General features: G+C 40.1%; 2 protein-coding genes across 6 annotated transcripts in view; both read right to left on the reverse strand.

Moving 5' to 3' along the window:
- Positions 1-1,713: 1,713 nt before the first annotated feature.
- Positions 1,714-87,320, reverse strand: Mau2 (Mau2 sister chromatid cohesion factor). 4 transcript variants are annotated; one of them, XM_067129941.1, is made up of 12 exons: positions 86,928-87,320; positions 79,399-79,578; positions 63,269-63,391; positions 47,366-47,476; positions 30,459-30,579; positions 25,436-25,600; positions 22,436-22,587; positions 10,538-10,633; positions 9,976-10,181; positions 2,768-2,970; positions 2,418-2,594; positions 1,714-2,291 (listed from the first exon to the last, which is right to left on the reverse strand). In XM_067129941.1, exons 1-11 carry the CDS (start codon positions 87,150-87,152, stop codon positions 2,422-2,424), a joined length of 1,755 nt encoding a protein of 584 aa, XP_066986042.1. In that variant the 5' UTR covers positions 87,153-87,320; the 3' UTR covers positions 1,714-2,291; positions 2,418-2,421. The 4 variants fall into 4 exon arrangements, with proteins under 4 accessions (XP_066986042.1, XP_066986044.1, XP_066986041.1 ...); XM_067129943.1 differs by having other exon boundaries at positions 63,269-63,388; positions 86,928-87,292; XM_067129940.1 differs by having other exon boundaries at positions 1,714-2,594.
- A 15,671-nt stretch (positions 87,321-102,991) lies between these two features.
- LOC136853997 (uncharacterized) overlaps positions 102,992-144,179 on the reverse strand; it is a 79,768-nt gene continuing 38,580 nt past the window's right edge. The window contains exons 9-11 of one of the 2 annotated variants that reach the window (XM_067129944.1): positions 128,539-129,582; positions 108,193-108,342; positions 102,992-106,520 (exon numbers count right to left, since the gene is read on the reverse strand). In XM_067129944.1, coding sequence (XP_066986045.1) covers positions 106,480-106,520; positions 108,193-108,342; positions 128,539-129,582 — 1,235 coding nt within the window. In that variant the 3' untranslated portion in view covers positions 102,992-106,479. The remainder of the gene's footprint in view (positions 106,521-108,192; positions 108,343-128,538; positions 129,583-144,179) is intronic. The other variant, XM_067129945.1, reaches the window with a different exon arrangement.

Consider the following 144,179-nt stretch of genomic DNA (forward strand, 5'->3'; position numbering starts at 1 on the left):
ATAAACCACCTCTGTTACGCCAATGATATGGTTCTGATTTCCCCATCAGTGCAAGGTCTCCAGCAACTCATCGACACCTGCAGCCAATATGCAGAGGAATTTGATATCCTATACAATGAAACCAAGACCCAGTGTATGTCGCTGCTCCCAAGATCGCTCAAGCATATTGCAGAACCACAAATTTTCCTTGGAAATCATCATATGGAATTCGTGCATGAATTTCCTTATTTGGGCCACATTATCACGGACAACCTAAAAGATACAGCAGACATAGAATAGAGGCATCGTAAACTATGTGCAACTGGCACCATGACTGCAAGGAGGTTTGCCTTCTGTCACTGAGACACAAAACTGCTGCTCTTCCGCTCATACTGCTTCAGTATATATGGGTGTTCCCTTTGGACGAACTATACCCGAGAGACCATGAGACGTATCACTGTTGTTCACAATGACATTCCGAGACTACTGACAAACACTCCTCGCTATCATTCCACCACGCAGATGTTCATAGAAAACCGCCTGGATAATTTGAAAATCATTGTGAGGCGAAACAGTGTCCAGTCAGATCATCCGACTGAGAAACAGCTGCAGTTCGCTCATACAAAGCATCCTAAGCAGTGAGGCAAGAAGATCTAAATTGTGGGAAAGGTGGGATAATGAGGCATCTGTTCCTTAAATGACTTACTCTCTATTTTTGCAATTGTGAAGCGTCATCTCCAGACTCTGTCATTATTATTATTATTATTATTATTATTATGTTTCTACGTTTCTTGTTATTATTGGTATTCGTCCTTTTTTATTACTGCTGTGAATAATGTCATTGTAGAGTTTTGCGATTTTCAATTCTCATATTTAGCCTTCGGGACCTGACTTATGTAACCACCTAAAGTCCCTAGCTGGAAATTAATTGTCTGCAGTCTGTATTTTTAATTGTTATAATTTTTTATATTTTTTTACCATTTTTCTCCATATAATTACTGTCATTACCATTATTATGAATTCTGTTTTTTCTACTTCTTCAGCAACTATGCGATTACTGCCGATTATTATTTTTATCATGTTATCTTACTTATCTAGATTGTGTGTATTGTATTTATATATTCCACGTATATGGCCCTGAGCTGCAATAAAGAATATTATTATTATTATTACTATTATTATTATTATTATTATTATTATTATTATTATTATTATTACTATTAATACATTTTTGAGTGACTGGACTTACGAGGGATATCTGGGAAGTACAAAAACGTTATCCGACAGTAAGCCACAGCTCTCTTGTTTGTGCCTCAGAGAGTGAATGCAGACAACACACTCATGTTGACTGGTGTTTTCCTGGCAGTGCCTGTGAGAGTGGATGGTACACAAACACTTGCGCACACGCACACACAACCAACAATTTCCTCTTTGTTTTTCATGTAAGGAAACAATATATACCTACTGTCACCATTCTTTCTCTCTCTCTCTTGTGCATCGTTTTTATTGACATTACTTAATGCAGTACTGTATTGTACATTACTGTAGTGTATGTGTGCATGTGTACAGGGTATATGCACATATATGCATCATATCAGTTTAAACTATGAACTCACAATGCGTTGCCTCTCTCTCTTCTCTCTCTCTCTCTCTCTCTCTCTCTCTCTCTCTCTCTCTCTCTCTCTATTTTTGTTATGAAGAATTTAGGGTAATTATATTTATAAAGAAACAACGTTTATGTTTTACTTATATTGTATGGGATTTGTATACAGTACTTTACACTTCTTAAAAGCATAAGTAGGTACTGATGCATACCTGTATTGTTAGAAGCAATACATTACAGTATCTCTTGAATTTGAATGATAAGTAATTGATGCTAATTACATAGTACCGGTTAGGATAGGCTTTTAGAAACTTCATATGAAACTGCGCTATACTACCGACTATGATGGTTAGCGCCAGGGTAGCCTGCCCCATTGTGTAGGTCAAATGCCAGTATTTTTTACTTAGCGGATTTCATTACTTAAAGGAAGAGGTAAATCCCCAAGCTCTTCGTTAAGTTGATGTGACACAGTATGAATCAATAGTTAACAAAGCAATATTACTTAAAAACCTTAATTAATGGTTCACATATGGCCAATGTGACAGAGATTAAATGAAATAAAGTCTTATCCTGACACTGAACACAATGGGAATCAGTCAACCTAATCTTATCCTGACACTAAACACACTACGACTAGCAGCGTGTATCTGTGCAGCATGGCAAGATTCAAAATAAGACAATGTGTCCCATGATCCAAGAGGTGTTTACACTGCCAAAAGAATAACCAATTGCTATAATTAGTTTGTTACATAAAATAGAAACTTATATTAATTCAAAAATGTTATATACAGAATTATTTTTAAACAATATTTTACATTAACTGTTAGAGCCTTACATTTTTATATTTTGTCCGCCACTGGTAAAGGGAATGGCCCATCTGTCCACATTATAAGTCGATGTTCTGGTAAATGTGAGGCCATGAGGTGATCAGAGAGCAGAGTTTGGGAAAAATTTTTATGGTTCTGATTACTTTCCTGTTCATGAGGTACATCACCAAATTGACGATAGAGATCTGAAATGTTACAACAACAGATGTAAATAAATTTACGCTCCTATATGTTAAAAATTCTCAAATGACCGTTATTATAACATGACACAGTACAGTATATATAAAGAGAACACCCCTAATAAACTTTAAGAAACATATTCACTATAAGATATATACGAGCAACAATAAGTTCTCACCTTTTAATATAGCAGAGGACCAAAGTTGTAAATGAAGATCTGGTATCTTGGATGCTAACTGCATTGCTGGAGTAACCATATTATGCGCCTCTCTTGGATTGCCAAGAGCAAGGAAAATATGCCCAAGCAACACAAGGGAACATGATGTTAAGCGATTCAAATCCTCAGCGTTTGCCATCTTCAGAGATTCACGTAAAAATCTCCTTTAAAAAAGGAAAATTTTTTAAAAATAATTTCATACAAACTAATTACTTATAACTAGCTCAGATTTGTGTTCTCTACAAATCCTAGACATTTCATTCCCGATTCAAAAGAAGGTTCTCTGCTGGCCAGCAGCAATACAGAAGTGCCTTCCTGATCCAGAGGTCCTGGGCTGAAGAAGAGCCTCCTTTTTTGGTATAGTCTGGTCGAATAGTTAACAGGAAAATTGTGGGGTGGGAGGCAGAATTTCTGAATTAATTAAAGGGTCTGAATAAAGAAATCTGCCAGAGAGTTCCTGAGAGTGAATTATGCAATGTGAACCTATGCTCTAAGGAAACAGGGCGTCATATCCATAAAGACATGATGTTTGTCACTAAAAATTCACAGGGCTTCTCTTGGAAAAATAAATACTAAAAGACTTCATGCAACATAATGAGCAAAAGATTCCAATTACTTTATGCCCATCATATACAGTAAAACCCCCGTATTCGCGGTCTCACGATTCACAGATTTCTCTATGGAACATATATATACACATTATTCGTTGAAAATTTGCCCATTCACGCTATTTTTCACTGAGAAACATTCACTAATTACTATATTTTCATCTCATTTTCATGATGAAATGTACTTTTTGTGATAAAACCATTAAAATACTCAGGCAGTGCTCAAGTTATGATAATTCGCCTTACGAAAATTTGATTTTGGGGTAAGCAGTTAACACCAATACGACAATATTTATAAAATATTTTTAAATTTTGCGCAGGCAGCAGCGTACAATCAGGCAGCGAGAGAGACCAAATTACAGTAGACCAACTTCTTTTCGTCCATCTCTTTATCCCATCTTCCAGTTATAAAAGTAACAGAGAATGATAAAAGTATTGTTAGTAATGTTATACTCTTGTGTAAATGCGTACAGCCATAAACAACCGACCGAGAAACTGTTGTTTTACTTGTCACCGAATCGGATAACAACAGCCGTTTTCCTTGTATTTCAATCATCGTACGGTAATACACAGTTACCGTAGGTTATAGTACAAATGACATTAAGTAGAGTAGGACTGGTATATTTTTACATTATACCCTTATTCAGTATGGATAAAAGATCAGCAAGGAAATATACTGCTAAATTTAAGCTGCAAGTTGTAGCTGAAGCTGAGAAAACAATGTTCAAGCTGCTAATGACTATAAATTATCGTGCATCAGCAACAATGATGAAACTCGACCGTAATTAAAATTGGAGAGAAAGTATTTTAATCAAAACTACTGGGCATGAAAGAACACATTACTGCTATTTTTACGCCGATAAACAATAAATACATAAAGCTCCTATTATGATGAAATCAAATGAAAATAGTGAACGGAATCTTGATTTTTATTTACACAAAACAAACACCCTCAAACGGCCAACGTCATCTCTTAACGAAAAAAATAGCTAAATTAATTTCGTAACGAGACGTATTTAAGTTATATTTCGACTTAAAAGCATTTCGTACAGTATAACGAAAAATATCCTTGCCCCATGTAAATAAAGTACTGTATCTAGAGATTCATTTACGTTAACTAGAAGGAAGAAAAGTGCTCTGAACTGAGTTGAACACGGTGAAATAAACACCGTGTAAACAATTTCCAAACCAAAACATTGATCGCTATGATCGCAATTTATAATACAAAAACAATATAAGAATACATACAGTATTATTGGATATAGTGAAAATTAAGGCATAACATTTTAAAAGATCCATGGAAAAGATTCATATTCGTTATGTTGATGTTTGTATAATACGATATGTGAATACAGAGTACTGTACAGTATAATGTAGGCTACGCTGCCATATATGTATACAATATACCATAGTGTACGCAAAGCTAATTCTTGTTTTGTTATTCTATTTCTCTTTGTATTGAGTTATCATATGTCACTCTGCATGAACCTCCAGAATTAGCTGATATTAATAATTACTATATCGTGCATGTATAGAGTATACTTTATAGTGTAGGCTAGGCTACCATATATGTATAGATGGTACTGAATACCCTAGTGTAAGCTAGGCTATATTCGAGATACATTTTTCCCAACAAACATGGGGTTTTTTTGGAACCTAACCCCATCGTAAGTAGGATAATACCTGTGTAAGCATTTTTAGTTTTTATTTTGTGTGTTTGAACTATCAAAATAGGCAGTTCTAATTTTTTTTAGAAGGGTTCTAAGTATTCACGGGTTTTAGCTATTCGCGGGGGGGAGGAGTGGTATGCATCCCCCGCGAATACGGGGTTTACTGTAATGACACACTAATGTTTCTCAGGACATCTAGATTTTTTAATAACATCATAAAACTTGTCACCTGAATCACAGAAATTGCTTTTGACAACCGGTATATGTTTCAATGTATCTACTTTGAATTGTGATTTATCTGGTGTCCACATGTTGTTAATGAGAGAAAAGGCTCTTCCAGTGGGAACATTTAAAGCAAAACCCCCGTATTCATGGGGGATGCATACCACACCCAACCGCGAATAGCTGAAACCCGTGAATACTTAGAACCCTTCTAAAAACACTTAAGAGCTGCCTATTTTGAATGTTCAAACACAAAAAAAAAATAAAAAATGCTTATACAGGTATTATCTTACTTACGATGGGGTTAGGTTCCAAAAAATCCATCGTTTGTTGGAAGAAATGAATCTCAAATATAGCCTAGCCTAAACCAAGGTATTCTGTACCATCTATACTTATATGGTAGCCTAGTCTGCACTATAAAGTATACTCTACACATTCATGGTATAGTAATTATTAATAACAGCTAATTCTGGAGGTTCATGCAGAGTGACTTATGATAATTCAATACAAAGAGAAATTGAATAACAAAACAAGAATTAGCTTTGCCTACACTATAGTATGTATATCTTATGCATATACGGTAGCGTAGCCTACATTATACTGTACAGTACTCTATATTCACATATCATATTATACAGACATCAACATAACGAACATGCATCTTTTCCATGGATCTTTTAAAATGTTATGCCTTAATTCACTGTATCCAATAATACTGTATATATTCTTGTGTCTTTTGTATTATAAATTGCGATCATAGCGATCAGTGTTTTGGTTTGGAAATCGTTTACGCAGCGTTTCTTTCGCCATGTTTAACTCAGTTCAGTTCTTTTCTTCCTTCTAATTAGCGTAAATGAATCTCTAGATACTTTATTTACATGGGGCAAGGCTATTTTTCGTTAAACTGTACAAAGTGTTTTCAAGTCAAAATATAACTTAAATACATCTCGTTATGAAATTAATTTTGCTATTTTTTTCGTTAGGAGATGACGTTGGCCGTTTGGGGGCATTTGTTTTGGGTAAAAAAAAATAACATTCTGTTCACTATTTTCACTTGATTTCATCATAATAGGAGCTTTATGTATCTATCGTTTATCAGCGTAAATATAGCAGTACTGTAATGTGCTCTTTCATGCCCAGTAGTTTTGATTAAAATACTTTCTCTCCAATTTTAATTATGGTCGAGTTTCATCCATGTTGCCGATGCACGATAATTTATAGTCATTAGCAGCATGACCATTGTTTTCTCAGCTTCAGCTACAACTTGCTGCTTAAATTTAGCAATATATTTCCTTGCCAATCTTTTATCCATACTGATTAAGGGTATAATGTAAAAATATATCAGTCCTATTCTAATTAAGGTCATTTGTACTATAACCTATGATAATTGTGTATTACCGTACGATGGTTGAGATACAAGCAAAAGGTCTGTGGTTATCCAATTCAGTGATAAACAAAACAACAGTTTCTCGGTCGGTTGTTTATGGCTGTATGCATTTAAGCAAGAGTATAACGTTACTAACAATGCTTTTATCATTCTCTGTTACTTTTATAACAAGAAGATGGGATAAAGAGTTGGAGGAAAAGAAGCTGGTCTTTTGTAATTTGGTCTCTCTCGCTGCCTGTATGCTGCTGCCTGTGCCCAGACGAAATTTTAAAATATTTTATATTGTCGTATCGGTATTAATTGCTTACCCCATTGCAAAATCAAATTATTGTAAGGTGAAATCTCGTAACTCGAGCACTACCCGAGTATTTTAATAATTTTATCACAAAAAGTGCATTTAGTCATAAAAAAGAGATGAAAATACAGCAATTAAAGAATATTTCTCAGTGAAAAATACCGTAAATGGGTGGATTTTCAACGAATAATGAGTATATACGTTCCATAGAGAAATCTGCGAATCGTGAGACCGCAAATACTGGGGTTTACTGTATTATGAAATTATAACTACAAGTCACTTGTTGATCTTCATATTTCTGACATGCATCGGTTGTGCCAATTTTTTATTTTTCAACAATATGCCAATTGTTAGTAGTTAATTACTCACTGACAGGCTGTTTTTCCTTTTAAGAACCCTGAAAAGGTGACATGTTCAATCTCAGACTCAGAAGTTATTTATAAATTGCTCACAAAACACTTCTGGTACTTTTCTACTTTCACCTGTGATTCCTGGTTAACACAACATAAGGTTTCGGTACGTCCATAACATACAGTATACTGTACTATATAATGTACACTAACGGATTTGTTCTTTGCTCTTCAGGCTTCCCTCCCAAAACCCCCGGGTCCCAGGTTACCACCAGAAAAATCTGGTCACCGTAGAAACGTCAGCAGTTAGCCTATAAGGGATGCTCACATCATCTCACTGTACCTCCTCCCCAAGCATACATAACCCACACCTGATATGTCTTGCATTGTATATGGACTGTTTTACCTTTAGGAAACATTTACTTATTCTCTAAATAAAAAAAAACATTCATCTGCCTGTCAGCCATTTGCAATGAGTGGATGTAAACAAAATCATAGAACCATTCTGGTGGCCTGTCATGATAACACATATATAAATAATTATACAGCAAACCTGAGAGGAGGTAAGAGTTTGGGTACGGTTTCCCAGAAAGTAACATTGTTTAGTTATGGTAAATTTCATACAGAGTCCAAACCCATGGCTGAAAAACAAAAAAGGCACTGTTATAACATCAAATTTAAACTAGAATTATACATTTTTCCCTATAAAATCACTTTAAAATATCTTTCAATAAATGTATGATGAAACATACTAAAATTGGTTTTTTTTTTTCCCACAACATATCGTTGTAAAATAGGCATGCATCTTATGCGAGGGTGCTTCTTATACACCAGCAAACACAGTATTTTTCTCTCTCTCTCTCTCTCTCTCTCTCTCTCTCTCTCTCTCTCTCTCTCGTGAATTACCGATGTTTCTTCTGTAAAAGAAAACAGTATGTCTTGAATACTGTATGAAAGAAAATGTGTGTGCCTGAATATATGGGTAACTTGATTAGTTTTCACACACCTGTAAGCCATATATTTTTTAGGGTAATGTTGTAAGATGACTTTGAAATGATATTAAAGTGTTTTAGGATGATAGTTTAAGGTATATTTGGTGTTTGAACTATTAAAACAGGGAGTTATAAGCATTTTTAGAGGGGGTCTTTGGTGTTTAAACTATTAAAATAGGCAGTTATAAGCATTTTTATCACAGAATTTTGCTTATCACAGGTGGTTGTGGTCCCTATCACCCACCATTACTGGAGGTCAACTGTATATAAAAACAAACAAGAATTATAGCAAAATATTTCAAACAGCAGTTGGGCAGAGAAGCGCAAAGACATCTTCACACGACGGCCGCCGAAAGCAAAATGAACTGCAGAATGACTAGTGGGTGGGACTTCCCCCTTACCATCAGTAGTTAATGGCTTTGTCTGAAGGTTAATCAGCTGTTCCAGCTCACATTCACAAGCTAAATCCTATGTAAAGAATGAAGGTTTGTATTTGTGTAGGAACAAATACTGATACTGATTAAATTTTAAAGATGGGTTCCATGACCTCAAGTATTAACGAAATAAATGTCCTTTCAGTTAAAAGTTATTTCTTTAATGTTACTCAAGACATAACCTACAAAAGAAATGCTCTCTCTGGTCATGTTACCATAGTCACAGGGCAGTAAGGAAATAATATGACACTCATAAAAGCTCCCTTAGATCTTCCAAGGTCATTCTGTCATTAAATTTTGACAAAATCAGTAACCAAAGTTGTATTCAAGCCCTTCATAACTTGTATTAATGAATACTGCACCAAACTGTGCATGAGCTGAAGAGCTTGAGAACATAAAATAACATAATTTCCCACCATATTCCCCATTCTTAAATTTGATATAAAATTATCTTCTTGTAAGTAAATAAACCAAAAAAAACAACTGAATGGAATAGTCAAAAGAGTTCATTTTTTATCTGCACATGAAAATGGTATGAAGTTGAGGATATATGAAAATCACCTCTTTCGACAAGCACCAAGGGCAATAATCTCCATTACTGAAGGAGCTTTATGTTCTGTAAATTACAGCAATGTATAAAATTATGAGGAAGTGTTCTGCAATTTAAAATATCTGGGACTGATTATAACTACTGTTTTCATTTACCATAATTCTTAGAATTGTTTTGGGCTTAATTAGTAGTTACTCAATAGGCTACTGTATACATACAATACTTGACTGCTCAACTCTTTCTGTTGTATGTTATACTTGTGTGATGTAAAGTGTACTCCAATGTAATACTTTCTTCCTCCTTTTATTTTTTCATTTAAATTCCCATATTTTCCTGTTATATTTATCGTATTTGATTTTACTAATGTATATGTAAGCAAAACTGTTACCTTCATTTGTCAAAAAATATGCATGACTGTTCAGTCTTTCAAGAACAATATCAATTCAAACTGTTTCGTCATTTGTCTTATTAATATTTAATTTGTGAACATTCAGAAGAATATCAACTACTGTCAATCACTAGTAGTACTTTCCTTTATTTTTTATGGAATGTTCAAACAGTTATGTGGTTAAGGTGTAGCTCATTAAATAGCACTTGATATCAAAGACACTAAGTGACAAAGGAAAACCTATATTCAACACAGATGCTCATATATTCTTACTTCCCATCATTATGACGATGTGTGAAGAAAGCATGGAGACCTTGCACATAAAATGATGCTGCCCTCAAGCTTTGAGACTGTGTGGGTAGTGTATCAGGATTTATTCTGTCCATGATTGCAACAAAATCTCTCTCACGATGACAACGCAAATAGACCACAGCCAAATTTAAATTTGCAAATATCCAAAGATCCCTGTTCTTTGAGGTCTGCAAAAAATGGTAAGTAAAGTAAAATCATGTTAGTATTATACCAAAGTATGATTCATAGTTTGAGTTCTACCTTTACTTCTTGAAAATGCATGCAGAAAATTCCACAATAACCTATGAAAAAGATTGCAATTCATTATAGCAAAGTTCAAATGTAGAGAATTTTATTCCTGATAACACCTGAACAATTATCAGAACACAAGCCTTGAAGAGAATGTGAATTTATGACAATATGGAAAAAGTTGTGAAAACATTATATAAGCTTCAATGTAAAGATTCAAGAGACTAAGTAGTGAAAATACTATGATTTAACTTGACTGAAAACACTAGACATGTTGTGTACATAACAACCATACCCTCAGAGCAGCATTAAACTGGAGTTCTGCAGCTTCTGAATTATTCATGCTCATGGAATACACGGCCAGCAACGTGTGCAGCTGTGCACGATGAGCCTGCAAGGAAGATGGAAGCAAAAGCATGTTACTGCAGAACCATTAAATTGAGAATGTAAAGAGAGCAACTACAAAGTTCAACAATGGAAAGGCATCATGAATTAATGTCACTACAAGTGAAAGAGTGGTCGTGGGCCAGGGCATGTAAGGAACTGCAGTGTTATATGCCTGGCTGAGAAAGGTTCCAAAGGAATGAGTGACAGGAATATTTTTCTTTACACAAGGGTTACAGTAACAGAGGTGACTATGAACTGCAATGATGTAACATGACTTGAAATACGAAGAATGGTTTTTAGTGGGATTTTGACTGAGAAAGTAAGACATGACAGGATTGAAGGGACAGCTGCACTAATTACTTAATAACTAAGGCAACAAGGGTTTAGGATATTTTTATTATTTACTTTTTACATTTTATCAATTAAATCACAGCTCCTTATGAAAATTAAAACTGGTATTACTGAAAACGTAGATTCAGACAAAATTTCCGTCACTGATCTACTTCCAAAATTTGATAATCGCCGCAGGTTATATTTTAGACATTCACACAATGCATGCTTGACTGTTATCAACACTTTGCACTTTGGGCATTCAGGAGGAGGGCCATGAGGACTGTTCATTAAGTGTCCATATGTCAAACGAGTATGGCCTACTCAAAGACGAGTCTGATATGATGAGCTCCATTTTCCAACTCTGGATTTTATCTGTTTTAATTTATTATTTTCAGGTTCTTCATTCCATATATTTTGCCATTTACTTACAATGATTGTTTTTATATATCTTATATAGTTACTAATAAGGATGTTTACATTAGTTCTTGTCATGTGGACTGCTTCTTTAGATACTTTATCAGCCTCTTCATTTACTTTAATCCCTACATGGACAGGGATCCAATATATTTCAATATTTTTTCCATTATTAAATAATTTATGGAGTGAAAACTTAATTTGGTGTACAATATTATTTTTTGGATTGTAACTTTGAATGGCTTCTAGAGCACTTCTGGAGTCGCTGTAAATCACTAAATTATTAAATGTTTTTTTTTTTATTATTTTTTATGCCTGATGCTATTGCACATAACTCAGCTGTAAATACTGAGGCATTATCAGGTAGAGAGAAGTGATACGTTTTGTCTTGGGACACTGCAGCATATCCCACTCCATATTGAGACTTAGATCCATCAGTGTATGTTGAGTAATGTGGACCTTTTTGGATTATATGTTCTACTGTATGTTGTCTATGGTGTTCTGGGGTATATGAGTAACTTTTGATAAATATTTAAAGTGTGTGCAAATTTTCATTTTATTCATATTCTAAGGAGGAGGCAATTGTACTATTGAAGGTAGCTGTATATTTAAATTCAGTGACTCGAACAATCTTCTAGATCTAATTGGAAAAAGTGGTAAATGATTGTTAATAAATACATCTCTTAATTCAAATCAACTTGTAAAGATGACTTTGGTGATGATCTAAAGGCTCCTGAACATATTCGAAGGCCTTCATTATGAACTGGGTCTAACGTTTTAAGCGTTGCGTCTGATGTCGAGCCATATATTTCACTTCCATAATCAATGATAGACAGCACTGTTGCTTTACACAATACAGTAAGGGTATGTCTATCGGCTCCCCAAGTAGCGTTCGATAGTTTTTTAATTAGATTTAATGCTCTTTTACATTTTGATTTCATGTATGTTATGTGGGCTTTCCAGTTCAAGTGAGTGTCAAATATTGGTATGGGATGATTTCTAATTTATAAATCTATTTCTTCACCTTTTTCCCACTTTTTATTTTTATAAAACATTACTGCTTGAGTCTTTTGTATGGATAACTTAAACCCTACAGTTGAGGCCCATTCATCTATTTTTATTATGGTAGTTTTATTAATGATTTGCTCTGCATGTTTTATGTAAGATGCTGAATAATATATGGCGAAACAATCCATATACAAGTTACTTTTAATTCCAATAAGCAGGTTATTTACTACTGATGTCATTTATTGCTAAACAGTGTGCCACTAAGGACGTTCCCTTGTGGAACACCATTTTCAAGTAAAAATGTACTTGACAATACGTCGTCAATTCTCATTTGAAAAGTGCAATTTGTCAGAAAGTTTTGGACAATCCTGGGTAAGTGTCCACGGCTGTTTTTATGTAATGTTTTTAATATTGCATATCTCTATGTAGTATCATAAGCCTTTTTAATCTCAAAAAAAGACGGTTATAGTAATTTATTTTCCTTCAAATCCTCTTCATATATGGTGTTCTATGTTAGATAGAGAATCCAATGTAGATCTGCCACATTGTGACCCAAAATGAGTGGGAGTCAAAATTTTATTTTCTTGAATGTGCCATGTTAGTTGAGCATTTACCATTTTCTCTAGTAATTTGCATGAACAACTTGTTAAACAAATTGGTCTGTAACTGTTTACATTACTGGGATCCTTTCCAAGTTTAGGGATAGGAATAATTATAGCTTTATGCCATTCATCAGGAAATAAATTTCAGAGCCATAAGTGATTATAAAACTGTAATTTCTGAGCTCGGCCCCGTGTCACCCGGTGAAATTCCATTCTTACACAAATTTCTAGGTATAAATATTGCTAAATATACCAGAGAAAAAAGCTTACAGGAATGCTGGAGTTACTACCCCCAGATCGAGCACCTTCGATGAAGATGTCGGTATAACCAAGGGTGAGTGAAGGAATCACAACCACAGAGCCACACTCTATAGACATCCCTATGTCAATATCCCCGAGAAGAGTGAGGGGCCGTACCAGCGCCCCACGCCCCCCAGCCACGCCACGGCGACTCCAGCGCCATCTGAACTCATTCCATTTCTAGCACTCGTTTTGATCGCAGATTTGTTTGTGGCTTGTGTTTTTTGGCGTGATTTGCCTTTATTTCACCATGTCGTCAAGCACCTTTACTGTTTCCAAGTTAAGTACCATATTCTTGTGGGGTTTTTATGATAAGTTTGGCTGTTTTACATCGTATTTAGATATTATACGTGAATCTTGTTGGGACGCTGCGGCGTCCCCTTGTCAGCCATGTCGACCACGAGGTTCGCTCGTTCAGCTTGTTCTGTTCGGGCTTCTCTTGGTCGGTTACATTATTTATCATTCCCCCCATAGGATTCATCCTGGTGGTCTTGCCTGGGTTGGGTCTTTGGGATACCCTCTAAAGTTAATTTCGTAGAACTTCCCATCATAGGAGTTCTTACATTTAGGGTTCCCGTAGTATTTTCCGCCTAGGTATCTCCCCAGGATGTTTTCCCTATTAATTATGGTCATTATAGATTTCTATTATGTTTGTGCTTGATGTCATGTTTTATTATATTTAAATCTTATCATTATTACCGCGAGCGTCATGTACAGTCCTATCTGTTTACTTCCTGTCGCTTTGTTGGTTAGGCTACGTGCCAAGCACAAGCCGATATCAATGTCTAGTGTATATATTTAGTAATGGTGGTTATTTATTTATTATTTATTTATTATTTCTGGTTAACATCCCTGTCCTAGCCCTGCCTAGTGCAAGGTTAGGCTTTCCTGGTAGCCTATTTGGCCTCCCTCTCTCCCTTGTATCCTGGAGTAGGTTAGGTGAGAGGAGGGGATCAGCAGATGGAGGGAGTTTCTGTTGTTGTTCCGTCCACCGACCGTTGTTTGGGTGGTGGAGTGAGACCCCATTGTCCTCCCCCTTCTTTTCGGAGGGGTAGAGGTTTTTCCCTTGGGTGTGTCTCCTCCACGCTATTTTAGCATTCCCTTACCTTACGGTTCTGGCTGGCCTTCGACACAGGTTTTTCTCTCCCTGTTGGTTCTACATCCCTCCCTTTCATTCTCCCCTTCGTATTTTATAGACTGTGTCTATTACAAGGTGTCAGAGTGGGGGTCGTAGGCTACTTCCTTTTCCCTTCCTGTTAGGGCAGGACTAGAGCTCTCCCTACTTGGGTATCACTTTGCCTAGTACGGCCTGGGATTTCAGTTGAGATGGGTACACGTCTTCCCTAGTCTCCTGTTTTCCTCTTCTCTGGTCTAAGCCCTTCCTTACTTAGCTTTTCCCCCTTCCCTAGCCTACCCTAAGTCAATTCCTTGTCATCTCTCATGGTGTGACATCGGTCCCCGATGTTCTCCCCGAGTGCTTGGGTCCTCCCTGGTGGAGGGGTTCGCTCCCTCCCAGGGATGGTTCCTGGTGACAACCGTCTTGACTTTGTTTCGTTTACCCGCTCTCCTCGGATCAAGTGGGTCTTCGAACATTTTCAGGGTTGTCCTTCCCCCTCCCATCATCCCCGGTCCTCCCTTTGCCTCCCGCATTCGCCTTGGCGTCTGGGTCATTCTAGTCAGAATTGATTGGCGCGTACACCTGCCCATGTGGGTCCAGTTGTGTTCTGCCTCTTCCTTCTTGTGTACTCTAGCGATAGAGGCTTGGGATCTCCGGTAGTAATGGTACCGGACTTCGGGGGACTCTACCTCATAGTGGCGTTGTTAACTAGTTTCTTTACCACCCTCTATGTGTATACACTTGTTACTGGTCCCTGGCGGCTTAACCCCGCCGTCGGGTTGATATGTTTGCTTTAATCTTAGATCAGAGTCCGGTGATCCTTCCCTTGGGTTCCGCCGGTTTCATTACTGGCGGTCCTTGTGGTGAGGGTCCTGTCGATTCAACTCTCTCGTTCCGCCGGAGTATTCCGGCAGTCGGGAGGTTTTCTGTTTACCATATGTTTGTTGCTGGTCCCCGACGGCTTAACCCCGCCGTCGGGTTGATATATGAGTGTTGCTGGTCCCCGTCGGGTTGTTATATATTTGATTTCTTTAATATTATATCAGAGTCCGGTGATCCTTCCCTTGGGTTCCGCCGTTTTTATTTCTGACGTTCCTTGTGGTAAGGGTCCCGTTGATTCAACTCTCTCGTTCCGCCGGAGTATTCCAGCAGTCGGGAGATTTTTCGCTTGCCATGTGTTTGCTACTGCTCCCCGGCGGCTTAACCCTGCCGTCGGGTTGAGATTTTTACTTTAATTTTATTTTAGTCCGGTGATCCTTCCCTTAGGTTCCGCCGTTTTTATTACTGGCGTTCCTGGTGGTGAGAGTCCCGTTGATTCATCTCTCTCGTTCCGCCGGAAAATTCCGGCAGTCGGGAGGCGGTGCTTACCATATGTTTGTTACTGTCCCCCGGCGGCTTAACCCCGCCGTCGGGTTGATTTGTTTACTTTAAGTTTCTTTGCTTAGTAGGTCCGTCTCTGACAGGGTTTTTCATTCCACCGGAGTTCTCCGGTAGCATGGTATGAAAATACTTATCCCTACATAGTTTAAGTTTCTTAGAGTGGTAGATTCATGTACTTTTCACACTTACAGACTGTTCGTTGTGAGGAGCCCGGATGTGCCACCATCCTCCACCAACCCTACGGGCATGTGGTGTGTCGGACTCATGCTGGCTGTGCAGTCCGGCTTGATGACTTGTTCGTCTGGCATCCGGACGGCTGTGAGGTGTGCTTCACATCGTATGGATATCTTCAGGACGAGTCGGTAAGCTAATTACTTCCGCTTTACCACATTAGTCAGAGTTTATTATTTGGTCACATTTGGCTCTTATATAAACACGGTATTAGCCCTTCTTTGACACTCTGCCCCCTTTCAGGTTGACGAGTCCTTCAAGAAAGAGGCCTTGGGGTCTCTCCGCGCCTGGGTAGCTGGGTTTGGGAGGAATGTCCCGTTGGGGAAACCCTATATCCTCGATGAAAAGCTGAGGGACCTGCTTTATCCCAGCGCCCGGATTACTGCGGCCGTACCTTCTGAAGTGGCCGCACCTATCATCGACCAGATCCGGGCCGCAACCCAGCCCCTGCAAGGGGACCCCCTACACTCGGGGGATTACAGAGTCGTCGCTGCGCTCGACCTGGATCTCGAGCCGATGGTCACCGAGCAGGACCAGGGGGTAGGTATTGAGGTAAGTGAGGCAGTGGGGGCAGGCGCCCTCCTTAATCCCCCTCCTTCATCATCCTCTTCCTTTCAGGCCTTCACCAAACCTGCTATCTTGAGGGACAGAGTTCAGTCTACTGTCCCCAAGTTGAAGTCGTCGTTGAAGGCGAAGGGCTACAAGTCGTCGTCTTCACGAAAAGCCTCTCCTTTCCCCATCGAAGCCAAAGGGTGCTGACCCTTTGCCTTCCGGGAGCAAACTGAGTACCCCGGGCAAAGGAGCGAGTAGATGGGCGACCAAGTCCAGCCCTCCTCGCCAGCCTGCCTTTGACCCGGAGGCGTTTGCGGGGATATTATTCAAGAGGTTCTCCACGGAGGTAGACACAAAACTAGATAAGCTTACTGAGAAGCTTCAAGATCATGAGAAGCTGATCGCTGATTTGTCGCGCTCCGGTGGTGCCGGGGTGCACTATCAGTTCCCCGACACCGCTGCCCTCCCTCCTTTTGACGTAAAGAACCCATGGCGGGTTGCTCTTCGTGCTGTCCAGCATGAAGGCACCTTGACCATTGAAGGCCTAGGTACCAGGCGTCTAGAAGAACTGGAGTTCTTCCCGGCTGATCTCTTGCCCCCTACCCAGGCTTCGTTAGGCTGACGGAGGAAGCCTGGGTACGCTCAATTGAGGTCCCTACGGAGACGGTGATTTTCCCTAGGGATCAGGCGCAATCCGTTCTCCTGCGCACTTTTACCAGGTAGCAGGCGGAGGACACGGAGTTGACCCCCTTCAAGGGCAATTTCAATATGTTTTCTCTTGGTGGTAGGCTACCCACCCCCTGTCTGAACAAAGTTGCTATTGCAACCGCTCAGGCTTGCTTGGAAGGCAAACCCTTGCCTCAGCTCCGGGAATTAGACCCTACATCTCTAATCTTCCCCGGGGGTGACGAGTTCTGGAGGAACGCTCCGTCCACATTTACTGTCAGTAAATTGGACGCAGATTGCGCGTCAAACCAGTTCAGAGAGCAGCTTCCTAAGCTTACAGAAGCTCTCCTGAAGGCTGAGTTCGAAGCACGGTGTCGGTTGAGCCAGTCTTTGAACTCGCTGTGCCTGTCAGAAGCGACTGCCGTCTCCTTTTCAGAGGAACCATTGTTTCAGGTTCTGACTAAATCCCCGTTAGCAGGGTTTCAGTCAGACCTGTTCGACTTCATGGTAGCAAAGATGAACTGCCGTAAGTTCATCTTCGCTGATGCCACCATTCGTCTTGAACCTGACAGGCTCATGAGGAGTTCTTTCTGGGGAACCAACCTTTTCCCAGACGATGAAGTCTCCGGTGTCCTGAGCGAAGCAACCAGGACCAACCAGAGTCTGCGCTCCCGGTGGGGTATCTCCGCTCTTAAGCGGAAGACCTCCGAGTTTAGCGGTTCCCAGAATAGGCCTGGGAAACGTTACAGGAAGCGCACGAGACCCCAACATCAGGCGGTTATTCAGCCAGTCCCGTTCTCAACGGTGAGCCAACCATCCACCTCCAAGGCCCAACCCCAACAGTATGTGCTGGTTCAACCAGCCCAACCCCTTGCTGCACCTACGTATGTCTCCTCGCCGGCATACAACCCTACCTATGAGGGCCGTGGGGTTTTTCACGGTCTTAATAGGAGCGCAAGGGAGGGTAGAGGTCGAGCCCCCTTCAGAGGCAGGGCTGAGCCTGTCTTCCGGAGGAAAAGTGGCCACGGTAGAGGAAGCAAATCTGCTTCCTCTCACTGAGACCAGTTAGGTGGGTGAACACCTTTACTGGTTCAGAGACCAGTGGTCCTTCAGTCCCTGGACACACAGTATCGTGTCCAAAGGTCTGGGTTGGAATTGGATCAGGGGTCCCCCTCCCATGACCAGATTTTACCATCCTTCCTCCAAAAGCCCTACAGGTCTTGGTGATGGAACTACTCAATAAATGAGCTATAAAGAAAGTGAGGCACCTCAAGTTTCAAGGCAGGCTTTTCACTGTCCCCAAGAAAGTTTCCGGCCAGCAAATAGTGATTCTAGATGACCGAGTTCCTGGGGTCGTTCGGCTTTCAAATTGAACAAGGAAAAGTCCCGCCTGACTCTGGAGTCTCGGTTTCAGTGGCTGGGTATCAAGTGGGACCTAACCTCGTACAGGTTATCTCTTCCGCCGGCCAAGCGGAAGGAAATCTAATTCTACCAGAAAGTCTCTGAAAGTAACCTTCCGCAGGACTTAAGAGAGGTTTCTCAGCCCTCTTAAGTTTGCTTCAGTGACAGACCTGCTCTTAAAAGCGATTAAAGACATCAGTTTCAGAGACAGAGTCCCTCATCCCCTCAAATCCTGGAGAGTAGACCCCGCCCGTGGTCCACATCCAGGGTCTCTCGAAGCCTGTTCCACTTCTATTCCCCCTTCCGGCTCTGGTAATACACTCAGACGCTTCTTTAAGCGGCTGGGGAGGTTATTCACCACAACAAAAAGTCTAAGGGATATGGTCTACAATGTTCCAACAGTTTCATATAAACACCTTGGAAGCTGTGGCAGTGTTTCTAATTCTCAAGAAACTCCGGCCCGCCGGCCAGTTTCACATCAGGCTGGTGTTGGGCAGCGCAGTGGTGGTTCGTTGCTTCAAAAGGGGCAGCTCCAAATCAGGTCGCGTTAACCAGGTGGTGTTAGCTACCTTCTCCCTGGCAAACAAGCACGGCTGGCATTTGTCAGCCACCCATCTATCGGGGGTGCGGAACATAGTGGCGGTCTCCTGTCCAGGACTACTCCGTTGGGCGCGGGAGTGGTCTCTGGGCGGGGAATCGCTTCAATTGAATTTGCCGCCGGGTTCCAGGGCTCCAGGTGGATCTGTTCGCTGCAAAGAACAATTACAAGCTTCCCTGATACGTGGCTCCCAACCCGGACCCTCAGACCTTTGCCACAGATACGATGTCCATAGTTTGGAACTGTTGGGAGAAGGTGTACTTGTTTCCCCCAATAAACTTGTTGTTGAGAGTACTGCGCAAATTCAGGTCATTCAAGGGCCATCTAGCTCTAGTAGCCCCTTATTGGCCAAAGAGCAATTGGTTCCCTCTGCTCCAGGAACTCAAGTTGCGGTGTCATCAGATACCCAAATCCAGTCTGTCCCAAGTAGTACAAAACAAAGGCTGTGTCTGCTTTCTTAAGAATTCAGAATGCCCGGGCTTTACGGACCTTATAATGTTTGCCGCAAAAAAGGGAGCAAACATTGACCCCGTCAACACTCTGTTTCTAGAATCTGATAAGGGAGATTATACTCTCAGAAAGTATGATGCATAGCAGCAAAGAACTAACATCTTTCTTGAAGGCATCTGAAGCTCAAAACTGTGGCTACTAACTTAACGGTTACTTTCTTTAGATCATTGTTTGAAAAATGCCTCGCCCCGGCCACTATTGATGTAGTTAAATCAGCCTTATAGTAGGTATTTCTGATTAGCTTAGCTTCAGTTGCCAGAATTTCAAAGCTATCGGCTCTCGCTAGAGGTGATGATCATGTTGATTTCCTTAATATCCCATCCGGAGAAGTCCTTCTTTCCCCTGATCATACGTTCCTAGCTAAAAATAAAGACCCTCAGGACAGGTGGTGTCTCTCCCTTAGGACCAATCCTTATGTCCATTATATACATTAAAGTCTTATCTACAAAGAACTCCACAGTATAAGTCGGGTCCTCTTTTTATCAGGGAAAAGGGTGGAACTCTTTCGTTGAGTCCCAAAGGTTCACGTGCAGTGGCTACCTTAACTATCTATTTTCATAATATGAATTTTGCTTAACTTACCGTGTATATGGGATAGAAATCACCTCTAGCGTTTAAACCACTATTTAAAATCACTCGAAGCCCTAAAATTTTCTGCGGTGGCTGTGGGGAGTGTCATCTCCTCATCTTAATTATCCTTATCCTTTTCCTTTCCCCCCTGCCCGCCTGCCTCATTTATTTCTCTACCTGCCTTTCTGGATCGATCATGCCTCGCTGCCTTGCTCCTCATACTCGATATTGGTATACCTGATTATTGCTTGTCTTGTGATTTGGATTTGATATGTTGTGGATTTAGATTTAGTCAGAGGTACTGAAGCGGTTTTTATTTTGCTTCATGTACCTCATATATTTTTGTCTTTCAATTGTATCTCATTGCTTTTAGGTTTAAGTTTGTAATTACTGGTTATTCTATTGAATTGTAGGGGCCTTTTATTTTCCCCTATTGTACTATATGTTAGTGTTTCTACCTTGTTCCTAGGTTAAGTTTGCTATTTCATTGTACCCTTTTGATGTGAGGTGTATTATGTCACCAGTATTTACCTATAGTTAAGCCCAATTTTCATTGTTGAGATATTTTTATTAAATTTATTTTTCCATAGCATGTGTTTCTTTCCAGTTACCTTTTGTATTCTGTTGTAGCTTTGCAGTCTTGGCATGATTCTCTGACACTATTTCACCGGGTGACACGGGGCCGAGCTCAGAAAAGGGATTTTGACAAAGGAAAAATCTATTTCTGAGGGAGGCCCCGTGTCACCCGGTGACCCCCCCTAGAATATTTTGAGGTACAGGTTCGCACCCCCTACTGGCTCATGCCAAGCCTGGGGATGGTGCTAGTCTGGAATGAGTTCAGATGGCGCTGGAGTCGCCACGTGGCGGGCTGGGGTGCGTGGGCGCTGGTACGGCCCCTCACTCTTCTCGGGGATATTGACATAGGGATGTCTATAGAGTGTGGCTCTGTGGTTGTGATTCCTTCACTCACCCTTGGTTATACCGACATCTTCATCGAAGGTGCTCGATCTGGGGGTAGTAACTCCAGCATTCCTGTAAGCTTTTTTTCTCTGGTATATTTAGCAATATTTATACCTAGAAATTCGTGTAAGAATGGAATTTCACCGGGTGACACAGGGCCTCCCTCAGAAATAGATTTTTCCTTTGTCAAAATCCCTTAAGTATGACTGCTAGGTGCTAAGTGGCAGATCATTTCAAAACAAATATTGTCACCTCCAGGGGCAGATTTATTAGTGTTTAAGAGAGCATATCCCAATTCTTTCATATTAAATTTTCTATTATAATATATATCTTCTATGGTTTCTCAAAAAAGTTGGTATCTTACAATGTTTTTTAATTTCTCATGTTAAAACTATTATACATAAGTGTTTTAACTCTCTTCTTCCTTTTTTGGAGTACTGTTCTCTAGTATGGTCTTCAGGTGCTGGCTCTCATCTCAAACTCTCGGATAGAGTTGTGTCATCAGTTATGTTTATTTTGTTAATTCTTGATGTTGACTTGCACTCTTCTTTATCTGCCCAGGCCCTTTTTGCTCACTACACTAAGCCGGGTGCTGCTGCAAACAGTGTGTCGTTTTCTAGTATCAGGTTTCAACTGCTTAGTTTGCTTGGAGTTTTATTTGGCTACAACTAAAGTGTGGAATAGTTTGCTTAAGGCAGCTGTGGAGTCTTCTGATCTCCAAATATTTAAGCGAGGAGCAAATTTATTCCTGATTTCTGCTAATGTCTCCTCGATTCAAGTGTATCAGTTTTATTTTTATTCCTTCATATTTATTTATTATGTATCAACTTTTCCTAAAATTTGTCTCTCTCTCTACAGGGTGATTTCCCTTTACAGCCCTCTTGAGTTTATAGTCTGTTGACTCACTCTGTCCACAAGGGTATTCAAAGGAAGATTTACAGAAAGTGAGACAGAAAGAAAGACATGTCTTTCACTAGCTGGCTCAGTGGATCCTGAATTAATTACCAATAATATCATTTTGCATTCAGCTCCAGAAAAATCAACAATAATGAGATGATGAATTTTTAAATGATGATGATTCTGCAAGACAATGAGCAATCAAAACAAGATGTTTAACATAAATAAATGTCTCATCAGAAACACAGACTAAGAGTAGCCACTCACCTGTAACAATTTTGCATCTTCCTGTAAAAGCTGACATACTTTTGCTATCTCCTTGATAGCCTGAGTCTTTGATCCTATTATCAAATGGCACATAGCATTGTGTTCCAGTAACATTAATTGCAGAGCACTCAAGATTGCAGAATTATCTTCAGCTGTAATGGAAACTTAAAATTATGTAATGGAGAAACTGAAGCAAATAAAATCATTATCAGTTTATGATCACTTAAGACAAGATGTCCATATTCCCCAGCACACAACCCCTGTTTTGTACTCTAACAAAATTATGAAAACCATCCAAATTGAAGTAACTGCTATAAGATAATATTAGAGCTGATTCAAAAGACATTTACAGAGACCTATATAAAGTCACCTTTTAGAAAAATTGTTTTTAAAGAACATAAGCCAAATATCTGCTGATGGAAGGCCATTAGCACGTACAAAACTTTACATTAATTTAACAATTTAAAAGCCTAAAAAGTCTGAGCCACTCTATGCAACTTTTTTTTGGTATGTAACAAACTGCTGCACTGCCATTTATCACTGAACCTTGTGTCTTGAGCAATATTTCTCTTTTAACAGTCACTGAAAGTTAGTTTCTAAGCTTGGATACTCATTTTAGTCGTTTTAAAGCTGAATAGTTTCAATTTATTGCAGTTAGATGAAAAGAAAAAATAAATATAAAAAGTGCAAATGACAAGTTGAAGTTAGCTGAACACAAAATTTTCTTGGCTTTGCTGTACAAAATACTTGAATATAAAATGCTGAGAGATATATAAAACTTTTTCTCACCAAATACAACCATAAAACATTACTTTTTCAATTACTGGTGTATATAGTTTGATGGTATTTATGCCAACTATTATATAAGAAAAAATTTAAAAGTATTTACATTTATTTATATTATCAGAAATTACTTTCAATAATAGTACTAGGTTAACACTGGATTTTTACCTTTATGTCATCTGTGAACATTCAAAAGCACTTACGAAATGAACATATGTACTTGATGTGTATGACGGAACTGCAATATTACATACATTTTTGACATTATGTGAACACTAGTTATAGTCAAATAAATTGTGAGTTTGGGGAACACCCTTTCATGAGACTTTGGGGCATGGCATGTGGATAGCAAGCTCATCATAAAATATCATAACCTCCGACAGGGTGTTCCAGGAGCAAAACCCCATGCTGGCACAAGGTCAGCTCAATTTAGAAACCAACAATAATTAGTATTCAGAAGTTTATGGGCATTTTAGTCCTAGTTGCTAATTTTTGTAAGTGTGTTCTGTGTTAGCATATTTTGGGTAATAAGGACTTTTGTTCTTATTTCATATTTAAATGCTTATTTATCTACTCTCATTCTTTAGAAGAGGTGTCTAAAAAATTTTAGTCCCATACAACCACAATTAACAGGGCAAGCCATCGAGAATAGATATAACATAAATATAATATATATATATATATATATATATATATATATATATATATATATATATATATATATATATATATATATATATATATATATATATATATATATATATATATATATATATATATATATATATATATATATATACATACATACTATACATACAGTATATACACATATATACACATATATACATATATATATATATATGGAATTCTAATAGCCACAATGCCCTCTTAACTTCTCGAATTCTTCGCACTTTTTTGGATATGCTTGTAACTACAAAGCTGTAACATCCAAACGCAAGAAATTGAAGAGACTGTGATGGCCGGTCGTGGGAAACAAACCTGTGTCACCATAATCACAAGGAGGTCACATTGCCGACCTGACCACAAGAAGGATAAAAGTCTATTACCTCTCCTACATACATATACCTGTCATTTTCAGATATACTTATTAGAGCTGGAATAGACCCATCCTCACCATTGTAGCCAAGTGGGCAATCGTTTTTATTGCTTTTTAGGCTGAAATATATATGTAGAATCTACTGGTCACTTTTACCAGACACACATGTAATGCTAATAGTCACAATGCCCTCTTAACTTCTCGAATTCTTCACGCTTTTTTGGATATGCTTGTAACTACAAAGCTGTAGTTCATCAAGGATGAACAGTGAGTCTTTTATTATCAATCAGCATATTAAGAGAGGAAACTACAAGGGAGCACAGAAAGATAGGCACCTGAGACCCGCTATATGCAGATGACCTGCAGTTAACAGCAAAAACATAAGTCATAGTAATGATAGGAGGATGGAAGATTGGGATAAAGCAGAAGGGAGTGAAAATCAATATCTGAAATAAAAAAGTATATGGTGTCCAGAATGAAAGCAAAGGAACAAGTACTGCATGTACAATCTGGAAAATGTTCATATGCATGTTGTTGGTGAGGGGTAGGGGGAACTTAATCTATGTACAGTACTAAAGTGACAAAATGAAGTCACAAAAGAAGCTTATGACTGAAAAATATATTAGGAGTATGGAATTTTTGAAACCTGAAATGTACAAGTGCAAATAGAGGAAAAAGGGAGGGACTGAAAAATCTAGTGGTGGAAGAACAGGCAATAGAATAAATATAATATCTATTTTATCTTGGTAACACATTTGATTGTGAAGAATGTGTTGAAAGGGAGGCAATAAAAAGGGGGTAGATTGTTGTGTAGGACTATACTACTCTATGCTACAGAGATATGGGCACTAACAAAGAACCTGGAGAATATTTTGAAAATATGCAACAATTAAACATTGAAATTCTTAACTGGAAGGCTGAGAAATAAATAAGATTTCAAAACTTGAGATGGTTGGGGCATGTGATGAGAATGAGTGCAATGCAGTAAGAAAACTAGGAGGTAAGAAACTAAGATAAAAAAAATTCAAAGAACAAGAAAACCTTGGGGAAGCAAGATGGAAATGGATGGAGAACTCATTTTATGTCTAACCTTGTAAAAGGAAAATCTGATGTTAGATTGTTAATGATTATATATGTGAAGGAATAAATCATCTTTTTACCTTTGAGCTTATCTATCTGAAGGAGGGCTTTGTCCGTATACTTCTGCGCCTTCTCCATGTATCCAGCCTGCATTGAATGCATCACAGAAACTAAATACACCAAGACACAAAGCTGATCACGTGGGAGCCAGGAAAACATTTCACTCATGCTGCTAGGGTTGACTTCTGCATAAATTAAAGACAATTCATAAAATTAGAACATTAAAATAAAATGATTACCAAAAAGAACTAGGAAAAGTAATACAGTATACAGTGCATTATTAAGAAAAACCCAGAAATTTGCAATGGTCTATTTCACATTTTGAATGCTCAAGCAATACATATCTTCATAAACATATTGTTCTTTTGACCCACTGATCTTATCCACTGCATCCACTCATCCTGTGTAATGCCTAAGTCACACTGCAGCATTCAGTTTACAAGCTGTATCCATGCTTGCTTGATTTATTGCTGCACAGTACTTAGTGCTTCCTCTAAAGTTTGGTTAATGTGGCCTTAAAGTGCAATAATAATAATGACAGCAATTCTGCAAAGTCTAACAGAATTCGAGTCCCTACTCTACCTGACAAGAGTGAAATTCTTGATTTATGCATAAAAAATCAGTGTACTTCCACACTGACCTGAATGTTCAAGAAAAATGGATAATCAGTTTCAAAACTGTAGGCAAAGGAGGAAGAATAAGAAACATGTAAATATTCAAAATAAAATTTATTATTTGTATACTTACCTTCAGTCGAAGACAGTTTACAGCTCCATGCTGATACAGATGAGCTGGCACTCAACAAAAGAAGACATCAACTTATATCTAGACGATTGGCTTCTCTGCTCATCGTCGGAGGAAAATTGCGCAGAGGGACTTGAGAACTCTTCGCCTGACACAGAAGTTAGGCATTCTCATAATCAAAAAGAAATCCCTTCTGACACCAACTCAGGAGATTCCCTATTTAGGGATGATACTGAACTCTCAGACTTTTTGGGCTTTTCTGTCGCCCAAAAGAGTCGAGAACTGCCTTCAGACTGTCTGTCAGTTCCCTTCTCTTCCTTCCTGCTCGGCAGTGCAGTGGATGAGTCTTCTTGGAACCCTTGATTCAGTAGAGCAGTTTGTAAAACTAGGCAGACTGCACATGAGACCCCTTCAGTTTTTCCTCAAAGTGAACTGATGCAGAAAGACCCAACCAAACTCTTTCATCTTCCCGATTACGTCAGAAATCAAAGACGATCTCCGGTGGTGGTCGTGCGGAGAAAGACTTCAGGAAGGGAAGTCTCTTCTCCCAGTGCACCCAGACCTTCTATTTTATTCAGATGCTGCCGACCTAGGCTGGGGCGCCCTTCTGGAAGGATGGGAAGTCTCCAGAACATGGACTACAGTACAAAAGAATTCTCACATCAACATAAAGGAACTGAGAGCAATTCACCTGGACCTTCAGTCCTTCTCGGATCTGGTCGGCGGCAAGAAGATTGTAGTACACGCGGACAACACCACGGCTCTTGCTTACATTCGCAAACAGGGGACACTCATTCCTTCTCTCTGTATGAGACGGCAAGGGATCTCCTTCTGTGGGGCGGAGGAGAACCAAGTCTCTCGTCACCTGGTTCATTCAAGGGAGAATGAGCGTGACTGCAGACGAATTAAGCAGCCTCAAACAGGTCCTTCCCACTGAATGGACCTTGACCCAATAGTCTGCGACAACCTATGGAAACTATGGGTCAAACCCACAGTGGATCTTTTTACAACATCAAGAAACCACTGTCTTCCCCTCTTTTGCTCTCCGGTCCCAGATCCTCAAGCATGGAGCATGGACGCCATGCTTTTGGACTGGACAGACTTAGATGTGCATGCGTTCCCTCCCTTCGCAACGATCAGGGAAGTAATCAACATGCTGTCAACACATCAGACCACCACCATGATCCTAGTAGCCCCATTTTGGCCAAACAAAGAATGGTTTCCAGACTTGATTCGACTCCTGGTAGACTACCCAAGACTCCTTCCACACAAACGGTCTCTGCTCAGACAACCCCACTTTCTCAGATTCCACCAAGGGTTATCCGCTCTGGCCCTGACAGGCTTCAGACTGTCAAGCGCCTTGTCAGAGCAAAATGGTTTTTGAGGCAGGCTGCAGAGGCAATTGCAAGATACAGATGAGCTTCTCCTACAAAGCTCTACCAATCAAAATGGGCAGTCTTTAGAAAGTGGTGCAGCTGCCATAACGTCTCTTCTTTTGAGACATCTTAAGCCAAATAGCCGACTTTTTGATACTCCTAAAGGCTGTCAGGAAGCTATTGACCTCTACCATCAAAGGGTATACAGTAAACCCCCCATATTTGAGTTCTCACGAGTCGCGGACTTACTCATTCACGGGTTTCTCTGTGGAACATATCTACCCATTTTTTGCGGAAAATTCGCCAATTCGCTGTATTTTTCACTGAGAAATATTCACTAATTACTGTATTTTCATATAATTTTCATGAATAAATGCACTTTTTGTGATAAAACTATTAAAATACTCAGGTATAAGAATTTTTACAGGGTTTTTCTTGTTTTAAACTATCAAAATGGGCAGTTCTAAGTGTTTTTAGAGGGTTTTAAGTATTCGTGGATTTTAGCTATTCGCAGGGGGGGGGGGTGCAGTACGCATCCCCTGCGAATATGGGGCGTTCACCGGAGGTCGATGCTCAGCTCAGGTTTTAAGCACAGAGGAATGGATCTGTCTTCTAATCAAGATATCACCAACTTGATCAAATCCTTCGATACATCCAAGAAAGAATGTTCTTCCAACGTCTCTTGGAACTTAGACGTTATACTGAAGTGGCTTTCAGGTCCTCAATTTGAACCTCTTCATTCTATTTCCCTCTGGAATCTCATGAAAAAGACTCTGTTTAGTGGCTCTCGCTACTGCCAATAGACAAGAGAATAGGCTCTGCACAAGAGGACGCAGTCTGCTCTCTTTCTCTTGGTTTCCTCGCAAAGAACAAGGACCCTTCTAAACCCTGGCCTAGATCCTTTGTCATCAAGAACCTTATGGATATCTTAGGACCTGAGGAAGAAGAAAGACTCTTCTGTCCAGTGAGGTGCCTCAGGTACTATCTTCAGAGGATGGAAAAGATTAAGAGGACCTTCAAGCAACCTCTGGTGCTCTGTAAGAAACCCAGTTCGCCCGCTCTCCAAAAATGCCATATCCTTTTTTCTGAGAGAGCTAATATTAGAAGCCCACTCCCAGATCCAGGAAGAAGCCTTTCTATTACTTAAGGTTAAGGCTCACAAAATTAGGGCAGTTGCAACTCCCAGCGCTTTTAAACACAACTTGTCTCTTTCCTTGATCCTACAGTTGACGTTCTGGAGATGCAAGTCCACATTCGCCTCACACTACCTCAAGGACACAGAAACCGTGTTTGAAAATTGTAGCACTTTAGGACCTTTATCCATGGCTGGCATGGTGCTGGGAGAGGAAGCATAGGGAATCTCTCTGCTCCTTTACTATCCACTCACCCTGACTTAAGGTTTTGAGTTGATGGGAAGCCTGGGGGTACATTGTACCTGGAGTACCCACTTTGTATTTTATTATTGATAATGGTTGGGTTTTGGTTTTATTCTGTGGTGTAGGTGATAGTGGTGTCATTTTGTATTGTGGTCTTCGCCCAAGGCAAGGGCATCTTTTAAAAACTTTGTCAGCATATGGTGTACTTCCTCCCCTGCAAAGCTCCCACTAATGTAGTGGCGACCCTTGGCTACACTGCCACATCCATTACAAGTTGAGAGAAGCGCCAACCAAAGGCAGTACCTACCTGCAGCAACTCTCTCAACAGGTAAGGAAACAGCAAACATTTATTCAATGTTAGCAACCTCTCTATTTCAAATTCATTACTTACTTAATGCTTTGGAGTAGAATATGTCCATGCTGTTTCCCACCTCCTAACAATGTGGAACCAGCTGTGTGATTACTTGGTAAGTTACTTATAAAGAAATGACATTTTTATGGTAAAGTTTTATATATACTTACCAAGTAATTACATGATCGGAGCCCGCCCTCCTCCTCTTGCATGGACATTAGAGCATAAAACAAATTGAGCTCTCCGCTGGGTTGTTTCCTCGAGTCCCAGATGGTGGGCAGGACCTTGTCACCTACACACTAACGTTAACAGCGTCACCGCGTGAATTTTGAATTTTTATGCAGCCATAGGTTAGGGAACCAATAGCTATGTAATTACTTGCTAAAGTATATATAAAACTTTATTTTATCATAAAAATGTCATATTCAAAACTTATAAGGATAATAAAGTAACAGGATTGTTTCTTTATATGAACACATGACATCTTACAGCACTTTTCATAATTTTCTATTGATAAATACCCATCAGATTATTTCAAATCATATTCATTTAGGTAATATTCAGTAACTTTCATCTATTAATAAAAACCGACATCCTTCAATAAAACAGGGCCATAAGGTTTCTTGGTATCCCTAGGACATCAACTGTTAGTTTTTTTATATTTAGTTGACTGTAAAGTTGCATGATTTGGTTAATGAGAATCCACATCATCAAGGGACTGCTGAAATAACATTTGATATACAGTAAACACCCCTATTCGCGGTCTCACTATTCGTCGATTTCTCTATGGAATGTATCTACCCATTATTCCCAGAAAATTCGCCCATTCGGAGTATTTTTCACTGAGAAATATTCACTAATTACTGTATTTTCATATTTTCATGACTAAATGTACTTTTTGTGACAAAAATATTAAAATACTCAGGTATAAGCATTTTTAGAGGGTTTTTTTTTGTGTTTAAACTATCAAAATGGGCAGTTCTAAGTGTTTTTAAGAGAGGTTTTAGTATTCAAGGATTTTAGCTATTCCCGGGGGGGTTTACTGTAACCTTCAACGAAAAAATTTCTTTAAAAATAATCTGCTGTCAAAATTCCATCCTCACTCAGTGCATAAAAGAATACTCTTCAAGGCTTATTAAACTAATCTTACAGAAAAGCATACAGTGCTCTGGATTACAAGAGACAGGGTAATTACCGTTTTCTGCCAGCTGAGTTATGTTTTGTATAGACTGCTGGAGCTGTTTTAAAGCTGGTTTGACACTTTTCACTTGTCCACTGTTGAGGTTATGCACAACCAATAGTACCAAATAAAAAACCTGTGTAAAAAAAGAATATCATGAAAACGAAATATCTGGAGCACTTGTGCCTATTTACAATCATGGTATACTGACTACCAGTAAAACTATGAATTTTCTACGTCGGTCGAAAAAGGGGGTTTTAGGATAATCAATTTATCTGAAACACCTTTTTCTTAAAAAATTAATTTTAATAACAAAAACTATGGTTATCAATATCAGAAATACAGTATATTACTTAATATCAACTATGTTTACAGTATTGAAAACAGCTGATAATGTCTAAAAAAATAAATTAATTTCATTTAAGCATGCCAATACATCCTTCCATATTTCTAATGCATACAATTCCTCTTAGGAATGCTGTTTAACTTGAGCCATACATGGCACACTGACTGTGTTATACTTTTGTTCATTCCCTTTAGTGCCTTTTATATCTAGCTGTTCAACTGTAACTTTGCCTTACCTCAATTTTCACCAATCATTTAAGAGAAAAGCTTGCACGAAATCTCTTACAAAGCACAGCAATGCCCTTCAATCATATCCATAAAAGCAAATATAACAAGTAAAAAATGCGCCGAAGTTTCTTTGAAGCAATCGAGTTTTCTGTACAGCTGCTACAGAGTATACAGTAATGGAGGCCACCGAAAACAGATCTATCTTTCGGTGGTCTCGGTATAATGCTATATGAGCTGTGTCCCATGACATTTTAACCACAGCCCAGTGGTGGCCTATACTATATCATTGCCAGAAGCATGATTATGGCTAACTTTAACCTTAAATAAAATTAAAACTACTGAGGCTGCTCTTAGGCAAAATTTGGAATACCACTCGACTTGAAGACTTTGGTTAGTCTCTCCAAAAATGGATAGAGGCTAATTACCCTTCTTACTGGTGCTTGGAAGGGCTAATGTAGTGTACATGCTGTAATGGTGTATGAGATGAAGCCCAGAATTCCAAATCAAAATTAATAACTTAAACAGTACCCACTTTATAAGATGACCCTAAATTTGGAACTATCACTGAAAAGTTACCACCCCAATAGTGGAATGATAATAGCAATTACAGTAATAACAATCACCTATGATAATATACCAGTACATCAAAAATACCAAATCAGTGTAGTGTAAACATTACTGATGTAGCTTAGACACTGGTAAGAGTACAAACATATTCAGATCATTCACACCTGCCTTTGGTCTCACTGATTCAACAGTATGGATATCGTAATACTGATTAAGAAAGGCAGATGACAGGGTTTGTTCAGAGAACAACACTTTAATCTAGACAAGGGAGAGTGTTTGTAGATCAGGCAAAAACTATAAATCAGTTATGTGAGATGTTTGAAAATTGAGGGAAAAGGCTGATGTGCCATACATTTAACAAGAAAAAAATTTGAAATATGTCAACATGTGACTGTTTTGGTGTGAATGTGTCAGGGGTAAGGTATGTTAAGTCTTTTTGTTTTATACATGGATGCAAGAAAACTGAGAAAGAACATTAGGGGTACTATGTGCAAAGGTGAGGGATAAGGAAAGGAGTCATGAGAGGATTGTGGAATTGGAAATGTTTGCAACTGAAAGTTTATACTGTACAAATAATCCTTCAAACAACCTTTAAATTGACAACTTTGTGCAAAAGGGAATTATCTACATTTTTACCCCACATTTGTAACAAAATATACTACATAAATACTTTTAAAAAAAATGCAACCCCTTTTTCTCTCTCCAGTAAATGACACAGTTCAGCAGGCAGATAGCCTACCTGTGTTTACCAGCAGCCTACCATGGTTTTATGACTATTAATGTATTTTTATACAGCAACTTGCTTATTAGTTGTTCCCATATTGTATATATTACCATATACGTGAACTACAGACCTAGGCTAAGCCCAGGTGTTAAACTCTTATTTTACTTACAGAATCCATTATATTGTGATTATCATATAATTATACTAATATATCATCATCGTTATATGTATGAAAAAAACAACTGTCCCGCTGTTTGTAATGTTTACGTTCTCAGAATCAGCTGATTGAGCCTACTACCAAAATAATTTTAAAAATAATTTTCTAGTTGCTAAAAGAAGTGAATGTATTAATGGAATTATTGATTTTCTTTTTGTATATAAATGTAAAATGGGTAAACAAAGGTAAACTAACATACTTTATATTAAAGTACAATCCATCAAAATTGCCTGTCAGCTGTTTCCCCGATTCATTTGGTTATTTACTGATACCTGTGCTTCACACACACATCCTGTGCTCGAGAAAAATTGTCTTTACTTTATACAGTACCAATGGAACCATTCTGTCATCGAGTCCGTTATAAAATCGGTCCAAGCAGCCTTCTCCGATGAGGAAATTAACGTTGCATATTCATAATGCAAAGACCTGATACCAGAATTCAATTTTCAGGAGCGATTGGGAAATATATATATATATATATATATATATATATATATATATATATATATATATATATATATATATATATATATATATATATATATATATATATATATATATATATATATATATCTTCAATTTATATAGTGAAATGATAATGAGAGATCTGAGAGATATGGAAGGAATTAAGGTTGGAGGAGTCAATATTAATAATATCAGATATGCTGATGACACAGCACTTGTTGCAGACTCTCATGATAAACTTCAAGCTTTAATCAGTACTTTACACCAGTCAAGCAGAGAAAGAGGTCTGTCAATAAATATTTAGAAAACAGAAGTTATGGTTATCTCCAAAGATGAAATCACCCCAAGAACAGATATAAGAATTAATGCTGAAACAGTTAAACAAACTGATAGTTTTCATTATTTAGGATGCATTGTCACAAGTGATGGAAAATGCAAAAAAGAGATCAGGAAGAGAATATCCATGGCAAAAGATGCATTTGGTAAGATCAAGAAATTAGTCACCAACTCGAAAATATCTATGAATCTAAGGAGGTGGTTTGTGAAATGTTTTGTTTGGTCTGTACTGTTGTGTGGCTGTGAAACTTGGACCTTGAGGAAGGCAGACGAGGAGAGGTTACAGGCTGCAGAAATGTGGTTTTGGAGAAGGATGCTGAAAATATCATGGACAGAAAGGAAAACTAATGAGGAAGTATTAGAGAGAGTAGGCATTGAGAAGAGAACTTTTGGCTTCAGTGAGAGGTAGACAAATGTGGTTTGTGGGTCACATAGTGAGAAGACAAGAACTAGAACATCTCTCTCTCACTGGTAAAATCAATGGAAGGAAGCCGAGAGGAAGACCTAGACAAAAATATATGGATGGATTGGTGAGAATGACTGGGGGAAGAATGTCTGCGGCTCAGTTGCTGCAGAGAGCCGGAAATAGGGTGTTCTTGCAAGTACAAAATTGGCATGGCAACCATCTCTCTCCAGTCGAGTGGGGATGGGAGTCTTGCGGAACTGGACTGAAACCAATACCTTCAATTAATCCTCCAGCTCCAGATGAACTGTTAAACTTAGTCAGCTGTAAATGCTGCAAAGGCTGTTGCCATCAATGTGAATATAAGAGGGCTAGTTAATTGTGTTCATCCATGTGTGGCCAGTGCCGTGGAGTTGGATGTGAAAATTCACAACTATTTGAGAAAGAAGATGAATTGGATAGTTGGGATATAAAATTTATTTTGAAGCAAGCACGTACGCTCAGTTTGTGTGGTATTTACATATAATTCAAAATTTGAATTGACTCACTTTTAACTACTCTCATCAGTACCTTCATGGCATATTTATTGCCTATGCATTTAAAACAAACTATATTAGTTTAAGATTTAGATGTTGGAATAACAGAATATTTACTACATAACTGTACACAAGATATTTGTGTGCTATAGTTCATTAATACAAAAAATCTCATAATTTCGCATGCATCCTATGTGATTACGGAAAAAAAAATGCATCAGTTTCTCTTACTGTAATCTCCGAGCTCATCAGTAAGCATAATGCAACAATGTATAAAAAGACATTACTGTTCAGTAACTGAGTGGAATGCTAGCAAAGTAAGGCTATCTTTTCATTAGAAAAACAAAAGTTACTGTGTAATTCATTTGTCTGGCCATTTCCCATATTGATTTTCTATTTATTTACAGTGATAACTACTTTATTTTTCTAGATATGTACAAACTTGTATTTCTGAGTTCAGTCCCGTGTCAGCCGGTGAAATTCCATTACAGCACGAATTTCTAGGTATAACAATGCTAGATATACCAGAGAAAAAGAGCTTTCAGGAAAGCTGGGGTTACTACCCCCAGTCGATCGTCTTTAGAAGACGTCGGTATAATGAAGGGTGAGTGAAATACCACTACCACGGAAATATACTCGAAAGATCTCTCCTTATCAAAACCCCCGTAAAAGAGCGGTGAGCCGTTACAGCTCCCACACCTAACACCCGCCAGGACGGCGACACCAGCGCCACCTACTTCATTCCATTTTCTAGCACGTGATACGTTCGCTTCTTTTGTGTGCTCGTCCCTATTTTGGATTAATTTTTCTTCATCTACGATGGCTTCGAGCACCTTTTCCATCTCTAAGTTAAGTACCATCTTCTTGTGGGGTTTTTGATCTAATTATGGCTGTTTTGGTCTCGTGTTTTCATAAATATTGGGATCGTCTTATGACGCCACACGGCGTCCCCTATCAGCCATGTCGATCATGAGAGGCTTACTCCTTCTGTTCTTTCGGTCGGAGTTTTCTCCCAGTCGCTATATATATTTAGATTTTAGCCCTTGAATTCCTTCCTGGTGGTTCCGTGCGATGGCTCCCCCTCCAACTTTAGTTTTTGTTTTGCATTTTTGGCCTGTCGGCCTCTCTTAAGGAGTTGCTCCATCCTGTACCCCCCCCACCAGGTCGGGTTCTTTTTCATTTAGTCTCATAGGCTATTATGTTATTCTTGAAGATGGTGCTCTTATTTTAAGTTTAATGTTTTTAGTTTTATTTGCTTTTTATTTTTGGTTGTGTAGCTTGCCTCTGATGAACCTTATAAAATATTTTGAAACGTCCTCGACGCCAGGTTGAGGGACCTGCTTTACCCCGGCGCACGGGTGGCCGCAGCAGTACCAGAAGAACTTGCCACCCCTATTATCCAGCAGATCCGTGATGCGACCCAGCCACCTCAAGTGGACATCATGTACGCCGAGGTCTCGGAGGATGTTGCCGCCTAAATCTCGACTTGGAACCTATGAATACGGAGCAGGACCAGGTGGTAAGTGGAGAGGTAAGTGAGGATGTTGGGGCGGGCCCCTCTCTGTTTAACTCCCTGCTTCATCTGTATCATCTTTTGCAGGTTTTGTGAAGTCTTCCTCTTTGGGTGATAGAGCTCCGTCTGCTATCCCCAAGTTGAAGACTTCATGGAAGGCGAAGGGCTATAAGTCCTCGACTTCTAAGAAGGCATTGCCCTTCCCCCCGTCGAAGGCTAAGGTCCCAGGACCGGTAGCCTCCGGGAGTAAATCTAGCTCCTCCGGCAAGGGCGCAAGTAAGAGGGCGGCAAAACCAAGCCCTCCTCGCCAGCCTCTTTGACGCACAAGCCCTGGCCACTGAACTGTACAAACAATTCACGGAGGACCTAGATTCTAGATTTGAGAAGATCTCAGAAAAGTTTGCCACCTATGACAGTGTACTGGAAGGTTTGGCTCACAAACCTAAAGCAGAACCGCAGTACTCTATCCCCGACACTGCGGACCTCCCGCCGTTTGATGTCGGAAACCCTTGGCGGTTCGACTCCGGGCCATCCAACATGATGGCAAACTTACCTTAGACGGTCTGGGCACGAGACGGTTGGAGGAGTTGGAGTTCTTCCCCTGATCTCTTGCCCCCTATCCTGGCTTCGTGAGGCTTACGGAAGAAGCCTGGATTCGGTCAGACAAGGTACCTAGGGAAACTGTCATCATCCCTAGAGACCAAGCCCAGTCGGCTCTCCTGCGCACTCTGACGGAGTGGCAGGCAGTGAACACAAAATTGACCCCTTTCAAGGGCAATTTCACGATGTTCACCCTAGGTGAAGATCTTCCCACTCCTTGTATGGACAAAATTGCTCTGGCCACGACCCCCGAGCATGCCTCGATGGGAATCCCTTTCCTCAATTGAGGGAAACAGACCCTACTTCCTGGTATTCCCAGGAAGTAACGAGTTCTGGGTGGACGCCCCGTCCACTTTCACTGTAGGCAAGCTGGACCCTCTTTGCGCTTCCACGCAGTTTAGCGAGCAACTCCCTAAGCTGCCGGAATCATTGTTAAAGGCGGAGTTTGAGACCCGGACTAAGTTAGCCCGGTCCTGAGCTCCGGCTGTCTTACTGAGGCTACTGCCGCCTCCGGCTCGGACGAACCCTTTTTCCAGGTCCTAGCTAAGTCTTTCCTGGCGACCTTCCAGTTAGACTTGCATGGGTTTGTTATGGCTAGGCTGGAATGTAGAAAATTTATTTTTGCTGACGCTACAATCCGCCACGAGCCTAACAAGCTCATTAAAAGTTCAATCTGGGGACCTAACCTCTTCCCTGAAGGAGAGGTTACATCCGTCATGTCCGAAGCTACACGGGCAATCAGAGTCTTCGCGCCGTGGGGAATTCCCACTTATAAGCGCAAGACCCCAGAATCGGCCGGCCCCAGACGAGAGGAGGAAAAAGGTTCAGGAGACATAAGAGGCCTCATCAGGCGATGGTTCAAGCCATCCCGGTCTCGGCAGTGGCCCAGCCATCTACCTCTAAGTCCCAACCCCAGCAGTACGTTTTGGTCCAACCAGCGGCGCCCTCCTATGTATCCTCACCAGCATACAACCCTACATATGAAGGCCGTGGATTTTTTCACGGCCTCAATAGGGTGGCAGGGGAGGAAGGGGCAAGGCCCCTACAGAGGAAAGTCTAACACCACCCCAAGGGGGAGAGGACGTGGTAGAGGGAACAAACCCGCTCCCTCCCACTGAGAAAACGCAGGTAGGCGGTCGCCTGTATTGGTTCAGGGACCAATGGACCTTCAGCCCTTGGGCACACAGCATTGTGTCCAAGGGACTACGGTGGAGCTGGATCAAGAATCCTCCTCCAAACAGATTTTACCAGCCACCCACATCAATCCTACAGGATTATGTAAAAGAATTGCTCAACAAACGAGCAATAAAGAAAGCAAGGCACCTAAAGTTTCAAGGCAGGCTATTCACTGTTCCCAAAAAGACTCGATCAGCAAAGAGTGATCCTGGATCTGTCGCGTCTAAATCTCTACATAAAATGCGACAAGTTTCGCATGCTTACGGTAGCTCAGGTTCGGACTCTACTTCGCGTGGAGCCGTCACCACCTCTATCGATCTTTCAGACGCTTATTATCACGCCCCAGTTGCGCTGAACTTCTCTCAGTTCCTCGGTTTCAGACTCGGGAACCAAGCCTACTCCTTCAGGGTCATGCCCTTCGGTCTGAACATTGCACCCAGGATATTCACCAAGCTGGCGGATACGGTAGTACAGCAGCTCCGGTCCCAAGGAATCTCCATAGCAGCGTGCCTGGACGACTGGATAATCTGGGCTCCAACTGTTCCGGAGTGTCAGGAAGCCACGTCCATAGTCACCAATTTCCTAGAGTCATTGGGTTTTCAGCTGAACAGGGAGAAGTCCCGCCTGACTCCGGAGTCTCGGTTTCATTGGCTGGGTCTTCAGTGGGACCTGTCCTCCCACACGTTATCTCTCCCTCCTTCCAAGAGGAAAGAGATAGCATCTCTCACCAAGAGGTTTCTCAAAAATCAGTCAGCATCCCGTCGGTCCCAGGAAAGGGTCCTCGGTCTCTCCAATTTGCTTCAGTAACAGACCTGCTCTTGAAAGCCAAATTAAAGGACATAAACAGGGTGTGGCGAGTCGAGCAAACACCAAGCTCAGGGACAGGGTCTCCTCTATCCTCGGATCTTAAAGACAAGGCTGCGGCCTTGGACCACAGTCAAGGGCCTGTCCAAAACAGTTCCACTTCAGTTTCCCCCTCCGCACTAGTTATCCACACAGACGCTTCTCTAAGCGGCTGGGGGATATTCACCAAAACAGAAAGTACAGGGAACGTGGTCCACAATGTTTCAGCAGTTCCATATAAACACCCTGGAAGCCATGGCGGTCTTTCTGACGCTGAAGAAAATCCGCCCTCCCAATCGGATTCATATCAGGTTGGTGTTAGACAGCGCAGTGGTAGTTCATTGCATCAACAGGGGCGGCTCCAAATCAGGTCGAGTAAACCAAGTGATGGTAGCTATCTTCTCCCTGGCGAACAAGCACGGTTGGCACCTGTCAGCCACCCACCTAGCAGGTGTCCGAACGTGGTGGCGGATTCCCTGTCCAGGACTACCCGTTGGAGACGGAGTGGTCCCTGGATGCGAATCTTTCAATGGATTTGCCGCCGGGTTCCAGGACTCCAAGTGGATCTGTTCGCAACGGAGAGCAACTTCAAGCTCCCCTGTTACGTAGCCCCCAACCTGGACCCTCAGGCGTTAGCCACAGACGCAATGACAGTAGATTGGAACAATTGGGAGAGAATTTATCTGTTCCTCCAATAAATTTGCTGCTGAAAGTTTTACACAAACTAAGGACATTCAAAGGTCAACCAGCTCTGGTAGCCCCTATTGGCCGTGAGAGCAATTGGTTCCCTCTCCTTCAGGAACTGGGCTTGGAGTCTTGGATCCCCAAGCCCATTCTGACCCAGACAGTACAAACCAAGACTGTGTCAGCTTCCTCAAGGATTCAAGATGCCCTAGCTTTATGGACTTTATAAAGTTCGCAGCTCAAAAGGAGCAAACATTGACCCTGTCAACACTCTGTTTTTAGAATCAGATAAAAGAGATTCTACTATTAGGCAATATGACTCAGCAGTCAAAAAGTTAGCCTCCTTCCTGAAAGCATCTGAAGCCAAAATTATGACGACTAATTTAGGAGTTTCCTTCTTTAGGTCACTGTTTGAGAAAGGTCTGGCTCCCGCCACTATTACCACAGTCAAGTCGGCATTGAAGAAAGTATTTCTTTACGGCTTTAAAATCGACCTTACAGATTCTTATTTTTCATCCATCCCCAGAGCATGCGCTCGTCTGAGACCAGTATCACGTCCACATTCGGTTACTTGGTTTCTCAATGACGTCCTTAAGTTAGCGTCAGAGTTGGATAACTTACATTGCTCTTATCAAGATCTGTTAAGGAAAACCTTATTTTTACTTAGTTTGGCTTCAGGTGCTAGAATTTCAGAGCTGTCAGCTCTCACTAGAGGTGATAATTTTGTTAACTTCCTCCCATCCGGAGAAGTCCTCCTCTCCCCTGACCCTAGATTTTTAGCTAAGAACGAAGACCCACAGGACAGGTGGTCTCCTTGGAAGGTGGTGCCCCTTCCTCAAGATCAATCTTTATGTCCAGTCCATACACTTAAATCTTACCTCTCAAGAACTCCACAGAGTAAGTCGGGTCCTCTTTTTTATCAGGGAGAAAGGTGGTACTCTTTCCCTTAATGGTATAAGACAACAAATTCTGTATTTCATTAAACAAGCCAACCCAGACTCAGTTCCTAAAGTTCATGATATTCGAGCAGTGGCTACTTCTATTAATTATTTTCATAATATGGACTTTTCAGAGTTATCAAAATATTCGGGTTGGAAATCACCTCTAGTGTTTAAACGCCACTATTTAAAATCACTCGAAGCCCTGAAATATTCTACTATAGCAGTGGGAAGTGTCATCTCCCCACATTAAATAATTATATCCTTTCCTTTTCCCCCCCGCCCGCCTACCTCATTTGCTTCTCTGCTTATTCTCCTGGTCGTTTATACCTCACTGCCTAGCTCTTCATATTGATATATTTGTATTTGATGATGGAAAACTGTAATCTGATTAGCCATAATTGTTTCGTTTGCGGGGTACTGGACAGTTTTTGTTGGCTCCACGTACTCGGATAATTCGTGTGTTATTTTCATTAGTCTTGTCTCTTACATGTTTAAGCCTAAGTTTACATATATAGTTTTAAGGTTGTATTTCTTGTTCTGTGCACATTTCATGTTTCACTACTTTTAAGTAATTTTAAGATTTTTGAGGTTTTTTCCCCATCAAACCGGGGACCTCCAGTGTTTTGTAGTGTTAAGTTTATTGGTGTGCCTTAAAATTAAGTTGCCTTACTTTTAAGTATTCTTGCTTCATGGAAGAGATTCCTTAATTAAAGTTATTTTCGTTACAATTTTGCCTTTTCTTCAGGTTACCCCCCTTGTTTTCCAGTAGTAGCAGTCTTGGCATGATTCTCTATCACTATTTCACCGGCTGACACGGGACTGAACTCAGAAATGGGATTTTGACAGAGGAAAAATCTATTTCTGAGGAAGGTCCCGTGTCACCCGTGACCCTCCCTGTCTAGTCTAGTACTCCTCCCCTTCTTGCACATGCCAAGTCTGGGGTTAGTGCTAGCATGGAATGAAGTAGGTGGCGCTGGTGTCGCCGTCCTGGCGGGTGTTAGGTGTGGGAGCTGTAACGGCTCACCGCTCTTTTACGGGGGTTTTGATAAGGAGAGATCTTTCGAGTATATTTCCGTGGTAGTGGTATTTCACTCACCCTTCAGTATACCGACGTCTTCTAAAGACGATCGACTGGGGTAGTAACCCCAGCTTTCCTGAAAGCTCTTTTTCTCTGGTATATCTAGCATTGTTATACCTAGAAATTCGTGCTGTAATGGAATTTCACCGGGTGACACGGGACCTTCCTCAGAAATAGATTTTTCCTCTGTCAAAATCCCTTATATATTTGAAAAGATTTTTTTCTACAACTTTTGTTTTGAAACATTTTGTCATACAGATCACCATTCTGCAGAAATTGTTTTTGAAAATAAAATTATAGGATTAGTTTCCCTATTTTTATTCTTATTTCATATAAAAGGCCTTAATTTTGTCAAACAAACTACTCATTCCTATTAAAAAATAAGTTCTGAACATCTTTTACTCAGTGATGGTTTTCAACAAAACCATTATTTTACAAGATATTTCAATTTTAAGCAAATTCCAATTTGGTGGCCATTTTCCATTATGGCAGCTAACGCAAGAGTGGGAGGCCCTGGGACTTTTGATATGTTGTTCATGTCACGTATCTCTACATTTGTGCAAAGTTTCAGTTTTATGTAATTAATTATTTCACATCAAACCCCTAACGTTCCTGGGCTATGTGGGTAACCTCCTGAAGGTAAAACTTGGTGAATGTGGTATGGCAGGACCACACCCCCACTTGTAATACCTGTTAAACCAACAGATTCTTCTGGAATGCAAGGGCTGGGTCAATGCCCCTAACCTCGTGAGCTCTTGTCCAGATCGTACTCCTGTCTACCTCACCAGACAAAGAAAAAGCCTGCTTAACCGTCTCACAAAGCCAGAAAGAACTGTGTTCTTGGACACCTCTTTCTTGGTCAAGCCAGCACTAATGAAGAGTTGTCGACACTCAAGCCTGAGATGCTGAGTCCTCTTAAGGTAGTCTGTACTGCAGCACCCAACTGGATAAAGTAGCATCTCGTCTCGATCACCATCTACAAAGTCCTCTAGAGAAGGGATCAAAAAGGACATGAATCTGATGTCAGGGACTAACGAATTCTGGATATTCTTTATGAATTCTGGAGTAAACTTAAGTGTAACAGATCCCCATCCCATAAAGTGCTTAACATCGAAGGAAAGGGTCATGAAGCTAACCTACTCTCTTTGCCAATGCTAGGGCAAGCATGAAAACAGTCTTAAAGGTCAGATCCGTCGGATGACTCTCGCACAGGCTCATACGGTGCATGAGTCAGGAACCTTAAGACAAGAGTCACATCCCACTCTGGGGACCTGAGTTCCCTGGGTGGGCAAGACTGTTCAAAGCTTCTCAAAAGTATGGAGATCTCCCATGAGGATGAGAGATCTACCCCCTTCAACAAAAGGACTTGGGCAAGGGCAGCTCTATAGCTCTTTATGGCCGAAACTGAGAGTAGCTTCTCCCAACGAAGAAAGACAAGAAAATTCATTACCTACTGAAGAGTAGCCCCAAACAGAGAGATACCCCGTCAATGAAACCAACCAAAGAAAACGGCCCATCTCCCCTGGTACACAGCCGCTGAGGACTTATGAAGGTATCCAGACATCGCTATTGCTGTGGCAAGAAAAATCTTTCACTCACAAGAGAAGCTGGATAGTCTCCAGGAGTTAAGTGACAGCCTGGTGATCCCTCTCTACATGTGGCTGGCACAGCAGGCTGTGCCATGGAGGAATCTCTCTTGGTACCGTACAGGCAGTCCCAGCTTACCAGCAGCGTCAGTTAACAGCATTTCAGTGTTACAGCACTTGGCCAGTGATGTCGTTAACCAGATTTTTGGCGCTGGTAAACGATTTTCGGCACCAGTAAGCAGTTTATTGGCGTCGGTAAGCGTTTTATCAGCTTCAGTAAGTGGTTCATCAGAGCCGATACCTGGTTATCGGTGCTGATAACTGGTTAACAGTGCAGTTAAGAAGTTTATCAGCGCTATTATCAGTGATTTTCAGTTAGTGGTGCTTGGCTGGGAATGGAACCCCCGCCATTAACTGGGACTGCCTACCTCAGAAAGTCAGCCACTGCCAAGCACGTAGTTCCAACCGAGACAGGAACAGCTGCCTGCGTCTCTGAACCTGCTGATACGTAAGCCTGAGGGGAAGACTTGCTGCTGCGATATGTATCAGCATGCCCAGGTACTTTAACCTTTGTTTAGGTGTGAGATCGGACTTCTCGAAATTGAACACTTCTCCCACGTCATGACAAAAACCGAGAAGTCGATCTCTGTCCTTGAGCAACTGATACAAGGAGCTTGCCAGGACTAACCAATCGTCCAGGTACCTCAGAAGACGTATCCCGTATGAGTGGGCCCAAGCTGAGACAAGGGTGAACACTCGAGTTAACACTTGGGGAGCTATTAAAAGCCCAAAACAAAATGCCCTGAACTGGAACATCATCTCCCTATGGGTAAAATGGAGGTACTTGCAATAAGACTGATGGATGGGTTGAAAATAGGCATTCTTCGAGTCAACCAAAAACATGAAGTCGCTCTCTCTGATGGAATCAGGTACTGACTGTACCATTTCCATCTTGAACTGGGTCTGGCAAATGAAATGATTCAGGGGAAAGAGGTCAATGACCAGTCTCCAGCCGCCTGTCACCTTCTCTGTGAGGAAAAGATGGCTGTAAAACCCTGGAGACCGATCTTTCATGACTTCCACAGCACCTTTCTTGAGCACTGCATTCAACTCTTCCCAAAAGGGTAAGGTCTTTCTGCGAGCCGGGAACGTAAGTATAGAAGCAAACCGGATTGTTGGTAAGGGATGGTGAAGACTCAAAGGGTGCTATGCTAGATATCCTACCCAAAGGACATCCACTACCTAGGTCTCCACTCTGTATCACTGCCATGTTGCCAAATGGCCCAACAGGCACCCACCCCACCATTGTCAGCAAGCAGGAAGGAACGCCACCCTTCTTCTTACCCTTGGGCCCCCTTTCCTAGCACGGGCAGGGGGCAGAAGGTGGCACAACTGAGTACCTTTCACTACTGGGGTAGAAGAAGACTGGGTGTTCCTACGAGGGCCACACAAAAACCTGGAGGTCTTGGCCACTGTCTTGTTGACCAGCATGTCACTGTTCTCAACGTGAAGTCTGTCCACTGTGGCCACCACCTCCTCTCTAGGGAAGAGGGAAGTGGAGCCCAGTACTGGTCCATTTCTGAATGCCAATGCCTACTCTGAACCGATGAACCTGGAGACCTGAAAGAAAAACTGAGTCTCGCCTCTTGAACACCAGTTTTGCCCACAGGCTAGCTGCCAGGTGAGCTAAGTATGGGATGTCCCTACCTCCAGACAACATGTCTCCTACACATAGCGTCTCCTTCAGGTGTACAGGAACCTGAAGAGAAGAGGAGGATGCGATCTCAGCCACAGCCAGATACCAAAGATCAATCCAGGAGACCATTTGGAATGCTGCCATAACAGTCAATTCCATTGCCACAGCCTCCAACTGTGAGAGAGATACTCCTTCCACATGGAGGCAATCCAGCGACAGACCAGGAAACAGACTAGTCAGGCCTAGGTCAACCTGTTTGGTCAGCAAAGGCCTGTCCAAGGGTATGTAGTATTTACTCTGGTGAGCAGAAGGCGAGAAAGTGTCTTGCTCAATCAGCTAGACCAAAGTGAACTCTCCTGCCCATACACTAGGGAATTCACTTGGCCCAAAACCCCCTTGGCAGGATTCGACCAAGGCAAGCCCATCAAGACCCAGGGTTCTTTCTGGGGTTCCCAAAAGAACTTGATGGCTGAAGAACGGTCCACAGGAAAAGGGTTCCCAAAAGAACTTGATGGCTGAAGAACGGTCCACAGGAAAAGCCAATGTCTCTTCCTTGAGATCGTTGTACAGTACAGGCAGTCCCTGGTTATCAGCGGCCTTGATTATTGGCGATCCAGTTTTACAGGGCTTGTCTAGTGAAGACGATAACCGGATTTTCAACACCGATCTCCAGTTATCAGAGCTCACCCCCGGTTATTGGCACTGATCCCCACTTATCGGTGGCGCTGGGGATCGGCTCTAATCCCCAGTTATTGGCGCCGATAACCGGGGATCGGCGCTATTATCGCTGATTTTCGGTTATCGGGGATTTTCGGTTATCGTCACGCTGTCGGGAACAGAAACCCCGCCGATAACCGGGGACTGCCTGTACTACCATATCAGATGCACAATCTCAACAAAATGCCCCTGTAACTCACACGTGTACAAGTCCTGGGGCATAGGGCCCTTGAGTCTCTCCAGATCACAGTTCTCCTGAGTTGCTTCCTTCACAGGAGAGGGACGCTTGCCAGAGCCCCCTGGTGATCTCTCGACCACTTAAGCACACGATTGGTCCAGACCAAGGACCGATCCTGGAACATCTGCTTCTGTGGGAGGGCTAAGATGGGAATGCAAATGGTCCTGGTCTCAAACCCTAGGCCTGTCTGGCACCCAGCTCCTAGAAAACCCTGAGAAGGTGGAGGGAAGAGGTGACAGACACCGCGCACCCCTGCTACGCCTGCCAGAGGCCAAAGTCCCGGGAGGTGAGCCAGGCCATGGGCAGTTGTTAACCCATGGCGACAATGTCCACACGGGTTGGGGAGAGCAGTCCCAATCATGAGAACGTGAACGGGGGCTGTCTTTGCAAATGTGCTCCAGTCTTCTTAGAAGCCAAAAACTCTATTGGAGAAGAAGACTGGGTGAGAGACCTATTCTTGCCTTGCCTAGGTGAGAAGGCCAGTAGGCCGGCATCACCATCCTGGGACCCCTGCACTGCTCTTCAGAGAGTGGGAGTTGGGGGGTGAGTAAGTGCCTGCCCGCTCTCTACTCACTTTCTCTTGCTGGGCCGTGTTGTCAGCAGGATCCAGGTCCATAGACCAGAGACCCTTACTTGCCTGGGAAGGTGAGCTCCCAGGGCCGGTACTATGCACCGAGGATCCATAAAACCCCGTCAACAGTTGATCCCATGCACTCAGCAACAAGAGCAGCAATACTCGGGGTACTGCTAGCAAGAGGCCTGGAATCCTTCTCTGTGGGGGATGGCTGACAGCTAGAAGCCCTAAGGGACTTCTTGTGGATAGGTGAGGCAATCTTCTTCTTCCTATGCTTGCTAGCTTCGGAAATAGAAGGGGAGGAGGTGACAGCAATCAACAATGAAGATGAAGACAACTTCCTACTCTTCTTAAACTTTTTATTCTTGCCGAGGCTGGCCTTCGATAGCAGAATGTAAAGGAGGACATCCCCAAGGGAGGACAAAGCAGATGGTAATACCTGTGAGCACACAGCACATCACTGAAGGGATATGTGGTGTCACTAAAAGAGCCATAGTGGTGGCCCTCTTGCCGGCTGATACCGTAACTGTCCAAGTCATCACGGTTATGGATGAAGCAGTGATAGGAAGGACTTTTGATGCTTCCAAGTAACTGACTAACCCAGAGACACTCGGCCCTCCCGGGAGGCCTAGGGAGGGCCATAACTCCCTAAGCTCCCTCGGACTCCACAACACCTGGAACAAAAATCGGGTTAAAAGAAGAAATCTCTCTTCCCCTCAGGGAGCATCCTTCCGAGGACAACCCCTCCTCCAAGCGAAAAGAAACTGCTGGAGAGGAACCACACTGGTCGTCCTATCACCCACGGTGGATCTGTGCTAATGAAGCAGCAGGAGTCAGCAAAGGGGAAACTGCTCCCTTGAGAGTGGTAACAGCAGGCAGGAGTTTAGCTGGGGGCAAGAAGGAACCAGAGAGAATCTTCAGTGTCACCAGCGGAGTACTATTGTACTCCAATGACACCGCAGAAACCTCCTTCTCTCGCTTCTTTTTCCCAGCAAACTTCATTCACTGTTCAGATGGCCAGACCCAGCACTCAGATCAAGGGCTAGATTGGTTGCAATAATGCCTACAGCATGAGACACATAGGGTATGAGGGTCAACCTAATAAGAGTACCTATGGTTTACAGGTTTCCTCTCCACAGGCAGTTGTAAATTAAGAGTTTCATGATGAAATCAAAATGTAAACAATACCAACACCATATATTTCAATCAAAAGCAAAGAAAGAAAGCAAATGGCAGTCAGGCAGAGAGCTCAGAAGACGTCTGTACGCGATGGTGGCCGAAAGCAAAGTGGAGTGCAGACTGACAGGTGGGTGGGGCTTCCCCCCCTACCGTTGGTAGTTAATGACATTGTTTGAAAGTTAAACAGCCATTCCAGCTAAATCCTACGTAAAGACCAAAGGTTTATATTTGTAGGAACAATATAACTTTGGACAGAAAAAATCATTATAACTTTACCCTGAGATGTTCCTTTTGACCATGTGCTCCATTATACTGTTCAACATTCTGATTGGCCTGTGTCAACAAGGTTTGCACTTCAACTGCACTTCGACCCTCCAGTAAAAATACCTGTAAATAACTAAAGTTCAAACAACTACTATGCATTTAATGCTAAACTTACATACTTATGTTATGTCTTTAATACAGTAAACAGCAGTACTATAAAAAAAAATACACTTATTCACATACAGCAACCTTTGAACCAATGCTTTACATGGCCTAAGCTTCATAATTGAGTGATGTTGACCACATACATTTATTAATGAAAGATTTTCATCTACTAAAATTGGTCCAAAGCCTAAACATATCAATAATCACTTTAAGTGACTACATCTCAATGTTAAGAGTCCTTTCTTTTTCATTTTTTTCATAGTTGACACCTGTAAGTCTATGCAGTATTAGTTTCAAAATATTTTAAAACATTTACTGCTAAAAAGGGAAGGAAATTCAACAATTAAACAGTTTCAAGTCTGACTTGAAATTTCCCACCCAGCCACCTTCTGAGGTAGCTACATGATTCATCCCCTTGTCTGCTATTTCCCTTTATCTCCAGTCATATTCACATGGTTTGTTACGTTGTAGTATTCATTGTGCTAATACTGTAAATAAAAAAAATAATTTTATATTTATGGTAATCTGCAGCTTAGCCATATTTTCTTATAAATATGGCCCCAAACACTACAGCAGTAATGGTGGCAAATATGAAAAAGCAGTGAAAAAAATGATGGTTGCTCAAGTGACCAAGAAGTAACAAATGAAGAATAAAAAAATTAGTGCTGTCTGAGCTCATAAGTTGGGTAAACATACAGTACATCCTTAAGTGTGTGATAAATGCTAATTGTAGATAGATAAACCATTAAATATTTGGAAAGAAAGCAAAAGTTGAAGACATGCTCCAATGGATGGTAGTACAGTATATGTTGCTCCATAATGCATGAAGATGCATTAAGTCTTCATGAAGAATTTGGGAACGAATACTCTAGAATGAGAATAAGGATGCCACTTATTCTAAGTAAAGTATGGCTGCTTGGACCCTGTAATTGGGTTGAACCATAACAACATGAACATTAACTGAGAATCCGTGTCTGCTGATGAAGAGGTCACTGCCAGATTTTCAACAAATTTAAGGAAGTTGAGTGAGGAGAATGGATACCTTTCAGATCAGATTTTCAACTGTGATGAAACAGAAACATTCTGAGATCTAAAGTGAATATATTTACAAAGCAAAGAATCCCTTGCACATTTAAAACCAAAGCCTAGCACTATCTACCCATGCTTTGACAAATCTAATAAAAACCACAGTTCTTGTAATGAATGATTCAACCAGTTATGTTCCCCTAAAGTAAAGGAATTAAAGCTTCTCTGATAATAAGCACTGCACCTGGCCCTCTAGAATGTATTAACTATAAAGACAGAATTGTAAAACGTATATTTTCACCTATAAAAATCTCATTTCTAAAGCCTCTTGACCAGGTATAATTCAGAGTATTATTATTATTATTATTATTATTATTATTATTACCGTTCAGAAGATAAACCCTATTCATATACAAAAAGCCTACATGAGACACACTGACCTCAAATTCAAGCTTCAAAAGAATATGGTGTTCATTTGAAAGAAATAATTACAGAATATAATAGGGCATACAGAAGGAAGAAAAATACATAAATTAAATGCTATTAATGCTGACCCTAATCTTGACAGAATGATGGACTGAATGCACCATGACTGGAATGTTACATCCCTGGTTAATACACCATATACCTGATCTGAATGCACATGTGGACTGAATACAGTACACCACATTGTGTTGTAATTTTGACTTTGAATACAGATTTTGAAGTTATATTGCAACAATACTACCAAATCAATATCACAAGGCCAATTACAGGGATGCACTCTAACTTTATCTTCTCTAACCTAATATCAAAACCAAAATCTTTATCTGACTAATAAAGAAACCCCCTTCACATAACCTGACCTAAAGAGAAGTAAATTAGGGTAAAATACGAGGCTTCATCTCAACCTTATCTTCTCTAACCCAACTGAGGGTGTCATGTCCTTACATGATCAGGAACCTTACCAGCCACTCGGCACTCTCCCTAATTCTCACCTGACCTAGAGCACAACTCATAAAAGTCAAATAGAGGAATTCATTTTAACTTGACTTAGCACACCAGATTCTAACTGGTAAGCAGGACATGCAATCTCCCTTTTTAGAACTGCACATAACACGAGTCCTTACCTTAACCCCTTGCATCCAGTCATGATCTTGTGAGACATCATAACAACTTTTAAGGTGCAATCCAGACCAGCTCAGGTGAGAATTTATATTTTGTGCCATGCTGCTTGAACAAATGTTCCAGGAAAATGTGTCAACGAATTTTGCAGGAAAATGTCCAAGTCACCTGAAAGGGCCATAAATGACTTATGGCAACTCTTATGGCTCACCACAGCTGGCAATATGAAAAAGAAATCTGAAGAACAGTCTCCCATGAGATGTCACAGAGAAAGGTACTAAATCTCCCCATCCCAGTACATCTCAAATATATTTACCCACAAATATACTTGGGGATTGTTGCTGGTTTTAGTTCTTATCTTTTACAATACAGTCGACCCCGGTATTTGTGGGGGTGCGTACCACTACCCCCCGCAAATACCTCAAATCTGCAAATACTTAAAACACTTGTAACTGCCTATTTTGATAGTGCAAAACACCGAAAAAGACCTCTAAAAATGTTTTTACCTGAATATTCTAATAGTTTTATCACAAAAATGGTATTTTCATAATAAAATTAAGTTTCATAGGGCAGTTTAAATTTGAAATTCGCGGTAGCACTACTATTGTTTTCGTGTAGGTGACTCCCCTGTCCTCTGTCTGGGAACAACAAGAACAACAAAACAGAGGAGCTCACTTCTTTTGTGCCTTATGTCCATGAGAGGGGAGGAGGGAGGGCTCCGATCTGTAATTTCTTGATAAGTATATATGAAACTTATTTTATTATGAAGATACCATTTTCATATAAGTAACTTATCAAGTACATAATTACATACCTGAATCCCACATTGATAGGATGGGATATATGGACATTTTCTGTTCCAAAAACAGTCAGGTATGAAGATGAATTTGAAACATGAAATCTGTTACTATTGGTTAAATGCTTGTTGTTTCCTTACCTGGTAAGAGAGAGAGCTACAGCAGGTGATTACTGCCTCTGGTTAGTGCTCATCTTGACCTGTAGTGACTTAGCGGAATAGCCGCGAGTAGTCTCTACTTTTAAGAGGGAGCTTAGGAATAAAGTGTTCCGAATACCCGCAAAGCGTAAGATTAGTTGCCCTTGCCCAGGGCGCAGTACCAAAAGACAAAAAGACAAAACAACGCTGTCACCTACACTGTAAAATAATTAAAAACATCGCCCTACCAATAAAGACTGATGGGTACTCAGGTACAACGTACCCCCCAAGGACTCCCCAAAAAACTCGACACCCAAATTTCAAGGTGAAGAGGTCAAGGAAGGAATGTTTCTTATGCTTCTTCCCCAAAATACCATGCCAGCTACCAATAACGGACCCAAGGTACTGCAGTTCTCAAAAACTGTCTCTATTTCTTTCAAATAGTGAGCCGCAAAAATGGAATAGTAAGTCGACTGAAGGATCGCTGAAAGTGACATATTATGCTTGAATGCATAAGAGGTGGCGACCACTCTGATCTCGTGTGCCCTCACCTTAAAGTTAGGCAGTACGTTTTCCTGAATCTGTGAATGCGCCTCTGAAATAAGGTTTCTCAGAAAAAATGACAATACATTTTTTGATAGAGGCCAAGAGGAATTCTTGACAAAGCACCAGAGATTGCTGGAGGGACTTCTGATTCTCTTGGTTGTCCATGTAATACCTAAGGGCCCTAACAGGGCAAAGGACCCTTTCCGCCCCTTCTGGACCAAGGATGTCCATAAGATTTTTGGCCAAGAAACATGGTGTAAAGGTACAGACGCATCTCCTTGTGCAAAACAAATTTGCTTGTCTATGGCTTGTAGTTCACTCACTCGTTTGGCAGTGGCCAAGGCTATGAGGGAGAGAGTTTTCTTCATCAAATTCTTACGGGATGTGGAACGGAGAAGCTCAAAAGCTGGACCTTTTAACCACTATAAACTACGTCCAAGTTCCAAGACATATGGAGTCAGTTCTTGCGTTGAAGGCCCTGTGTAACACCATCAAGCTGAGTGATATCTCAGACTTTGAATGTTTTTTTTTTGGACACACTATGTGTGCCTAGTGAATCTGGGGCTTGACATTGTGAAGGCTTCTGAAGGGGTGCTGCCAATGAATATTTTCCTCTGACAGTAGTGTATAATGTTGTGGTCATAGTAATTCCACAGTTAAGACTGGGTATGTTTGGTTGAGTGTTAAGCACAAGGAAAGGGAGACAGGTGGCAGCACAGCACAACTGTACTGACACAGTTCAAAGGATTAAATACAGGAACACCCATCAAGAAGGGCTGTCCGTGAGCTTTACATAAAGTCTGAGTAATAGGAGTGGAGATCCCCTTAATTTGGAATTGCAAATAATATTTTGACTATTGGTAGTATTAGGATAAAAAAAAACAGTGACGTGATGCTGCTTGTTAGCAAAAGCTTCACATCTTGAAGATTCCATTCAAACTAAAACATCAGTTGTGGAGTGTATACTTAAAAAACCACATCGTGCAGGCAACAGATATTTACCACGTTCCAAGTACCACATCAAATGTGTGTTTATTATTTTTTCCATGATCTTACACAGACATGATGACAGTGCAACAGGATGATAATTCCCTGTCTTGGATGGGTCTTTCCCTGGTATCACAAATAGCAGTAATTTTAACATCTCCCATAGCTTATGGAAGATACGTTCTCAGAAAATTCTGTTAACAAGGCTTAATATGAAAAGTCTGGTGTTTTCAGGGGCATGTTTAATCATTGAATATGAGCCTATCAGTCGAGAAACATGCCAAGCCCCATCCTGGGCCAAAGTATTTTTTAATTTAATTTATTATATTTTAAAAATGGCACTTGGCATGTTTCTCGACTGAAAAACTCATATGTTATATCGTCCAGTCCTGGAGCTGATTCATTATATTTACTTAAGGAAGATTCAAATTCCCTCATAATAAAAGGTACATTGTATTCTTCACTGATTGATGTATTAAAATCAATTTCGACCTGTTCCATTAGCCTTCTTTGAGCTGAATAGAGTCCGTCATCATTTTTCTTTGCAACACTTGCAAAACGATTAACAAACTCATTAGCCACTAACCAGGGATCAGTTACTTCACAGCCAGTTGACATGGAGTAAATTTGCCTGGTATTTTTCTAACTCTATTCCAAACTAAAGTCAAAGGTATTTTTGAATTTAGTGAAGATATGAAAATTGTCCAAGATTCCTTTTGTGCCTTTTTAATTTCCATGCAGAAATGAGCTCTTGCTTCTCGAAATTCAACACGGTAAAACTTACATTTTCGTCTGTAGTATCTATGAGTTTCCTGGCATTTATGAATCCAACTGGGAACTGGTCAACAGATAAATATGCCTAAAGTCCTAGTACAGATTGAAGACCAGCCAAGAACATAATTGTATTCAAAAAGTCAAGAGCACCATCTACACAGGGAAAGTCATCAGCCGAGTTATCTATTTAGCTGTGTTCCTGGAATGTTGCCGTCGGGAACGGAACCCCGCCGATAATCAGGGACTGCCTGTAAACCTAGTCCCAGCTATGATATCTTTTCCCATTTATTAGATCCAATAAATTTTACCAAAGGTGGAAAGTTCCACAATACTTACTCCAAATTTATACTTGTTAATATATAGGACTCTTGGATTCAATCCCGGGAACAAATTCCAAGAGCACCCTAACCACATCAAGGTGGTCCCAAGTCGAGGGGAGTGGGTCCTAGAAAGAACAAAACTTCAGGGGATGGACAGTGTTCCTGGGTCTTCCAGTTCAGGAAGGAAAGCTCAGTGGCAATGTCCACTTCATGCCCTATATTAAGGCATTTAACCCATTACCATTTAAGATTCTTGATCTCCATCAGGGGAGTAATACATGGAGATCTCGAATTCCAGTATCTCGGCATACTGGCCAGGACATGGAATCTACTTAGAAAAGAAGGAAAATGCTCTGCAGGGAAATGTGTTCCCCCTCCTTCTATGCTCCCTCTAAAATCTTGGACCCAAAGAGCTATTCTAAATCATGCCTTTCCTTCATGGTTTGTTGCCAGGAGCATGTTGCTTGCTGCGCACATGTTGAAAACTACCTAAACACAACTTTATACTAGCAGGGATATGTTCATGGCTGATGATATGTACCATCTCACTGGCAAACAGCAGATTACACAGTTTGCAGTAGGGAAAGCAGTCTTTAGGTTTATCTTATTAGCAACCCAGTAGTAAGGAAAGACAAAAAACATGAGAAAAGTCAAATTGCAAGCTGCCTATATCTATCCAATGAGAAGAACATGTACCAGTACGAAATGGACGCTTTCAATTGCCAGTGTAGCTTTCGATGATGCTGTTCACTTCTGGGTTGTAGGCTGCCATGTGTATTATCTTTGTCCCCAAACTGTCTGCGAGGGTGTTCCATAAAGTGGACATAAAGTTTGCCCCCCGGTCGCTTGTGCTGATCTGTGGGACTCTGTGTCTGCTGACTTATCTGATGAGAACTTTCACACAACTCTCTGCCGTCTGTTGCCAACCAGTATTGCTTCAGGCCACCTGGTATTTCTGTCAATGATGGTGATCAGGTATTTGTACCCCTCGGAGAGGGGTAGAGGTCCCACTGTGTCAAAGTGGGTCTGGGTGAGTCGGTGGTGTGTTGTGTGGAACTCTCCTATTCCGCTCTCTACGTGCCATGTTATTTTTGATGTCTGACACAGAAGGCATGCCCTCGTCCAGTTTTTTATGTCCTTTTTCATTCCCCATCAGATGTACCACTCTGCTAAAATTCCGGCGGTTGCCCGGCCTGATGGGTGGGAACAGGTTGTGGGCAAGGTTGAAAGCCTTTTTCCTGAGGCCTTCTGACAGATAGGGCCGAGGGCGTCCAGTACTTGTTTCGCAGGCAATGAACGTCTCTCCATTGTTGCTTGAAAGGTTGCTCCACGTAAGGGCAGGGTTGTCCCGCTGTAGTCGCTGTAGGTTCCATGTCATCTCTTTGCGCGAACTGAGCCTCTGCTATTTCAGGATAGGCTATCCCGAGCTGGATGGTGTCGACGCAATTTCTCAAAAGTGCGTCCGCCATGGTGTTTGCTGAAGCCTTCAAATAATTGATAGTGCAGGAGTGTTCAGCTAGCCTATTGCTGATAGGTGACACTGCTGTCGTGCTGACCATGCATCTGCTGTCTTTGTGAAGGCGTGCACCAAGGGTTGATAGTCCATTTGTATGACGAACTGCCATCCTTCAAACATGTGGTGGAAGTGACGGATGGCTCTGTGGACCGCTAGGAGCTCCCTGTTAAATGTGTACTTTTGTTCTGCTGACATTAATTTCTTGCTGAAGAACGCCAATGGTTGACGGCTATCATCTGTGCCATGCTCTAGTACCGAGCCAATCACCATGCTACTCGCATCAATCATCACAGTGAGGGACCTATGGGATACAGGAAAGATTAATGTGGCTGCAGAGGTAATTGCTTTGCTGAAAGAAATGCATTACAGGCAGTCCCCGCTTATCGGCGATCCAGTTTTACAGCACTTGTCTAGCAACGAAACTCACCGATTTCTGCTTATCGGTGCCGATAATTGGGTATTGGTGCTGACACATACCCAACAGAGGCGCTGATAACCGAAAATCGCAGAAAAAGTGCCAAAAATCGCCAATTTTCGGTTATCAGCATGCCATCAGAATGGAACCCCCACCTATAAACGGGCTGCCTGTATCTTGAACTTCTGACCAACTTAATTTTTTTGGTTTTCCTTGTAAACATGTGTAGATTGGACTCATGGTTTTAGCAACATTTGGGATGAATCTATGATAACAGTTGATTAGTCCTGAAAATTCTTGTACTGCTTTAATTGTTGTTGGTTTTTGGAAGTCAGTATAATTGCTTTTACTTTCTCTGGGAGGGGTTTAATGCCGTCTTGGCTTACTTTATGTCCCAAGAATTCCACTGTTTTCTTTGCCCATTCGCACTTGTCTTCCCTTACTATGAGACCATTTTCTTTAAGTATCTGACGTCCTTAAGGTGTTGCTTGAGGTTGGGGCTGAATATGAGGATGTCATCGACATAGACCACGCAGAAGAGAAGGTTCTTTTCTATATCTTCCTTCACTACTGGATCTTGTAGGCATCCCTTCAGCAGATCTATTTTGGTGAAGATCTTTGCTCTGTTCATTTTGTTGGTTATATCTGCAATGTTTGACTTTGTTTTGACATTTAGCTGACAGTAGTCTCTGCACAGGCGCCATGTTCCGTCGGGTTTTGGTACCATGTGGAGGGGGATGCCCATGGGCTCAGGGCTTTTTGGCATATTCCTGCATTCTCCATTCCCCTGAACACTTGTTTGGCATAGGCCAGTTTCTCTGGGCCTAACTGTCTGAAGCGTGCGTGGACTGGGGGACCTTCCATTTCTATATGGTGCTGGGTGTTGTGTTTTGCTGGTCTGGTTAAGATGTGCTGCAGGTCATCTTTGAAGACCTCTTGGTAGTCTTGTAGAAGTCAGCATATCTCTGTCGGTGGGGTAGCTGTTGTGATGGAGCCTGTTTGTCACCTCTGCTGTGGCAGTGACAATGTGGTGGAGGGTTGTTTGCACAGCTGTTGAGGAAATGATACTGGAGCTGTTTTTGGGATCAGTTGTTTTGATGCTACATCCACTAGCAGGTCATGGGCTTTTAGGAAGTCTGCTCCTAAAAGTGCTAGCTTCACGTCTGCCATGACGAAGGTCCAACTGTAGTCTTTCCTGTTGAATGCGTGGGGCGGGGTTCAGTTGTTTGTGCGGGCTGGCTGGCACAAATGATTTGCATGCCCTGGTGTCAACGAGGAATTGTGTGTTCAACCTTTCGTCCCTGACGAAGAAACACATGGCGCCTTTGCATTCGTATCTGGAAAAAAGACAGCCGTAAGCAGGCATGGCTTCTCTTACAAGGCAACCAGTCAGCTCACCGCTGACATTTAGTTGTTTGGGTCACAGATGCAACCCTCTTGCATGTTTTTGAAAACAGGCAGCCTTTGTTACATTTGCATGCCTTTTTTTTCCAAATTTCCAATGGAAAAAGCACATTCCCTCTGGTGGTTCATCTTTCTTCTGTTTGGTCTTCCCCTTGATGAATTGTTTGGGGAATCTCTGCTTGTGGACGGGGGTGGCCGGTCCCTCTGGGTCGCTGTCGGATTCCATGTTGGTTGACTGCTGGGACCGTCATGCTGCTGCTGCTATGGGTGGTTGGGTGGGCTCCACTGTCTTGTGCGCCAAGTGTACCGCGTTGACTAATTTTAGGAATTCTTCAATGGGCATGGTGGAGGGATTAGGCTTGGCCGCCACTGTTTGGTGGGGCAGTTTTGTGAGGAGTACCTCTCTCACAAGGTCCAGGGTTGACTTGGGTTGGCTGTCTCGGCGGGTAGCGTTACGAGCCGCCGCAACTGCTTGTAGACATGCAATGGCCGTTCGTCTCCTATGGCTGCCCCTAACGTTGTTCAAGAATTTCTTGGCTCTTAGGGCGGGTAGCATGCCGAAGGATGACTTCAGCTGATCCTTCAGTGATTCGTAGGTGACAGGGGTTTGCAGTTCTGCAAGCCATCCTGCGACTTGCTTGAAAACATCGTCTGGCAGGAATTTGAAGACGGTGTCTGCTTTGCAAGCTAAGGAGGTAATTTTCTTCAATCAGAAGATTGCCTCCACCCTGAAGAGCCAAGCTTTTGGGTTGTGGGGTGTGAATTGGGGGCAAAGGTACGGAGGCAGCGGCAATGGTGTTGCTGGAGAGGCTGGCTGGACTGGTCATCTCCGTGGTCACCAATGCAGCGAAGGCATGAGTAAGAGGCTGTGTCTACAAACTTACTAATTTATTCAAACAACAAGCAGACACGTCAATAGTTCTTGAGAGCAAAAATGTAGTGCCGGACACAAGGCAAACAAAACAGAGGTGAGAGTACAATCAACTGTGTTTGTTGGACAATGGAAAGATGCACATAAATCAATATACAAGACGTGAAGGAAGTTATGGTACATATAGCTGAAATGCTGACTTTGTAATAGTTGCGCTAAGAATGATAAATTTAACATAACAATAACATGAATGATAATAGTATATGTACAAAGCATGCATGACATCTGCTGTTTCTTGTATGCGGGTGCTTGGCATGCAGGGATGCTCATTGTGAGGAGATTAGCCGGCCAGGTAAGATGCGTGGTGTGTGGGTCCATATGGGACCCTACACCCATACACATTTTCTATTCCTCTAAAGCACAAAATCTCCCCGTATTAAAGATAAATGGAGAAATTTTTGTAATACATATTTAAAACATTTCTAAATTATTAACAAAAGTAACAAGCAAGTTTTAAAAACAGGAGAAGCCACACGCCATACTTGCCATTTCATAATTGAGAAGTTAGGCCAAAAATTAAATTTTCCTTTTTATTCCAAAAACGAAAATTATTTACATATAATTAAAGAACCATTGACTAATGATTTTCAGTAATAAAATTCCATACTAATGAGAGTTTAAACAATTGTCAGAGTTGACAGCAAAATCTGAACACATGACATAGTATAGTAGCCTACTCCAAAATCCCCACCTTGGAGAATGTACTACCAGCTACCAGGATTTATCAAACATGCTAACTGCAACAATATTAAGAAACTTAAACTCTTTATAGGGGCTTAAGACTATGCACTTAGCTTTCCAGCAATGATATCCACAAATTTTGCCAAATCAGCAACATGAAAGTGATATTACACTGGAGTGACCTGTGTTGGGTCTGTTTACTACCACAGACTGTAAGAATAATGGGTATTTGGCCGAATCATGCACTGTTGCCATATCTTTGTGAGAAGGATGAAGGGAAAACAGGGTAATCACTGTAGGCAAGGAAAAGAGCCCGCTTGCCTTGAATCCTTTAATACTCTATCTGTCTTATTGTGCCCAGTGTCAATAACCTACTGTAGATGTTGCGATGCCAGGTTTAGTAACCATAAACCAAAATCAAATCTTATGAAGCCCTGGTGGGAAACCAAAATCAAATCTTATGAAGCCCTGGTGGGACCATAAGAGTAACACCTTTAAGGACGAACAGTAGCTAAATATAGAAAAAGTTTAGTTTGAAGAAGCAGTAGTTCAACATATTTGTAAAATTTTGTTGACTATTATGTTTAAAAGAATGGAAATTATAATTTTCTAAGATGTTTTACACAATCTATTCAAGATATTCCAACTACCTGAGTTCACCAGCATTATGTAATGTCTACTTTTGGTAAAGCTGTCTCAGGCAGGAAAGAGAACACAGATTTCAGTTCAAAGGAATTTATTTTAGCATTAGCTGGAAGCGACATGAAACACATGGCACATAGTGTTGTGAATAAATATTATATTAATCTTTTACTAAGTATTTTAATCATACTATTTTTAAATCCACAGGCTGCTATCACTATCAAGCCTCCTTTCACACCTTGTGTGACACTATTTCCCCAATAAAATAGCACTACTTACAGGTAGCCAGCAAACCTCTGGCCACTCAATGGACTTGGAAGAGAAATTTTCCACTCACACACAAGAAAATTTTAAATTTGTTTTCTATTGTGGCGGAATTCAAAACCACAAAAAACAGTACACAACACTCACCCTGATCCTTGGTTGCTGGAAGATGGAGTAAGGCGTCCACGGTCGCCAACACAGCACCCAAAACCACACAAACAAAACAAGGAAACATAAAAAAAAGAAGATAGAACTATATACACAACAAGAACAGTACACTAACAAGAAAAACCAACAACTCTCAAAAGGCACACAAAAAACTGTCCAAGACCAAACGACTGACCAGCACTAGCTCTGACTCAAGACTCACTCCAAAACCGAAAAATCCTTCACATATTCCACAGACAGACAGTGCCGTAAACAAACTAACGACCTCATCTCTCTTCCAACAACCGAAGCACTCACCAACGACCATTACACTCTCTCTCTCTCTCTCTCTCTCTCTCTCTCTCTCTCTCTCTCTCTCTCTCTCTCTCTCTCTCTCTTACAAAACGTTGGGAAATGCTAAATACAAACAAATTTATTCATCCCTCTATAATTCTCCCCCCTTTTAGCATTTCCCAACCAACACCTTTCACACTGCATTCAAATCGCCTTACATAACACCCATGGATGCTCACTAGCAGGTCCTTTAGAACGCTGCGTTCACGAGCACGCAATCATTCTCTCAGACTCGCTCTCTTTCCAGCAACATTCAGATTTACATTTTCTCCTCCATTCTCTCTCAGATTCACGCTATCTTCTTCACTATTACCACTCTCAATTTCATCCACAATCTCATCTATACCCTCTAACTCGTTCCCAAATACCTCCCCCAATTCTTCAACTAACCCATCCCATTCGCTCATTGACCTTTCCAACTCTTGCAACGATTCATTCATGCTTTCAATCACTCGTCTATCACTGCTACGCTCTCTTACTCTTACACTTTTGCTCATCTCCAACCGTTCACTTACCCCTACACGTTCAGTCAACTCAGTTATGTCAAACCGCATATGCTATAATGTTCTATTCATACCATCCCATTCATCCGTATTACACGCTTTATCACTCATTTTCACTTTGGCACTCACACCCCTATCACACAACTTACGATCATTCCGTTCACTTACGTTCTTCCCTTTCTTACGTTTTCTACCATATTCTATCAAAACAAATTGCTGATCCTCCATACACAAGCCCTCACATACATGCATCACACGCACCGCTTGCATCCTGGAGGATCCACCCATTTGAACCCCCTTCACACACAGTTTCCCGAATTCGCTGTCACAGTCACCCTCTTTCGTCTACATACACTTGATACATGCCCTTCCATTGCACATTCGTCACACTTCGCTCTCGGTTCTGAACACATTCTCGCATAATGCCCATTCTTACCACAGTTGCCACATATTACATTCACTCGGGTACCCCTACAACCATTAGCAATATGACCCACCTGTCCGCACCTGTAGCATTTAACCCCCCTATCTTTCGTACACTCCCTTACCAAATGTCCCAATTGCCCACACCCGAAACACGCTCCTAAAGCCCACCTACACTCATTCTTTGTATGTCCTTCCTTTCCACATCTAAAACACTTCGCTCGACTTCCACTCACCGACCTTCCCCTTTGTACACTACTATCCCTAACCCGTCCAACCCATTGTTCCCTTACAAACCCACCATTCATCCTCACTGGCACCTCCACATTACTTGCTCTTACACTCCTATCTATTACACTATCGGACATTCTCATTGGGCCCCTCAACACTGCATCCCTAAAGCTTCCAAACTCTGGTACTCTCTCATCTACCCCAGCCCTTACACTTACACTTCTGCTCTCTTTTATAACCCTGTCAAGCTCATAATCTTCTACAATTTCCAAAATTTCTCCCCAAGTCAACCTTTCATTCGTCCATCTTTTCTTCTCCTTCCGCTTCAAGTTCACAAATTCTCTAACTCCATCTGGCACTGTCCCTAACAACTTCCGTACTAACTCCTTACATTCATCTATCCCATCATCCCCAAACTTCTTCCTTGCCAACGTCTCCAGCCTACAAGCATACAGTGACAAGGTTTCCCCAGCTTTCATTCTTGCCTCATCAAATTCATTCTTCCTCTTATACTTAACACTCGCTTTCATACGCCTCGCTTGCTCAACTAGTCTAGCTTTCACCTTGTCATACTCAACATCCCCCACACTCATAATAACCCTATACATATCAAGCAAAAACCCAGTCAAATATTCTCCTAATTCTCGTGCCCACACTCTCTTACTCTCCCCATACTTATCCTGACAAAACCTTTCATACTCCCTAAAGAAATCATGCACATCCCTACTTCCATACTCATTATACTTTTCACACCGGGGTACCTCCCTCACATACATAGCCTTTCTCATTTCTTTCTCACTTTCACTACCACTTTCGCTACTTTCACTCTGTCCTTTCATACCCTCTTCCGAATACAAAGAGTCCACTTCCGCACTTACATTCATCTTACTCATTACACTCTTCTTCCCCCTCTTTTTATCCACTTTTATCCACTCACCTCCATCCATCTCACTATCACTACTGCCTTCACCCTCTCCCTTCTTTCCTGCCTTTCCCACTTCCTTACCCTTCTTACCAGTTTCCTTTCCCTTTCCCTTCTTCCCTTCTTCTTCCCCTGACTTATCCTTACTTTCCCTCTGTTCCTTCCCTTGCTTTTCATTCCCCTTTTCCTTACCCTGCCTCTCATTCCCTCGTTTCTTACTTCCTATTCCCATATCACTTTCATCACTCACACTTCCATTCACTTCTTCCTCCTTTTCTTTCTCTCTTGCCCCTTCACACGTTCCAGAGGACCTGCCTCCAACAGCCCCTTCTCCAAAAACACCCTTGAACATACCTTTCATCATTTCTTCCACACTTTTCATCATTCCCTCCAACTTTTTATCCATCCTTTCTTCCATTCTCTCTTCTGACTCTTTCATCTCCCCTTTCATTTCTTCTTTTGCACTCCTTAGCATTCGCCCCATCTCCTCCAACTGACTCCTCAACTCCTCATTCTCACCCCTCAGCCTCCCATTCTCCTCTCTTGCCAGCCGCAACTCCTCTCTCAACCTCACCAGTTCCTCTTCCATTCCCTCCAGTCACACTACTAGCCACTAATCTCAATTGCAGCTGCACCACCAGCTGCCCCACGTTCAGGCGCCAAATATTATGTGGCGGAATTCAAAACCACAAAAACAGTACACAACACTCACACTGATCCTCGGTTGCTGGAAGATGGAGTAAGGCGTCCACGGTCGCCAACACAGCACCCAAAACCACACAAACAAAACAAGGAAACATAAAAAAAGAAGATAGAACTATATACACAACAAGAACAGTACACTAACAAGAAAAACCAACAACTCTCAAAAAGCACACAAAAAACTGTCCAAGACCAAACGACTGACCAGCACTAGCTCTGACTCAAGACTCACTCCAAAACCGAAAAATCCTTCACATATTCCACAGACAGACAGCGCCGTAAACAAACTAACGACCTCATCCCTCTTCCAACAACCGAAGCACTCACCAACGACCATTACACTCTCTCTCTCTCTCTCTCTCTCTCTCTCTCTCTCTCTCTCTCTCTCACAAAACGTTGGGAAATGCTAAATACAAACAAATTTATTCATCCCTCTATACTATAATGAACATAATATTATTTGGAAAATTAGAAATGAATTAGCAGAAATCTATCAATGAAGAAGAATTACGAATTTGAATGAAGAGCAGAATTAATAAAACCAAGGAGCACCCACAGGTGCACTACACAGAGCACACATTCAGGGGGTGACTGTTTTCTAGGATGTAGGAACTTTGGAGCCTGGATGTCTTCTTGAAATTCTGGAATATGTAAGTAAGTCTACAGAGCTATGTACTTCAGCATTACGCTACTGTAATCTAATGGATTTGTGTCAAAACCAATCTACAGCTTTTATGCACAATCAATTAAATACAAGGTTTTCTAGAAGCAGAAGTTTAAATTACAACTTACCATAATTCTACTCTTCAGAAGCAGAAGTTTAAAATACAACTTACCATAATTCTACTCTTTAGAAGCAGAAGTTTAAAATACAACTTACCATAATTTTACTCTTTACAAGCAGAAGTTTTAAATACAACTTACCATAATTCTACTCAAAAGGAAAAGTAACTGATTGTAGGCAACACCTTGAATGTGGCAGTACTCAATTCCAACTTGAAGAAGGCCTCCTGCAGTAGCATAATCTAACTCTGACACTCCAATCTGCTGCAAAAGCAAAATTATCAATATTAATTCTACAATTATCCAGTCACTTGGATCAGTTAAGCAATCATGTATCATAAGACACAAAAATCAAACAGAAGCACAGAATCTCACTCTGCGGTGGTAAATTAATCACCTTGGCCCAAGAATGGGATGACTCCTTAGCAAAGTATGATACAAAGAGGGAGATGTCGTAGAGGCAGAAAGTTAACTCACACCTAGGCCATGCATACTGAATGTCAAACTACTAACTAATCCAGGGACTTAGCCTCAAAACCAATCACTTAACTTGGTGGCCAAGCATAAAATTACAAACATGGCATTTTCATAATAAAATTAAGTTTCATATATACTTACCATGTAATTACATAGCTAAGGTTTCTACTTGCATGGCAGCCTTTTTTACAAATTCATGGTAGCACTTCTATTGTTTTTTTGTAGATGAGAGGCTCCGCCCACTATCGGAGGACTCGGGGAAACAACCAGCTGGTAAGTTCAATTGTGTTTGTGCCCCCTCCCCATAAGAGGGGAAGGGGTGGGCTCCGATTCTGTAATTACTTGGTAAGTATATATGAAACTTAAGTTTATTATGAAAAATATATTCATAATAAAATTGTTTCATATATACTCCACAAGTAATTGCATAGCTCTAGTTTCTAACTCGTGCGGCAGCCATTTATTTAAAAACTCGTGGTAGCACTTTGTTTAGTGTTTTCAAAACTTTTACAAGAGAGATTGTGCTTTTCTGCAAGTTGTGGTATAGTTTTATGTATTCTTTCTAAATTTACGTAAAGTGGAAATGCATGCAGTATTATGTAGAAGAAAGATATGTTTTGTTGTGTTTGTATTTAGTTGTGAAAAGCAGTGTGTTTTGCTGTTTTGTGCACTGTATTTAATTGTAAGTATACGTGTAATGGTGTTTAACTACCGGACATCGGTTGTTTGTTTGGTTGTTAGTGGAACGTTTGGTGGTGTTCAAAGATGGCCGTGGAGTCAGTCTCGTCACAGCTCTGGTGCAGTGTAGTTGTATCTAGCAGGGACTCAAGAAAAGGGAATGCAGCCACAATTGTTGGTGCCTTTATAATTTTTCAAGCTTTTGTGTGTAAATTAAATAACATTAAATAAAAAATAAAAATAACAATTTCTCTCTCTCTCTCTCTTTTACTGAGATGAGAGAATTTTTATGGTACATATATATGTTTATTTGTTTTGTATGATATATAAATTTTTTACCTAATAATAAGGATTAAATAATAATTATAATAATAATATAACTGTAATTACAAAATTTGTACCGTTCTAAAACACGCTAACTTTTAAATAAAATTACACTAACCTTAATTTCATTTAAAAGTTAGTTTAATACTTTGGGAGCATGACTAGAGTCATATTTAGTGTTTAAATTCCTAAGCAGATGTCTTAGGACTGAGGTCCTATCCAAATAGACTACCACAGTCTAGATGTGAGCTAGGGTCGAGCAGTACTAGAGCCCTAAGAGAAACGCTTTAGCTCTCCAAAGTATAAGTAAAGATTCCGTTCTTCTTGGGGACAGAGTCCTCGACAACTTCCCGGTTCCTCAAGTGGGCTCCTTTGACCTAGATCTGAGGTGCTGAGAAGAAGACTAGAACTAGGCTCAGCAGAAGAAGGAATTCCCTTGCACAAGTCATGTTCGGACAGCCACCACTGAAGGTCCGACTAAAGAAACCTGGAATAAGAGACAACCTGGTAAAGGATACTGTCAAGAGCCTTCTAGCCCCTTTTCTTCAAAGGTAAAGAAGACACTCGACATGTAAAGACTGAAGTTATGAACAATGCAGGAAGAGCTAGGAATCAGGAGAGGTTGAAGCACAGACTCCCGATTGGGAGCCCTGTCTCATAAGACGGAACTAAAAAACTTTCCGGAGTTTGGATGGGGATCTGGAAGAATGCTCCCTGCATATCAAATCGTCCTGGAGAATGGGTGAAAGAACTGCCTGGATCGTCTCCTTGGCCTTCATCTAATGTCTAAGAGGGAGAAATGAGGAACATGCAGCTCATCGTCAGGAGCCGAGTACAAGAAATAGTGTTGAGCGCTCCGAAACTAGTGTTGGAACAGCATCGTTTGGGAGCGATGGCCTGTACCAACTGTATGAATCTCACAGTAGAAGAGAGCATCAGAGATCTCCGTCTACAGAACACAAAACAAGAGCGGAAAAAACTCTAAAACCATAACTGTCTGAGTCCTTACATGACAGGCATGGAAACAATCCTAGGCACCAAGCCTCTGGCACTGGGTGCTCTTACACTGGATGTTTGGACACTAGATTTTCGGCGGACGGTGTAACAAGCCCAACAAATTACTAAATTGGTGCTGAATGGTCTCCAATGAAGCATAGGAATGGATGAAACTGATGTAGAAAAGCGAAGAGGTAGTGTCTGTCGTCCTGAGTGTGGTGTTAGGTGACTGACAGCTGGCACCATACTGACATCTGGCTCCAAACAGAGAGAAAGACATAGGAAACAAGTTCAGTGTCCGAATGCACATTAACCTCCGAGTGTCCATTGTCCAAATGCACAGTGGTCGAGTGACTACTATCTGAGCTCGGACACTGGGCGTCGAACACTGGGCGATAAGACACTGGGTGCTCGGATAGTAGTCACTCGACCACTGGACACTCGGAGGTTAATGTGCGCTCGGACACTGAACCTCGAAGGCCACCAAGCACTCGGACACTAGGATACAGAGGGACACTCAGAACTTGGGATCTCAGGGCTTGGGAACTCAGAACTTGGGCGCTCGGAACTTGGGCGCTCGGAACTTGGGTGCTCGCAACTTGGGTGCTCGCAACTTGGGTGCTCGCAACTTGGGCGCTCGCAACTTGGGTGCTCGCAACTTGGGCGCTCGCAACTTGGGTGCTCGGAACTTGGGAGCTCGGAACTTGGGCACTCGGACTTGCCTGTAAGATCCTGCACAGGCCCCTCCCATTTACTTAAGTAACTTGTAACCATTTGGAAGTAAATTACTAGCAAAATTCAGTAATGACAGAAAAATTAGTAAGTTTGCCATTTAACAATAAGTTTCTCGTTTTCTAATTTGACACAAATTTTAAGAATATCACTTTAAAACCGTAACTACGATATATTCAGATAAGGAGAAACATACGAATCAAAGGTATTGAATGTTACGACATAGATGTTAGAACAGTGCCTTATTCAAATATCGTTATTTAATATGAACTTTCTTATCACAATGAATTTGTATCATAAAATGATCTAGTATTTGTGTTTGGCTTGTTATCTGATGTACAAAGAGTTTCCGTGCAAAGTGGACTTGAAACATTAATTTGATTTTTTTTGTCGTTATTTTATTATACTGTTTGTACGAGTGAATTTGATCACTTGTGTATGATTTGTGGAATGTGTCGTGGGTTTGGAAATGTGTGTGTGTGTGTGAAGTTTGCATTGTTGTTGGTTGCGTGATTGCCGAGTGAAAGAAGCTCGGAAGCCGTGAACTGGACCCTGTCGTGGGCTTTGAGAACGGTTTCACGTCTGTCGCCGCCAGCCCGCCTGCAAGAAGGATTGCTTTGTGTGTCACTGATTGTAAACAGACCTGTGCTTGGGAAAGACTTTGGTAGTGTTTCCTATGAATTTGGAACTACAGTATCAACCAATGCAGTGAATTGAATATAGTGTGTGCCCTGGGTCTTAGGACCCTGTTAATTAGCAACCTTCTGAACTTTGTGAGGCTAGCGGCAGAGCTGTTTAATGCTTGGATAATATTTCTGCCCTTTGTGAGGCTACAGAAGCGAGCTGGGTACGTGGTGTTTGTTTGTTTGTAATGTAATTCATGAAGCATTTGCCGTCATTGTAGCAGTTTCTTTTGTCATAGAAATTTTGGTCATTATTTCACATTGTAAGCTTATTTCTTATTGGAATCATTTTGAGTTTTAGATATTTGGACGGAGTGCTGTTCTAGTGCCTGTTGTAATTACTGGTATCCTGTGTGGGGATGCCATATATGAGTATACCGTGATTTGTGCATAAATGAAACAATTTGTTTATTATGGATTTATTGTTCGTAGAACTAAGTATGCAATTTTTTTTTGTACAATAAACTGATATAGGCTGTTAGTTTGCAGCAAATGTCTCTGAAAGTCACTGAAGAATTATAAGAAGTTGAGAATAAAGAAACTGAGGATTGAAGAGATTATTTTATCTGCCCACTAGTCAAGACATAGGCTCCCTCCTACTAACAATTGCGCTTGTTGATCTGCAAGTGTGGTTGGAGGATCCTAATAGGTTAGGTATTGGTTCACCAGAGAGCAAGAGATTTGACAATTCGGTATAGTTGCTGTTGTCTGCAGCAGCTGCGTTCAACAGATTTTACATCTGTTAACCAAGACACAAGACTGGCAAGGTATGGAAAGGAAGCAAGGGAGCCAGGTGCGGGAGCAAATGGCAAGAGGCTAGTAGAAGGAGAGAATTGGTGCCAGCGCTGGTGCCTAGCCCATGAGAGAGGGTGCTGAGGGCAAAGCTGGCACCCGAGGTCAGAGCCAGCAAGCTAGTAGCTTCATAGCGTGAGCTGGTTCTCAGCTGTCAAGAACGTCTAATCGTAGCAGCCCACAAAATGCCCAATTCTCTCCTTACTGCTTGCTGCTTTACCGGAGGCTTATAGGAAGCATATGTCCAGCATATAAATCATAATTGCAAAAGTTACAGGCCTCATGAAATGACAAAATATCCAAGAATTACTTTCAAGGCAATTATCAGTGGCTTGTGCAAAGCCTATGGCCGAAAAAACAAATCATAAATTGCCAAAGTTATGGCCTAATGAAAAAAAAAAATATAGTACAGTAATGGAATGTCGTAACATCTGAAAATTACTTTAAGGCAAAACCATTATCAGCGTCTCGCCAGTAGCCTATGGTCGAAAAACAATTCATGAACTGCAAAAGTTAATGCCCAATGAAAAGGCGTAACATACAATATTACTTTATAATAAAATACCTAACATCCGAGAATTATTTTTAAGGCAAAACTATTATTGAAAGCTCACTAGAAGTTTAAGGCCGTAAAACAATTCATAAATTGCAAAGGTTATGGCCTAATGAAAAGGCCTAACACAGACCAATCACTTTTATAATGGAGTTTCATAACACTCAAGAATTACTTTTAAAACAAAACTATTATCGCAGCTCACTAGTAGTTTATAGCTGGAAAACAATTTATAAATTGCCAAAGTTACGACCTAATGAAAAGGCATAACATACAACAATTTACTTTTATAATGGAATGTTGTAACATCCGAGAATTACTCTTAAGGCAAAACTATCATTGGCACCAGCAGAAGCCTAACAGGTAAACAAACCATAAATGCAAATGGCGTTGTTTACCGGTGGCTCGTTGATGACTCTGAATCAACGTAAACAAAAAATAAGAAAAAACTCAACCTGAAAGATTTCAGCTTGAAGGCTACAATATACGCATTCCGATGGTTGATTTAAAGAATCCTCCATTGGAATCCGGTAAAATAACCAGAAAATAATGAATGCTGCTGCCACCAGACAAGGTATTGCCACCACGGACAGCAAGAAACGAATGAGGATTGTCTGCTAGGTCGTTCCAATATTCCATTAGTGAGACGGCCTGATCACCTACACAAACTATATTGAAGCTCTACCAGCGAAATTTTTAATCTAAGCTGCCATTTGAGTGGAAACTATAGCTATGGAATTAAGAAGAATTTCCAGAGAAGTGCCTAGTGACACTCATACTGTGAGGTTCCTGTCGTCTAACCACCAAGCTAGGTCCTCCCTTACCTCCTCTGAGAGAGAAACCAGATGAAAGAGGGTCTTTCACTGGAGACCTGAACTCCTTCAACCTCCACTGCAGAGGTGAACCTGACCATGAGGGAACAGCTTCTCCAGTGATGAAAGGTGGGAGCTGGAAGGAATGCAACTGCGAACCTCTTGCTACAGGAGCAGAAGACTGGGTTCCTCTTTGAGGGGCAGAGGAAGCCTAGGACTTTTTCTAACCCAAAGAGGGATGGTCAGCCTAATCCGAAGGCCAGGCCTCAGTGCCTTGCAAAGGCCTTTATGTGACGCTGCCTGGTAGACAAGCATGTCATTATTCTCAACAGGTAACTATCCACCTCAGCCTGTACCTCACGCCGAGGGAAGAGAGAGGTAGACCCCAAATACTGGTCCATTCCAGAGTGCTAATACCAAATCTGGTCCTACAAACCAGGAGAGTTGGGAAAACACAGCATCCAGCCTCTTCAGTGCCAAACTGGGCCACAGGTTAGTTGTCTGGTGGGCTAAGTAGGCACTATAAAGGCAGACCCTAAGAAACCAAAGGTCTAAGGTACCACTTGGAGTGCTGACACAGCAACTGATTACAGCACTGATACCTCCACCTGTGAGACACCCCCTCTGCACACAGATATTCTAGTGCTTGACCAGGACACAGACAAGTCGTGTCCAGATCAACCTGTTTAGTCAATATAACACTCTGAAGGTATGTAATATTTCCTCTCATGGGCCAAAGGCAGAAGAAGTATCTAATAAGACACATTGGATCTTAGTGAATTTTCTTGCCCAGACACAAGAGAATTCACTTGATCCAAAACCATGCTAGCAAGTCTGGACCATGGCAGGCTGACTGGAGGCCTGGGTTCTCTCTGAGGACCTACTGTATAAAGGACTCAATGGGAGAGAACATGTATGCAGTTGAAGCCACACACTAGTAGCAAAATGACGGTGACAACACCAAAGCAGCATAAAATAAATATACAGACAAATTCCAGGTCATTGTACTGACGGATCAGTCAAATGAACTCTTGAAAATGCTGTTATTACTCAGGAGTGTCAATGTCCTGGGGAAGAGGACCTTCAGGTCCATCCAAATCAAGGTCCTCCCAAGCCACTCTCTGCTGGAGAGGGAAACTTGTCAGAGCTCCCTGAAGACCTCTCAACCACTCAGGTGTATGACCTGTCCAGCCCTAAGGCTGATCCAGGAACACAAACCTCCATGGAAAGGCTAGGAAGGGATCACAAATCATCCCAGTCCCAACCCCCGACCTGCCCAGCCTCCCACTCTGGGAAACATCCAAAGAGGTGAAAGCGACAGGTGAGCAGTCTCTGGCACCCTTGCCCAGCCTGGAGAAAACAGATATCTTCCCAGGTATGCGAGGCTGTGGGTAGCTGTCAACCCAGTGACAACGTCCGCACGTGACAAGGAAAGTGGTCTTGTTTACATGAATGAGGGAGAGGGCTGTCCTGTGAGTATGCCCCAGTCTTCCAGGAGAAAAAAACTGAATGGGGTGACCAAGCCATCAGTCCGAGTTATGTTCCTTTTTGCAGGGAGAAGACATAGCAGTCTTCTTTTTCCTCTGTTTAGTAACACTGGAAGTCGAAAGTGAAGAGTGAAACCACCTGACAACAAAGATGAAAATGATACAACTTCCTCTTCTGCTCCTTCGACTTCTTGCAGTGAGCAGACACGGTCCAAGGCGAGAAAAACAAGTGGGGGAGAACTGCCTCCAGAGCAGAAAAGGACAATTTCTTGGGACACACAGATGTTGGTGCATGATGTGAGATGGTGTAGGAGGAGGCAATCAGAGCCAGTAGACACTATGACTGCTGACTTCGTAACAGTCACTATCAAGCAGTCACAGGGCCACCCTACCAGCAGAAAGGTTGCTTGATCAAGACAGGGACAATGGGTTCCCCCTACAGACCCAGAGAAGGCCACAACGCCCTCCATGAATCTCTTGGTCCCCATCGTCTCTGAAACAAGTTGGGTTAGGTGAAAGCTCTTCTTTTTGCCCTAAGAGAGCATGTCCACCAAAGTAAAACTCTCCCTCAAAGTGAAACATGGCCTCTAGAGAGCTGCCAGAATGAATGTCTTCTCCTCCTTGGTGGCTCTCTACCAAATAATAAGTGGGAGTCAGTGAAGGGGAATCTCCTCCCTTGGGAGTGTAATAACAATACATGGAAGTTTATTTGGGGGAGAAAAGGTACCAAAAACCACCTTTGGTGTCACTGGAGGAGCACTGCACTCTGAAGACACCTGGGAAAACTTTTCCTCTCTTTCTTCTTAGTGGGAAACTTTACCCATTGCTTGTACAGCCACTCACAACACTCCAAACAAGGACTATTCTGGTTGCAGAAATTCTTTCTGTATGAGGTGAAGACTCTTCACCCTAAGAGAGATTCCTTTGGAGGAATGTCTCCCTTAGAGTGAAATGAGGCCACTAGAGAGTTGCCAAAGTGAACATACTCTCCCCATCAGTGGCTCTCTACTGAACAATCAGTGGGAGTTGTGATAAAACTATTAAAATACTCAGGTATAAGCATTGTTAGAGGGTTTTTTTATGTTTAAACTATCAAAATAGGCAGTTCTAAGTGTTTTTAGAGGGGTTTTAAGTATTCACAGATTTTCGCTATATGGGGGGGGGTTGCAGTACGCATCCCCTGCGAATATGGGGGGTTTACTGTATAACCAAACAAGAAAAGCATGCAAAAAAGCATACACCAAGTCGGGCAGAGTCTCCACAGAGATGTCTGTACAGGCAGTCCCCGGTTTACAACGGGGGCTCCATTTTACACCACATCATAAACCGAAAATCGTCATAAATCATCAAAAGTCCTAAGAAAACCTTACTTTTAATGCTTTGGGTGTATTGAAAACGATGTAAACTGCATTTATATTGAGTTTGTCATCAAAAATCCTCCAAATTTTTATTGTTCTGCCTTTTTGGAGCCATATTTCTTCCGTCAGATCGGCGTACGACGCGTCATAACCCGGGAACATGCGTCATAAACCAGGAAATAATTTCTGATGAATATATTTGAAAAGCGTCATAACCTCAGAACGTCATAAGCCAGACCCGTCGTAAACCGGGGACTGCCTGTTCTGTTTGTGACGGTGGCCAGAAGCATAGTGAAGAGCATACCAACAAGTGCATGGGGCTTCACCCAACCTGTTGATAGTTAACAACCTTGCCTGAAAGATAAACGGCCATTCCAGCTTGCATTTGCAAGCTAAATCCTATGTACAGGATGGAGGTTTGTACTTGTGTAGGAACAATCAAGTTTTGACAAATTTTGAAACTACAAAATTATTCAGCACAACTATTTTACAGTGGCATAACATGCAATACTGTATACTGAAGTTTAAGTGGCTTACAAAACTACTGTACAATTTCAAAATGATATGCATGGGACTGCACTTACTTAAGGAATGGATTTCCCAAATTAAACATATATCAGTCATATTTGTCCACAACAATTATTTGTATAAATGCTCCTAATACTGTACCTAAAAATGATATTTTAATGATAAAATAAAGTTTGTTCATACTTACCTGGCAGATATATATATAGCTGTATTCTCTATTAGTCCGACAGAATTTCAAAACTTACGACACACGCAGTGGGAGATCAGGTGGTTAGTACCCATTCCCGCCGCTGGGAGGCGGGTATCAGGAACCATTCCCATTTTCTATTCAGATTTTCTAGTGCCACTGTCTCCTGAGGGGAGGTGGGCGGGCACTATGAATATATATATCTGCCAGGTAAGTATGAACAAACTTTATTTTATCATTAAAATATCATTTTGTTCATGAGACTTACCTGTCAGATATATATATAGCTGAATACCACCATTGGAGGTGGGTACAGACAGAATAGGATTTTGGAAAACACACTACATGTTGGTGAAAGATACTTTGGTTCCTTACCTGTTAGCATAGCTGACTTCGTGATTACTGTCACCCAAGTCCGCTTCTGCTTAACTAGAGTCTCCAGCAAGGGTGTGACCTGTATAGCTGGTGAGTTCTAGATGATCTGTCAACGGGGGCGTGACCACAATGTGACTAGACCATATTGACCATACAATGAGGGCAAACAAGTAAAACCAACCACCTGACCAAGCCTAACTAAGTTAGGATAACGCAACTAAAGCTAACGAGTGGGAAGTCCGCCACAGGCAGTCGACCCAACAACCATAAAAACACTATCCAACCATTTTCTATAGGATAGGATGAGTGTCATCCCCTGCCCCAGGAAAGTATCTGCGATGAAACGTATGGTCCTAGCGAGAAGCAGTTCTCATATGTCGTCTTCACATCTCTCAGGTAGTGTGAGGCGAACACAGAGTTGCTACGCCAAAATGTGGCACCCAGAATGTTACTGAGTGACATATTCTTCTGAAAAGCCACTGAAGTTGCAACCGCCCTCACCTCGTGAGCATTGACTTTCAGAAGTTTAAAATCAGTGTCTTGACAGCATGAATGGGCTTCTTTAATCGTATCCCTCAGAAAGAAAGCCAGAGCATTCTTCGACATAGGTAAGTCCGGTCTCTTTACGGAACACCATAAACTATATGAGGGACCTCGACTTTCCTTCGTCTTGTCTAAGTAGACTTTGAGAGCCCTAACAGGGCAAAGGACTCTCTCTGGCTCTTGAATTAGGATCTCAGCCATACCCTTGATTTCGAAGCTCTTGGGCCAAGGGTTAGACGGGTTCTCATTTTTCGCTAAAAAGGAAGGGCTTAAAGAACAAACTGCGTTATGTCCTTTAAAGCCTATATGTCTACTAAAGGCTTGCAGTTCACTAACCCTCTTTGCAGTTGCTAGAGCGGTTAGAAAAATAGTCTTTCTGGTAATGTTCCTCAATGACGAGAACGAAGAGGTTCGAACGAACTGGACATCAGGAACCGTAACACAACATCCAAATTCCAAGAAGGAGTCCTTGGTTGAGGCACCTTCGAGGTTTCAAAGGATCTGAATAGATCGTGAAGGTCTTTGTTGTTAGACAGATCCAAGTTTCTATGCCTAAAAACAGATGATAGCATGCTTCTATATCCCTTGATAGTCAGGACTGCTAGTTTAACATCACTCCTCAGAAACAAGAGGAAGTCTGCTATCTGGCTCACAGAGGTCGTGGTAGAGGAAATGCCCTTCTTTCTACACCATCTCCTAAAGACGGTCCACTTCGATTGGTACAAATTACTGGAAGAGAGTCTTCTCGCTCTGGCAATAGCTTTCGCCACTGGTCTAGAAAAACCTCTCGCTCTGGCCAGCTTCTCGATAGTCTGAATGCAGTTAGACTCAGAGCGGGGAGGTTTTTGTGGTACCTCTCGAAGTGGGGTTGTCTGAGTAGATCGACTCTCATGGGCAGAGATCTCGGAAAGTCCACTAGGAAGGACATGACCTCTGTGAACCATTCCTCGAAGGCCAAAACGGGCGATGCGTCATCCTCGTCCCTTCCGACGACGCAAACTTCCTGATGACTTCTCCGATGATTTTGCACGGGGAAAGGCATACGTCCATCCCCGACCAATCCCAGAGAAGAGCGTCTACTGAGAGCGCTCCTGGGTCGAGAACAGGGGAGCAGTAAGAGGAAGTCTCTTCGTCTTGGAAGTTGCGAAGAGATCTACCAAGGGACGTCCCCAAAGCTTCCACAGTCCTTGACACACTTCTTGGTGTGGGGTCCATTCGGTCGGGAGCAGTTGTCGCTGCCGACTTAGAAGACCCGCACGGACGTTCTCTACGCCTGCAACAAACCTCGTGAGGATCGTAATATTTCGGGCCTGAGCCCACAGAAGGATGTCCTTTGCTAAGGCGAACAGGGACCGAGAGTGAGTTCCTCCCTGTTTCTTGAGGTATGAAAGGGCCGTGGTGTTGTCCAAGTTGATCTGGACAACTCGGTTCGTGACTCGTCCCTCGAAGAAAAGAAGGGCCAACTGAATCGCCCCAATTCTTTGAGGTTTATGTGCCAGGACACCTGTTCCCCTCTCCAGGTGCCCGACACTTCGTCCCTCCCAGTGTTGCTCCCCACCCGAGATGGACGCGTCGGAAAACAACACTAGGTCGGGGTTCTGAAGTTTGAGAGAAAGGCCTTCTGCCAACTTCGATGGATCGAGCCACCACCATAGGTGATTCTTTACCTTTGGCGAAATACTCAGAGAAACTTCCAGATTCTCCTTGTCCTGCCAGTTCTCTGCAAGGAAGAATTGAAGCGGTCTGAGATGCAGTCTCCCAGGAAACAAACTTCTCCAGTGATGAAATGGTCCCCAGCAGACTCATCCATTCCCTCACCGAGCATGTTTCTTTCCTCAGGAAGGCTGAAACTTTGTCTAAACACTGTAGTTGTCTTTCTTGAGACGGAAACGCTCTGAAAAGCCACTGAATCCATCTGAATCCCCAGATAAACGATGGACTGAGTCGGGGTCAGATGGGACTTTTGAAATTCACCAGAAGTCCTAGGGACTTCGTCAAGGTCAAAGTCGTGTGAAGATCCTCCAGACACCTCGTCATTGACGAGGCTCGAATGAGCCAATCGTCCAAATAAAGAGAGACTCTTATTCCTCCAAGGCGAAGCCATCTCGCAACATTCCTCATTAAAATCGTGAAAACCATAGGAGCTGTGCTGAGCCCGAAGCAGAGCCCTGAATTGGAATACCTGTCCCGCAGGACAAATCTCAGGTATTTCCTCGATAGAGGATGTATAGGGACGTGAAAATAGGCGTCCTGGAGATCGAGAGAAACCATCCAGTCGCCTGGTCTTAGGGCTCCCATGACCGACTGGGACGTCTCCATTACGAACTTTTCCTTCAGAACGAAATGGTTCAACTTGCTGACGTCCAGAACTGGTCTCCATCCCCTGACTGCTTGGTACCAGAAACAGCCTGTTGTAAAAGCCCGGGATTGTAAATCTGAGACCTGCTCCACAGCTCTCTTCTCGAGCATTTGCTCGAGCAGGTCGAAGAGAATCTGCTGCTTCTCCTGCTGATAGGATGGCGACAGATCTATGGGTTTTGTACATAACGGAGGCAATACGAGGAATGGGATCTTGTATCCCTTTTCGATGACTTGGAGGGACCAGTTGTCCGTCCCTCTCTCTCTCAGGCTCTTGCAAAAGAAAGAAGCCTGGCTCCTACCGGTGTCTGAAGGTCTCACGGAGTCATTTCTTGCCCCTGGTCTTAGAAGGGGCTCTACCTCTTGAGGACCTCTTCCTCGAAAGGGACGATCTAGAAGAGGGTCCTCCACGAAAGGGCTTCTGAATCTTGGAAGCCTGCCCAAGGGAAAGAAGTCGAAGGGGCTGCAGGACGTCTAGAAGACTGGGCCAGGAGGTCCTGAGTAGCCTTCTCTTGCAAAGTGGCGGCCATATCCTTGACTAAGGGCTGGGGAAAAAGATGGCTAGAAAGCGGAGCGAACAACAATTCTGCCTTCTGAGTAGGAGAGACCGACTTCGCCGTGAAGTTGCAGTAAATGGCTCTCTTCTTTAAAAGCCCCGTACAGAAGTGGGCAGCCAGTTCTTCGGAGCCATCCCTAACCGCCTTGTCCATACAGGATAGGGCGCTAAACAAATCTCCCAGACTAATGGAGTCAGGGCTCACGAGCCTGCAAGTCCAGGACTCCCAGGCACCAGTCCAGAAAGTTGAAGACTTCTAAAGACCTGAATAGGCCTTTCAGATGGTGATCGGTCTCAGATAAAGACCAGGACACCTTCGCTGATGAAAGGAGAGACCTTCTGGGGGCGTCCACAAGGCTGGCAAAATCCCCTTGAGAAGAGGAAGGAACTCTCCAACCAACCTCCTCTCCTGTCTCGTACCAAATTCCTGCTTTTCCACTCAATCTTGATGGAGGCAGGGCGAAAGAAGTCTTGCACTGGGCCTTCCTGGAGTCCATCCACTCCTGAACCTTGTTAAAGGCCCTCTTCGTAGAGAGAGACGTAGCCATCTTCACAAAACCAGAAGACTTTTGTGATTTAGACGAGGTTAGCTGCGAGGGGGGAGGGCGAGGAGCAGAGGGTTGAAACTTGTCCCCAAACAAGTCCTTCAGCAGCCTAGTCAAGACTTGGTAGTCTGCAGAAGCTGAAGAAGAAGAGGACTGATCCTCAACTGCAGGATCCGAAGCACTAGACAGCTCTCCTTCTTCCACAGGAACAACCGAAGGGGCAGGAGAAGAACCGGGAGGACGAAGTCCTTGCAGACCAACATGCAAAAGGGACTTCTGCTTGGAAGAAGTCCGAGAGGGGTCGCGAAAGTCTCGGGCAGAAGAGTCTAAACGAGCGTCCCGGCGGCGTCCTGGCGAGATTCCCGACGAGCTTCTTGACGATCGATCCGACGAGCGTCCTGGTGAGAGCGAGCAGCGAGGGAGGCGTCATGCCTCGCAGCAAGGAGCGTCATGCCTGCGCAGCAAGGGAGGCGTCGTGCCGAGCAGCAAGGGAGGCGTCTTGCCAAACTGCAAGGGCGTCTTGCCGAGCAGCCAGGGAGGCGTCATGACGAGCAGCAAGGGGCGTCATGTCGAGCAGCAAGGGAGGCGTCTTGCCGAGCAGCATGAGCGTCATGCTTAGCAGCATGAGAAGCGTCCTGGCGAAACAAGATGATCTTCGTAACGAGGCGTCAAGCCTGGCAGCATGAAGAGCATCAGAAAGCGGGAAATTGCGATCCCTGCCGAGACCAGTAAAGCGCTGAGCAACAGGACTTCTAGAGGGCGGCGAAGCATGAGGCGACGACGAACGTGGAGAAGGAGAAGGGGAAGGTTTGGACCTCTTGATCGGCAGCCGGAATCCTTCCGACGACGACACGCATCAGTCTCCTTCTGGGCCATTAACGAAGCCAATTGCTTCTGCATGCCTAGGAGCAGCTTACGAGTAGGAGAAGTCTCCTCCTCAGGAGAAGGACTGATCTTGTGAGAAGAAGAGGGGCGAGGGGACGCCTTCTTCCTTCTCACAGGGAAGCAACAGCCTTCTTTCTGGAGCGGCGGAGCGCTCAAAAAGCGTCATCGTCCGATGACGTCCCTGGTCCTCTTCTGCAGCAGGATGGCGTCAAAATCCTCCGGAGAAGAGCGGCGTCACGAGAAAAGGGGCGTGAAGCGTCCCCTTCTTTGAAGCTTCTCTTCAAAGGGCGAGAATCCCGAGATTTCCACTCCCGGCGGGGGGAGGAGGAATCGGGGAAGAGAAGCAATCGCCAAGATTCGTGCCCGAGCACGATCCTTGGTGCCTGGGAAGCGTCATCAGGACATGCCGAAGGGCGCCAGATCGGTGGGGGGGTCCGCGTAACCCTCTTTGCGGCTTTCGACTTGCCCACTCCCTGAGTCCTGGGAGTCCGACAGAGGTCTAGACCCTAGAGGCGTTATACGGCCGATCTGACGCCCCCTCCACAACACAAGGGGACAGACACTATCACTGCACTTCACAGCACTTTGAAGAGCGAGCATATTAGCTTCAAGGTACGAATGGAAGACATAATAACCGCCAGGGCATCACCTTCCATGAGACACAACCCCGGGGTTCGGGGCAACACCACAGGGTTAGGAAGAGCTACGTCTACAGGAGGGTTAACAGGTGAAAAACACTACCCTGACTCCTACCACTTCTGGAGGAAGACCTCCTGATCCTATCTCGCTCTAGCTTTCTCACATACGAATCATAAGTCCTCCAACTAGCATCAGACAAAGATTCACACTCCTTGCATCGGTCATTCAACAAACAAACATGCCCTCTACAACCCGAGCATACAGTGTGAGGATCTACCAAAATTTTCGGTAGCCTCACCTTACAGTCTTGCACACGGCAAACTCGATAACTAGAAGAACTAGATTCAGACATCTTAATCCAAGGAAAAAACAAAGCCAAATCCAAAACAATCCACAATAGCGTATGCCTAGCCACAAGTCAAGTCAAAACCAAAAATCAAACAAATACTCAAGTGACAACCAAGTTTTATCCGAAATCCAAGACGGAGGTACTGAAAACAAGTGTTGACAGTACCGGCGACAGAGAAAATCTGAATAGAAAATGGGAATGGTTCCTGATACCCGCCTCCCAGTGGCAGGAATGGGTACTAACCACCTGATCTCCCACTGCGTGTGTCGTAAGTTTTGAAATTCTGTCGGACTAATAGAGAATACAGCTATATATATATCTGACAGGTAAGTCTCATGAACAAAATGAAAGCTTCAATTATACTAGATACTACAGATAAATAATTTCATTTAAAAGTCAAGGTTATCAACTTACAGCTGTTTGAAATATTAGGCGGCAATGCCAAAATATATTTTGCCTTGAGAGTTCTGTTGCCCTCATTAATACAACCTTGGCATTATTGGATCCTCCAGTCTGTTCATACAATTTTGCGAGTTCACTTGCAGCTTCAAATCTCACATCATCAAACCCAGCTATATTCATTGAAAGGTTCCACTGTCAGATACAAGAGAAAAAATCCACTTACAAATTTAAGATTTATTACTACACCTATAAGAAAACAACTTGAAAATGTTAGTATTTCACAGTTAACCAATTTTACAATAAATTTTTTGGGGGTAAATCTATCATTTACAAAATTTTGGACAATACTAATAAAACATATGCAGCAATCAAAAACTCCCTAAACATTTGGCAATCTGCTTTTGTTAAAAAAACTATCAAATGTTCCTATACTGACAAAATATACAAAAAGGATGATAGCATATGCTGTATTTTATTAACAAAAACAACACTAAATTAGAAATATTGGGAAAGTAAAGGAAAAAGATTTCGAAAGAAGTATTTCCCAAGTCTTTTACACATTAGTGTCTGGGTTCATTCTACAAATTAATCATAAATCTTATCAGAATAAACATCCTTATACAGTAAATGCAATTTCACAGTAACAGAGGAGGACTAGGTTGCAGCTTTCTGATCATTAAAATAGTTTAATGATCAGAAAGCTGCAACTTAGTCCTCCTCAGCTACTGAAAGAAAGCTGAGAAAATAAAATAATAATTGTCATCATCATCATTCTCTGATTTCTGTCAAAATATTGAGTGAAGACACTGAAAGGTACTCATTTAAATATTTTTCTTTCTAATTTTTCTTAATAGAGTACTATTCATTGTAGTTAATGATGGATTAATAAATATATAAATACTTACTTTAAGATTTATTTTTTAAATATTTACCTCTTAACTATATAGTTTTACCATCTGTAAGTGCCAGTCTATATGCATCTACTTCCTCTACCCTACAGGGAACCTATAGGTACAAACACCAGCTGGCAGGCAGTACACTTCTGAGTACTGTAGGCTGCAGAGGAGACGAAGATCTGGGAGGAAGAGTCAAAGAATCCTTGGGGCATCTCGCAGATTGGGAGAGCAGGTCCTGCGTGTTCTGTAGCCTGGGGAAAAAGATGTGTCTTGTCCAAGGGGGAGAAAATGAGGGCCAGTCTCTGAGAGGGAGTGACGCCTTTCAAAGTAAAATAACACCAAAGCTCTCTTTTCTTAAGCACATCCATGGCGTAAAGACTAGCTAACTCCTGCGTACTATCGCGAATGCCCCTGTCAATACAGGAAAGTACTCCTAAGAGATCCAAAGAAATTTCCTGAGGTAACAAGAAGCAGTCTCAAAGCTTGCACGCTAGTGCGCCCACCGCCCAGTCGAGGAAGCTCACCATTTCGAAAACCTTAAAAATATTCTTGAGAAGGTGCGCTAGTTTCGAAGCTGAAAACATCATTTTGGCTGAGGAGAAAGCTGATCTCCTAGCTGAGTCGATAAGGCCGGGGAAGCCTCCCTGAGAGGAGGCAGAGACTCCCTGAGAGGAGGCAGAGACTCCCAGGGAAGGCGCTTCTCCAGTTGCATAAAACCTATAACTCGAGCTGGACAACTTGGAAGGCGGGAAACAAAAAAACTGCTTTGCCTTGCTCCCTCCTCTCAGAAAACCACCCTTCTACTTCATTCAGTGCCTTCTTTGCTAAAGAGGAGAGAACCAATTTCGGTAACCTCAAAGAACCAACTGAGGGGGCTTCCATAAAGAAAGTCAAAGCAAGAGAGGAGGGAGTAGCTTGCGAAAAGAAGTTTGGAAAAGTCGCTAGCAGGAACCTCAACAACGCAGAGTACATTGACGAAGGAGCATCTTGATCTGGAACAACCTCTTCTTCAGAAGAAACAGGAGAAAGCGATAAGTCCGCTGTCATCTGAGCTGCAGAAGGAGCCTTCTGAAGCAAACTTACAATATTATCCAGTCTGCTCTGAATCGGGTCAACTGAAGGAGGAACAATGTCCAAGACGACACTACAAAACAGTGGAGGAGCAGGCACCAATGGGTGCTCAGGGAGCACTGTAGAGACGGGAGCCAGTGATGAAACCTGCTGGTAAACGGGCGCCAGTGGGTGCTCATCTGCAAATGGGAGCTTGGGCACTTCGATGCTAGTTGCTGGCTGCTCAGGCGCTGATTGAGAAGAGGATTGCTCCAGGCTATCCCAGTGACTGCACAAGGGGCGCACTGAATCCTTGCCCTTCTTACAAGGAACAGGAGAAGAAATCTCGAAATCCGCTGCACGCCTTTTCAGCTGGCGTGACTTGTCTGCATAGCGCCAGACATACAGTGAGCACTCACTTGAAGGCCTTTCCAACGGCCTTTGGTTGCAGTCTGGGATTCACCAACAGACTGAACCGAGGGGGGCGACTGCTTGGGGGCAGACCCCACCGACCTCCCTTAGGCTACCAGTTTGACTCCTCCCAGGTGGTGGGGAGTATGTCAGGGACCTTGGCCTAGGAGAATAGGTGGACCGAACAGCCACCTCCTCCACTACCACTGCACTTGCACTAGCCGCCACGGGGCACTCTGACTCACTCTTATCCATTAACATTTTGACTGATGATGCTAATTTAGCGATCGATTGCACAATTAACACAAAGTGACTGTCAGTTTTCAATTCTAGACTGATGATGGTGTTGGGACGGGAAACATGAGAGCCGGGTAAAGGAGAGGGTTGCACAGGTGGAGGAGATGGAACGGGATCAGAAGAAATTACAGGTGCAGTTGCATCTGACTTAGCGGATGAATCCTGACTACCTAGAGCTTTACTAGATTCCCTAGCAATAGCTTTCCTCTTCCTATCTCTAGCTAGTTTCTTAAGATGTGAATCTAAAATCTTCCACTTCTTTAAATCCCAGTCGCTACATTCCTCACAACGTAAATCCACTGAACATGTTTGTCCCCTACATTGAACACAAACAGTGTGAGACTCGTAAGATTCTTTAGTCAGTCTAGTATTGCAGCCTTTGCTACAATACCTAATACTAGAACTACTAGTATCAGACATCCTGGAAAATTCTAAGATGAGTCCAAAAATGGGCAAAAAGTCGTAAACCAATGAAAAACTTGACTAACACTCTAAATTGTGCCAAAAGGCTATGAAAATAAATACTTCACCAATCAAAGATAGAGCAAACAAAGAGCAAACCACCAGCAAAGTATAAATTTAAAAATTCAAGCTGCTGCCAACCACAGTCCTTCAACCACAGTTGGCAGAAACAAATTGAACCTCTTTGCTATGTTGTACCTCTTCTTACACCCAAAAGTGGGCAGGGCACATCGCCATAACCAAAACAAGCTAGCGTAACCCACAATTTCAAAACTTTCAGCTGCTGGTTAAAAGAAACTAATAGCTATGTAATTACTGGGTAAGTTACTTATATAAAAGTTTTTTTTTTCCACAGAAGAGGCCGTAGCCCCTTCCGAGATCACTGTGCTGAAGAATCAGCACGATGATCTCTGCAAAGCTCCTCTGTATTTCGGGTGTGTCCCCATCCTGAGGAAGAGAACCCTCGAGTCCTTCCAGGGTGTGGTCCTCCCGATCAACTCTCCCGGTAGGAGGGAGAACCTCGGCAGACCCCTTAGATCCATCCAGAACCACTCAGGTGTACGACCGGGTTGATCCGAGGGGCAAGCCAGGAACGTAGGCCTTTGTAATTGAACTCTAAGGAGAGGACCCTCCAGAGTTCCTCCTGTCTGTCTCGTGCCTCCTGGTAAAACCCCAGGAGGTTGAGGGGACAGGTGAGGAGGATCGGGCACTCCCACCAGTCCTACCAGCAGAACCAGCAGGGGGGGGGGGGCAGGTCGCGTGTGGTCATCAACACGTGGTGATGACAGCACCACAGGTCCAGGAGAGCGCATACACCCTGGTGAAGCGCTGTCCCAAGGAGAGCATAGAGGTTCGCGTGAGCTGAGCCAAAACAATCTTGCTGTCCTCTTGATGTGCCCCAGTCTTCTTCGAGGCTGAAACCTCGCGAGAAGAAGACTGGACAGGGGACCTCCTCTCTGTCTCTCCAGGTGTTTGGACCCTCGGGACCGAGACACCAGGTTGGGAACCTGGCCGAGCACTGGCAGTAGTGCCAGCAGGAACAGCCAAGATACCTGCATGACTCGGCTCTTTCCCTCACCCTGTGCCTGAACCAGGACGGTGAGAGGTCTCTCCAGCACCAGTTCGAGATACTCGAGATTCCTTAGAGAATTGAGGGCTCAGAGTGACTCGCGAATGAGCACCCAACACAGCACCAGTCTAGGAAGCGGACTTCTTAGGACTGGCAACGCGAGCACAAACCGAGGTCTGCGTGCCAGCAGCTCCCAAAACACAAGACCCTGGTGAGGTAAGCAATTCGGTTCAGTAGCCCAAAAGCCAGGAAGAGCTGACGGGAGATCCCACTGCTTCCCCTGTGGAGGGAGGCAACCCCTTGGAAGCCCGGTGGAGGGACATCTTAGAAGGGGAGAGGCAGCCTTCCTCTTCTTTGGCCGACGAACTTCGGAAGAGGTAGCAGACAACGAGGACAAAGAATAAGTCAATGAAGATGACGACAACGACACCTTACGGAACCTCTTCCTCAACTTCTTCAGGATGGAGGTCAAGTCCCCCATCCAAGAGGGAGCAGCAGACATCACAAAAGCAGCCAGGGCAGTCAGGGCACCAGGAGTGGCGGGAGCATCGGTAACAGGAGCAGCAGGGACAACCAGAGCAGGCAGAGCAGCAACAGCAGAACGGACAGCAGAGATCACAGGAGCAGCAGGGGCAGGAACCATCATACAGGGCACAGAGGAGGTAACCATTATTAACAGTACAACAAGGAATGGCAGAGCCACAGCGAAACCTGGAGGCAGAGGCACTGTGTGCTGGGATACTGGGACAGAAGTCACTTGGGTAGGGAAGTGCGAAGAGACAGTCAACGGCATCTTAGTGAACACTGTTATCGTCACCGTGGTAGTTGTGGTGGTAGAGGCAGCGTGAGTCACCACCAGAGTGCTCACCAGATGACAGAAGAGGCCCTGCAGGGATGGAGGACCCGAAAGACCCAAGGATCGCCAAGCTGCATCCAAAGCAGTCTCCTGCTTGCCAAGGAACTGCTAGACCGACTAACTGGAAAGAGAAATGGTCGGGTTAGCAGAGGGAGACTCCTCTTGCTCCGAGGAAAAAATTTCCCCCCTGGAGCGAGGAGAGGCCCCCGAAAAGAGGTCGTCCCGATCGCCCGCTTCCCCACATTGTTCCATGTCTGACAAGGTGAGCAAAGAAGACAAAGAAGAGTCCTCTCCCGAAGGAGACACAGCCAGAAGGGGAAGCTCACTGGGAGGGAGCAACGAAGAAGGGTTGACCACCAAGGATGTAGCCAGGGGCCTATAACCCTCAGACGATGCATCCAATACCGTTTCCTCCCTTCAAACTTCACCCACTGCTCAGCTGACCAGGAGCAACACTCAACACAAGTAGAATCATGTGAGCAAACATGCCCCCTGCAGGAGGAACAGAAGGTGTGAGGATCAACTTCAACATACGAGTGGAAACTACCACATTTCTTGCCGCCAACCCCAGGACACACACGCTGAGGGAAGGCGGCCTTATAAACAGGCTTGTCAGATTCATGGGTTTTCGTACATAAAATCACAAACACACATATACTCAAGCAAAAAGCAAAGAAAGATCCCACCAGGAAAAACAGCTCAACAACAAACAGGGCAGAGAGGGAGGAACACACATCTGCACCACACGACAGCTGAAAGCAAATTGGAATGTTTACATCCGGGCGGGAGGGACTCCCACCTACCAGACAGTAGTTAACTACCTAAACACCTTGTTTAAAAGTTCAACGGCTGTTTCCAGCTGCGCTGTAAGTAATTCCTAATGTAAAGGATCGATGGTTTGTATATCGTGTAGGAACAAACAGAAAAGGTAATGATCCCACCAGGGAAGTAAACCAAAACAAAGAGAAATGGCAAGCAGGGTAGAGGGTAACGCATAGTGTGACGGCCAAAAGCAAACTGAATGCTTACCGGCTGGGTGGGTGGGACTCCCACCTGGCATCCCGTAGTTAACTACCTAACCACCTTGTTTAAAAGTTAAACAGTCGTTTCCAGCTGCGCTGACACGTACTCCTATGTAAAGACCGAAGGTTTGTATATTGTGTAGGAACAAACAATTTTTCAAAAACTTGGGAAAGGTAAGAACCCTCCACCCTAGGTTAGGTTAGGAAAAGCTAGTTGAGATACACACTTGTATTTTTTTATGGAACTCTAAGTCAGATGGGGGGGGGGTAAATCAAGTTAGTTTAAGAGATATGCCTGTAACTGTCTTTGCTGCATTTCCAGACTTTAACCATTTATTTTTGGTAATTGTTGCTGGTACAAACGAATGAGGCCTGTACAGTATACTGGTCTACTTCTTCTCTCAAGATTTATACATTTCTTCTCTGACTGGTGCACTGACTGTGCAAGTTTCTCGTCGTCCCAAACACAGACAGTCTGTTTCTCCAATGAAGTCTCTCAAAACTGCTTGACATGGGCCCAGGGGGTAGAGGCTAATGGTTAGAAATTCATAAAGCACAAGATTATCGGTCAGAAAAATATAAGGTAGAACTATGGGGTTGCTCTGCATTGGGTATTACCTTGGAAATTGACTTTTCCTGAACTAAGCTATTTTGGCTGTTTATTAACAAGTTACCCTTATTTTTTGGCAGTCGACTGTAATTAACATCAGAACTAATATGTTTTTGTATGCTGGCCATCCTGGAATGCCATCGAGCATGTGCAATGTTATGGGGAGCTTTTGGTTGAAAGTGGAGTTTTCTTCACTGGAGGGTCTAGGGGGCAGAGCCCCCTGGCTTAGTATCATGGCCTGCTAGGTTAGGTTAGTTAGGGTACGTTAGGTTAGTATGGTTCCTTTCATAATAAGGATAGAACTATATAGCAGCTCCGTGGCGGCGACTGCCTTTTAACTTAACTTTTTCTGCAGTTTTTTGGTTGCTAATGATGAATTTACCCTTAATTTTTGGCGCTCGAGTGTAATTAACCTATAATTAACCCCTGAAACCCATCCAACAAGGGGTTTCCATACGCGACCTTCAAAAGACAGAGCACGGGTACGTCTGTTTTCAAAAGACAGAGCACGGGTATGTCTGTTTCGAACGGTTCATATCCTGCCCGGCAAGTACAATAACTTTTTAACGTAAGGGTACCCAATCCCCCCCCGGGCCAGTACTAAACACAGCGAAGGGACATTCCGTTTGGCCGACAATAAACAGATGCACCGCCAATATAAGAACCCCTAAGTGTAGAAAAAACCAGTTGAAAAGGTAAAAACAGGCGCGGAGCTAATATATAGAATTACCCCTGCAATAATGGTGCATGCATCACTAGGCCCTCCGACAGCCTAGGCTACCAGGCTAGCCTGGCCTAAGGCCTGGCAGCGGGGTGGGGGTCAGGCTAGCCAGGCTAAGAACAGAACCAAGTGACAGGCTGAACTTACAGCTTGCTCTAGGTGGTCCCTGGCCAGCTGGGTGTTGTGGGTGTACTGGGTCAGCAAATTTGCCAGCTGCAGATGAGTCCTGGCTTCCACTTTGGGAGGGGGCCTCAGGTTCAAGACCGCTTGCAAGCACTGCAGACAGCTCTTGATATTTGGTGGGTCCTGGGTACGGAACCTTTCTGCCAATCCTAACAGTGAGAGATAATATGCATCCTGAGAATTCGCCATGACAATGACTAGAGTTTTCACACTTTACTTGACATCAATGATCACTCTCGTCTCACGGACGAGGTTTGTTTACAATTTCGGAGGGGGTGGGGCTGTATCGGCTCCAAGGATGGGTTCCTTCCCGTCCCCGGGGGTACGGCTTCCAAACACTACGGTGAAGCCCAGAGTGCTGTATTCTCATACATTTCTTACACTGTATTTTGTGTGTGTGTGTGTATATATATATATATATATATATATATATATATATATATATATATATATATATATATATATATATATATATATATATATATATATATATATATATATATATATATATATATATATATATATATATATATATGGTAGAACTAAGTAGTAGCTCCATATGGCATTTGGCCTTCTAACTTAACTTTTTCTACAGGTTTTGGTTGCTAATTATGAATTTACCTTTAATTTTTGTCGGACGAATGTAATTAGCCTGTAATTAACACCTAAAGTTATATATGTGTATATATATACTGTATATATATATATAAATATGTATATATATATATATATATATATATATATATATATATATATATATATATATATATATATATATATATATATATATTTGTTAACCAGCATTTGGAGCTAGAGGGTAGAGTTGATTTTACTGCTAAACTGCGGTGATAAGAAGTATGAGAATACAGCATTCTGAGCTTCACCACTTCACCGTTGTTTGGAGGCCCTACCCCTGGGACAGGAAGGACACCCGACAGGGAAGTCCATCCCATTCCTATTCCGAAACTGTAAACAAACCTCATTTGTGAGACGAGTGAGATCATTGATGTCAAGTATAGTGTGAAAACTCTAGTTATTGTCATAGAATGGATGGATATATATATATATATATATATATATATATATATATATATATATATATATATATATATATATACACGTATATATATATATATATATATATATATATATATATATATATATATATATATATATATATATATATATATATATATATATATATATATATATATATATATATATATATATATATATATATATATATATATATATATATATATATATATATATATATATATATATATATATATATATTACTCTTACCTGGGGAATGCTTACCAGTTATAGACTGAATGAATGGTTACTTTACTTACCAAGTAGGCTATAATTCCTTAGTTCTGACTGCAGTTGATTTGATTCAGGCAATTGTAATATAAAAAAAAAGGAGTATAACTGAGCTGAGGGCTCTGCTCACAAGGCAGTTGTAAGTAAACAAATAGGGTAAGTTTAAGGTTACAAACTAATCAGGCCAGTAAGGCCTGGGAGATTAAGTATAAATACAAGACTATGAACACTTTGAAGTTATATCCATCTCTATGACAATGCTGACAACAGGATTAACTCAATAGAGTACAGGGTTAGACCGAGGCCACCGAGAGTACTCTCAGTGGCCTCAGTTAGACGTCCTGGTGTTTCTGCGCATGTTTGTGACGTCACTGGTATGCACCGTAGAAGACCAGGAAAACAAAGAAATGAAGGATCACTACAGTAATTGTTTGCCCACTCGCATTCTCTCTCTCTCTTTCACAACCTTAGGTGAGAGAGGTCCCTGTCAATCTACAGGTACTGCTGAATTAAAGGATTGATATAATCCTGAATTAAAGGATTGATATAATCCTCCATGTGTCTTTTTATTACTATTTGGGTAATGCAGTAAGCCTAACCGTGTAAATCCAGACCAGGTGTGTCTTTGTTTCTCTTATGATTCCTTACATTCTTTGGTTAATTTATGTACATATGTACATACACACACACAGAGACATATATAAATATATATACATAATATCTATCTATATATATACTTTAATGACAGTCTTAACTATCATCAGCAACCCACATCATTCAACATAAAAAAGGATAAGAAAATTGTTTAAATTTTGTGCTATATATTAATCCTGGTTGAATTAATCCTGGGACTGACCAGGTGAAGAGCGCCTTAATCCGGGTTAAGAGAGTTTCTGTGTTCTTCACTCTGGTGAGGTCAAATACTGACTGATGACTTTCCTTTACCTGAACCTCAGCCAGGTGCAGTCAGACGACGTCATGCAATAGATTGTCCTTATTTTGGTCAGAAGCAGGCTAACCCTGTACTCTATTAATCCTGGCTGATAAGGGTGTTGTGTGGTTCACGATGCGCAAGGCACAATCAAGGGAGGATCCCATGGCTAACGTTCCCTCTATAATGGAGAGATTTACGAATTAAAGGCCAGTAAGAACACAGTAAAATAAGCATAGGATGTGTTGTCGAAAATTACTGTACAGAATTTTCGTCGTCATAAACCTCTCGTCTAGTTGTTGTAAACATTGTTCTGTACTCGTGGGAGTTAAATCTATAGAGCCATATATGTGTCCATCAGACACACAATTGACGTGCAATTTGGAATGACATGGAGCCATGTCATTCTGTACCATTAGTAAATTTTGTAACATGCAACAATGGCTGCATCATTTCATAATCACTGGTTTTGGCGGGTAATTTACGGACTGACTCCAACCCTCCCTATTTATTTGGGCTTGGGATGGCACTTAGTTGGGCTACTAGACCACCCTTAGTGGCTAGCTTTAAGTATTGTGTTATGTACAGCAGGGAACTGGAGAACATCATTCAGTCTAGTTCATTTGGCAAGGCCTGACTGCCAGAAGGGCAGAATGAATGAATCACAGGCTGGCCTGATGATTGTTGGGTTGGATACCCAGAGCATTGTAAGACGAACATGTGCTGGGGGAACACGAAATCTCTCCCACTTTACTCTAGGTATTTCAACCCTGCAGTTATCAAGCCGGTCTGTGACAAATTCCTTTTGTCCCTTTGGGCTGCCACAGCCATGGCCTGCTGCAAAATACGTATTTTGTACTGACTGCCAAAAGGGCAGAATGAATAAGTCACAAGCTAATTCCTTTTGGCCCTTTGGGCTGTCACAGCCATGTCCTGCTGCAAAATATGTATTTTGTACTGATTGCCAAAAGGGCAAAATAAATGAGTCACAAGCTGGCCTAGTGACTGTTGGGTTGGAAAACCAGAGCATTGCTGGTCTGTAACAAATTCCTTTTGGCCCTTTGGGCTGTTACAGACATGGTCTGCTGCAAAATACGTTTTTTGTACTGACTGTCAAAAGGGCAGAATGAATGAGTCACAGGTTGGCCTGACAACTGTTGGGTTGGATGCCCAGAGCATTGTAGGAGGGACTGTGCTGGGGGAACACAAAGCTTCTCCCACTTTACTCAGGGTACTCGACCCCACAGTCATCAAGCCAGTCTGTGACAAATTCCTTTTGTCCCTTTGGACTGTCACAGCCATGGCCTGCTGCAAAATATGTATTTTTGGCCAGACCACCTATAGGGCAGCATGAATGAGTCACAGGTTGGCCTGACAACTGTTGGGTTGGATTCCCAGAGCATTGTAGGAAGACACTCGTGCGGGGGGAACACAAAGTCTCTCCAACTTTACTCGGGGTACTCGACCCCACAGTCATCAAGCCAGTCTGTGACAAATTCCTTTTGCCCGTTTGGACTGTCACAGCCATGTCCTGCTGCAAAATGCATATTTTGAACTGAATGCCAAAAGGGCAAAATGAATGAGAAACAAGCCAGGCTAGTGAATGTTGGGCTGGAAAACCAGAGCATTGCTGGTCTGTGACAAATTCCTTTTGGCCCTTTGGGCTGTCACGGCCACGTCCTGCTGCAAAATGCATTTTTTGTACTGACTGTCAAAAGGGCAGAAGGAATGAGTCACAGGTTAGCCGGACAAATGTTGGGTTGGATGTCCAGAGCATTGTAGCAGGGACTCGTGCTGGGGGAACACAAAGTCTCTCCCACTTTACTCAGGGTATTCGACCACACAGTCATCAAGCCAGTCTGTGACAAATTCCTTTTGCCCCTTTGGGCAGTCACAACCACGGCCTGCTGCAAAATACGTATTTGTATCGACATTCACTTTCTTGGAGAAGACTCGCCCCTAGCCAGGCCCTCCATTTCGTTCAGGGCTCTTCTTCATCCCGGGCCATTCTGGCTACTGCTCTGTTTTCTCATTTGCTGTAATAGTCTTAGTAGCACTACATTCATCATTCTTTATCTTTTCGTCCTCCTTTTCACATGTAACCTTTTCCTGCAAATGGTTCTTATCGTTTTTCACTACCAGTATTTCCACATCACCTACATTGCCATTTGCGTCAGCTTGAGCTCGCTTAGCTTTCATGGCCTCCTTCATTGCCTTTTGTCTCTCTTCCAGGAGTTTCTTGCGAGCCTCTTCTCTTGCCTTTTGTTCCTCATTGCAACACCTTGTAGCAGCTTTTGTAACCTTAGCTGGTTTCTTATGAGCTGGACCTTTGGTGACATTTTTACTAGTGTGTATGGAGTTCAGGTTTCCATCCACTATTTTTAAGATCACCAATCTCCTTGAAAAGATGGTGTACAGTGTCCACCTGAATGGACACCATATCCCAAAAGCCTGCCAGATCTTCGTCTTTTATAGCTGGTTCATCGCCTCTGGGCCCCTCAATATTTTGTTGACAGAGGCCTCTAAATTGTTCTACCTTCTGAGCGATGAGGAGGCGGGCTTTTCCTATAGCTGCTAGGACCTTTCCTTGCACCTCCTCATTCATTTGTTGCCTGAAAGTTCCAGGTCAGATTCTGCACTATTTATTAGGTCTACTAACACAGTAACTTCTTTTTCCACTATCCTTAGGAAATGGTAGCCATCCTCTTGCTTATTGTTTCCTCATTAACTTCAGTAGTTGTAGTTGCATCACATTTATCTGTCCTTGTCCTTTCCTCCTCCTTTTCACCAGTTAAATTTTCTTGCAAATGGTTTGTTCTGCCATCCACTGTCAGAATTTCCACTTCTAAATTGCCATTTGCATTTGCCTGAGCTCGGTTCTCTTTCATGGCCTCCTTCATTGCTTAGGGGTTTTAAGTATAATTTTACCAATATACCAAGATTTACATACAAATTCTTGTGTTTATTTTCAAACTTGACTCAAAGCAAGGCTAAAAGCATAAATTTTTGAATAATGTGCTGAAAATTGCAAAAGAATAACAAATACATGTACACGCTTTTATAAAAATAGTAAAAAATGGACTAAACAATTAAAAAAGTAAAATAAAATGATAAACAAAACAAAAATCCCCAACTGGGCACTATCTTTCCAACTTGTCACCTGTAGTGATATATGTGTGTGTGCGCACTCTGAGAAAGGGTGATTACCCTTATCCTTTGAATTTTGTGGTAACTTGGTTCATCTGAGGGCCATTGAGTTGTTGCAATTCCCTTTGAGTAATTCATTTTCATTTTTCTGTTTCAGTTTTTATGAATGGTGAATATAATTTGATCTGATAAACAGTGTATTGTGTTCATACGCAAGTAACTTATCGAAACGAGGTAACAGATATCGAGTCCTCTAAGGTCTGTAAATCAGCTCGAGTACTCGTAAGATTTTGAGAGAGAGAGAGAGAGAGAGGCGAGCACCTCTCGTCCTATCTCACAGCATGATCCGAGTTCATGTCTATAGGGACTGCTTTGCGAGTGGAAGTACTTGACAGTGGTACTATACATTAATAATATTAATGTGTTATCCTTATTAATACTGAATTTGGTTGGGAGATATCTCCCTGTAATTTAGAAACTGCAGAGGGAGTGTGGCATTGTTGGTATGTAAGGCTTTTAGGGGTTTTTGATCAAGTAACAACATTAAGCATACAGTGAACTTGTCATTATAATCACTTTTCCGCCACGCCTTGTGGCTAACATGAATACAGTAATTTCTTATACTATGTATACACCTCATGTAAAACCAAAGCAGATGCACCTATCTATGAACAACCATGTCTGTCTATTAAACAAAATAAGCAACACAATGTTCAAATCTTATTGACAACTAGCTTTGCTTCATAGCACTGTTTAATGTTATTCTAAAAATCTTCCCGTGTGTTACCAGACCAAAATTTATGTCTTTATTCCGCTACAGATATTTCTTTACCTAATCTATTAAAGAATACCCATGTCGTAGCCATCTAACAGGGTTTGTAATTCTTTATGCAGCTAGAAAGATACACTCTTGACCCTTGACACACCTTTGAAATGCCCTTAAGTTGAACGCATATTTCCAACGGTGGAAAATATTCTTATTACCACCACTTCCCATTGCTCTATTCCTAACACTGCTTTGTTAACACATGCAAATTTGATAACTGTATGAATACACTATACCTGAACGTAATCACCTGTAAACTCACAAGAAGGGAATCACCAAAACTAAACACTTTAAATAAATAAATACTGTACAAATGAGAAGGTGAAAAATCTAAGGGAGTAAAATCTCACACGATGGCTACTCTTACAAGGGCACAATTATAAAGCAAAATGTGTATCCAAGTGCAATGAAAAAATAACCGTTGAGGAGTGCATTTTGACAAAGAATGAACAATAACATGTGTCTGCTTATCTTATACTGTATAAGGAGTAGAATGTGATGACGGATGAAGGCAGTGGCAGTTACAGCGTCGTCAGCGAAACTTCCGATCCAACCCTTTTTCTTTCTAGTGGTAACATCACAACATTCCCTTTCCAGAAGCCATACTGCATTATCACTGACAATCATAATTTCTACTAAAAGGTTTTCTCCATATAAACATAATCACTTTTAACAAATGAAGAAATGATGGAACTGATTTACTTCATATGTGGAGGCACCAGGTAGGCATATTTGCTCTCTGCTGCTGTTTTGGAGATTCATCTTCCTCTGCTACTTTTCTGTTGCTCCCTCAGCTACTCCTTTTCAAAAACTTCAGGTGCACGGTTATGCTCCTCCTTTTTCTAGTGGGGTTCCAGTCTAATTCCTGGACTCCTGCTAACTTGGGGCCCAAGGTTCTTCAGTGCATCCTTCCTTGATCTTCTCAGGACATTTTCTTCTTGACAGAATGTCAGAAGATCAGTGTGACTCCCACCTAATTTTTTATTCAGGCTATAACAAAGTTATGGGTTTGGGATGAAACAAGTCTAATTTTGTCCATATTAAATTCTGTCAACACAAACCCACTCCAAAATTGACCAGCTCAAAACCCAATGGCTCCTTCACTGCTGGATCACACTCCACAGAAAGTGATTCACTTCAATACTGAGGCCCAAAGGAATCTTCAAGTGCATATGCCAACCTACCTGAGCTATTTGATGTTTTTCCTCTTACACAAAATGATGTTTAAGCTTTGCACAAGAAACACAAATATGACAATGTAATAGGTTTGTTATTGATCTTTTATCACAATTTGACCACTAAAATCTAACCATTCCATGTACATAGTTTTGAGGTCATTTCATTAACAGAATACACAACTTGCATCACTGTTACCAATTTCGGCAATACATCCATGTTTGCAGCAGTTTTTGCACTGGAGGCGCTCTGGCATATAAAACCTACTTTTGACATTTTAAGCAATTTTTATTTTTCTTACTACAAGTATTTCGATGCTTTCAGCATTGTGGTATTTTTAAAGGGCATCTGATACAACTGTTCTGTTAACCGTTTCACAATCCAGTGATAGTAGCCACAGTTCTTTGTATACTGTTTTTGGTGTTGTACCTGGTGACTGAACACTTGAATTACCAGTCATAGACAATCATATCGTTTTCTAATTAAATTTCACTTGCGGCTTTTAATCATCCATTAATTTTTCCTCAGTTGTTCCCTTATTTGGGCATCTCAATAGTAGGTAATTTTCAAGCCTGGTTGGTTTTTTACCAGTCTTGATTATTAGAAACCTTGGCCAGTTTTTCCTCCAATGAAAGGAATAAAAAATAAATGCAGGTTGTATGTGGTATATGATGTTTGTTTTTTGACGTACGGAAAACTTGTTCATGCACTGGTCCTCAATGGGTAAGGAAGAATGATCAATTATAAAAGGACATCAGTAATTATATTTCACCATAATAACTTCCAGTGCTTACTGTGAAACTTCAACTTAATACAGATGAAACCCTGTTTTATGGGCTGTCCCTAAGGCTTATACCCAGATTTATGCAATGCTCCAAGTGCCTTAGGGGTCACCAGTTTGTCAAGATCAAAAACAGAACTGGGAACAGAGAGTAACAAAAGAATTCAACTCCCTCGACCACATCAGCTACTCAAGTTCAACATGTGATGAAGCATGCTGTCCAACCCCATCCTCTTTCTCGCTCTAGAGTAGTCAGAATAATATGCAATGCCATGCAGGTTCAGCAACAAAAAATCAGTTGAATCATTCACTTTGGAATTATTCGCTAAAATCATTCAATAAAATCTAAAAATGACAAGGAAATCCTGATAATCACAAAATAAAGCCAAAAGCACATCTCCTTTGTACTGATACAGCAAGAAGAACAGAGCTAGAGTGAATTAGGCAGTTGCTATTAACCAACCTCCAGGGCAGCTCATTTGTTCTCAGAGAGATTATGTCAAGTTTGATTGGTCTGCTTTCTTCCCCTTTTCAAACAAACATACACGCTAAAACATTCCGTATTTTTAATAATATAGCTATCCCTTTCTAAATTAATATCTGATCACACTATTAATATGAGGAGAATAATACAAACAAAAAGGAATTGGACACAATACGAAAATATAACTTTGCAAGATGTTACAAATAATGAGCAGATATACGATTATTGAATGACTTAATAACTGGGTACGTTCCATTACAATTTTACCTGCACCTTGCTGGAACTTTCTGAAACCAATATTACCACAACATCACTCTAGATGACCGTGTATTAGTTCACAGTATTACACAGAGTATAACAACACCTAAAGCTGGTAAAACAGATGCTTAGTTTTCTCTATACTGTTATAAATGTACTAGTTACTGCACTACCAAACAAAATCACGCATACTCACCTAATTTATAAATCTTAGTGGGTAAAAATTCAAGGAAAGACAACTTTGAAGCATTACATAATATTTTCTTCATAAATAACTGTTTAAACATTTTATAAAAATGTAATTAAAATAAAAGAAAAATATATAATTCAAATTACCTGTACAAAACAAAATCATAGATCTGTGTATTTCAATGTTCCCACACAAATACTGGCAATGAGTAACATTTTTGATTTCCTAAATTTATAGAAAGTTTGAAAAATGTCACAAAATATTGTTGAAAAAATGAATGATACTTAATTTACCAAGGCAGGTTAAAAGGATTTTTAAAATTTGTGATAGATTTCTTTTACAACTGGCCAAACCAACACAACTATCAATAGCCACAGCTTCCAGTGTTATATAATACTGTGTAATGATTCTGTTAGAACCAGTGTAACTACAGGTATGGTTGTGTGTTTCTTTATGAGCCAAGTGTATAAGAGGGCCTCATCAAGATAACAAATGAAAAAACACAACAGGTAAATCAGTTAATACAAGGCCAATCGTATCCAATGTTTCCCTGTATATGACATGGACACATCCAAGACCATTTACATTACCACTTATACCCTCTACTACATACAAGCAGAAAATGATTAGAGCTAAGGGACTTTACAAAAAATTTCTTCACATAAAAGAACACGTCCACACCTAATCTTAACTGTGACTTATACTGTATATGCCCCAACCTCTTGCTAGACTGTGACACTTTTCTTTGTTCAATGTTTCCCTCTGTTATTCCTTTGCCTTAAAAAAGCTGACAGCAATCATTTATATTTAATATAAAAACAAATCAAAACATTTATAAACACATTCGTATTACTGAACTTTTTGATTTTGTGTCTGCATACACCACCTGCAACTGGAGTTCTCGTGTGAAAAGAAGTTTAAGTGAAAACATGAAAAGTCACCTTTACCAAGTATAGGAATGACAAATATTTCACAGTTAACAATAAATGTTTTTTGTTGTTTACACTTTAAAGTTCAGAACATCAATATCATCTCACAGAGCAAAAAACATTTTTTGTTAATCATGAATAATTTTACAAAAAAATTTTATGCGCTAACTTTTTTTCTAAAGATCATTGAGGTTTCCCATTTCTTATTTCCATGATTCATTATTCCTAGGCAACCATTCTTCTCAGACTCTCCTACATACAAATCAAAGTAAACAAATCGTCACAAAATGAATACTGTACTGTATTTTATAAACCAAATTCCTCTTTATGGATATATATATATATACAAATGTCTTACTAAAACTTACCACTTTTGTGAATAGGAATAATTGATCATGAATTTACCAAGAAATAACCTTATAGTGTTTTCCCACAGGGTTAGAGATGACACCAAGAGATGTATACCTCCAACTCTCATTCTGTTATTGAGTATGAGGCTTTGCATTTGAACTTATGAGGGCATGTGATGATATACAGCCCTAACTCTACCTTATTCTTTGTGAGGCATCATGCTTGAACTTGTGCCTGCCAAATTGGAAGTGAAACAGTGAAATAAGGTTTGCTTTAAAAAACACTCATGTATCCATAAAAAGTACAAACTATCACCTAAACTACAGCACATCTACAGTATTTTGGTTTGATAATGAGTGAAAAGAGACCATCTCTCCACCTAGAATGGCATTTTCAGGTAATGTATACTATACTTGCATCAGTCATATTGTCAACTGATTCAAAGATGTCAGAATACTTAGAGTTAAGGAAGAATGTTTACTCTTGTTTTGATAGTACAACAGGTATTAGGCTCCAGATACTAACCCTGCAAGGCAACTCTCTGGAGTGATGAAAAGGTGGGCTGACATTCCAACCTTAGCAAAAAACTGACTTATTCAATCTATAAGTTGCACATGAATAGGACTGAAGTAGTCAGAGCCCAAATTATACAGTTTAACTTTGTAAGAGCAAAGACCAATCCTGGACAACAAAGTACCATCTCATAGCTACTTGACACTTAAAAAACTATTAAACTGTTGGAGGTAGGATGATAAGGACCACAAGGAATGACAAACAAATATTTGTAAGGAGTTTTAACATAGCTAGTGACATGAATGTAATCTGTCACAGCTTGTAAAAAGATACTTCAGTACCTCTCTTCTGTCCAACCTACACTACGGTCAAGAAGAAAGTAAGTCTGGCAAGATAGTATGCAAGACTCAAAAACTGAAAACTTAGCAGTAAAGTCCAGGAAAAGGGAGAGAGGTGCAGCTGGTGGACTCAAGAGCCTAGGAGACATGCAATCTGATAACTAAGTTCCAAAGAGAAGAATTCTCAGGTCATAGGGATTTGTCTAACCTTAAGTAAGTTCCCATTCAGGGAATTCTTCTTTGCCAAAGTTACACAAAAATAATCTTAATAATTTGTAATCCAGTGCACGAGGAAGGACACCTCGTGGAAATGTCTCAAGTGACCCTTGATGAGGGACCCTAACAAATGTTTCTCTCTCATACACTGATGAACTACATAGTATAAGGAGAGAAATAAATAAGAAAAAAAGACTTTTCTACAATACCTAATGCAGAACACTCACTTGCCCTTGTTCAACTTGAGGGTGACAGGCTTATCTGATATGGAGAGACGACTATCAGCCTCACATAAAAAGACTGTCTTTTTTCAGGAAGACTGTGAGCCTCCCAAGCAATATGTTGGAGGCTTTCTGGAAGAATAACATGAGGTTGCACCCTAGCACACAAATGGCTACTATAGGGTGAAGTTAAAGTGGTTTTTGTTAAGTGTTGCAAACTGAACTCGCAACAGCATGTTGCAGCTCAAAATCCAGATAGGTTACAGCCACACACAATGAGCATGCTTTATCATACAAGCAAACATGATTATTGTATGTAGCCTGCAATAATAAAAATTCTTTTAACCTATAAGTACAGCCTCCAAAACTGGCCAGTTTACATTCATAAAGACTATAATTGCTACATGTAAACACAAGTGCGCAGTACACATATACAGTATTTATATAGTCCATCATAGAACTGTCACTATCCAGCAGAAAAGCTTTATTGTAGCAACCTAAAAATACTCTATATTCACCTTAACTTCACTAAAAATGGGAGGCTGGTAGCACTAGCTACAGCTGCCAGACACTCCACGTAGTGAAGTCAATATTGCCTGCCATAAAAAGCTCTATTTCTTGCTCTACACTGAAACAAGATGCCTGAATAGTCTGTGTTGACTCCAAAAAATGACAAATTTTAAATCAATTTGTATTTTTCATAACTAACAAACTTTTGGTCTTAACTTGAGGGGGAAAATTTCTCTAGCACCTGCTGGAGTCCAGTTAAAAAAAAAAGGGTACAAAGATTTTAGTGGCAATGGGAGCTAGCCAAGATGGCAGAAAGGAGAAGGTACAGCTAACCTGCCTTAACCCATCTCGGCTACGATACATCAGTTTTCTCTTTGACCATCTTCATAGCAGGTCATGCTGTTGCCCTCTTTGCCCAGAAGCCGGTTGTTTTGTCCACTTCCTGCCTGCATTATGCCTTAACGTTCTGGTGTTTTCTTTCCTTTTTGCTTGTGTTGTGTGCTGTGTGATATTGTGTAATTGGGTGTGGTTTACTTGAGCATGCAAACCCACGATTCATCCAAGTTTCCCAAGCTTCAGTGAAAATGCCCTGGGGTTGGTAACAATCCTTACTCTCATTTTCTGCCTGCCTTGAATTTAGACCCCCTTCCCACTTGTTCAGAGTGTGTTGTTTGGTCTCCTGAGCAACGGAGGAATTTTGGTAGGAAGAGGAGATATAAGAGGAAATTGGCGACACCATATTTTCAAGTAACTTGTATATCCCCTCAGTATATAAAAACTACACCTTTCATAAATGGAGAATGTATTTGCGCATGAGCTGGACTGGCCATGTACTGACTAAAAAAGGGAAGTACCAAGGTGGAGATAGGTGAAAGGAGTTGCCCATTCTTACCCATCTGACTACCCATTGTTCTTGTGGCCCATATTCACATTGAAACTTAAGGGAAACAATGAAGTTAGTTGGATGAGGGTTGTCTCCAATATGAAATGTTACAGTTTGTATACCTAAGAAAGATACAAATTACTTTTAAAATTTGGCCTTTGTTCCTACGGAGTTACAAACACTAGACCTCTCATATATGGAGACAAAAATGAGGTGGGAGGCAGACCTGAAGGCAGGGCTAATTATTTCACAGGCGAAGTGGAGTGCCACCATGCAGAAAAAAAAATGAGGAGGAGGCACCAGTGCCTTTCTGCTAACAATACCCGCAAGGGACCACTGACATCCCTGTGAGGGCAAGGTGGTGCTGCTCCACTAGTGCCCTGGAGGGCAGGTCAGTGCAGCTCTACTGACACCACCCCAAGGGAATGGCAGTGTTGCTCTGCTGATACTGCCCTGGAGAGTGGGACAGTACTTACCTCCTTTGTTCTGCATGCTACAGACTGGAGGAATGTCAGGTTAATCCCAAAGAACCTGATACCACCTTTGCAAAGGCAGGCACCACTGGTCAGCAGCCCTTAATGGATAAAACAATCAATCGGTTTGGACAGAGGGCCTTCCCCCCACACCACCCCCTTGTTACAGAAGGGGAGGCAACGGCTTGCATTCCAAACCAGTAAAACGGGAACTTGTAGTGCCACTTACCTGTACTTGCTCCAGTCTAGCCTGTGCTCAGGCAGGAATGCACGCAGGCTGGGTTGAGAAAGGTAGAATGAGTCGATACACACACCATTTCTTCCCTAACAGCCACATACACCAACCATAGCACTCTAATGAGCCATGGGAGACCCGGGCAGTTCCTGGTAGTTACATGTTGAGCCGCCATCACGGTCCTAATGATATGTGTTGAGCAGATTATGGGTGACATCCCTCAAATAGGAGGTGAAGACAGTCTGACGGTCCCAGACTGCCACCCTCATTACCTGTTGGACCCAGTAGTCTTCAAGAAGGAAAGAGAGGGATAAACACTCCTAATGTCATGAGCTCATTTACTGTAAACTGGAGATTACCTCCTGTAGCCAGAAGGAGATGGTGTTTTTGGATATCTCCTCCTTGCAACATCCTGTACTACAAAAATTTGTCTGTACTCTGGTCTGAGGTTCTTCAGCCTTCTCAAGTAATATTTTTTAGGGCACAAACCACAGACAATATTTCATCTGGCTCTCCATCAATGAAGTTTCAAAGGAAGGGAATTGAAAAACTCTTGAACCTTGGGTCTGAAACTGAATTCCAGGACCAAAGAGAACAAGAAAAGACTGCCACCCATCTGAAGTATGACCATCCCTGCAACTCCCATTCTCTTCGCTGAGGCAAGAAGTAGAAGGAAGACCATTTTGAGGATTAGATCCCTGTCCGATGACTGAAGGGGTTTGTACAGGGCTCTCCTGAGGGCTTCAAAGTACCAAAGTCAGGTAACACACGTAACGCCTTCTACGACACCAATCACAGAAGATGGCCCACTTTTCTTGACACGCATTCGTTGAGGATGTGCAGAGGATGCCAGACATCTCCCCAGCTGTTCTGCAAGAAAAGCTCTTAATTACCTATGGATTCAACAATCCTTCTTACCTGAGAAGCTAGGACTTGGGGTCAGTGGCAAAGAGATGCAAAAAGGTTGTGTAACTAGCCTTTATTACTTTTGTCACCTCCCCAACGGCTCAGAGCCTGAGGAGACAGAAAACTGACATAAGAGTAAAGACTGTCAAATTAATCTCTGATCATGCTGTGAACAAGACAGAATCTAGAACTAGGTAAAAGGCCCCTTAAATCTCAAAAGATGATTGGCATCAAAAGGAAACTGTCAAGCATAGCTACCATGTAGTGATGTTTAGAAAAGAATACACAAGTCTAATTAACTCTTGGTGAAAGAGTCTCAAGAAAGCCAAAACAACAAAAAAAGGGTAACCAGCTCATTACAGAATATTTCTATTGACTGAGGGAATTTTTAAAGGACTACATGAAACAATCTGGGAAAAAGTGTCATTTGCAATGTAATATGGCTGTTGACCCTCATCTTCTCCAGATGAGAAATGGGAGTGCAAGTTACAAAAGAGGGATAAGTGGTTCCTTGAGAAGGATGGAAACTGCATAACAACCACTAAAACAACATAAAACATGTGGTACTCTAAGCACTGTCAAATTGATCTCTGATCTTGAGCAAGATAGGATCTAGAATAGAAAATGCAGAGGTAACACACTTAGGTGAAAGAAGTATTTAATCTCAAAAGATGACTGGCGTCAAAAGGAGACTACCTCTCATAGCTACCATGTAGCTGTGTTCAAAAAAGAATACAGAAGTAGTTAATTATGAGTAGTGAATGAATCAGGCCTACAAACTAGTTCAATGCAGATTCTCAGAAAGGACTATAGTGCATATATAATAAAAATCCAGGGACAAGGAAAAAGGGTGGCAACAAGTGTCTGTTATAAAAAATGAGTGAAAATAAATGAACACTTAACACAGTAAAATGAGGAAAATATCTGCAGAAAATGCATGAGCAGATACCCAAGAAGATGCCAAACACAGACGAAGGCTTTGTACTGCTTAAGGGGAATGAGAAGAGTATTTCATATCTGAGGGGCATCTCTCACCATCCATAAAAATAAGATCTTCATCTTGGTAAATTCTTAAATAGTTGTCTTTCTTACAAAAGTGGCAGGTTCTATAGTAGTATATCAATTTCACATTTTGAATGAATTTAGAAAATCCTATTCAAGGGTCTGATTTCTCCTCAAGTGGCAATACTGTGTATCATGAGAAGCCAGGTTCTTGAATTTATTTCACTTACAAGAAAACAGCCTTGTTTGTTCCACTACAAAATTATCTCAGTTTTGACAATAGCTGATACATATGCAGTATTTGAAAAGGCATTCCACATTTAGTCAAGAAAAGAGCCAATTGTACCTAAAAACTGCATTCTTATTAGATAATATACAAGCCCCATGATAGAATGGCACACATTTATGTAAGTCCATGTCTATGTGTGTATACAGTACAATAATTATAGTATATATACATTACACAGATATAAATATATGAAAACATAAATATATATGAAAGCATAAATATAAAATGCAGACTCAACAGATCTGAGAAACAGAATCTACATAAAATATAGTTAGCCTACTGACATTTGGCTACCTGTATTTTATGTAGATTCTGTTTCTCAGATCTGTTAAGTCTGCATTAAGGTACTATCCATTTACTGTCAGACATAGTTTATTGGTCTGTTGGATCAAATGCTACCCTAGGCAGGAGAATGTTTATGTAGATATTCATTTCAGACAAGTTTGATTACTTCAATAGATCAGGTAAGTATTCGTACACATACCACTCCCCATGTATTGATGCTTCATAATGTATGAGTACTGTACATGAATACATGAACATATTACCCATTAAGTTGCATTAAAGATGTACAGCAATATTATACTATACTCAGGGAACTAAAATCCGAATCACTTTTATGAACCCACAAAAAAATCAAGGTTCCTAATTCATAACTGGGTAATCACATATGCAAGAAACTGGCTATTATTGGGGCTTTACTTTTGGTACACATAGTTGATAGTGAGTTTGAATTCCAAGAAAACAAGGAGCAACGGTAAAAAAAAAAAAAATAGAAAAACATCAGCTTTGCAGGTTTTTTTCTAAGGTGGTGATTTCTATATTATGAGGATAGTACAAGCATTCATGTTCTGTCTGCAATTAAAGGTGAGACATTTTTGTTTCAAGGAATCTTCTGATAAAAGATAGGTTGGGTCCCCAAGGGTAATGTTTCTAACTCTGAAAAAGCTGCATGATAAGAATGTTATCTAGGTTACCTGAACATTATAACGCTCAATACCTTAAGGGAACTGGAACTGCCTCTCAGTACATGACGGAGGCCTCTGGAATTTTTCTCAAAGTGAGGTTTGCAGCTCTGGTTCACCCTCTTGATGGTTACTCTACACTTATTTTTCTACGACTATTTTTCAGATTACCTGAGAGATTCAATGTCTTACTAAATTCTATACACCACATCTATAAATACTAGCTTTCTTTGATCAGAATTCTTGATGAGGATAATGAGAACTATCATGTTGAAAAAAAAAAGTTTGCTGAATAATAGTGATTTACTCCTAAAAGATCATCCTCTACAAAAAATTATCCTCATGAGGATTATACAAGAAAAAAAAAGTCTGAAGAAGAAAGTTTTAGGACATCTTGTCAGCATTAAAATCAAAGCTAATAAACACAAAATCCAAGAATCTGATGCATCTGAAGAAAAGATAACAAAGAGAGAAAGAAAAACTCAGTGCAGAGAGATGATCAGAGAGATGATTAACACGCTAAATCTACAGGGAGGGTTGACTAAACTGTCAAATACACCATGACAAAGATTAAGTAAAAACACCAGGCAAAAACAGTAGAGGTCAACATACAATACAAAACCGAAATGAGTGACAATCCTGGATTATGCAACGGCAATATTCTTCCCTCAGTACCACCACACTAAAGTGCAAGGGCCATCATTCCTTAAAAACAGCAAATAAGTAATGTTATGAAGATTAAGAACTGGTGAATCAAAAGCAAGAATTTAAGAGATTTACATAAAACAATAAAAAACTAACCTCAAATAGTTCAAATCACAAGAATTTAGTTAATGAAACATTCTGAATTGGCAAAACCACACTACAATTGGGATTTGAGTAACTTTCTCCCAAAAGAGATGCCTCCAGGAACAAGGGGTCTTGGTACCTAACAAAAATACCAAAGGCATGGAAGAGTCGTGTAAGAAATAGTTAGCAAACACATAACTATACATACATACAAAGAAAAAAATATTAGAAAGTCAACAACATACAAAGCCTAGCTCTTTCAGTTATATGATAGCAATGAATAAAAGCTGATAAAACAATTAATAAAGGAAAACAGCATACTGTACAGTTATGAACGAGTTTTAAGAGATACCTTTGCTACTTGAATGCATGACTAGGGACATGAAGCATGATTTAAACATTATGAAGGGTAATTATGTGAGAACAATTTAGTGCCAGCCTAAGTCTGCAACATAGGGGTACTCTGATCACTCAAACATAAAAGTCACTTAGAAAAATCTGCAGTGAGTGAAAATCAAGACAAATGTAGAGGTGATGTGAATGTTGCTAAAATTAAGATCAAGCCCTGTATAAAGTGGTTCATGGCAGTAGCTCCAGATGAAGCATCTGCCACTTATATTTGTGACCTCTAAAAAGGACTCATTTGTAACCCAAGCCAACTATTACCACAGTCATTTTTGATCTAGGATACTAACTGCCCTTGGAAATTAGTCTTCACACGAGTATGAGGATCTATCTAATTTTCCTTCAAAGGGTCGCTAATTGTGTATGAAAATTAGTGTCCTTACATTTAAGGTATGATTATGTAAGTAATGCCCTGTGCATGTGCTTATATTCATAAACTAATATATACAAGAAAATTACAAAACACAAGTAAATATCTGTAAACTGTAGAAAATTTGCATATCATACATCAATATGTTGTACTATATAAACACATAGACAAGTGTAAAAAAATAAAAATGAAATTTTGATATCCAGTGCAACTACATATTAGTTTTACCTTTAAAATTTTGTTATCCGGTCCAACTGTATATAAGTATTATTACCTTTAATATTGATGATGAACTGGGAAATTAAATATATTTTTGTTAAGCTGCAGAATATGAACATGAATGAATTAAAAAGAAATTTGACTCAAAAATTCAGAACAAAATCTACTGTACTAGAAAACATTAAGTCACAAAGATTGTAAAACACAGTTGCTAAGGAATAACAAAATGCACTACAAGTACTTATTCTCCTCAAAGCACATTCCCAACATTTGCAATCAATAGTTAAGAAAATGAATGCAGACAGAAGGAAAATTTCCAGTGCCATTTTCTTACAGAGCAAGCAACCAGCAAGCATTGTCTTCTTTGCAGCATATTAGCAAAAATCTTTTTGAAAAATTTATGGAAACTGTTTCAAAGGACTTACAAGAATTGACAATATGCGATGAAAATATCTTTGTCATATAATTACTGACACATGAGCACCATCACAACTAAACTACCTTCAAATACACAAATGTTATCATCAACACGGTTTAATGATCAAACAAAAGATATACTTATATATATTTCACAATTTTCTTGTAACCTCAGATTTTCAACATTTTTAATTTCTGCTTTTGGGAGTTTACCACAAATGTCAAACAGCAGTAAAAATATCTAAACATCCAATATCACAAGACTTATCATATATAATCAAAAATTAAGTTATGCAATTTGACATCTGATGTAAAGTATCTTTTCAAAATTCACTAGTGCAAATACCTAAACACATCACAATACTGCTAAAAGGTGAGAATAGGGCCAGTTCGATGATCAAGAATATCTGGAAAGATAAAAAAAAGGTGTCACAGTAATACAATTTCCTACAAGAGGAACTTTATATGAAGAAGAAACAACGCAAAAATTCAATTAAATTCTTCATTTATGGCCAAAGTCCATCCTAAAGATATATGTGAGGGAGCTGAAACAAAATGTCCAAGTAAATGTCTTTAGCATAGAAATTACCCATCAAGGGATAGTGCTGCTGTCATTGCACCTCACATGTTGCACTGCCAACATTACTAAAGGGTGTAGTTCCTCATTGGAAATGGTCTGATACAAGTGAGTTTACATCGCTAGTGACTGTATGTTGATTATTTCTATCACATTCACTCAGAAGGTATAATTCGAATGAAATGCTGCCAATTGGTTCACTGCTGAGTCAGGGAGTTGGAGAAAACACGCTGGTATGCGAGGCAGTTAGCCTGCCCAGGTAAAGCCTTAGGTACAGTGGCACTTAGGTTCCAACTTCTTTTATGACTTGTATGGCTTAGTTGACAGCAGCCTTGCCTTTCAAAATATATATATATATATGCACATATATCTAATTGTGTAATGGCTGGAATTTGCCAAATTTACAGCCTGGCTTTTATGAAAGTTCAGTTCACAGTTCATAATAACCTTGGATACTGCCATGTCCTTTATTTTTTAGATAATGTAGCATCCCAACAATTTCATTACCACAAAATGGGCAAATTAGAAATAATGGCAACTTGTGAAAACACTAGTTTTAATTTAGATTCAACTGAACTCCCTTTACTTGCAAACTTACAAACTCAATATGTTTCATGTAGATAGCCATATTTCACAAGTATTTACCTGTTCATACTGAACATCTATATTAAACCTAATATTTTAACCAACTGTAATCATTAATGAAGAAGACAGTTAAACACATCTCAGCATTACTAGAGAAGTACACAGATAAGGCTTCTTCATCACTCATGATGATAATCTCTTTGCCCCCTCACATAACAATAAACAAGAGAGCTTTACTGTACAGAATCATCCCTACAACTGTCGTAACAGGTTTACATCTGGATTCTATGACAGGTGCTCAGGTGAGCTTATGAGTGAGGAACAAGTTTAGACAACTTTCACATTATCATCAACAATTAGTGTAACAAGACCAATGGATCACATTTCTAGATTAGTGTAAGGTTTGTCTACAGAATTTTCTCATGAACGAGAGTTGCAAATATGAGTGAGGTACAATTAAAGAAGTTGGACAGCTAGGATGGAAAAGATAAAGGGGAAAGAATGAAAAGCAAATGGCATCAAGGAAGCCTGGGCCAGAGGGAGACCGCTAAGACCTCCAAGTACCATGTATGATGTGGCACACATAACTGCTAAGTTACTAATAACCACTGAAAAGTTGATAGTTCGTAAAGTCTACAATTTATGTGCCCATACTTCTGCCTGACTTACAGTATTTTCGATACCATTCTACCTTAAAAAAATAACAAAACTTGTATGTAATATCGTCATACTAATAAACTGAAAAGCAAATCCCTGTATCACAAAAGATTATGTGTGCAGAATTTTTACACAATAGGCATAACTGACAAGTTTCCTCCCCAAAACCAAGTAAGTAAGTAATGCACTGAAGAAAGAGATGTTTTATAGAAAACTTTTTAAACTGCAACATGTAAAGACAAATAAAACGAGAAACTTACCAGTAATTATCGTGAACCAAGGTAGTGTAACATAGGTAAGATAAGCATTGAGCGGAACAGACTGAGCTCTTCGAGATTCCTTCCAGAAGTGAAAAGTCTGAGTAAATCCTTTAGTGGTCCACAATGGATTGTATGCACCATCATCTAATTCTGAAATTTGCAAAATGTTCTCTTCAAATCATAGTCAACTAGCTCCAAATATGTATATAAACAGAAAGATTTAAGATTGTGAAATCCTGTAATAAAAGCAACAACAATGATTTTCAAGAAATAAAGCATATTGTAAAAAGCCACTGTTGCCATTAGATATCAAGACAACTAAGTATATATATGGTTTCAATAAACCACATGAATTATTATATACAGAATATAACCACAAATTCAACAGTCAGAAATTTTGATATGATTTCTTTTATCTCATCAACACATTGACTTAATACATAGAATTGCACTTCTAAAATAACACAAAAATACAGATGTAAACAGCAAAATTTGTACAACAGCCATCACTCCTGCCTTTATTCAGCAGGAATCATAGCTTGTGCAGGTTCCACATCTTATAACCTAACCTGTAAACTCAATCTAATAAAAAAAAAAAAATACTGTACTTCCCCAAATGGAGTTCAGCAGTAAGTAATCAGTGTAAGTTAGTTTGCATTTTAACCTTAACATAATAAGAAGGGTTAAATATGAGTAATTCAATGAATGTTATACAATTTAAAATAAAGAAAGTACAATAAGCAAGTTCACAGAAAATTTTATTACCAACATCCTTCCATTTGTGACATGAATACTAGTTCTATACATAAATGTGTGCTTCCTCGCTATCCATTATAAGAAGCTGACTCTTGAGTTCACATCACAGAAAATTAGGAAGTAAAAATTACTTATACAGTATGTACAGTCAACAGTTATAAAAGAACCAAGTTGAAATTTTAGAACATCTAACCCAAAGCTTTTTCCTATGAAATACAGCACCGTCTGTCATAGAAAAACACAAGAGATACCTACCTAAAAAGAGAAGCAACGCTTCAATTTCAAATACTGTATCTTATAAGTATGCATATTTTTGCTTGACTCACTCTTTTAAAATTTCTTAATGCACCTCAATTCTTTAGGTTTACAAGTATGGTTTTCATATGGCAATGTTCAAAAGACCTTCCTTCCTATCTGACTGATACTTTCATACATTCTCTGCAAGACTGTGGGGAATCTAGCCATTACCCTTGATATCTCTCTAGGTTGAGGCTCTGGTTGCCCATTATTTAGGCTAAATAAAACTCAACCAGACTCTTACTCATGGTTTGATTACTGTTGTTCATGAACTCGTTCTAGCTTTTTCTTTTACCTTTCTATACCCACTTTATTGTTGGCACAATACTTGATCCCATCTCTGTACCTAGTTATGTTTTTCAAGATTTTATCATCATTTCTTTTCTTTTTCTTTACAATGACCTTCTTTAGTCTACCTCATCTCCAGTTTCTACTGTTGATGATGGTTCAATTCACCATGCCTCTTCTTCCTTTAGCATCCTCTATTTGCACTGAATCTCAGGATGCTCTTCATCTATCAATTCTACTTTCAAGAACATATTTGAAGGAGATCCCATAATGTACAGCTATGAAAAAAATTAAATTTGAGCTTTCTGTAAATAAAAACCTCTTATTCCATACTGCCCAGAATAATTTCCAATTAGATAAGAACTGAGTTATCAATATAAAAACTTAAGTATTTAATCTTACTCTCAGATACATTTGCCTTACAAGGAGCCTCCTCACACAGTGCATTACAGATAGCACCAATGCCTTGCCAAGCCAACCCAGTTGCAGAAAAAAGAAAATCAGAGGGCCTTACAGGGAGATACCTCCATGAAAATAAGAGGCTTACATTTAGGGCACACAAAAATTAGTCTACATTTCAGATGGGTACATATGCTTCATCTTCCTTTCCAGACCACTTACTTAGTTACTATTTATGCGGGAGATAAAGTCCACACTTTTCAGTATCTGTCCAATTGGAGATCATGAAAATTGGTTTAGTAATAAAAACCAATACAGGCAGCCCCGGTTAACGGCGGGCTCAGTTAACGACGATCCAATTTTACGGCACTTGTCTAGCAATGAGAATCGGCCATTTTCAGCGCCAAAATCGCTGACTTCCGCTTACTGGCACCGATAATTTGGTATTGGCACTGATACATACCTAACAGAGGCGCCGATAACAAAAATCAGCGCTGAAAAGCACCGATAAGCTCCCAAAATCACTGATTTTCGGTTATCATCACACCCTCAGAATGGAACCCAGCCGATAATTGGGACTGCCTATAATGTAATTCCAAAGATCTATTACTATCTTTAAGGTCTCTGGCATCATGAACGACACTCAACAAAACAGCGGTAAAAACTGTGTTGCTTTGTGAGATCATGAATATATTTTTTACCCTGTAAACAAGATCATGCTATGTAACCCACAGACTGATAGCTACCACTTCCACTGAAAACACAAGAAGTCATGGTCAAAATCCAGAGGTAAAGTGGATGGCACTGCCCCCATTCCATCATGATGAGTACCCTCCAGACCTCAAAAGCATCATCCTTGATATGGATGCAGTCTCCCAGTGAAGTGAGTAATCAGTTCTCGAGATACTATATCTGAACGATAAACTTCCACTGCACCAATAAGCACAAAGTGTATGATCAATTATCCTATTGTCTTGTTCCCTCAGGCATTTTGTAATGGTTCTCCTGCATAAGTGGGGGAGGGGAATGCTCTCTTTTCCAAGAAAACAAATGAAGATGAATTGTACAACTGTGATTTCAGGAGCTTTATCAATTAACTGGCTCCTCATTTTAGTGGCCTGTGCATAAAAGAAAAAAAGACAAATAAAACACCTAGAGCAAAGCTGGATTAGCTTTCAAGACATAAGTTCTAATAAATGTAAATATTAGTCTTTTCATCTTCCTTGTTCTCCAAGACATAAAACTAAGGTCTTGGATTTCAGTAGTATTAAGAACACTACATCAGCTGAGTTGTAAGCTGCTATGGCCTCATTGTGTCATATAGAAACATAAAAGAAGGTGATGGTCTAAAATGCATGTAAAAGCTCCCAAGAATGAAGGACCTGTCTCAAGATCGTGATGCAGTAACCTGAAGATCAGCTGTGTTGACGCTTTAGCCCAACTGATAACCTTGATGATGCTATCGTCAGAGAGGACAGTAGACTGGGTACTGTTGCTATTGCATAAAAAGCACTATGATGGACATTACTCCAAGAACTGTATCAATACAGAACCCCTTAACTACCAAACCTTGCTCAGTTGGTGATGAAGGCTGAATTAGGTCATGGTAATATAGTAAATGAAGCATTATGAGATTTCTAGCATTGTGTGTCCCATTCCAGATGCAACTTTTTAATAAGTCCTTTTCTTTGAACTGGATACATTGCTCAGGATACTTATTCTTTCAGAGGACAAACTGCTTAGTAATAGAAAAGCTCAAAAACATGTTGCATAAAATTCTGATTTGGACCTCCCTTTCTACAGGTGCTCCAATATAAGTGTTATGACTGAAATTATGTATAGAGTATTAAACTGCATTTTTAACTGGATTCTTGTTTTTCTAAAATATACTGTATAATACTTACTTTTCTCTGTGCTTTACAGATTATGGTTAAGTTTTGGGATCAATAATGCCTTGATTACAGGTCCTGTGTTTATATGCACATTCACTGCTATTTATTAATCTCAACAGCTGGTCCAGCAAGGTTAGCATCAGCAGGAGTGCCAGCTCTCAAAATTCAGCAGTGTTTTTGTATGTTGTAGAACATGTTGAGAATCCCACAACTGGAAATGTGTAGGCTAATCTGTTCCCCCACCCTTTTATACATTATGTTGAGCTGTCCTCTTATCTCCTATCTGGTATGCCAGAATATTCAGATCTCTGCAGAGTCTAAATTGGTATCTTGCAAGTCTCATGAATTTTAGCATATCAAGCTGTCCTGTCGTCTTCAAATATCCCTTTGATATAAGTTACTAAGAGTGACATGTAAGCTTATTTTCACCTCTGTGTCAACATGTTTATTCTTTCTCATAAAACACATGCTTAGGGGAGTCAAAACTACAGTTGTTGTCAAAAAAACACTCAGACTGCACTCAGCTTACTGAGACTATATAACAATTGAGACTTTGCTTGGCACATCAAAACTCCCTGCTTTATTTTCCCAAATTTGTAACAAAATATACTGTATAAATACATGTTGTATACAAATAAAAAGCAAACTTCTTTTTATTTTCTCTCTTACCCAACACACAATACTGTAGGTATACTGTAAATACAGTACACTCCCATATACCAAGGGTACCACTTTATTTTTTCCTATTTTACCTAGACACAATAAAAAATTAGACTTGAAAAATAAAAACAATACTTTCTCTCTCTTGCTTACCTGTGTGCTGTGCCAAAATTGCATATGTTGGCTGTACTTTTAAATACTTATTATAAGTCCTCCTCCTCACCCCTCTACACCATTCAATCGATGTCAAGAAGCAGCAAAGTAGTCAGAAGGGGTGCTGAGGTGCCTAGAGGACATGGGTCATCGAGAGATGGCAGAGACACTTCAGATTCCTGGATAAATAAACCTCCCACATCAACAAAGGGTGGCAAAGTGCTTGCCTGCATAAGCTAAACAAACAAGTTACTGAAGAAGTGGATGGTGATGGGCTTGGGTGCAAGGGGTTAGGGGTCTAGAAAAGTCGTCATGAGTATACTGATGATAAGAACAACGATTCTGCTAAGCAATCACCATCCGCTGCATCTCTCAAACATCTCCAGCAAACTCCAATGCCCTGGGGAAGACATTATGGTCAACATTGGGATTCTCCATAATTTTGGTAAGCTAACGGGCAACAATTCTCATGTGTTTATGAAAAGGCACTGATAGTGATTCAGACTCATCTTCATCGTCGTTGTCATCTTCAGAGACTTCCTCCTCCACCTCACCAACAGCAACTGCTGCAGATGTCTCACTGTCAGACAAAAAGTTGGAAGCCAGGGTTGCTGCCGTTGTCACCCAAATACTCCCGTTTGTCATCCTCTCGAACATTACCATATCCCTTGGTGAGCTAGGCACAAAAGTCATCAAGGTCAAAGCCTTGGAAGTCAATCTTGCCCTCTTCACTATTCTGGATACCGTTCCCAGCGTGCTTCAAGGTCTGTAGAGCGATGTTCTTCCAAGCATCTGCAAAGCTGCGGATGGCAGACTTCAGCAAAACCTTTGAAGTTTCTCTAGAGTCCATTCTTCCCCCCCGCCCCACATATCCAAGCCTCGCTCCTTCTCCTCTTCATCCTTGAACACCACCATTACCTTGCCCAGGAACTTCTTTCTATACAGCCATTTTGTTGCAACAATAACACCTTGCTTCTTTGGTTGAATAAGTAAAGTCGTATTAAGGGTAAAAACATGAGCCTAATAAAACCTTTGTCACCAACCAATTGGGTTGTGGTAGCATGTGCAGGCATGCTGACCATGAGAAGCAAAGTCTTTACCCAATGTCTAGCATTTCCAAGGTCCTGTGTCTAATGACAAAATAACCTCTTTACAAATTAGTTACTGAACCAATTGGAAATGATCTTGGAGGTGAACCAAGCCTTTGCTGAGTGACACCAAATCACTGGGAGACTATCCAACAACCCACGCAGGGCACATGGTTCCTTTGCATGTTCAACTACCACTGGTTTGCAGCAATGCCCACCAGAGGCATTTACACATAAAGAAGGAGGTATGTGTTCCTTTGACAGCTTTCACCAGGTAAACTCTTTTCCTCTCTCCAGCCAAAGTGTTCGTTTGCAAGGAGCAATAGAATAGACCAGTTTTGTCACAGCTGTAGATTTGGCTTACACAGCCTTCAGTTTTCATCAAGTCTTTCAACATCTACCAAAATTCCTAAAGTATCCACAGCTTTGCTATGAGTCTTCTTCTTAGAAAGCCCATGTCAAACCTTGAACTGAAATAGCCAACCTTTGGACACCTTAAATGCACAACCCCATGCAGACCTGTGAACTCTGTAGCACCCTTCAACTCAGCACCTCATATGTGCACATCGGCAGTCTTTTGTTAATGAGACCAGATCAAGGTTGACCTTGAACTTCAAGAACAGGGTTTTGCCATCACCTTGCAGTCTTGACTCCTGGACATCTTTTTCCAAAAGTTTGTAGCACACTTCTTAAGCCTGTCCTTAGCAGCCTTGATGTCCTGCAAGGTACACTGGGTAGTGTCATACTCCTCCATGATACATGCCCTTGACCAACTAGCCTCAATCCTATCAACGATTTCCAGTTTTTTTTTCTTTTTTTTTAGCACCGGCCTAGCCTTCTTAGGAGTTGTTGAGGCCATATAAAAGATACACAGCACACACACTGCAATAACAGCACCTGCAATACTGTAGACACCACAACAAAAACATGTTCAGGGGAGAGCATTGCATTATCACAACACCTGTTGTGTGCATGAATACCAAGAACTGACATGGAACAGGAAAAAGAAGAGAACTACACTTTGCTACAAAGTGCACTGATACTCTTCAAATGTAGCAAATTAGAGAAGGAAATTTTTATTATGTTTTTTTATGATGTTATCATGACAAATACTCAATCAGCCATTCAAGAGCAAGAAACCACAATGATGCATTCCTGCCGATAGCGTGAAAGTTTACATACGACAAAAGTACTTGCCCACCCACAAACCTTCTATGATACATTATTGTACTGATGATGAATCTGTCTCAGCTAATTGAAAGCGATAAACAAACTGATGTGTGATGATGTGTCAAGTGATGCTGTGCTTAAATTTCAAGCCAATACCGGTAGTAAAAGCTCTCAAAATGTCACAAACCCACCTACCCCTCCCAACCCATCCCACTCACATTGCAATGAAAACCAGGATATTAAGGTATGCAGATCTTCGTTATCTGACACTCGACATTATCTGACAGCACTGGACCAGGGGCCATAAATACATATGTATTCATTTTTAAAAATTTGAAAAAATCACTCTCCAGTGGTTGACAATGCTGCGAAGCCTAAGGAAATGTTGGTAACACTGCTTACACTCATAAGCAGACTGAGAAAAGGTTTTGGGGGTGTGGGAGGCCTGGAGAAGTTGCCATGGGAGAGGAGGGGCAGTAAGGCTGTGTAGGAACTCAGAGAAAGGGTTGTTTTGGAAGGTGGGTGGAGCAGGGAAGCAGTTTCCCTCTCTGGGAGGGGGTGGGAATGTAGTGTGAGATGGGTGGAGTGGGGTAGGAAGGTGTCTGACTTTGCTAGAGCTTTTTTTGTTTTCTCTTTTCACATGTATGCTTTTCTCACATTTTATGAAATGATATGCACAGTACTGTACTGTAACTTGTAATGAAATACATAAAGCGCAGAGCAAAAAAGAAGAGATACAATACATAAATAAATATATACAGTATGCATATGTATGTGTATGTATGTGTATATGTATGTATATATATATATATATATATATATATATATATATATATATATATATATATATATATATATATATATATATATATATATATATATATATATATATACAGTATATATATATATATATATATATATATATATATATATATATATATATATATATATATATATATATATATATATATATATATATATATATATATATATATATATATATATATATATATATATATATATATATATATATATATATATATATATAAAGGGAGAGAGAGAGAGAGAGAGAGAGAGAGAGAGAGAGAGAGAGAGAACAACCGAAGTATCACTTACATTGAAGCCTACAACATACACACTCCCTCCCTTTTTTTATTTTCACTTTATGTAATTCTTATTCTTAAATTTGCTGTATTTTCTCATTTTCTATTTTTACAATCCATAAGATAAATGCATTCCATATCCCCTAGTACACACACACACACACACACACACACACTGCTTTGGGTGATGGCACTGAGACAATTTATAAACAGTATGTGTTGCCATCATCTACAAATTCGCATTTAAAACATTTTTACATAATTAGTAATGAAATATCACCGTGATATAATATTCCCTTGTGTACTGTTATGATGTGCGATAATCTCACTTAGAATCAACTAAACTTTTCATGAAAGGGTACTGTACAGTAAGTCAACCAAAGCAAACAAAAAAGGCAACACGTGACACTGCTCTAGAAACACACACACACATGAACACATGCACAAAGCAAAAGTAGTAGAGAGAGAAAGAGTGAGCTTTCGCAATTGCTATTGGCTTGAAAGCACGTCACTTAACACGTTATGAAATATCAAATTGTTTATTGCTTTTTACTGATTGATATGGATACAGTACATCATCAGTTTACTAGCATATGGTAGAAGGTGCACGGGTAGGCAAGTACTCATGTTTTATAAAATTCTCGCTACTGGGGGGAAATAGACTTCATTGTAATTTTCCATTTTTAATAACTGATAGACACAGCGTCATAAACATCTTACACTAATTGGCTACATCCACAAAGTATCAGTGCACTTGGTAACAAAGAGCATTTTCCTTCTTTGTATAGTCATGTGCGATTAGTCACTTGTTTGAACTGTTCATGAGTGCTGTGCTAACGTGATGCAAGTTCCCAAGCATGTGGCTTTCATTGCAGTGTTGCAGCATTGCAGGTCCTGCTTGTGTTTTGTGTGTGGTGCTGTGTATTTTGTGTATGGCCCCACCTAATCCTAAGAGGGCGAGGAAGGTGCTGACCCTTAAACAGAAACTTGAAATCATTGGCTGAATGGAGCAAGGTTGGTCTAGGTCATGCATCATGGAGAAGGGCATTGCCCGGTCGATCTTGCATGATATCAAAGCATCCCAGGACAAGCTGAAGAAGTATGCGAAGGGCTTCAGTAAGAAGATGGCCAGGAGTCAAGCCTGCAAGGTCATGGCAAAAGACTGTTATGAGGGCACTGACCAGTCGAACTTGATCTAGTTTCGCCAACAAAGGGCTGCTGGTGTGAGCATACAAAGTGCTGACTTGAAGGCTGCAGCTACAAAGTTCACAGCCTTGCATAAGGTGTCCAAAAGTTGGCTGTTTTGGTTCAAAATTCAACATGGGATTTCTAACAAGACTCAAGGCAAAGCTTTGGATGCTTCTGAGGAGGGAATAGAGGAATTTTACCAGATGCTGCAAGACTTGATGAGGAAAGAAGGCCTTGTTTTAGGGCAAATCTACAACGCTGATGAAACTCATCTATTCTACCACTCCTTATCCACTAACACCAAGGCTGATGATAAGGACAAGAACTTAAATGGTCGAAAGCTTTCCAAGCGATGTATTTCTGCTTTGTTATAAACAAACGCTACTGGTGGGCATCATTGCAAACCAGTGGTAGTTGGACATGCGTGGTCTGATGGATTAGCTCTCAGTGATTTGATATCATTTGGCGTAGGATTGGTTCATTGCCAAGATTGTAACTGATTGGTTCCACAATCATTTTTGTAAGGAGATTGTTCATCATAAGAAAAAGGACCCTGCCATTTCTAGACTTCTAATACAGCACAGTTGGTAGGTCACAAAGGTCATATTAGGGTCATGTATTTGCATCCTCATACAACTGCACTTGGTCAGCCAATGGACAAAGGTGTTACTGTTGCACCAAAAAGGCTATACTAGAGGAAATTCCTGAAGGAGGAGCAAGGCTTGGATACATGGGGAGAACAGACACAGAAGAATCTTTGCAAGTATTCGCTGAAGTCTGCCATCTACAACTTCACAGATACTCGGAAGGATGTCACCATAGAAACCCTCAGCCACATCCAGAACCATATGCTGAATGGAGAAGAGACCATGACAAACCTCCAAGGGTTCGAAGTCGACAACTTCCGTACCACACTTGCGACTGGAGGTGACAATGTTCCTGAGAATGATGTATGGGAGTGGCTGGATGGTAACACTGGCAACCTTATCTACCAACTTCTCTCCGACAGCGAGATAGCTGTTGCAGTTGCTGGTGACAAGGAAGCGGCTGAAGATGATGACAATTATGACAAGGTTGTTCCAAAATGACTGCCTTTGTATAAGCATATGCGAATGGACTTTGATACAGTTACTGAGATGTTGGAGAACCCCAACATGGACACCATCGACTTCCCAAGTGCCTTGAGCACAGCTGCTCAATTACGAGAGTATCGAAGGGTTGTCATTGCAAAGAGAATCGTTGTTCATATTATCAGAGTACCCTCAATAGTTACTTCAGATCCAAAACTCCCATGCACCCAAGCCCCTTGCCATCCACTTTTTCAGTGAATCAGTCCTTCAGCTTGAAACTGCAGGTGAATATGTCTTCTGCTGCCTTCATCAATATGCAGGGCTCCTCAGCCAAGAATCTGATGTGTTGCTGCCCCACTTTGATCCCCAACCCTCTAGGATCTCTACTTCTTCCAACCACTTCACCACTTAATGTCTCCCAGGAGTCACAAGAAGATGCCGGTCTCGATGACATAGCAAATTGGTGGAAGGAGACGAAGTGGAAGAGGACTTGTAAACCTCCTGACAAGTTTTTAAAAAATCTGGCCATCATTAGCACCAAGGGCAGCATACATAAGTATGTGACAGAGTAAAAAGATTTTTACTTGTTTTTTTGTATAAAATGTAAAGTATTTTAAAATTTTTCTGAGAAATTATAAATACTGATTGTGTAACATCGTTGTGCGTGTTGCACATCAGATCTGTAAAAATGGGGTTTACTTTTTTGTGTACAATGGTTGGAAAAAATGATAAAATTTGTTTGTGTAACTTTTTTGTGCATTTTTTTGGAAGATTATATAAATTGTTTGTGTAACCTATCTTACTGCATTTTGCATATGAAAGAAAAAATGGTTTACTTTTGTCTGTGTACAGTGTATTTTAAAGTGATTGAGGAAAATGATAAATACTGACTGTCTAACGTATCATATTGAGGTTGCGTATGAGAGAAAAAGACGGGGTTTGCTCTTTGCAAGTGTATTTAGTATTGAGTTTATTTTGTTACGTGGGAAAATATGGTAGATAACTGTTTTTTGCATCAAGTTTTCAGTTTAAAAGTGTGATGGCTATTGTTCATAAGCACATTGAGTGTTTACAGTTTGCGGTATTGACAAGGTAGGGTGAGGAAGGTATGGAGTTGCCCTCGAACACCCATAAATTTTTTTACTTGCCCTTATCTGGATTTTGCCATTTTCCAACAGGGCCTTGGCTTTATTATTTTGGATAATTGAGGGATTACTTATATATATATATATATATATATATATATATATATATATATATATATATATATATTGTATATATATTTGTGTGTGTGGTTCTCAAAATTTTTTTGGATGTCATGTATCTAATCAACTTTAGAGACCTCCTTTATCTGTCATTTGCGCTGTTCAACAATAAACTATATATGCATATTACTCTTTTTATTTTACAAATTTTTTAAACCAGCTAAGTTTGATGCTTTGTAATTACTGCAACCTCTTACTGGTGCTTGATATCCAAGCTGAGTGCTGCATTTTTTTTAATGGTGTTTTGTGCCTCATTTCCAGGACAAAATCTATTGAAAGTATATATCAGTGGAAAAATAACTTATCTAACTACTGCATTGTGAAAAAAGAGCAAATAAATGCATATTTGTAATTCTGGCAAATTTCCAAAAACAATAACATTAAGACTTTCTCTGACTAACTTAAATGTGCTGTGGGTGGGTGAGTTGTTTGCCACATTAGTTTTGCTGCATGATATGTGGCACAAATACTATTGAATAGTACATCAATGTAAAGGTGTTTTGGTAACTGATCAAACTTTAGCACTATAAAAAAGTGTGATGTATATATTTTGATTTATTGCAAATTAAAAAAAGTAACAATCTGTTTATCTGCTCAGTGAAATTACACCACCCAAGTTTATTTCACATTCTTTTAATGTGCTTTGTGGTATCATATGCAGCTCAAATAGTAAAGAATTTCATATCACTGGAAAGACAATTTGTGATAATTTTACACTATACAAACAGAAACCTGATAATTCTTTTCCTTCATTTATCATGAATTTGTTAATAAAATGAAAAAAACATTTTTCATTACTGCTAACTTTTACTCGTGATAGATTTTGTTTTTGTTTTTGGCCTTTTTAAAAATGTGATAAAGCTCAACCCATTAACTTTAAAGAGACACCAAATTCATTTACATAGCATGAATTATTGCTAAGCATTTTTGCTAAATCAGTGAAGGGTGAGCACTATGGTGCGGACAGATTTTTATCTCACCCAAAATCCTCAAAGGGCTAATAAAAAATTAGCAAGTGTAACATTTAAAAAATAACCCAATCCATGACTAAAAGTCTAACATTATTCAACACTAGTTCATCTTCTTCAAAAAATAGCTTAATACTTGTAGTCAGCACACCAAGGATGGATCACAGGCCAGTATTTAATTCTACCTTAAATTTCTTCATTCCAAATTAAGAAGGTTGGAACATTTGAGACTTAGCTCATTAATAAGGATAACACATTTCATTACTGAATACAAGTATACTGAGAAAATTTGGATGTTTCTGGAATATGACCCAGCCTGAATCAGCTGAGCCTGGATATGAACTTTTAATGAAATCTCCCAAATACCCAATAACATAAAATATTCCTAATATAAATCTTTAAGTCTCAATATATCCAGATTCCTGTGTAGTACTGTGTTATGAATGACAATCAATGTTTTAAATCTAAGAGAAAAGGCAGTTGAATATGTCATGTCTAACGTTAATAAATGGACATAGAAGTGGGCTACGTAAGTTCCTGGCTACATTTTGGCTTTTTCCAGGGGATGGTATGCTCATTATGAATAGAAACAGTAATAGTTCCATGAGGTGAGCATTCTATACCTTTTGGCAGAGACAGACTTCACAACCTAGGCTTTTGTCTAAGCAAAATATGCTTATCAAATATAATCTCAGTCTAGGTAAAACAAGTTATTCTTTATTCTATAAGCAGTTCCAAAAACACCACGTGAAAAACATGAAGAACCCTATCTTTGTACAGTTGAAAATGTGCAACCATGTATTTCTACCCACTGAATTATAATATCAATTTGAAGTTGGTGTTGCAATCACTATCATCCTTAAGGTAATAAATGAGTATTAGGTCATCAAAGAACAATACAAAAGCATACTCAAAATTTATCACAGCAATGTCATTAAGGTCTCATGCTAAAACAAGAACACTTCTTACACTCCCTGAGACACATAATACAATAGTTTCAACTTTTCACTTTAATTATTCAATATCAGGAAAGGTCTTATAAAAATAGTGATTCTCTTCTTAAATCCCACTCATAACAGTACTGTAAAATGCCATGCTTCCAACTATTGACATAAAGCATTTTGATGCCAACGTAAGGTTGCTTAAACATAAAAGCTCTGTTAATCATATGATTCTACATAAAATAACAAACATGTAGTATAGAACAAGAGATTTATATGTGTTATACTTCAAATAAAACAAAAGACATGGCTTTCCCACAAAATTTTGGAAAGAAAATGTTGGTGCAATGGAATATTAACTGATAATTTAAAAGCTGTCTTTTCCTGGTGGGGCAAGCAAACTAATCTATATCACTCCAAAATACATATGATATTTTCTCTATGATTCCATCCATAGAAGAAAAACAACTTAATGCATTGATGACCATATAAAACATCCACAAAAACAAATAAGAGCTAAACAACCAGAACTGCAGACTAATCCTGATCCTTGCCACAGAATTAACACAACCTTTGAAACACATTCAATTAAAGCATACAGTAAAAGTACAAGTCAGACGAAGATGACTAAATCCACTGAAATCTCTACACCAAATTCGTAAAACTTCACAAATTTGAATGGAAAGGAAATTTAATCACATCCAAATCAAAGTACATGTCCAACTTCATTTTCCTTTCCCTGCCAACCTTTCAAATACTTCATCTGTACACAGAAAACAGTTCAGTATTGCTGAGCAGCCAATTCTTAATTGGGGGCCAGCAAAGTAGTGAAGAGTTCTCCCAGTGCACTAGCTCATATTTATATGTACACTTCCTGTGGGTATGTGTGTCTCCAGTTAACTACAAAATTAGCTTTTACTAACTTTCCCTATGCCGGCCTCATTTTCAACTAATGCTGGTAAAGAATGAATACTTCAACTCTTGACTTGTACCTTTACAGTAATGTAAAATAACTTAACATTACTACTGTATCCTTGGTTTAACCATGTGAAAAGTCTTACTCACTATAGTCAACATTTTAACATAAGACAAGATACTAAATGAATACATATCTACCAGTTAAGGAATATATTATCCTAGATGACACTTGCTCACAGACTATACACTACAATGATTCTTCTATGTGATGTAAGTGATACCAGTTTTCCAAACCAGAAAAACAAAAATTGTAGGACATTTTCACATTAAGAATTCACATACACAAGAGATTCAACACACCTATCCAAGGAGAATAAAAGAACCAATAAACATGCAATGAATGAATTAGTCATCAAAATTTCCAATATAGCCAAAATAATCATAACAAATAATAAATAAACAATGGAAAGGAAATTTAGCCAAATGCATAACAACTAGACCACCAGAGACACAAAAAATACATACTACATATCACAATAAACTGGAAGCATCAGCAAAGCTTATTCAATGTTCATGGCAATATTCAATAGCAACATTTTTGCATCTTTAATCCACACATTTCTCTCCAATCCATCTTCATTATGTACTATGCATACTATTTTTAAAATGCAATTTTAAAGTTCTTTCTTTAATATATTTACATACTTTCAAAGTGGAGGTTAAAGCCTATCCATGGTAGCAATTTTCAAGAATAATGAGAGTGAACTATCAGTAGCAAAAGGACATTAATGTTCCAGACAGATACAAATATCATATTTTCACTGACATCTCAGTGCCTAGCTGAATGTGCACAGATTGCTGAAAGAGCAGCGTAAACTAACAAAATGATTGTTCAAGATGTCTGAGACATTCCCCCTACAAACAAGGGGAGTCCCAAGCCTCACTTGTGAAGTGCTCTCACTCCCTAGAATGCAACAATTAGAATGGCTGGGAGGTGGGAACTCAATGAAAGAATTCAAAATTCTGTATGTATTCACTAAACTATAAGCCTCATACTCCACTGATGGTGGACTGCAGCTGGCTTTGAGTCATCAAGGGTTCATTTGTCTAACTGCTGTCAGTCATTCATATGGTAATAGACATGTACAACTTGATTTACATTTATGACCTTTACTTTGACTAAGTCTCACTTCATCCTGGTTGGTGTGTTTTTCTTAATGCAACAAACAATAACTATCAACCAGCCGTGTGGAAACTCAAAGCTGGATGTAGACTTCAGTATGTTATCATTAAGTGCTCTTGGTTAAGACACAGGGAGACAAGGGCATTGGTGGAAAGTAGATAAAATCCCTATGTTACAACACTAGCCCTGTTACCTATGAGTAATATTCCTCAAACAAAAATAAAACATGGCAACTACTGACAGGAATTTCCAATCATGCTAGCTACATTCTTTTACAGTTATTAATATGAGCCAACCATCAACTTTAGTCACCCTACACCAAAACTAAATTGCATATCTCTACAAAAAATAGGCATAAGAGTAAGTTTTCTCATGCATTTATTTTTGCACACTTGGTTCATCAACGTATCCTGGTTTTTTGGTCACTGCATTTTGATATTGCAAATGGAACTTTGATTTAAAGAGCACTTTTATTGCATTCAAAAAGAAAATAAATAGTTAAGGATAATGAAATCTGCACTACACATTACAAATCAATCAAACAGATTGATTTGTAGGGTCTGACAACTAGCTCCAGAATAAAATGGTGTTCCCGGCAATTCTTCCATGGAGAGCTATAATGCAAGTAAAAAGCCTGGATCAATGTCATCTGCATGGTCTCACCATCTTCAGGTATTTGAAAGGTGCTCTCATAGAACAAAAGCAGCATCCTACTTTACTTATCCATAAAGTCACCAAGAGCAGATATGAAACACTGCCATGAAATTAAAGGTGGATGATATCCCTATTGAAGACAAACCTCTAACAAATGCTGCCTCAGCTAAAAACCTAAGTAATTTATGAAATCTATTTCCGAGTATGGCATTCATGACCACCGTCACTGCTGTATGCTGTCCCCAGTTATCGGCAAACTTGGTTATCGGTGATCTGGTTTCATGGAGCTTGTCCAGAGATGAAAATTGGTGATTTTCAATCCCCATATGCACTGATTTTCGCTTATCGGCGCCAATATTCAGGTACTGGCACCAATACATACCTAACAGAGGCGCCAATCTCTGGATATTGGCGCCGATACGCAGTTATCGGTGCCGATAAGTGCCGAAAATCACCAATTTTCAGTTCATCGGCGATTTTCACTGTCAGAGCAGAACCCCCACTGATAACTGGGGACTGCCTGTATAAGAATCACAGATTTCCTAGAGGGGCAACTATCATTCAGGACTAGCAAACAAACCCCTCTAAACAACTTGGTACTGGAAGTCTTACAATACCACCAACGACATTCATCTTGCCACATTGTTATACCACAAATTTTCTGTATCCTAATGTCCAGGTTCTCCAACTGTTGGACAAAAGTTACAGGCTTCTTAAATATTCACTCACTAAAGATGAGTCACTTCAACATTTACCGCCAACATATACAAACCAGTCGCCCCTTGAACTGATAACAGCCCAGTCTTCCCCTAAAAGAAAGACACTATTTTGAATTTTATGGGAAATCCAACTCTGTCTCTCTTCCACTAACAGATGGACTTATAAGGTCAAGGATAAACAAGCCACAACTGAAAACTACAAACATATAACAACAAAATACTGTACAGAAAACTTATGCTACCATGTTCTGGTAAGATCATGCCACCATTGTCATCCTAAAAAACTCATAGCAGATGTGTCTGAAACAGATATCAGCCAAACACAAGATACTGCTGTTTCAATGGAAAAAAAATATCCTCCAACAATGAACAACTATGATCAGAGCAATAAATCCATGGTCATTTAGAGAGATACAGCAATTTCAGTAGTAATTGAATCCAAAAGAGATATGACCAAGACCTTTGGTAATGTTTCATAAACAAGACACCCTTAATGCCAGTACAGAATGGGCAATATTAAGGCCTGTAGAACTAATGTTGCACTCTATGCTAAGATGTACAGACCATTATGTGATACAATACTGTTCCTAATCCCACTAAAGCAGGAATAAAGTCAAGGATGCTGTTAATGACGGGAATGAAACAATGGGTGTTTCAACTAAAATTGCAGATTCTAATCTCCCAAGACCAAAGGATCAGTAAAGACTTACTGCAATAGCAAGTGTGTGTGTGTGTGTGTGTGTGTGTGTGTGTGTGTGTGTGTGTGTGTGTGTGTGTGTGTGTGTGTGTGTGTGTGTGTGTGTGTGTGTGTGTGTGTGTGTGTGTGTGTGTGTGTGTGTGTGTGTGTGTGTGTGTGTGTGTGTGTGTGTACTTTGAGGAATCTTTGCGAAACCCATGCCATTTCTTGAAATATCACTATCACCAAATCTTCCTCAATGATGATTCACACTTTGGTCGATGGACGATGGAAAACAGAAATATATCCCCCCCTGCTGCCCTTGCTACAATAGTTTCCTAGACTTGTTTTGGCTAGATTAAGACTATTAGCACAGCAACTACATTTACATCCCCAAAGAAGCTCCAATTCCTTAGCTGCCTCAAGTGACTTCTGTACAGGACTCCTAAAGACCATAATAACTTGTTGTGCAGCTAGTACATTATACCAGCAATTGTGGCATCTATGATGACATGGTCATCACCTAACATTGTTTGAGGCTCATGGCCTGCCCGAAGCAATAAATAAGTTTGAGTTTGAGGTGTCTCTGCTTACTGTTCGCAAAAACTTACCAAGAAATCACCACACTAACCTAAAGTCTCATAAGATTTGAAAAGAAAGAGTTCATCAAAACACTACTACAAACATTTGGTGTGAGAGACACAGAGTTCAGGACCAAGAACATCTGGAAAACAACAAGATGGTCCCCACACTGAAAGGGGTCTCAGCAATCACTCATTACAGCTTTGCAGACTTAAGCAGATTAAGCACTCAGTATGTCTACTCTTAACCAAGTATTAAGGCATAAGTAAAAATAAAGGCTTGTAATTTGAATGGGAACCTCAACATTCAAATAATTCCTTGCACAAACTCTGAAACCCAAGTAACTACATAAATTCATTAATTATGCATTTTACAGTATAGTATAATATACCCTATCTAATCATATATTCTTCATTTAAAAAAGGGAGATGAGCAATAGAATCGTCAACCACTGAGACCTGCAAATAATCCTATTTCATGTAAAATACTTTGACTTCAGGAATCTGCCATAATACTTAAATCTAAGAATAATAATGCACTCATGTGCAACATCATAAATAATATTGTTGCATGCATTACAAATTGTGTGTGCTTAAAAAATAGCATTACCTGCATACAGAAAAAAAACAAAAAACATGCATTCCCCTAAGTGCTGACAACTGAGAAGCTTAAATATTAAAAAAAAAATTTCTCTCTTTTGCACTTAAGCTGACAAAGCTATCCTGCATAATGTTTTTCTAATATTTATTCTTTATCAAAGAAAAACTATAGAGGGAAAAGCATTATGATCTAATACAGGACACAGCCAAAATATAATCTAATTAGGTCAGCCATCTCTGCTGTCACAAAGTATTTATAACTTTCCCTATTACAGATTTCTTTGAGTATTTTCTTCAACAGAAAATGGGGGTCACTGGGATTACAGAGGACCTCAGAATATCTAATAAAGCCAAGGGAAGTGAGGGAAGCAAGTACAATATACTCAAAGAATGATCAACACATGACTGAAGACCAAAATATATCACTGATATTCAAATACTGTACACCACAACTGAACTATTAACAGTTACCTGGTCTGTACAGTATAAATAAATTACTCTAAACCAATTGATTCTATGCACTATTTCTGCTCAAGTAAAATAACTTTCATCCACTTACCTTTGATCTACCCTTTTTCCTACCTGAAACAGAATTCTCCTTTCTCTTAAATGTAAACAACCACATTTCTCCTAATCTTGTTTAATAATCAAATAGGTACAAAACTGGAAATATACTTCTGACTTATCTTCAAAAAGGCAATGACCTCATACAGTGTACTACTTTAAATTCAAGAAAATGTTGCTATGTTTGAATACAGAAATGAGAGAATGAGAAGCAAGTGTCCATCTCATTTTCCCGAAGACTTTTTACTTTACCTCTACTAAACACTGCAGGTATCTGTACTTCAGTCTGAATTTCTAAATATTAGGGTTTTGCTACAAGTGTAATACTGTATTCCATTGTATAGTATCTACTGTATAATTTTTACTATGTAACTTGTAAAATCTTTTCATATGAATAATTATTTCATGCTACAAATTCTAAAAGAAATTTCCCTAAGTATACTCTATCACACACATGCTATGTAATTAGCAATGAACATAAATTTCTCTCAATACCCTAGCAAAATGTGATAACACATTTTTTCTAGACAGGCAGTTACCTTTATGAAAACATGAATTGCCTGGAATCCCCCACCATTTTCCTTAAAAGGAACAGAAAATATTCATTTGGAGAAAGCGAAATTACCAAGTTGAATAATTACTATTGAACTAGATCTGTATTTTCTAACCCAATTTAATTTTCATATATAAAAAAATTAACTTACATATCTAGCACTCCAGACATAAAGCACCAGTGAGTCATCATGCAATAACTACCTACATGTATTTAATAAATGATCCCAATGCAATATAAGCTTCCCAAATCAAGCAGAGTACACTGTACTCATGTAAAACCTATATTCTTTTTTTTTTAATCCGAAAAGTCAAACAGGTGGCAAATCTAACATTCTCATGACATCAATGGAATAGTCTGAGATGAGATAAGTCACTTCATATAAAATAATTCCTGCAAGAAATTCTTGTCAAAGACAATGTGACTATCAAGATGGCTAACCGATGAATTCTATACAGTATGTAGCCTATCCTTAGATTGGCCTATTTACTAATCTACATGCTAAGTCATATATTTTATACTACGCGATTTTAACTACTTTTCTACTTCTCAGAACATTGCTTCATATCGTCTAAATGGAAGATTCACACCTAAAGTTAGCTATTCTAAACTACAAAACAATCTAGTAACAACCAATGACATAAAAGGAGCAGTACATACTGACATCGCAGAGAAAGCTAATTCTTGTTCCATCAGACGTAAACCTGCATGGCACTGTGACTTTTCTTCTTTTCTTGCTTGGACTCAGGTTAAGAGCTTTTAAGGAATCTGAGGCTGTTTCTACACCAACTGGAGAAGTCTTAGTTGGTAATTTAGCTGAATCAGCAGAAAAACTTTTTTCTAAAGGGTGTTTACATTTTTTACTGTTATCATCCTCATCAATATTTTCTGTCAATCTGGATGTGGAGGGAAGGGATTCACCTGGAATGGGGTCTTCAACCCCTTTACTTTCACTAAGACTACACACTAAATCAGTGTCACTTCCTAACATACTACTGGCTTTGGATGGGGATGTAGGCACAATTCTGTAAGCACCACCTGGCTTCTTTGCATGTCCTCTGGCAGAGAAGCCCTTTAACCATGGTTTTGTAGGTGAGTGTTTTCGAGAAGACTCATTTGCCCTTGAAATCATTTCTTGAATGCTTTTTCTTATAAATGAAGTTTCACCTACTGTTTCACAACATGGATCACTTTTGGACTTAGACTCATATACAACATAAGTTTCATCAGTAGCCTGCCGCTCATGGTTGCAGAAATCAGGTACACTTATAGACTTTGTAGTGACTGCTTGTGCACAACTTTCAACACTGGCATTATTTAGCACATCAGCATCTACATTCTGAGGTGTTGAGGCTTTGTATTCATTATCAGGATTTGCTTTATTATTGCTACATGGCTGTCTTAATTCTTTGGAAGAATTGAGATTAGGGGAGGACGGTAGGAGGGGAGAGCCTTCATGAGGCGATGGAGGGGTCTGAGGAGGACGATCTAAGGACGGTTCAAGAGGAAGTGAATGTCCGTCAGGGATTTGACCTGTTTCCAAATTTTGACCAGCCTCTTCACTAACTTCTACAAGGGACCCTGACCCAACTGGCTGGTCACCATGAAAGTGATGGCATTTGGCACACTGCACTTCCTGTGGCATTTCTTCCTCCTCTCGAATTGTGTTGCATGCTACTGAACAACATCTACCACTACACACCGCTAGAAAGAAAAAAGAAACAAAAGTAACGTAAATCAAATGCAGATAAAACTCCCCAAAAACAATATCAGCATAGCTGGCATATCAAGCAAGCAAAAAGAAAGGTGCCAATACATAACAAAGGTCAAAATTTACAACATATATGTAAAGAGACAACAGTGCTGCTGCTTGAACATACAGTGGGAGGGAGGGTAACATCCCTTAAACAAGCTACAAGCAAAATGAAATTTGAAAAGTTTTGTGGTGTTGCAAATGACACTACATCTCACTCACCTTCCCTTATCCTAATTTTTCACCAATATACTGTATTTACCTAAGTTATTCAAATTAACTGTTTAACTGTAAGCTACAATCATGGAAACTTACCTTTAAAGATGTTATTTGATCTATTCGTCAATAAATCCTTATACCTGCTAGGCATCTTAATGTTTCACATTAAAGTAATGAATTCAAACAAGATTGAAATAGAAGGAAAATGAATGAAAATAAAAATATAAAACGAATCTGGTCTAACCAGTTCTCATTTAGTAACATTTTCTTTGGCAATGAAAGAAAATTGATGTTAAATTACAAATCACAATTTAAAACACTTTCATTCCAAAATTACACACACAGTAAAAAAAATGTAAGGCTTTGCCAATATTCTATACTTGAACTAACATCAAAAACATCTATGAAAAATTACACATTTACCATACAATGTGCAAGGCTAGAAAAAATCTCCCAATCTTAACGTGCCTAAAAATGTGCCATCTATTACAGTTAAAACAAACACAACTTAGCAGAACAACTCCACAATTCTTTGAGGTATGATGGGGAGTACAGGAATGCACTCTACTTTGCTCAAGTTATAATTCAATTTATCAAACTTGTTATGTATCAGAGTTAATTATACAGTGTATAATTATACAGTGTACTGTACTTTGCTCAGAATTACCATTAGCTAGTCAACTACTGACCCCAATGAGGGTTATGACTAGTATATACTGTATGTGGCACACTCTACATGGTATCAAAGTTTCCTCTGCACTATCCCTTTGGCCCTAGCTGCACTACTTTCTCACTTTTACTTTTCATCTGTTCCCTTTGATTTCTTCTCAAATTGTCCAACATCTTTAATATTATCTCTCCCTATTTTCACATTTCATTTAAAACAAATTCTTAGGGCATCCTTATGTAAGTCTACAAATGACTCACTGGTCCTGTTAAACTAATTTAATAGTAATAATAACGATACTCAAAGATTTTAGATTACATCCCTATGGAGGTCTACAAATGAGTCACTGGTCCTGTTAAACTAACTTAATAGTAATAATAACGATACTCAAAGATTTTAGATTACATTCAACCCTAAAGTTACCTCAGAATACGAAAAGGAACTACTATCTATGACCCAAAGGTAGGGTATATGAATATGAAACCGAAGGACAAGGATACTGAAGAAATGTTCCTGTTCATATAAGGCCTATCAGGACATACCAAAACAACAATATGCTGGAACTGGATGTTCGTCATACACTAACAAATTGTTTCCTCTCCATGCCCTTGTTTTCTCTGTTCTTTCTCATGCATCAGACAAGCTTCACTATGATCTAGCTCTCTAGTCATGCACAGGAATGAGAATACTTGTAAACATTTAAGATTTTTTTTTAGATTTACCAAATTATTTGATAAAGGAAATTCAAACATTACAATATATTGTAACTAACCATAGTATAACACCTGATGGACTACATAATTACGTATACAGGAATAAATACGCTGGGAACCACCAGCCTTCTACAAGAGAGGTTTAAAGGGTTTTCTAAATTTATAAATTCCACAGTCTGTGAAATAAAAGATCCAAAACATTCATTACTAAAGGAATTTTAAATGTCATTATAACAAATATACTGGCATAACACAGGACACAGGAAAGGGCTATAAAGGTGTGCGAATAACAAGAACACTGTGCATCTTTCAGTAATTGTTCTACTGTAGTTCCATTTATTAGCAGTATAGTGATCCTCAGGTTATGTATATTTGATTCTTTGTGTTTACTACTATGTATACAACTAAGTATACTAATATCTGTAAATAAATAAATATTATGCTGGCCATTCCCAGCTCTGGAAGTCCCAATTTTTGTAATTTCTCCTAGATAGTACAATGAGTAATTTATGAGATTAATGAGGCTGAATGACACCTTATTTACTACAATATTCAGCTACACTTATTTGTATGAGCTTGTTTTTGAGGTGAAGTAAAAATTCCATTCCATCACAGCAGATGACTGAAATAATGGAGTGGAAATTGATTTTCTATGATAACTGAGCATGATTTTTCCTTTGAAGTTATCACCTTATATCCCTTTAAGTGTCAAAAGCTGAATAAACTCTCTGTGTTTCAGTCAACGACCTTACAATTTCAAAGGTGAAGCTGTGACTTTAACATATCAATTATTCCAACCAGTTCAGGAGGCTTTGGCAATCCATGCTGAAATCTGAAGGAGGATGACAAGTCATGCCTTATAGATAAAAATCAGAGCTTCACTTAAGCTAGTGTTTTCTGTCAGGTATAGCTCATACAGTGTGCCTTGTGCAGTGTCCTGTCTGCTGCTGCATCTGTTTTAGACTTTCACTACAAGTCCATTCATTCCTCTTTCTCCCACTGTTGTTAAGTTTCTTCTTAAGCTTCTTCATATTTCCCCACTATCATCAACAGAGGTTAATAATTATAAACTGAAATTTTCAAACGTCCCATTTAAAATACATATTGGTAAACATCCCATTTAAATTGCATACAGAAAAGATGGGAGACAAGACCACCACCATCATCATCCATAAAATGTGACTGGTAAGTCACAGTAAGGGGGAATATTTCATTGTTAATGACAATCCCCAAGTCACTAGGGCACTGTCTACCCAGTACTACTGCTAAGGCAGCCTGATGCAAGGGCTAACCCCATCATCTAATTGTTTTGGTGGGGAGGGGGCATGACCACTTCTGAACAATTTTTTTCTAGGTGTTACATAGCTTCCTTTCTCTAACTTCCTTCAGAAAAAAAAACCAGTACTGGATTAAATGGACCCAACTGCAAGGGGAGAAAATCAGAGACCTGATAAAACTGAGTAAATTAATCACATACCAAATCTAATATTTGTGAAACAGGCAGCAAGACTACTTAAGCCAGCACCAGAAATATATTTAGAAAAAATGCTGACCGCAAGTGTCACAAAACCTGGCTCTGGAAACTACCACAACATGTTATCTTTACATATAAATAAAAACCCCATTAAACACTAACAAAATTAAATTTAGTTGTCTAGATTTTCCATGAGGATCATGATCATGACAATGCAGACTAAAATATCCGTATACGAAAGCCATCACCATAAACTGGTACATGTACAACTTAACAAAAGGGAGCTGTACATCCAGCTGTTTCAACTGACAACAAAATCGCGTCTGTAAAATACATGAATAAAACAGCTAGTAAACAGAACAGGGGTGCTTTTAAAGAAGCTAAATTAAAAGTAGTCTTGAAGATCCGCTTAAAAACCATGGGATAACCATACAAATAAAGATACTGCAGAAAAGTATATAGTACAGTACAGCCAATTAACAAGCAAAGTCTTTTAAAGTGAAAAATACACTGGACGCTTCATTACCAAATTTGAATGTAGTAAAAGCATACAAGACATAAAACAAGTTTTGTGAAATATCCAAACTTGCTAACCTACCATCCACATAAATATGTGAATGATCCATACACGAAATATCGAAAGTAGGTTCTTGAATGAGATGAAAATTATTATCAATGAGAGTCACAGCAACAAGATACTCTAGCCATCAGTAACCAAGGAGGGAAGCCCTGAGTATGCAAAACTTAGCACAGCAGCTGAAATCAAAGTTCAAAATGCAAAATCTATCCAGTCACCCAGTCACCACTATCTAATTACTCTGACTTCATTTCAGTTACAAAATATAATTCACTACGACTACACATATTTCAAACTGAAGATCAAACAGGCAAAATAATCTATTTACTCCTGACTATTACCACAGTACAGTATATGTACTGAAGTCTTTGACACTTAGAGCATTATAATGAATGAATATGAAATTTTTCATGTTATGTCTGAAAGCATTAACTCACTCCCTCTGTCAATAGATATCTGGTTTTCACCTTGGACCACTGTTCTCTGGTTTTCACCTTAGACCACTGTTCTATGCTGCTGAAATACAGACACAGTAGGCTTTTGTTATCAAAACCCATAATGCTGTTACTGATCGATCCCTTCCCATATTCCATGCACATGGTACACAGATCTACACTACATTCTTGGATGACTTACAATTTAATGACCATTACCCAACAGTAGCTTCGTGTCTACAAGTCCAATCAACTAACCCCATTTCCTACAAGCACACAACTTGATATGATCTTTTAAGAAAAACACATTTTCAATCATTTAACTGCTGACAAAACTTATAAATACACTTTGACTTCCTAACCCAATCATTCTACATAGGAATTCCACGTTAGCCACAAAGTTTTAGGAATAACTGTACAGTACTTCACCCAAATCCAAGACCTGGCCTATCAAACTGATACCATCGTAAAAACAATCAATTTATCAAATCATAATATTTTGCAGCAAAATTAACAAAATGAGTACCACAAAGCATAAAAAAAATAAAATAAATCACCAAAAAAGTAAGTCCCAGGCACATGTAACAAATTCGAGAAATCAGGCAAAATTACAGAAAAATTAACACATCAAAAATAAAGACCAACAACATGCCTTGGCAGACACACTTGACCCCGAGAACAATTTTTATCATTTAGTAAGCATTTTTTCCTTTATTCCTTACTGGACAGGCATGATCATATGAGGAACTACAACAGGTTTTGAGCGAACGCCGGGCTAACTCTTATGAGTATTAATATTGCATGCCACAGAGTTTGAATGATTTTGCGGATAAAATGTTCCTATCACTTCAATGGGCCATAAATGACTTATGGCAACTATAGTAGCTCAGTACACTAAAGAAGTAGATCATTGTGCCTTGAGATTTCATGGGGGGATGTACTGCCTCTCTGTAGCTCCAGGACGTCTCTCTTTCTATTTGCTCATGAATATAACCAGGGATTGCTGTTGGTTTTAGTTACCTTTTATGATAGTAGTTCAGCTATGATTGTAACTTTGCAAAGTAACGTGCAAAGTAATATTAGAAAAAACATGTACAGTATACCTCACAAAAAGGTACTGTATCTCCCCCTCTCTGTAAATATTGTAAATATACTCAGAATTTGTTACTGATTTTAGTTCTTATCTTTTATGATACTGTGTGAGCTGTAACTATAATTTTACAAAATAAAATAGAATAATTATTAGAAAAAACATGTATAACTTTGTAAAATTAGCATATTTTTCTTGGAAACGAGGCCCCACACAGGGTTGTAAATATTCACTTTTAACTTCCCGTGGAAGGTACAGAAAATTTTTCAGATCTTTTTGCACCATGTGCATTTGCATATCTTCCTCTTTCCATTGATATGTTTTTTCTTAAATCGGCCAACCTCAAAGTTTGCCCGGTCTGGGGTGTGCTTTATATGTATTCAGTCCATCCTGTAAGGGTTAATGGTATTCACTGCAAAAAATTTAAAAATTACAACTACTTTAATACAACAAACAATTCACTGATCTCTGATGACGTCAATTTTGAGAAAAACCTGTGTAAGAGACATCAGAGGAGGCAAGTGCTGTACTACTTGAAAAGATGCCAAATGATTCCTTACATATCAATCATACACAATTTGTGTGCAGGTGTCTTTTCTGGAAATACCTAGCTTGATGTCAGTCAGCAGTAAAGCAATAATAGTCATGATATTCTTAAAGAACTCAGTCTCTTTCAATAACACACTTGCAATATTCTCAAAGAACTCATGTCTCTTCCAACATCACACTGAACCCTTTTTCATACCACACTGACCTATTTCTTGTGAAACTTTTCACGACTGGACTTTTATTTAAGTCTTCAAGTGAATTATGAACCACCTATATTTTGCTATTTTAAGTGAATAAGTGTAAATGAGTTACTGTATTCAAGTGTTTTAAGTACTGTAAACATTTTGAACATGTCTTCCATGCATAAAGGGGAGGGCAGAATTGCTAACTTCAAATCGGCTGGGCATGAATTATGAGGAGTACTGAAAGTATGTATTTACTTTTGCATATTCATAATACAATTTTTTTCAGATTTATGTTACATTTGAATTTTCTGTGCGGAATACTGTAGAGGATATTCAGCTGTATCCGGACCACACAAAAAATAATTATATTCAGTGAACTGAAAGACTGGATGAGTTACAATAGCTTGCAACAGAACCCTCTTTTAACATGAGCGATGTTGTATATGTAATACATATTTCCATCAATAACTGGTCATGGTCATGATGGAATGTAATTCAACACTATAGGCAGTGCAATGCATATTGCAACAGATTAAGAGATTAAGAGTTTATAATCTGTTAACACCAAATTCAGTATTTTTGGAAGAGATCTTGGATATATTAACCCTCTGAATCAATTACAAAACCTTTATGTGTCTTGCAAATCCAACCCAGAGTCTTTTATGGTGCTCTGCTTCATAATTTTTTAGCATTTTAAGCTCATCATACTGACCAATTGTATTTGTGTTTTGCTTTTCTTTAACTAGCCACAATAAACTTAAAAGCACTGAGCTTTAGATGAGACCAGAATGAGGACCCTGGCATAATTAATCATATACTGTAATAGAAAATTGTCTAGATGCCCTACATGAAATAATATCTTTGAATTCCCAGACAACCTGCACCTTCCACCTGGACCTCACCCTTACCTGTAAATTTTGCACCAGCCGATTTCTTTCCTAAATGAATCCTCATAATGTTTAACAGGCAGTTCCCAGGTTACGACGGGTCCGACTTACAACGTTCCGAGGTTATGACGCTTTTCAAGTATATTCATCAGAAATTTATTTCCTGGTTTACGATGCACGTTATGGGGTTATGACGTCGATCCAAAGGAAGAAATATGGCTTCATAACGGCAGAATAATCAAAATTTGGAGGTTTTTTTTATGAAAAACTCAATAAAAATGCAGTTTACATTGTTTTCAATACACCCAAAGCATTAAAAATAAGGTTTTCTTAGGATTTTTGACAATTTTTCGGCTTACAACGATTTTTGGCTTATGACGCAGCATAGGAACGGAACCCCCATCGTAACCCGGGGAGTGCCTGTATAGGATAAAAGTAAAACATTGAAGATTTTGAGAAAGTTTCTAAGGAATTTGTATCTAAAATTTTTATTTTTGTTGTTAGCTGATAGACCTACAATCAAATAACATGTTTAATCTTGTTCTGCATTCTCTGCCTTATGGTCTTGGAACATGTGGCTATTCATCAGATATACTATACATGGACAACCAGGTGTGACAAATTCAAAGATGGGATAAAATTACTAAAATGTGGTGCTCTTCCTGAAATGAAAAGCACCATAATCCAAAATACAGTAAAAGAAAAAACTTACAGACTTCCATAGTTTACAATACAAAACAGTACACCAAACTTGCATCACACAACTCTGATCTCAAAACATCAGATTACCTCTTGATCCCTTCCCTTCCCTTCCCCCCCCAAAAATTTGTCAAAACAGCAATACTTTTTGCATTCAAAATGCTTATAACACTACATGGAGATACTCTACAAGGAAATCCTTGCATTCTGCTAACATTCTTAATCAGATATTCCAAATTCACACTGAAGACATTTACACATTTAGATCTGTCTGAGATAGCCAATTACGAGACATAATTCTCCGATATTTAACCTCAAGTATAGATAAATATGCATCATCAATTGGATTAGTTCTTCATAATAATAGAAGATGTTACCATTGCTAAAATATCACACACAGCATGTGAGTGATACAATCCCCTCCAATCATAAATTAAATAATTGGGACTAGTTTCTGTTGAATGAGTTACAAAAAAAAAAAATGTAGCACCAAGTTAAGACTAACATTCCTTATATCCTTACATGATTCCTGTATTCTCTGTATAGAGCAAATTGCAACACTATTAATTTTGTAAACTATAATATTATCAGTTCAATCTACAAGCTTAATTCTACTTTCATTTCTCATTTTTTATTCCTTGATGTTTTGTCATACAGTAATTTTCACTGTATAAAATGACGAAAAACCAAAAAGAATGATGGGAACCAGTAAAAGTGACAAAGTGAAAGAGGGAGAGAGAGAGAGAGACAGAGACATTGCAAGCTTTCTTCATTGTTATTGGTGTAAAAGCACGGCATCACTTAACGTCAACATACGACACTTTGTTTATCCCTTTTCATCAATTCAGTAGTGTATGGTAGAAGGTGCATGAGTGGGCAAGCACTCGTGTTTTTCGTAAGCTTTCCCGCTGTTGGCAGAAATACATAAGTCATTACACATCATTGTGATTTTTTTATTTTTAATGGCTGACAGAAATATGCACCATAAACATATCTTTCTGTAACTGACTACATCCAGAAAGTATCACTGCACTCTGTAATAAAGAGCATTTTCCCTCTGAGTACATTTGCGGGTGTTTGCAATACATGATGCTGTATCCCAAACAAGTAGCTTTCATTGCAGTGCCTACAGCATTGCAGGTGCTGTCAGATGTGTGTGTGTTGCTGTGTATGATCTGTATGGTCCCATTTTGCACTAAGAGGAAGGTGTTGACCCTACAGAAGAAACTAGAAATCATCAAGAGGATAGAAGCAGGATGGTTTATGACACTGTTAACCTTGCATGACACCAAGACTTCCCAGGACAAGCTGAAGAAGTATGTGACAGACTATGGGAAGAAGACATCCAAGAGTCAGGTCCACAAGGTCATGGCTAAAGGGTGACATGAGGATATTGAACAGTCAATCTTGATCTGGCTACATCTGCAAAGGGCAGTTGGTGGGCACACTGCCAGTTCCAAGTTGAAGACAGGAGCTATGAAGTTCACAGCCCTGAATGGGGTTGCAGACTTTAAGGCATCCGAAGGTTGGCCCCCTTCAATTCAAGGTCAGACATAGGCTTTCTAAAGAGAAGATCCCTGGCAAAGCTTTGGTTACTTCTGGAGAAGAAGCAAAGGAATTTCAGCTGACAAGAATTTCCTTTGTTGACATTCACATGCCAGGTTCATCCAGCCAGGAATGTGATGTCTTTTTGCCACCTCTTGAAGTCAAGGATCCCCTGGGCATCAAGGAGGTATAGGAGGTAAGGGAACTCTACAGTATAGTGGTGCTGCAGGAGGGGAGGAGGAAGAGGACTTGTAAACATCCTCACAAGTTTTGAAAAGTCTGGCCAACATATGCAGTTTCGGCACCACACAAAGGCAAGCGAGGTAGAAAAGGCTGTTTAATCTTTAAGCCTGTTATTATTTAAGTCTGTTACCATTTATTTTTAAGAGCAAAATAGGAAAAAGATAGTGATACCTATTACATACTGTATTTAGAAGTGTTATGTACAAGAGAAAAACAAGGGGTTTGCTTTTTTTTTTGGAAAGCTGATTTATCCAGTACACTATACAGTATATTGTTACAAATACATGTACACTGTATGGGAAAATAATCTACCTATTTGCCTTCTGTATCAAGTTTTCAGACTGAAATGTGATGGTTGTTGTTTATAAGCATATTAGTGTATATGAGTATATGATTATGCAGCGCTGACAAGGTAGGGGGAGTAAGGGTACGGGTTGCTGTTTTACTCACAAAGAGTTTTATTTGACCTTGTCCAAATTTTGACTTTATCTGACAGGGCCTTGGCTCTACTAATCTGGATAATCAAAAGGTTGCTGTGCTGTACTAGAGAAGCTACCCCAGTGCCATGTCAAACTTGACTTCAAGAGGCAAGAAAAGTGAGATCTTGTAATGAGATGTTCTGTGAAGCAAAAAGGACCTGTCTGGCCCAGGGGGGGGGAAATTTTTGCAAATCCTAGGTTGATTTGAGTAGGTGAACAAATTAGAACAAGGCAAGGGAAAACACTGATTGACTATCCTTGTTCAAAGATGGTTTGGGCCATGTAATAAAAAGGCAAAGGACAGCACAATAAAAGGTCTACTGGTTACCTGAAGTAGGAAAAAATCTGTTGAAAAAATCTGATGGTATCTCAAACCAAAAAGAAACTCTGGTTGGAAGGGCTGCACACATCTATGCTAATGGAATCAAAACAGATGAATTCAAGGTTCCTTATATTAATGGAGGTGCTATGAGCAGCAAAACAATGGTTTCTTTACAGTGAGACAGTGAAGATCTACAATTTCAAATTGGGTGTGCCAGGCAAACAGTAGAGCAGAACAAACTCCTGTACAAGGCCTAAAATGAGAAGGAGTTAACTGGATCATGAGGAGCGTTAGGAGTTTGTTCCTTTTAGATGCCAGATAAAAACTGGTAGGGGCAGGTTATTCTCCAGGTAAAAACTGGTAGGGGCAGGTTATTCTCTAAGCCTTTTTGCTGGTTGTATTTAATGTTGCTGAAAAGCTTAGAGACAGATGCATCTAGACTAAAGTAGAACATGTTGATTCCCAAAAATTAATATGAGGTATTTAGTATTATTATTATTATTATTATTATTATTATTATTATTATTATTATTATTATTATTATTATTATTCAAAAGATGATCTCTGTTCATATGGAACATGCCCATAGGGGCCAATGACTTGAAATTTAAGCTTCCAAAGAACAGGTGTTCATTTGAAAGCAGTCACAGAAGGTACTGTGATATAAAGAAAGAAGAGATCAGTTATTTAAAAAGAAAAAACAAATAAAAAAATCAATAAATAAATAGATAATAATGTAAGTATATTACAAAATACAAGGAGAATTGCTTTAGGGTAGTAATGCACTGCTTCTCTGTTTGATCTTTATAGCTTCCAACTACACAACATCCTCAGGGAGACTGTTCCACACTCCAATGGTGTGAGGAATAAAGAACTCATGGAACTGAGAATTTCGGCAGCAAGACACATTTACTGCATATTGGTGGTGCTGTTATGCAAATCTGGTTGCTCTTGGCAGAAAAAAAGAGGATCAGGGATTAACTGTGAATATAAAAGATCTCAGTTAAAGCGCAAATTATGAAAAATTGGCACACAAAAGACCACCAGTCTATGATCCAAGTCATAACTGATAATGTTAGGAAACATAAACCTACCACCAGAAGCCACTCTGTCTAAAAGAGATAAATCTCTGGCAGAGGCAGACCTCCATACCAAAAAACCTTATTCTAGTACAGGAAAGACAAATAACCTGAAACATGTTGCACTGATTTTATCACTGTTATAAATGGAGGAAGAAATCCACAGTTATGTATGGGTACATAAATTTAAAAATACATCTCTACACAGGGTTTCGGGAAACTGTTCAATTCCTCTTTTATATGCACCATACATAACTGTGGATTTGTTTCTCCATTTCAAGACTCATGTTACTACAAGTATTTTCTAATTAGTGTTATAAATATATGAAGACTTACGTACAATACCTAACTTGCGTTTGGCATTTGCTAACGCTTTCATTAGATGTTTCTCAACAGTAAGATGTGAGTCAAAGCTTCAAAACCATTTAGCAGGGTTCCATCTGCTTGAAGGGGAGGAAGGGGTGGAAAATCTGTACAAGATCTACTGATCAATGATGTTTTTGTTTTACTGGAAGGCAGCTTCATAACCCATCAACTACACCATTCACTAATCAGCTCCATGTCACTACTAAGACTAAGGGCAGCCCCACCTTACTTAACCATCATTAGGGTTAAGTGTATGTATGTATGTATGTATGTATGTATGTATGTATGTATGTATGTATGTATGTATGTATGTATGTATGTATGTATGTATGTATGTATATGTATATATATATATATATATATATATATATATATATATATATATATATGTATATGTATATGTATATGTATATGTATATGTATATGTATATGTATATGTATATGTATATATATATATATATATATATATATATATATATATATATATATATATATATATATATATATATATATATATATATATATATATATATATATATATATATATAATAAACCCCTGTATTTGCAGGGATGCGTACACACCCCCTTGCAAATAGCTAAAATCCACTTAATACTTAGAACCTCTCTAAAAACACTTAGAATTCCTATTTTGATAGTTAAACATAAAAAAACCTTCTAGCAATGCTTATACCTGAGTATTTTAATAGTTTTATCACAGAAAGTGCATTTAGTCATGAAAATACAGTAATTAGTGAATATTTCTCAGTGAAAAATGCCGCGAATTGGCAAATTTTCCGTGAATAATAGGTGGATACACTCCACAGAGAAATCTGCAAATATGTAAGTCCGCAAATAGTGAGACCGTGAATACAAGGGTTTATTGTATATACATATATATACATGTACATATATATATTCACACACATATATATACATATATATTTATAAATATATACATACATATGTAAATATATACATATATATATATATATATATATATATATATATATATATATATATATATATATATATATATATATATATATATATATATAACAAAGCTGTAAGATTCAAGTGCAAGAAATTGAAGTGGCTGTGATGTCTGGTCGTGGGAAACAAACCCGTGTCACCATAATCACAAGGAGGTCACACTGCTGACCTGACCACAAAAAGGTAAAAGTGACCAGTAGATTCTATATATATATATATATATATATATATATATATATATATATATATATATATATATATATATATATATATATATATATATATATATATATATATATATATATATGTGTGTGTGTGTGTGTGTGTGTGTGTATATGCATATATACATATATATACATCTAAGTATGTATATATATATTTATGTATGTATATATATATATATACACTTATACATAAAACACAAAGCAGAGCTTAATATAATCCTAAAATACATCTTAGTCATAGTTCAAACAACCACAGAAAAACCTAAACCATATAGCTTTCTGAAAGGAACTTGCTACTTACAGTCTGCCAAAGACAAAGAAAGGCAATCACAAATTCTGACCTTAACAGGGACCAAAGTAATTAGCATTTAAGTAGGAGATGAAAGGTATTTTCACTAAAAAATACCATAAACATAATCAATATATAGCAAATCTTTGAGCCATGAGAAAGTGAATTTCTTAGGACAAAAATATTAAATATTAAAATCTAAGGATTAATATTGCAGGTATGGTTGAAACACCACACACAAAGAGAAAGACCAGACTTTATCATGAACACCTGGCTGAATGCTCAGACATAATGGAGAAGATGATTTTTCTTTCATTAAATGCCTGAAGATTGCTCTGACACAAGTGAAGAGCTATCATGAAGTGCTGTCGTGGGTCTGTGTTAAACCATGCAAAAGACCTGAGTTTTACTGCCCTCTTGCAACCTAAAACTAGGAACACTTCAGTGGTCCAAGGTTCAAGGTACAAAGAATGGCATTCACTGTATCTGGTCCAATAACGAAATTAAATTATTTTTTATACAAATGTATTAATTTACAAAAGCCTATGTGTGCACCAGCACTCTTAAGACAATAAGATGAAAACTTCCACCTGGGTAGGTATACATCCAGGTCCCTCAGTGCCTCTTGTGGCAGAAAAGTCATTCACTGTGTTGTCTAGACTTACTATAAGAGAGGAGGGGTTAGGAGGTTGGCACTTCCTGTAAAGTAAAGGCTTTGTATTAAAAAAAAAATTAATCATACTTTATTTACCACACATCCATTAATTTACATCAATAGTCAGAAATGAAGTACGTGTAGAAGTTGACCACAGATGAGCTACACCTACAATATAGAGGAAAGTCTTAAATAAGTTTCATTAGGTGAGCCATGAGATCAGCTAGCAATCTTAACCAAAGTTGAGTTACAGGAGTAAAAGTCAACACAAACAGCTTCAGATCTGCCATTAAGACCATGTGAGCCTTTTGACACAAGGACACGATAACTCACACTGAACAAGGGCCATGGCAGGAGGAAGTTGGATAGGAGCCATGAATCGAGCAGCTGAAGGTATAAGCATGCATGGCTACCTGAGTAGGAAAAATAACAAGTGGTGATGTATTAGATCACCTCAGTGACCTCAGTCTGGTTGCTTTATTTTTATGCTTCTTGTCAAATGAGTAAGTACAATCTGAATAGCCTCCCCCTAACAAAGAGCTACTTCCATCCATGAGTGGGTAAAAACATGCAAGGAAGAATGTCAGTAATTTAGTGTCATGCCAATGGTGCTACAGACATGACTGCAGTGAGAGGCAAGGCTACAGCCAGCAAGAGTAACATGGCCCAGTATCACAAGCAAAAGTTTCTAGGATACTCCAAGAGTGGTGTGAAGCACTGAAGAAACACATTTGACACCTAAGGAGGGGTTAGCCACTAGCCTCACTGGATCTGCACCATACCAGCTACTCCAACTAAGGTGTGATGACACCAGAAGTGGCTATTGTTCCAGATAAAGCAGGAATAGCATGCATCTCTGCGC

Source organism: Macrobrachium rosenbergii, chromosome 28 (assembly GCF_040412425.1).
Source record: "Macrobrachium rosenbergii isolate ZJJX-2024 chromosome 28, ASM4041242v1, whole genome shotgun sequence".
Lineage (NCBI taxonomy): Eukaryota > Metazoa > Arthropoda > Malacostraca > Decapoda > Palaemonidae > Macrobrachium > Macrobrachium rosenbergii.

What these genes read in the sequence shown, in the direction of transcription:
- Mau2 (XM_067129941.1), bottom strand. Translation starts at nt 87,152, where the DNA reads ATGGCGAATTCTCAGGATGCATATTATCTCTCACTGTTAGGATTGGCA. An exon ending in TCCTTTTGAGTAGAATTATG is followed by an intron (nt 47,477 to 63,268) that starts GTAAGTTGTATT and finishes AGTTATTTACAG; the next exon opens with GTATTTTTACTGGAGGGTCG. An exon ending in GTCAAAAGGAACATCTCAGG is followed by an intron (nt 30,580 to 47,365) that starts GTAAAGTTATAA and finishes TTTTTTACACAG; the next exon opens with GTTTTTTATTTGGTACTATT.